At 41.8% G+C, this 108,988-nt stretch overlaps 2 protein-coding genes and 1 long non-coding RNA gene across 4 annotated transcripts; 1 reads left to right on the top strand and 2 right to left on the bottom strand.

Moving 5' to 3' along the window:
- Window positions 1-5,867: 5,867 nt before the first annotated feature.
- Window positions 5,868-64,434, bottom strand: LOC113893012. Its single transcript, XR_003511192.1, has 3 exons — window positions 64,086-64,434; window positions 57,796-57,902; window positions 5,868-6,227 (listed from the first exon to the last, which is right to left on the bottom strand). It is a non-coding gene; the product is annotated as an uncharacterized LOC113893012 (long non-coding RNA).
- Window positions 64,435-64,478: 44 nt separating this feature from the next.
- Window positions 64,479-90,795, top strand: MFSD1 (major facilitator superfamily domain containing 1). 2 transcript variants are annotated; one of them, XM_027542586.1, is made up of 16 exons: window positions 64,480-64,749; window positions 66,801-66,853; window positions 67,747-67,859; window positions 69,475-69,517; window positions 69,817-69,884; window positions 72,388-72,496; window positions 77,775-77,877; window positions 80,069-80,167; window positions 80,696-80,807; window positions 82,155-82,211; window positions 82,545-82,701; window positions 83,896-83,993; window positions 84,603-84,715; window positions 86,324-86,371; window positions 87,337-87,394; window positions 90,084-90,795. In XM_027542586.1, the coding sequence occupies exons 1-16, from the start codon at window positions 64,578-64,580 to the stop codon at window positions 90,085-90,087; spliced, it is 1,407 nt and encodes a 468-aa protein (XP_027398387.1). In that variant the 5' UTR covers window positions 64,480-64,577; the 3' UTR covers window positions 90,088-90,795. The 2 variants fall into 2 exon arrangements, with proteins under 2 accessions (XP_027398394.1, XP_027398387.1); XM_027542593.1 differs by lacking the exon at window positions 90,084-90,795 and having other exon boundaries at window positions 64,479-64,749; window positions 87,337-87,398.
- A 9,149-nt stretch (window positions 90,796-99,944) lies between these two features.
- Window positions 99,945-100,982, bottom strand: LOC113898065 (P2Y purinoceptor 3-like). Its single transcript, XM_027550868.1, is given in 3 exon segments — window positions 99,945-100,086; window positions 100,088-100,386; window positions 100,389-100,982. Coding segments are annotated over 3 exon segments (1,035 nt in total).
- Between the last annotated feature and the right edge of the window lie 8,006 nt (window positions 100,983-108,988).

Genomic DNA, 108,988 nt, shown 5'->3' with positions numbered 1-108,988 from the left:
GCATTTTGTTTTCCCATCACTCACTTAAAACAGGATGTCTGCCATTCTGAGAATGAATTAAAATTCTATTTGGTGATCTGTACACTGTGATGTGAAATAAATTATGAACTGGGACTGCTTTGATGTTCCAAGCAAAAAATATATAAAGCTTGAAATTGTAAAGTTTACATGATGCTGTATTAATTACAGAGTGAAATAAAGGATTTGGAAGTTTGTTTTTTCTTTTTTTCTGGTAGCAATACTTAGAATTTTAGGTTCTTCCAAGAAAAAATCCCCAGTAGTTGTTAATATTTGTATACCATAATTTTCCTGGAGCAAGTGACCTATGAAACTCTGTTTATGGCACTAATGTTTACCAATCAAACTTGCACAGAGTATGTTATCAGGGAAATCAACTCTGCATACCACGGAGGAAGGCCTATGCCCAGCCATGGCAGTCTAGATAACAGGACAGTGTGTTAGAAATCTCACGTTCTGCTTTTCTTTCCCTCCTTACCATTCTTTCCATGGGTTCATTACAGGGCATGAGTCTAATAAAACAAAGTGCTGATAAGTAAATCACCTGAGTAATACGTATAGGACAGTCTCCTACACCATCTGTATACATAGAGGTTGGTGTTCTTTGGAATGTGATGAAGCAGTTTGTGAATCTTTAAGGTAGGAAACCATTCAAGACAGGCTGGGTCTGTGGTGGGTTTAGAAGAGTCGGCAGGTTGGGAGAACATCAAGGGGCAGGCTGTCCAGGCAGAAGGGGAGGCCTGAGCCAGCAAACGAGGGGCAGCAGTAGGGCCACCTGGAGTAAAGTAAACAGCTGGAAGACCTGGTGGCCTGGAAATGGGATTTGTTCTTGGAGGTTCCTCAGAACTTCTGTACACCTAGGCTGAAAAAAGCATACAAGTTGGGTCATATGAATATTTGTTTTGGAAACAGATGTTTTTTGGAAATGGTTTTCATTGGTAACAGAATTATGAATAGGTTTTAGGATTAGGAGGTCCTGTTGCTGGCTAGCATGAGATTCTTATCTTTTGATTCTTACAGGACTAGCAAGTACAGTCTAGTGCACAGGGCTATGGTCTGAGAGGAGGAGGGAGGAGGTCTAGTCCCAGCTTCACCACCCAGACTGACTTCAGTCTCTTCTATGTAAAATGCCTGGTGTGGGAGGAAGGAGATGATAATCAGAGGGAACTGCCAGTTTGGAACACAGGAGGTTGTACTCTAGCTGTGCCCACTCAGTGCAGGGAGACTTGCTAATTGTCTTTTCCTGGGACTAACCTCAGTGACATCTCCCCACCTTCTACAAGAAGCTCAGTGCCCTCTTATGAGCATGCATATTTTAGGTATGAAAAAAATCCAAATGTCCCCCAAATCAATGATTTAATGGCTATTCCTATCATCTGAATTAAACAAAACAATTGAATGGAGATGACTCAGATTTGAAATGGTCAATAAGCTGATGTAGCAGTCAGGAGAGGCTAGGATTCACTGCAATAATGAATATGCTGTAATCTCAGGGCTTAAAATAGCAAAGGCTTATTTGTTGTTCCCATGTAAGTCCATTACTGGTTAGCTGGGAGCCCAGCCCATATCACTGGTTCCAGGAGTGGGCTGCCATATCTGCTTCCTCAGGTGCCGGCTCCTGGATGGGGCTGAGGGGGCAAGAGAGCAAGGACAACTGTCCTCAGGTTCTTGAAGTTCCTGCTGGAAGTGACATTCACTTCTGCTCACCTTGTATGGGCCAAAGCACATCCGATGGCTGGGCCTAACTTCTTCAGAGGGTGGGAAGGTACAATACCATTATGTTCCCCAGGAGATGGGGAGCTAGAAGTATTTGCATGCATGCTTAGTCACTTGGTCATGTCCGACTCTTTGCAACCCCATGGATTGTAGCCCTCCAGGCTCCTCTGTCCATGGAGATTCTCCAGGCAAGAATACTGGAGTGGGTGGCCATGTCCACCTCCTCAAGGGGATCTTCCCAACCCAGGGATCAAACTCAGGAATCCTGCCACTACAGGTGGATTCTTTACCATCTGAGCCACCATGGAAGCCTGAAGTATTTGGAACGGCATGAATGCCTGGCACAACAGAAGTGCCAGGCATGGCCCAGCTTTATCACAAGTCTTTTGGTAACATTATTGGTCTGCTATGCTGCCCTAACAAAGTGCCACAGGCTGGGTGGATGAAATAGCAAAACAATTTTTCTCCCACTTCTGATGGCTAGACGTCTGAGATGAAGATTTGGCAGCATTGGCTTCTTCTGATGCCTCTCTTCTTGGTTTGTGGGCGGCTGTCTTCTCCTGGTGTCCTCACATGGTCTTCCCTCTGTGCACGTCGGTGTCCTAATCTCTTCTTATAAGGACACCAGTCATATAGGACTAGGGCCCATCTCAATGACTTCACTTTACCTTGGTACCTCTATTTGGGGGAGCACAATTCACCCCTTAACAGATACATAAAAACTGGGGCCTATCTCATGCATTGCGGCTATGACAATACTAGGAGCATGCAAAACTTTTTTTATTTTTGGTTGTGCTGGGTCTTCACTGCTTTGAGCAGAGGCTACTCTCTGTTGCAGTCCAAGGGCTTCTCACTGCAGGGACTTCTCTCGTTGCAGAGCTCGGGCTCTAGAGCACATGGACTTCAGTAATTGTGGCACAGGGGCTCCGTACTTCTGGTTCTCTGGCTTTAGAGCACAGACTCAGCAGCCATGGTGCACAGGCTTAGTGTCTTTGTGGCATGTGGGATCTTCCTGGAACAGGGATCGAGCCCCTGACTCCTGCATTGGCAGGTGGATTCTTTACCACTGAGCCACCAGGGAAGCAAAACTTTTTGATACATCTTATTCCTATACTTGGTGCCGAAACCCTAATGAAATAAATTTCTGCAAACAAGTCATTACTTGCTATGACCTTTAAGACAGATGCTGTGATTAGGATTTAAAAGTTAAAAGAAATTTAAATTCAATGGCAGGCCTATAGCGAAAGCTTTCCTAATTCATCTCATATCCTATATTCTTTCTGAACTTAGACTGTACAGAGTGCAGAAGACTGATTTAATTTTTTTAAGTGTTCGATACCTTTTTCTTTTTTTAATGTACCTTTATTATTTTTTTGGACTGTGCTGGATCTTTGCTGCTGCACGTGGGTTACTCTCTAGCTGTGGTATGCAGGCTTCTTCTTGTGGTGGCTTCTCTTGTTGCAGAGCAGGGGCTCTAGGCACACAGGCTTCAGTAGTTGTGGTGCTCGGGTTTAGTTGCTTCACAGCATGTGGGATCTTCCTGGACCAGGCATTGAACCTGTGTCTTCTGCATTGGCAGGCAGATTCTTTACCACGGGAGCACCAGGGAAGTCCTGATTTAATTTTTTACTGTAATTTTCTTGTGATCTCTATATGGTAGAAAATCACAGACCAGTTAACTGTTTTTGAATATTTCCCTGCTATTAGCCATTGATCCAGGCTAGTGATTCTGAAACTTGCCCATATAGCAGAATCCCAGGAGGTCTGGGATGTACCTGAGGGTTTGCATTTCTAACAAGTCCCCAGGTGGTGCTGTTCCAGGTCCGGGGACTAGACTGCAAGGAAGGCTGGTGTAGAAATCTGCAGCTGGGATGGTAAACACCATCTTCACATGCTTCCTCATCTGGGTACCTGTATGGTTCATGCAGGTACACACGCTGGCACCTTCTAGGCACAAGTAGGCAAGCGAGTCAGAATTGTGAATCATCTGACCAGGACAAGCTCTTTTGTATTCTTAGTCTCTGTATAAACCATGTACTATTATTACTCACTCTGCACCAGGCCTGCCTCCTCTTGGCTCACTTTTCAGTCACTTTATTTTTGTTTTTTAGAACAGAGGGTTCTAGTAGAACATTCTTTGTAACAGTTATGCTAATTCCACCAGTTTTGAAAAAGAAAAAAAGACTTACCCAATCCTTTTTCCATTTCCAACCGGTGCTGTTTTCATAAACAAAATTCCCCGGGCCCAGGGTTAACTGTGACCAGTTCTGCTTTGGGGGATCATGGAACTTCCTGCTAAGACATGACACTCACTCTCTTCTTGACCTCCTTGCCCTCTGTTGGGCTGCAGACTCCGGCCCTGCCACTAGGAATGGTGATGTTTTAGTTCCCCAAGGAGTGGTGATGGCCAGGGAGGTGACAAGTGTACATGCCCAGAGCAGGTGGCTGAGGCAGGCCTGTTCTCTGCCTTCCCAATATCCGTTGTCCTTTTCTTCCTTACTAACTGGACCCCAGTATTGTTCGGGGTGGCAATGTGTCCCCTAAATACCATGGTAATGCCCTTGCAGCCAACAGTGGCTGTGTGATCCAGTACTGACCAATGACATCCAAGGAGCTTCTGTGTGGGACTTCCAGGGAATGGCTTTTTAGATGGGTCTGGCTCAGCTGGGGTGCTCTTATCCCTTTCCTTTTCCTTTTTTTCCTTCCTAGAATGCAGATGCAAGACTTGGAGTTGTAGCAGCCACTTTGCTACAAGAGCTGCACACGGAGGAAGCTGGAGCAGGAAGAAAGAAGGGACCTGCCTCTTTAATGACTTCCCTGCAGCTGCTGATCTCCAGACTTCCTCTTCTGTGAGAAAACAAACCCCTTGCTCAGCAGGGCCTCCGTCAGGTTTCTGGTTACTCAGTTACCCACAAGGGCTCTGCTTCGGGCAGTGTGGTAGCTGGGAAGGAAAAGAAGTGGTTGAAGGAGGACAGGAGTGTGCTCCCTGCTGCTGTCACAGTAATGAGAAGTGGTGACCACCATTTCCTGAGCACTAACTATAGCTCAAGCATGATGCCAAGCCCTGGACACAGATTACCATGGAGTTGAAAGGAATCCTGAGCTTTATCCAGCCTCACCCTTTCCCCTGAGGATGCCAGACTTGGAAGGAGGGTGGGGTTGGACAACTTACATGGGAGCTGGGAGCTGAGCATTCTGTATATAAAGAAAAATCATGTCTCTCACTTTCCAAATGTATCAAGACACTGTTGTGATTAATATAATAGTATAGGGACTTCCCTGGTGGTCCAGTGGTTGAGAATTTGCCTGCCAATGAGGGGACATGGGTTTGAGCCCTGGGCCAGGAAGATCCCATGTGCTGTGGAGCAACAAAGCCTGTGTGCCACAAAAACTGAAGTCTGTGTGCCCCAGAGCCCATGCTCCACAAAGAGAAGCCACAGCAATGACAGGCACCACAACGAAGAGTGGCCCCTGCTTGCTGCAACTAGAGAAAAGCCTGTGCACAGCAGCGAGGACCCAGCACAGCCAATAGATAGATAATAAGAAACAACATAGACAACAGAATAATATATATTAATATGTAAAATAATATATATTAACATGTCATATATTATCTATAACATATATAATAATATATATTGATATAATAAAAGCATTGCTAAATGCAGAGGTTGTGGCCATGATGAATTTTCTTGGGTGTGTATGTGTGTGTTTAAAGGGTTTTCATACCCCAGGGTTATGAACCCCTCCTCATGCAGACCTGCCCTGTGCCGCTCCTTCTCTGAGAAAGCCCCCTGGGAACCTCAGGGCCTTCCTTACCTTGAGTTCAGCTCTGACTCTGGGTAGCTCGTACCAGTGATCTGGTCCACTTGAGGGCAGCTGAGAATAAACCCTTCTGAATATTTGGAGGTCAGAGGTCTCATATGTCTGGAGAAGGCAATGGCACCCCACTCCAGTACTCTTGCCTGGAAAATCCCATGGACGGAGGAGCCTGGTAGGCTGCAGTCCATGCTAAGGGTCGGACATGACTGAGTGACTTCACTTTCACTTTTCACTTTCATGCACTGGAGAAGGAAATGGCAACCCACTCCAGTGTTCTTGCCTGGAGAATCCCAGGGACGGGGGAGCCTGGTGGGCTGCCATCTATGGGGTCGCACAGAGTTGGACACGACTGAAGCGACTTAGCAGCAGCAGCAGTCATATGTCTTCGCACCTCTTCCCTCATTGTCACCTTGATCTAGACTGACAGTTTATCCTGGTTTGCCTGGGATTATCCCAGTTTTGAAACTGAAAGCTCTGTCTGGAAACCTTCTCAGACCTGGGCAAATCAGTATGTTTAATCCCTTAACCTGTAACTGTCTACACTTCTTCAGGTTAAGCAGCATGTTTCCTAAAATGTTTGCAGTAGAATGAGGTGTTTACATCTCCTTGCATCCTGACTCTGCTCTCGGGCACACTCTCCAGCTTGTCAATGTTGCTTATAAAATCAGCACCTGGAACCAAAGACAACAGTCAGTGTTGAGTTTGGCGGACTTGTCTGTCAATGCCATCAGTTTGTAACCAGTTGTACCACCATTGGCTCCTAATTGCAAGTGTGATTAAGGAAAACCATAGAGTTTATGTCTCTCAAGTCCAGTTTCCCCAGTCACACCCTGGATTTGGCAGTTGGCTTTTTTGACCTAATGGAAGTTTGTTTTTTCATTTATTTAACATTTTGGCTTGGGCCCAGGCCTCATTCTTGTTCAGGTGATGTGACTTGTGAGCCTGCAGCCTGTCTTACTGGTGGTCTTAGCCCTGTATGTGCCTTCTAAACATTTGGTAAACACTTCTTCAACACTCTCATCCAGGACTCTGGACAAAACACACCATCGAGACACCCTTTTAGATGGATATGCTGTCAGTCAACAATCTGAAGTTTTCTTGTTGAGCCACCTAGGAATCCATCTCATTGTTTTTTGGCCTGTGGGGGTAATCACAGGGATTTAGAGCACAAACTCCTGAAAAATAAAGATCCGTGGGGGGATGAAGCCTTTCCCAGAAAGGATAGGGTGTCACTGGTCAACCCCATTCTAATGAGCACAGACAGTTGAAGCACTGACCCTATAATTTTGTGGGTGGTTTACTCCCCACAAATCCACAATGGTTGACTGACTCCCTTTGGCCACTCACAGGTCTCTGTGTCAACTCCTCTCAGCAACAATTATTTAGCAAACTCCTGGAGAGTTCAGATTGATTTGCTAACTATTCCAAGGTTTTATTCTGTCACATGAAGACATTGGTGCAGTAGGATACACTTTGACAGGTATCCTTTTAGAACTTGTGTTTTAACTTTTCTGTTCCTCTACCTGTTTCTGTGACCTTAATTACAACTGAGTTAAGGCCTACAGATAAATGCCCAGGTCTTAAATGTGCAGTTCCATGAGTTTTGACAAATGTATGGATCCGTACTACCAGCATCCCAATCAAGATACAGAGCTTGTCCATCACCACAGGCAGGTTCCCTCCCTCACCCTTCACACAGTCTAAGGCTCTACCACTGCAACAGATCTTAGACACCATTCTAACATAATTAGGGTAGAATAAATATCCTACAGCAAACATGATCTGAATGTCCTTCCTACATTCAACTGTCCCTACAGTTTAGAATGTCCCTCCCTCTACCGGCGGCAAGGTACCAAGTGTTTACTACATCTTGTCCCCATAATTCCCGTTGCTAAAACAAGCAGTTACATACATCATAACAGCTAAAGCCTTTATTCTGTGTTGTAACTTGTGGTATGTAACAAACACATGTGTAAAACTGAACCTAAATGGGGACAATCTGCCTGGACATGAGTGTCATTGGGTATGGAAGGACCAATGGCATGGTCACTGGCTGGCTGGATTAACCCTTGGGGCCTGCAGCCAGGAGAGGTGCACACAGGGGAGGGTGCTGGCTGGCCCCCACCACTGGTCTGCGTTGGCTGCTGTTTAAGGAGCCCCGCATTTGAAGTGCATTGCTGACTGCTGCAACCCATACACCTGCGTGTGCCTGGGAAATGTGAGTGATTGGTGGGGCCCGACTTTGCAAATAATGAAGCTTTCGTTTGTTGCCAGAGGTGAACTGGCCCATTCACCCTAAGTGGACAGAAGAAAACTTGGAAATTCTGCCTCATAAGGAGTGTTCACATTTATTATGATGGTGACCTCAGGAAAACTCTGGAATATTCTTTTTAAGTCTGATGCAAATTATGTTTTAGGAATCCTACCTCAGGTTCAGCTTTGGTGTTTTTGGCCTCCCATGGTTAAGTGCTATTCAGATCACTGGGCAGCAACAAAGAAACATTAGCAGTGATGTCAATAACAACCACCACCCTCATGACAACAGTAGCAACCGTTTACTGTTTGCTTATGTGCTGGAAGTTGTGCTGAGGAGCTTATGTAAATCATATTGATTAATTCCCATGGCTGCACCATTTATAGATGAAGTAACTGGAGTCAGACAGGTTAGGTAATTTACCTAATAGGGCTGCTGCTAAGCTGCTGCTAAGTCGCTTCAGTCGTGTCCGACTCTGTGACCCCATAGACGGCAGCCCACCAGGCTCCGCCGTCCCTGGGATTCTCCAGGCAAGAGTACTGGAGTGGGGTGCCATTTCCTTCTCCAATGCATGAAAGTGAAAAGTGACAGTGAAGTCGCTCAGTCGTGTCTGACTCTTAGCGACCCCATGGACTACAGCCTACCAGGCTCCTCCATCCATGGGATTTTCCAGGCAAGAGTACTGGAGTGAGGTGCCATTGCCTTCTCCACCTAATAGGGCTACACCATGTTAACAGCAGCATTTATACCAGTTCTACCAGCAGAGAACAGATGGCAAACTTACACTGGGCGAATGGAAGTGAGTGTAAATAAGGTGTGGACAGGCTTTAGGGAAACCATAAGGGCTCCGAACAGTGGGGCACTTGTGCCCCTAAGTCAGTAGAGAGGAGGAAGCTGGAGACAGTGAGGCTGTGTGCAGAGGGCTCTTTCAGGAGCTGTGGTCTTTGGTTGGGAGTCACTGTCAGTCACAGGGCATCCACAGATACAGGGAGAATGCGTGCCCTGACCTCACAGCACTTGCCTATCTCCACTTCCTGGGCTCTCCACTGATAAACCCAATGGAAGCAGGAGGTGGAGACCCATTGGTGTAGTCAAGTATTTATACTGAAAATTTCTTCGCTCAGTCTATGGCATGTTTTTTTCACTTCATGTATGTTGACGTTTGTTCTACATATATTTTACACTTCAGTGTAGTCAGATTTAGCTTTTCTTTCATGGTTTGTACTTTTATATCTTATTTAAGGAATTCCTGTCCTACTCCAATATCTTAAAAATAGGCTCTTACCTTCTTCCACAGATGTTAAGATGTTGTTTTCCACATCAGGTCTTTGGCATCCATAATTTTGTATGTGTGTGTGTAAAACAGTGATTTTTTTCCCTCCAAAGCAATTGACAGTTGTCCCAGCATCATTCACTGGTCTAAACTGTAATATCACCTTTGCCATGAATGGAATTTTCACGTAAGGACACGCACATGGATGTGTTCCTTGGTTGATTTGCCTACCTGGGCTTGTTATTTTATAAATACCTGGCACTCATTATGTTAGTGTCTCCAGCCTTCTTAGTAAGTCACATTATCCGGAAGTGTGAGTCCCTATCTCCTTCTCTTCCTCCTCATTCTTCAATTTTTTTAGCTGTACTATTCCTTTTGTTACTTGCTAATATTTTGAGAATGAACTTGACAAGTTCCAGGAAAAAAAAGTTGTTGAGGTTTTGTTTGAAACTGCATTGCATTTATTGACTAACTTGGAGAGAACTGACTTATTTAAAATATTGAATTTTGAGGAATTCCCTGGTGGTTCAGTGGTTGAGACTTGGTGCTTTTACTGCTGAGGGCCTGGGTTCCATCCCTGGTCAGAGAACTAAGATCCCACAAGCCATGCAGCCCAGCCAAAAAACCCCAGGAAAATGAACAAAAATATTAAGTTTTGCCATTTGTGACTGTGGTAGATGTATCTACTTGTTGTGGTGTCCTTTCTTTTTTAAAAAATATTTATTTTTAATTGGAGGATAATTGCTTTATAATATTGTGTTGGTTTCTGCCATACATCAACATGGATCAGCCATAGGTCTACATATGTCTCCTCCCTCTTGAAGCTCCCTCTCACCTCTCATCCCCTCACCCCTCTAGGTGGTCACAGAGCACTGGTGTGAGCTCCCTGAATCATGTCAGCAAATTCTGACTGGCTATCTATTTTACATATGGTAACACGTATGTCTCCACGCTACTCTCTCAATCTGTCCCACCCTCTCCTTCCCCCATTGTGTCCACAATCTGTTCCCTATGTCTGTCTCTGTCTCCACTGCTGCTCTGCTAAAATTTCATCAGTACCATCTTTCTAGATCCCATCAGTTCAGTTCAATCGCTCAGTCGTGTCTGACTCTTTGCGACCCCATGAATCACAGCACACCAGGCCTCCCTGTCCATCACCATCTCCGGAGTTCACTCAGACTCATGTCCATCGAGTCGGTGATGCCATCCAGCCATCTCATCCTCTGTCGTCCCCTTTTCCTCCTGCTCCCAATCCCTCCCAGCATCAGAGTCTTTTCCAGTGAGTCAACTCTTCACATGAGGTGGCCAAAGTACTGGAGTTTCAGCTTTAGCATCAGTCCTTCCAAAGAACACCCAGGGCTGATCTCCTTCAGAATGGACTGGTTGGATCTCCTTGCAGTCCAAGGGACTCTCAAGAGTCTTCTTCAACACCACAGTTCAAAAGCATCAGTTCTTCGGCGCTCAGCTTTATTCATAGTCCAACTCTCACATCCATACATGACCACTGGTAAAACCATAGCCTTGACTAGACGGACCTTTGTTGGCAAAGTAATGTCTTTGCTTTTGAATATGCTATCTAGGTTGGTCATAACTTTTCTTCCAAGGAGTAAGCATCTTTTAATTTTGAATTAATATATGACATTTGTTTTTCTCTTTCTGACTTACTTCACTCTGTATAATAGGCTCTAGATTCATCCATCACATTAGAACTGACTGAAATGTGTTCCTTTTATGGCTGAGTAATATTTCATTGTGTATATGTACCACAGCTTCTTTATTCATTCATCTGTCGATGGACATCCAGGTTGCTTCCATGTTCTAGCTATTGTAAATAGTGCTGCAATGAACATTGGGGGTACATGTGCCTTTTTCAGTTATGGTTTTCTTAGGGTATATGCCCAGTATTGGAATTGTTGGGTCATATGGGAGTTTTATTCTAGTTTTTTAAGGACTCTCCATACTGTTCTCCATAGTGGCTGTATCAATTTACATTCCCACCAACAGTGCAAGAGGGTTCCCTTTTCTCCACACTCTCTTCAGCATTTATTGTTTGTAGATTTTTTGATGATGGCCATGCTGGTCAGTTTGAGGTGATACCTCATTGTATTTTTATTTGCATTTCTCTAATAATTAGCAATGTTGAACATCTTTTCATGTGTTTATTAGCTATCTGTATGTCTTTTTTTGCTAGATAGACTGTAGCCCGCCAGGTTCCTCTGTCCATAGAATTCTCTAGGCAAGAACGCTGGAGTGGGTTGCCATTCTCTTCTCCAGGGGATCTTCTTGACCCAGGGATCAAACCCACATCTCCTGCATTGCAGGTAGATTCTTTACTGTCTGAGCCACCAGGTAAAATTTGGGAAAGGAATACATCAAGGCTGTGTATTGTCATCCTGGTTAATTAACTTATATCCAGAGTACATCACACAAAATGCTGGGCTGGATGAAGCACAAGCTGGAATCAAGGTTGCAGGGAGAAATATCAGTAACCTCAGATGCAGATGACACCACCCTAATGGTAGAAAGCAAAGAAAGCGAAGATGAACTAAAGAGCCTCTTGATGAAGTTGAAAGAGGAGAGTGAAAAACCTGGCTTAAAACTCAACTTAAAAAAAACTAAGATCATGGCATCTGGTCCCATCACTTCATGGCAAATAGATGGGGAAACAATGGAAACAGTGACAGACTTGGGCTGTCACTGTTCTTGGGCTCCAAAATTACTAGCCATGAAATTAAAAGATGCTTGCTCCTTGAAATAAAAGCTATGACAAACCTAGACAGTGTATTACAAAGCAGAGATATCACTCTTCTGACAACGGTCTGTCTAGTCAAAGCTGTGATTTTTACAATAGTCATGTACAGATGTGAGAGCTGGACCATAAAGAAAGCTGAGCACCAAAGAATTGATACTTTTGAACTATGGTGCTGGAGAAGATTCTTGAGAGTCCTTTGGACAGCAAGAAGATCAAACCAGTCAATAGAAAAGGAAATCAACCCTGAATATTTACTGAAAGGACTGATACTGAAGCTCCAATATTTTGGCCACCTGATGCTAGGAAAGACTGAGGGCAGGAGGAGAAGAGGGCAACAGAGGATGAGATGGTTGGATGGCATCAATGACTCAATGGACATGAGTTTGAGCAAACTCTGGGAGATAGTGAAGGACAGGGAAGCCTGGTGTGCTGCAGTCCATGGGGTTGCAAAGAGTTGTACATGACTGAGTGACTGAACAACAACATCTTCTTTGGAGAAATGTCTGTTTAGCTCTTCTGCCCACTATTTGATTGGGTTGTTTGTTTTTATGGTATTGAGCTGCAGGAGCTGCTTGTATATTTTGGAGATTAATCCTTTGTCAGTTGTTTCATTTGCTATTATTTTCTCCCATTCTAAGGGTTGTCTTTTCACCTTGTTTATGACTTCCTTTGCTGTGTAAAAGCTTTTGGGTTTAATTAGGCCCCACTTGTTTATTTTTGTTTTTATTTCTCTAAGAGGTGGATCATAGAGGATCTTGTGATTTATATCAAAGAGTGTTCTGCCTATGTTTTAAACCTCTGAGAGTTTTATAGTTTTTGGTCTTACATTTAGGCCTTTAATCTATTTTAAGTTTATGTTTGTGTATGGTGTTAGGAAGTGTTCTAATTTCATTCTTTTACACATAGCTGTTCAGTTTTCCCAACACCACTTATTGAAGAGAATGCATCTTTGCTCCACTGTATATTCTTGCCTCCTTTGTCAAAGATAAGGTGCCCATAGGTGCATGGGTTTATCTCTGGGTTTTCTATCTTGTTGCATTGATCTATATTTCTCTTTTTGTGTTGATGTCCTTTCATGTCCTTCATTATAATTTGATAATTTCCTCTGGATCATAAACTGTTTTTGTTAGAATATTTTCCTAGTTAAATACCTGGTAGTTTTGTTTTGTATTGAGATTGGAAACTTCTTTTTAAATACATTTTCATGAAATGATTCTTGTCTAAATACTTTTGATTTTTCATCTGTTGATCTTATATTTAGTAACCTGTTAAAATGTCATATTAGGTATAATACTTTAAAATAATCACTTGGATTTTCTGTGTTGTGGTAGGCAAAAGTTTAAGAAAGTCTCCAAGATCATTAGGTTTTCACCTTCTGGTATTTGCACCCCCTATAATCCCCTCCACTAAGTGTGGCAGAACCAGTGAATATGGTGGAATAGTCACTCCCTTGAACAGGTTATTTTATATGGCAAAGATGATGGGACAACATTCACTCGCATTATTTTTGTATCACAAAAGACTCAGTCTTAGCCCATGGAAAAGAAAGATTCTCCTGGTTGCTTTGAGTAAGTACGCTGTCATGGATTGGGGCATGTAGCAAGGGACTACAGGCAGCTTCTGGGAGCTGAGAGCAGCCCCCAGATGATCAAGGAAATGGAAACCTCAGTCCTACAACCACAAGGAATTTAATTCTGCCAACAACCACATGAGCATGGAAGTGGACCCTGAGCTCCAGCTGAGAATAGAAACAAGGAGCCACCTTGATTTCTACCATCTGAGATCCTGGGCAGAGAACAGAATTCTACCCAACTATAAGATGATAAATGTGTGCTGCTTGAAGCTGCTATACTTGTGGTAACTTGTTACCCTGCAACAGAAAACAAATACAAACACAAACAATATATATTATCTGCAACTAATGGCAAGCTTTTTTTCTTCCTTTCCAAACAGTATACATTGCATAGTGGTCTCTGGTCTTATCTTGAGGGCTAAGATCTTGGGTTAAATAGAAGAACTGATACTGAAAATCCTTGAATTTTTCTTAATTTTGAAGAAACCCTTCTAATGTTTCATCTTTAAGTATAATGCTTGCTGTAATTTTTTGGAGGACATCTTTTATGAGGTCTAAGCTTTCTCTTCTATTCCTACTTTGCTAAGAGTTTATTTTCTAATTATAAATGGGCTTTACAGTTATTAAATGAGTCTTCTATGTCTATGGAAATAATTATGTATTTTCCTTTTTTAACATGTTAAACTGGCTCCTACATTGATAGATTTTCTTAAGCTAAACATTGTTTCATTCTGGCAATGAATCTTAATTTTTTCCTTAAGTTTCAATAGATTGCTGGATTCAGTCTGTTAACATCTTATTTAAAGATTTTTATTATCTTCAAATATTCGGTAAAACAAATGTAATGCCATCAAGGATTGTTTTTTTTTTTTTTTAATAGACTTTTTCTTATAAAGAGCATTTTTAGGTTCATAGCAAAATTGAGCAGAAAGTATTAACAGAGTTCTCATAAACTCCCTGTCTCTCCCCACCCTCCCTCCTCATCAACATCTTCCACAGAGTGGTACATTTGTTACAATTGATGAATCTACACTGACACATCATTATCTCCAAAAGTCCATAGTTCACATTAGGTTTCACTCTTGCTGTTGTACATTCTGTGGGTTTTAACAAATGTATCGTGTTAGGCACCATTATAGTATCATGTAGAGTACTTTCACTGCTCTAAAAATCCCATGACCTAATTCATCCCTTCTACCTCCAAGCCCTGGGAACCACTCATCTTTTTACTGTCTGCATAGTTTTGCCTTTTCCAGAATGTCACACAGTTGAAATCACACAGCATGCAGCCTTTTCAAACTGGCTTTGTTCACTTAGTAATTCATATTTAAGTTTCTCCCACGTCTTTTCATGACCTGATAGCTCATTTCTTTTTAATGCTGAGTAATATTCCATTGTCTGCATTACCACAGTTCATCCATTCACCTACTGAAGAACATCTTGGTTGCTTCTAGGTTTTGATAATTATGAATAAAGCTGCTATAAACATCTGTGTGCAGGGTTTTGTGTGGACATAAGTTTTCAAGTCCTTTATGTAAATACTAAGGGCTGTGATTGCTGGATTGTAGTCTGTTTAGTTTTGTAAGAAATTTCCAAACTGTCTTCCCAAGTTACTGTACCATTTTAAAGGATCATTGCATCCTTTTAGTGGCTGAATTCTTTTTTTAAATTACTGATTCAACTCATTTTTAAAGTTTATAGATTTTTACAGGCTTCTAAAATTCATTTGATTTTTCTGTATTTTTTTAGAAAATTATCTACTGCATCTAATTATTGTCCTATTGTGCATAGCATTCTTATACAAAATTTTAAAAATTCCTATACTTATATTTAATTTCCATTTTTAGTATTATTGATCTGTGCCTTTTCTTGTTTATTATTGACCAATTTTGGAGAGTTTTATCCATTTTACAGGTCTATAAAGAGTCAGCCTTTCATTTTATTAAACCTAGTGAGTTAGATTTATTTATTTCATTCACTTTTGTTTTTACATTTATTACTTCTACTTTATTATTTTTATGACTTCTTGAACTGAATGCTTTAGATCATTAGTTAAATTTTTCTTCTTTTCTACTATATTTGATTTTTTTCTCTAAGCATTGTTGCATTCCACATATAGAATGGCATCCATTTCTAAATACTTTATAATTTTTATAATGATTTATTCTTTAACTCATGAAATAATTAGGAAATTATTTCTTATTGTCCAAATACATTGATTTATTTTTAAAATTTGTTTTTGATTGAATTTTTTCATGGTACTGAGATTCCTTTTGCTGTTGTTCAGTGGTCAATTTTTGTAATTATTCAATTTTTATAAATGTTTCAAGTGTGACAGGACAAAAATATGTTTCTAATGTTGGGTACATGGTTGGATTATCCCAAATTTTTGAACTCTTAATTCTTTTCTGGTATCCTTACAGGGAAGTCTTCCTATTCTTAAACCCAAGGACTTTTTAGGTCCTAGACTAGCTCTTGGTTTAACTATTTGGATCAGGATTCCTGTGCTCTGGAAATAATGTAAATGTGACTCCCATGCCTATGAATGGAGTAAGCCTGGGGATTTGATTTCACATGAAAGACTTACTTTTCTTTACACACAGCAGCAGGCAGATGACAAACTTTCTGGATGCCCATAGTCCTTGGGGAAACATTTGCTTTTACAGGTATAGTTTTTCTAGCCCTTTTCTCATGGAAGGATTCACAGAGAGTTACAAACCTTATGCTGCATTTATTAGAGAGTTGAGAGGTGAATCTCTCAGTGAACACTTGGTCAGATGATACAGAAGTGTCAATTACAAAGGGGAAAATATATATATATATGTGTGTGTGTATATATATATATATATATATATAAAACAGTAGGCACTTAGGTTTTCGTTGTAGTGTCTATTCTAGCACCTATTTCCAACACTACTTTTGAGCTTGATAGAAAGACTTCAATCATATACAATATTTTAAAATTATCTTTTAAAAAATTCTATTGAATTGGCTGCAGCTACTCACTGGGTTGCTCAGCTCTCTCAGCTAACTAATTCTGGTACTTGAGAAATTAGGAACTAAAAGGATTTATTTATTGTCTGTTTGTGTTGCTGTCAACAGAAACTGAGATCAGCTCTGACTAAGATTTGCTGTGTACACAGTGGTTTAAGAATTTTCCTTCTGCTTTTACACAAAATAGATCTCATAGTATGTGGGGCAGAGAGTTTCCAATTTTCTCAGCTACTCATTACCTACTGAGCTGATTATAGTATTCTTGAATCAGCATCGCTATAGACAGAAGGCCACTGAAAACTTTAGTAAACCCCAGTTTGGGGGTATAATCACTCTGAATGAAGAAACCTAAGTAACTAAAGTGGAGGAACTATGGTTGGGATGAGATAAAAGGGGTAGTAAGCAGAAAACGAGTGAGGCCGGGAAGCCAGGAGGAGCCAGGCACTCTCAAGTCGAGACTGTGATCCTTAAAGCCGGTGCTTTGGTGGAGAGGCAGCCTCAAGTGCATCAAGTGGACAACCCCTTCCAGGAACCATGAAGGATCACAGCCCTGGTCAGCAATGTCCAGGATTTCTATTCCTTTAGTTACTCTGGTACCCAAAGGACATGGCTACTAAAACATAAGTCCTGGCACTAGTCTCATCAGTTATCATAGCCTTTTAATGTATTTAATATTTGGCAGAGCTGATTCGTCCTTACAATTTCTTCCAAAGTTGCCTTTTCCATGGCACCTCTGGAGAAGTTGAGAAGAAAAACCACTTCAAATAAAGGAATTAAGCTAGACGTGAGGATGGCTTATTTCGGGGAACAGAGGGCATAGCATCCATCAACTACACAGAGAGCTTGTGAAGAATGAGCAAGATGCTGCATTTGGATGATCTTTACTTCCCAGAACATTAGTCAGAGGGAGAGTACATGAAAACAAAGAGAAATTTTCCTGGTCTGTTAGGGAACTTAAAGATTTAAGTGGCATTTGACTAGACTTCTTGGGCAGGGAAAAATCTTGAACTGTAGAAAAATTTAGAAAGCTTAGTTATCTTGACTAGCCTGCTTAACACATTTGCCTAATACTTTATTAGTATAACTGAATCCCCACAAGCTTTTGCACAGCAAAGGAAACCATAAAAAAATGAAAAGACAACCTACAGAAGAGGTTGAAAATATTTGTAAATGATATGACAGACAAAAGCTTAATCTCCAAAATATACAAACAGCTCATACAACCCAACTGAAAAACGGGCTGCTGCTGCTGCTGCTGCTGTGTCGCTTCAGTCGTGTCCGACTCTGTGCAACCCCATAGACGGCAGCCCACCAGGCTCCCCCGTCCCTGGGATTCTCCAGGCAAGAACACTGGAGAGGGTTGCCATTTCCTTCTCCATGAAAAATGGGCAGAAAACCTTAATAGACATTTCTTTAAAGAAGACATACAGATGGCCAATAGGCACATGAAAAGATGTTTAGCATCACTAATTACTAGAGAAATGCAAATCAAAACTATAATGAGTTACCATTTCACACCAGATAGAATGGCCATGATTAAAAAGTCTAAAAATAACAAATGCTGGACAGGATGTGGAGAAAAGGGAACCCTCCTACACTGTTGGTGGGAATGTAAGTTTGTGTGACCACTATGGAAAACAGTATGGAGGTTCCTCAGAAAACTAAAAATAGAAATACCATATGATCCCAAAATCCCACTACTGGGACTATACCCAGACAAAACTATAATTCAAAAAGATACACGTATTTTTTTGTTCACAGCAGCACTGTTCACAATAACCAAAACATGGGAACAACTAAATGTCCATCAACAAATGAATGGATTAAGGCGATATGGTACATATATACAATGAAATACTACTCAGCCATAAGAAAGAAGCAAGCAATGACATTTGCAGCAACATGGATGCAACTGGAGATTATTATACTGAGTGAAGTAAGTCAGAAAAAGACAAATATCATAGGATATCACTTCTATGTGGAATCTAAAATATGGCACAAATGAATTGATCTACAAAACAGAAACAGACTCACAGATACAGAGAATAGACTTACAGTGGCCAAGGAGGAGCAGGAAAGGGAGAGAGACGGATTGGTAGTTTGGGACTGGTAGATGCAAAATATTACATTTAAAATGGATAAAAAAACAAGGTTCTAATGTATAGTACTGGGAGCTATACTGAATATCCCATGACAAACCATAATGGAAAAGAATATAGGAATGTCTATATGTGTCTAACTGAGTCACTTCGCTGTACAGTAGAGATTGGCACAACATTGTAAATCAACTAAAAAAAAAAAAAAAAAAAAAAAACCCGAAAACCCAAGTCCTTTTTAGCACCAAGAATCTGTGATGATTTTCTTTCACTTTGAAGGATGGAGATACATGAATTGAAGTAATGAAAATACAATTAAATCCTAGAGGGTAAGATGAGAAATTTGCATGCTGGTTGTACCCTCTGCTGGAGGGGTGGGCAGTGAGTCCAAATCTTACATTTATACAAGATGGGACACCATTTATTCATGCGTGAAGCATTCATTGAGTGCCTTTGAGGTACCTGTGCCAGGCATTAGGAAACACCACTGTGAACAAAACAGACATAGGCTTTGCCCTTGTGGGGATCACAACTTTAATGGAGGAGGAAGATGTCATGCATGTGCCAACATAATTGCACACTGTGATAAATTATTGAGGGGAAGATACTTGGTGCTGGGAGAGGCAAATTTGTCTGGGGTAGGAAATTCACGGGGGAGTAGACTTTTAGGCTGAGATCTGAAGTAGGAGTGTGAGACAGGGCAGGAGGGAGGGGAGGGGAGAGAAGTCCTGGAAGAAGGAACAGAGCCTGTACAGAGCTCGATGTAGCAAAGTGCCCTCATGGAATGCCTCAGGAGCTTATAGAAGGCTGGTGCGCAGGAGCTGGAAGTGGAGGAAATTGGTGGAGAAATGGGCCTGAAGACCCTGTGAGGACAACATGGTCTTTGTTCTAAGACTGATATGAGGCCTGAATGTTTCAGCAGAGGCCTGATAGGATCAGAAGTGTCTGGAAAGGGTCACCCTGGCTGCCCTGCTGTGAACATACGGGAACAGGCAGAGGCAGAAGGCAGAGGCAGAACACCCTCAGTGAGGAGGGTGTTCCTGTAACCCCCACTCGTGCTGGTGCCTCCCCCCCCCCCGGTCTGTCCCCCAGGACCTCAGGTTACATGATGTTTGTAATAGTGACTTCTCTTAGCAACTTGGTGCCCTGGGCCTACAGTGGGGCTTTGGGGAGCTTCTCAGGTTTCAAAAGCACCCTAGGAAGACTAAATATTGTTGTTAGCAACCCAAGCGGCCTGAGGCCTCCTAATCAGAACCACCACATCCTGCTGTACCCGGTTGCTCTCTGGTGGCGCCCTGCTGAGTTCTCTTCAACCCCAACTCCAGTGTGCCTGAGAACCCAAGCCTACAGAACTAGAGGGGGAATGGCTTTGGGCCACAGTTTGAGCAGTCTTAATCCTTAATGAGATTCATCTCTATTTTCCTCCTTACTGACCTGCAGAATTTTGCTTACATCATTTGGGAATTAATTGTGAATTCTGAGTCAATGTCCATGTAAACTGATAGGCTGTCTTTCAAATCTTAATAGAAGTGAAGGGATTTTTCTCTGGTGGAACTTTTTCGTGGAACTATTATTTTTTGTACTGTTAATTTTTCACCACAAAAAAATAAATGGTACCAACAAAATAATATGGTATCAACCTTTTGGAAACTAAACGTAGTTTTAAGGAATCTGAATAAGATTTAGGTCTGCATGTATTGCTACATCTTGGATTCGGCAATCGAAATAGTTTATTTGGGGACACATTGTATTTAAAAAGTACTTTGTTCTTCTCTAAATAGAAGAGAGGGGTTCTTATCCTATCAAAAGAGATCAGATCTGCTCAGTTCACCATCCTGGAGCCTGTGGAAGTCTGCCAGTAACAGGACTTCTAAAGAAGTAACTGTCGGGGAGGCTGTGGTCTGGGGTCATTTTTGTCGGCTACAAGCGTGGTCTCTGCAACCGGAGGGAGCACATGGCTCTTCTTAAAATTGAAGGCATTTATGGCCCAAATGAACCTGAACTCTATTTGGGCAAGAGATCGAGGCACAAAGCACAACAGAGTGACTTCTGGTGGCAAACCAAACAGAGGAATCTGGAGCACGGTAACTTGTGGTGCCCATGGAAACAGTAGCAGGTCCTGCTAAGCACAGACTTCCTGCTAACAGACTTCACTGCACATAGAATTATATGATACTGTATCCCTCAAAGATTTAAACTAAACTGGTTCTCTTGAAAAACAAAAAATACCATATTCTGACGTGCTGGAAGGGCCAGGTGATGGAATGCAGAATTTTGAAGTGGGGGCAACACCTAGAGTCCTTCCTCCACCTGCTCCTCCTCCCTGGTGTGTCACTGGTGGGCTGCCCCGCCCTCCCCAGGTGGCCCTTTGTGGTCCCTCTGGGGTGTCCCATCTAATCATCATGGGAAAAGTCAAAGTCACTCTTGGAGAGAAAACTAGATAAAAACGTTAAGCAGCTGAAGGTGAAGACAGTGAGAGACTACCATGAATTTTTTGAAGATTTGTTAAAAGATGCTCCATCTACAAGCTGGAGATCCAGGGGAGTTAGTCATGTGGCTCCAGTCCAAGCACTTGAGAAGACGGAATGTTCCGGCTGAAGACAGGCAGAGGGAGCGAATTCTCCCTCACCCCACCCTTTGTTCTACATAGGAGTCCGATGGACTGGGTGAGGTCCACCCGCACGAGGGAGGGCTATCTGCTTGACTCAGTCTGCAGACTCGGAATGTTAATCTCATCCAGAAACACCCTCACAGACATATCCAGGAATAATGTTTAACCAAAAATCTGGGCACACCATGACCCAGTCAAGTTGACACATAAAATCAATCCATCACACTGTGATATCTTTTTAAGGCAAAAAAAAAAAAAAAAAAAGTTATAGAAAGTATAAAAGGTAAGCTTTCATCTGGGTAAAATATACACACAGGTTCATACAGATACACCCTACAGGTGGGTGACTGCACTAGCTCTTGTTAGCCGCAAGCCCGTGACACAGGGCGGGGGTGCGGGGGCTGTCATGACGTAGGAGTAAATTGTGTGTATTCACACACACATTTTTTTCTTTTTTTTGGCTGCACCATGTGGCATGCAGGATATTCCCCAACCAAGGTCCAACCCATGCCCCCTGCATTGGGAGTGTGGAGTCTTAACCACCAGACCACCAGGTAAATCCCATACACGTATTTTTAAAATACAAAATTTACGAGATGTATAGTGTCATCTTGATCAGCTATGCAGGGTGGTATAAAATGGGGTATATGTGAAAATGAATGGAAAATTTCCATGAGGATACACAGGAAGTTGTCAACCATCCTTTTTTCTTGATAACAGAAAGCTGGAGACTGGGAAGCAATGTAAAGAGATTTTACTTTTTATTTTATATACTTCTATTTTGTTTAAACATGTCAGCCCATGAACGCATTCCCTTTTAAATGACAATTTCTTTGAAATGTGTGTGTGTGTGTGTGTGTGTGTGTGTAGTTTTGCTGGTCACTAGTGCAATAGGCTCCTCTTATGTGATGGGTGGAGGCACACCTACTGACAGCTTGAACTTGGGTTACCCTGAACGGGTCAGCTTTGTGGTCAGTTTTGGGTGGACCTATTTAAACTAGAGTACTCCAAAAAAGTGCCAGGTGAAACACTTCACACCCATTAGGATGCCTACATGCTAAATCGATTCAGCTGTGTACAACTCTGTGCAACCCTTTGGACTGTAGCCCACCAGGCTCCTCTGTCCATGGGGTTCTCCAGGCACAAATACTGGAATGGGTTGTGATGCCCTCCTCCAGGGGATCTTCCCAACCCACCCATTAGGATGGCTACTATCAAAAAGATAGAAAATAGATGTTGGTGAGGATGTGGAGAAACTAGAACACTTGTTCACTGTTGGTAAGATTGTAAAATGGTGCAGCCACTGTGGAAAACAGTGTGGGGGCTCCTCAAAAAATTAAAAATAAAATTACTCTATGATCCAGCAATGCCACTTCTGAGGACATACCCAAAAGAACTGAAATCAGGGTCTTGAAGAGACATTTATACATCTGTGTTCATAGCAGCATTATTTATCATAGCTAAAAAGTGGAAGCAACCCAAGTCTCCATCAATGGATCTATTTCCAAATATAGTCACATTCTGAAATATTGGGAGTTAGACTTCAACATATGAATTTGGGGACATGATTCAACTCAAAAACACCTGCTCTGCTGCTAAATCCAACATACACTTTCCCACCCTTATTTTGCTTAATCCGTCAGCATCACTGGACAAAGATATCTACCTCCATCTACAACTCTTTTCCTATCTTGCTTCCCTGACTCCACACTCATGGTTTTTCTCCCATCTCTCTGGCTGCCTCCTTTCAATCTGTGCCATAGACTCTTCTTCCTTTGTCTTGCCTTTAAATGCTGGGGCTCCTAAGGTTTTGATTTTGTTTTCTCCTCTCTGACACATTCTTACCCATTTCCACAGCTTTCACTACCTTTCTGTGCTGATGCCATCCAAATCCCTGTTTTCAGCCCAGCTCCTCTGCAGAGCTCTAGACCCAAATACAGTGTCCATCCAAGGGACATTTATCTGTGCTGGATTTCCTACAGGTAACTTGAATTCAACAGGTTAAACCTGAACCATCATCTTCCCACCAAACCTGCTCTTTCTGTGAGCACCAGCTCAGGGAAGAGCACCTTCATTGACTCCCTTGCTCATTCTAGAAGCCTGAAGCTTCATCTTGATGTCTTCTCTGTCATCCACCGTATCTTTTTCCCTCCTACATATAAATTCCACCTCTTAAAAGGCTCAAATTCTGCTGCTTCTCTTCATCACCACTGCCACTCTTCTGGCTTGAATCACCATCTGATGTTTCTAAAATGCAAATATGACTATGCCCCCTCTCACTCCCAGCTAAAAGGTACTTCAGTGACTTCCCATTTCTCTCAGAATAAAGCCCACACTGCCTAACTTGATGCCTCTGTGATCGTACCCCTGCTTGCCACACCCTCCTTCATCTGCAGCATCTTTGTATTTTTCTAATTTTTAAAAAACTTCTACTTGGCTGAGCTGGCATGCAGGCTCTTAGTTGAGGCATGTGGGATCTAGTTCCCTGACCGGAGAATGAACCCAGGCCCACTGTATTGGAAGCATGCAGTCTTAACTGCTGGCCCACTAGGGAAGTCCCCAACTGCAGCTTCCTGTGCCCCATCATACTCTCTGTTCCAGGTTTACCCAAATACAACCCAACATCTCTCATCTATGGGCTGTTTCCCTCCTGGGAACTCTCCTTGCCCTCCTTGGCCTGGTTTTAGCTCCTAGTGATCATTCTCTGGTTGTCTGGGCCATATGTCCCTTTATGTAGCCCTGTAAGACTCTACAACTTCCAGCTCCTCCATGAGACTTCAAGTCCCTTGAAAGCAGAAATGTGTCTGTCTTGTTTACCACTGACACATAGTAGGTACTCAGCCTGCACAACCAGTATCCTTATATGGAGCATGGCTGGAACAGGGTTTCTGAGGACTTTTTTCCCACGACTTCTAAGGTAACTTCCCACGCTTTCTGCCAACACAGATTTTCCTCCACCACAAGCCACACTAGAGACCCTGTGCAGTTCATGGACAATGGCAGCTGGAACCCTGCCCTCCTAGAGCTGGCCTCACATAGGAGATTATTTGAAAAGAGCCAGAAGAGAGGACTTTTTCCCTGCACTTGAGACACGGAACCACTAGATTCATCAGCAAACATGAGCTCCCAGGTCATCCTGAAACAAAATAGAGTCTATGCAAGCTCGTGGGATGGATAAGTGGATTTAAACACACTACAAAATAGAACCCTCTGACACTCTCTCTTGTGGCAGGATACACTTAGGGCCATCAGATGCTAGGTTTTTAAATTTTTCATTCATTTAAAAATCTTCATGGAGGGACTTCTCTATGCCAGGCTCCATTTTAGACATACGGGGTTAGAACTGAGCACTCCAACACATGTACATGGAACCAGATTCCTAGAAGTGACCACCCCATGGAATTCAAGAGCCTTAAGATTATGCCTGTTCTAGTTATCTTATTTCCCAAAGTCAGGGATTTTAAACGTCAAGGGCATGCCTTTTGCTAAAAAGGAATATTTGCAAAACTTAGAGTATTGCTCCTCCAGATATTTTTCCAGGAGTAAATAAAGGCAAAGTAACTGGAATTAAAGAAACAATGACACGATACCTGGAAGTCTCAACAAGTGGAATGTGAGACCAAGAATTCTCCTTAACTGGGATATTCCTCGTAGAATGAGCAAGGGGCTGTTCTGATGTGAACTAGTATGTCTGGCATTGGACCTGCTTTATTCCTGAGGACATAAGAGTGGAGATACAGACTTCCAGAATTAGAAAACACCAAAAGAAGGGGTCTAGACTAGTGAAAGTTCTTTTAGCTACTCCTGAATGACGATTTAATCCTTGTCCCAGTGGGAAGAAATGGGGGAAATCCAGATGGGGGAAATCAATGGACATCTTAAGTCAAGGAGTGAGCAGAACAGGCAGTCAACTTGTAGTCTCCCCACTGCCCTCCTGGCAGAAAGGAAAGACTGGAGAGTTTTCAGCACCAGAGAAACTGTTATTTCTCTGCCTTAGAGTGAAAACCTTAAGGTAAACATGAGGATGCTTGTGGGAAGCCAACCAAATTTGCACTGTGTTGACTTTTGTCTTCCTTTCTTTCCGTCCTCGGTGTGAATTCTTGGGAAAGACTAGGGATTCTGCAGCCAGAGTCAGCCAAGTCCCCCCTCCCTGCGCCATGCCCTCCCTCAGTTTATGGGTTCAAGTCTCACTGCAACTTCTTCCTTTGCACCCACTGCTCAACTGTCTGAGGCCATAAGTTTCAATTTTCCTCTCTTCCCATGTTGCCTCTCCAAACAGCTAGTACTGTATTTGAAGGCAGGAGTGTCCCTTGCATATTAGAGATGCCCACTTCATATACTGTCAGAATACACAATAGGCCATTAGGCTGCTGAGTGAGTCAAAGAAGCGCTAGAGGCAACAGTGTTGGTCCTAACATTTGTTAAGTGTTTATGATGTATGAAAAATAGTGGGGTTTTCTTTCATTGTTTGCTCATTCATTCTTTCATTCATTCAAACGTGTGCTGAGTGCCTGTATGTCGGGTGACTAGTGAAGACACTCCAGGGTCTCCATATGAACCAGAGACACAGATGCGAGAGGCTCGGGGGAACAGAACCTCTGAGCAGACCCGCCCACCTGTGTGTGGCCCTGGCACCTTCCTTATTTGTTATGATGCTTTTGACTTAGAAAAAAAAGATAAAACCAAGTTCAAATGAAGTTCATTGTGTGTGTTTGTTTGCTTACCTAAGAGTTTACACTTGGCAATCCTCAAGGGAGGACTTTGGCTGAACCCAGGGAATCAGTGGGGAAAGAATCACAAAGTTTGGGACTTGTTGACCAGAAAATTCCCTGTGGTCTGACAGATCACCGTTTCCCACACAGCCCTCTTCATCAGAGAGATGACGGTCTCACTTTCAACTGGCTCTGCTGCTGCTTCTGGATTTTCCTTCCATGTGCCTAAATCAGAGGCTTCTGTATTTATTGACTGACTTTTCAGATTTCGCTATAACCTCTTGACTTGCTGCTGTGAAAGATAAGGATGTGGCACTCTTGTTCTGCCCATTCTGCCAATGGAACTGTATCGTAATTTTTTATTAAATCAATGTCAAGGGAAACACTGTGGTGATTACTGGAAATATTTTTCCCAGCTCAGGCAAACCGATAATGTTTCCTTTGTAATGCAACTTTTCTCCCTGGAGTTCAAAATTATCTTAAGATTTATAACTATTCCTAATGTTCTTTCAACTCTTTGCCAGAATTGTTAATCTCCATTTAAGTCAAATGTGTCAGGTAATCTGTTGATTTTTTTTACTGGTTTATTTATTTTGGCTGTGTGGCACGCGAGATCTTAGTTCCCTGACCAGGTATTGAATCCGTGCCCCTTGCATTGGAAGCAGGAAGTCTTAGCCACTGGACCATCAGGAAAGTCCCTTGATTTTTTTCTTTTAAAAAATATAGCCCAGCTGGAGCCTGCTGTCCTTCTGCTTTGATGTGTTATCCAACTCTCCTGGGTTGAATCCATTTCTTGAATCCTATGTCTTCTCTTTCCCTGGTTTATCCCCTCATTTTGGTGAAGTACATCCTCTAGTAGCTTCCCAGTAAGGCCTGCTTGAATTCTATAAAATTTTTGAATATTTTCCCCTGTTTTTATAGGAACTGATAACTCATTTTATTCTGTAAGTAGCATTTTTTCATTGGTGCGATTATCTTCCATTACCTCTCTGAGGATAATAAGATTTTTCTGAAAGTTTATGCTGTTCTTTGCGCTGCCTTAATTTCCTCTGAATTTCTATGTCTGATTAGGATTCCCAATAATCATTGTGTATAAGTCTTTTCTTTGAGTTCACTTACCCTAAAGAGGAACATTCTAACCTGCTGCCTCAGATGTACAAGTTGGGCCACAAGATTCACAGAGGCAGTGGAAAAAAGAGTCGCTGGTGGTTCTCCCCATTCATTCAGCATCCTGAGCTGCCCTTAATCTCCTTCTCCGATGTGTTTTCTGTTGAAGTCGATGTCTGGTGGGTGGGGTAGAGAAGTGACTAGGGGTCCCCCTGCTTTTAGTCAAGCCTCTTAACTCTCACCCCACCTCCTTAGATGTTCCTGGTGCCTCCAATCCTGTGCCTTTCAGGGGGCTGCCCTATGGGGCCAATCTGTTTGCTTTCTGCCTCCTCTCTGCAACTCATGCCTGGTCTCTAAGTCATTCCTTACTTCCTACCTGCTTTCCAGTTTCCAAAATTTTATTCACATCTTTTCAATTCTTTTTCCATTTTTCTTTTTAGCTTTGTCCTTGAAGAGTTTGTTGCCTTGAACAAAATCTTTATATTGTAATGAGGTTTTGAGATGGGATGAAGGCAAAAGAGGCTGTTTAATACACCATGTTGACTTGGATGGTTGCTTCATCTTTCAATGCGGAAAAAGTGCTTAAAATATTCTTGGAAAATCCCACCAAGTTTGAGAAAGTTGTTAAATCATCACATCTCTAGGTCCAATTCACAACCCTTATTGAGCTGTCTGCCATGTAGAAGGTGAGGAGTTCCTGCCAGTTGACTATCTGAATGAATAAATGAATCAGGTGTTCACTGGTAGTACTACTGACTCTTTCGGAAGTTAAAGGACTCTGGAAACCCAGAAGGGAGGAGAGCACAGTAGGTTCAAGTGAGTTCAGGAATACTGGTTCCACCTGGGAAGCTTCTAGCAGATCTCTGAAGATCGTTCCAGAACTAACTGAATCCTGTTCTTGGGAACTTGGTCCCAAGTTGCTTCAATGAAGCAAATGCCCACCTCCAGCCTTCTTGTTACAAGAGAAAAAGAAACCTCTGTTGTCTAAGGCACTGCAAAGCATATTCTTTTTTGCTGTTTGCAACCGAAAGCATTCCTAACAGATATGTGGGGATTGTGAGAGTCCTGAAACATGAAAGTGGAAAGGGTGTGTGGAAAGAGTTCAGCAACCATCTCCAGGGATGCGTAGCTACCAAAAGCCTCCCAGGAGGAAGGGTACTGATCAGGAGCCCTCTCAGGTGCTCCCCAGGTTCCCAGTGCTTACCTGCTCCTCCTTGCTCTTCCCCTCACCCCACCCAGCAGACCTACTCTGGTCTCCCTGGGAGGCACTGGGCTGCAGTTGTCTGGCCAGTCCTCTAGTCTCTCTCTTCTTGTTTTACGTTTCTCCACATGCTTTGTGCCCTAAGCCTAAAGCTGTTTTGGAGTCACCAATCTCAACATGACTATTCTTGGCTCTTTTCAATCATTTTCTATCAACTTTATTCTTCCACAAGGTCACTTGGTCACTGTACAAGGAAGCAGGGAAAGAAAAATCCACAGAGTAATATCAATAACCTCAGATATGCAGATGACACCACCCTTATGGCAGAAAGTGAAGAGGAACTAAAAAGCCTTTTGATGAAAGCGAAAGAGGAGAGTGAAAAAGTTGGCTTAAAGCTCAACATTCAGAAAACGAAGATCATGGCATCTGGTCCCATCACTTCATGGGAAATAGACGGGGACACAGTGGAAACAGTGTTAGACTTCATTTTTCTGGGCTCCAAAATCACTGTAGATGGTGACTGCAGCCATGAAATTAAAAGATGCTTACTCCTTGGAAGGAAAGTTATGACCAACCTAGATAGCATATTCAAAAGCAGAGACATTACTTTGCCAACAAAGGTCTGTCTAGTCAAGGCTATGGTTTTTCCAGTGGTCATGTATGGATGTGAGAGTTGGACTGTGAAGAAAGCTGAGCACCAAAGAATTGATGCTTTTGAACTGTGGTGTTGGAGAAGACTCTTGAGAATCCCTTGGACTGCAAGGAGATCCAACCAGTCCATTCTAGAGGAGATCAGCCCTGGGTGTTCTTTGGAAGGACTGATGCTGAAGCTGAAACTCCAGTACTTTGGCCACATCATGTGAAGAGTTGACTCATTGGAAAAGACTCTGATGCTGGGAGGGATTGGGGGCAGGAGGAGAAGGGGACGACAGAGGATGAGATGGCTGGATGGCATCACTGACTCGATGGACGTGAGTTTGAGTGAACTCTGGGTGATGGTGATGGACAGGGAGGCCTGGCGTGCTGCGATTCATGGGGTCGCAAAGAGTCGGACACGACTGAGCAACTGAACTGAACTGAACTGAACTGAATATCTCAAGGTAACCTCTTGCTATGTTTTTTGATAACAACCTACCCATTGTTGCATTCACCTCTCCAGCCCTACCCTCAGCAAGAGAGGCTGGAGTTACTTCCCAAACCACTGGAAGCAGATTCTGTGGGAGCCTGCAGAGATGGCAGAGATACAGGTAGTTCTGGAAAGAGGTCAGTGGCTGGAAACCCAGGGAGTTCTCCCAGAACTAAAAAGAATTAAGGGGGTCCTTTTTCCTGGAGGAAGAGGAAGTGGGTGAACTCCAGGGCCAAAGCCCTATGTCAGGGAGGCAATGAGAGAGGTGACACTTCAAAGGAATGGTACACATTCCTTTATGGTTAAATGTAGCAGAGTAATATTCCATTCCTAGAGAAAGGAATTCTACTGCAGAGATTACTACCTCTGACCTGAGATTCTGCCCTAAGTAGACACTGTATGTTATGGTGGCAGGCACCAGGTGATTCTGCAGATCCAATAGAGAGAGTTAAATGATCTTCATGAAACAAAAGGTCTCGGGGCAGAAATTAGTGATGATGTGAGGAACTAAATGATGAGCTCCTTGCTGGGGAGGAAACCAGCATTTTAAAATTCTCTCCATGTTTACAATCCTTCGGACCATATTTCTGGAGCACTTCACTGCTCTAAGTGTCTGAGAAGGACTCCTGAGGGACCAGGTACCAAGATGCAGCTGCAGATTATGGTTAGCCTTTGACAACAAGATTAGTAGCTAGAGGATCCCAAGGCAGGACAGTCAGGAAGGGGCAACCACTGGAGAGTGAGCCCCATCCCTCCCACGTGCTTAGTGAGCCCTCTCAAAAACATCTCCAGGCACTTCAAGTAAAACACTATGTGTTTATTATGTCATCAAGTGAGACTGTTGCATTCCATCTGTGTTTTTCTAAATGAATTCTAATCAGCGTCAGCAGATCACCTGACTGTCCCTACAGCAACTTCAAGGCCAACCAGTGCTCAGGAAAGTCAGGTGCTTTGCAATAATGAGTTCACAATTAGAAGTGACTTGTTTTTCAGATCAGTTTCCAATTTGATTAGTGACTTTTCTCAGTGGATTTCAGAGCTGTAAATTTTTCATCTTTTATACTTTGAAGCTAAGGCTAAGTTACTCTGTGTGTAAGCATTTGAGACTGTGCTGTTTTTCTGTTGGACTGACCCTCTGGTCATTGTAAAGTGTCCTGTTTTCTGTTGGGTGGTGCTTCCTGCCTCACAATTTGTCTGGTATTAGGACAGCTCCCCCAGCTCCGTGTGGTGAACATCTGCATGATGACTAATCCTCTCAATTTCAACCTTTCTGTGTTCCTATATTTAAAACCTGTTTTTCAAAATCCAGTATTATGGTTGTAGCTTTTTACTTGGATTAGTCAGCCTTCTTGATATAGTTTATATTATATTTATATTAGTTCTTGATATAGTTGGATTTTCAATGACTATCTTACTGTTTTCTAATTAACCCACCTGCTTTATGTTCCATTTAAAGTTTCTCCCTTCCTTCTTTTGAATGACTAAAACATTTTTTATCATTCCATTTTACCTCTTTATTGACTTGTCACAGATTTTTTTATTTAGTGTTTTTATGTCTTGAGTATTGGCTTCTCGTGGCTCAGACAGTAAAGAATCTGCCTGCAATGCAGGAGACCCAGGTTCAATCCCTGGATCGGGAAGATCCCCTGGAGAAGGGAATGGCAACCCACTCCAGTATTCTTGCCTGGGAAATCCCATGGACAGAGAAGCCTGGCGGGCTACAGTCCATGGGATCACAAAAGAGTCGGACACAGCTCAGCGACTAACACTACCACTACTACTATGACTTCAGGGCTGATCTCTAGCTACATTATAAGGCACTACCTTCCATTCCAGGTTCCAAAGGGTGAAGAGAAAAAGTAGCAAACTTTCTGAATGCTAAGAGGTGGGCAATAGGTGGTTTAAGCTTAGAAATTAATGGCTGGATGGATAAATAAAAATGGAAGGCTGAACTAGGTCATTCTTTGAAAGAATTCATGGGATACATGGTTTTACAACAGAAGACACCACATTTGCAACATAGAAAAACACCTTCAGTCAACTCTTTTATATTTATTTTCTGGTTTTGATCCAATGAAAGTGAAAGTTGCTCAGTCGTGTCCAACTCTTTGCAACCCTATGGACTACACAGTTCATGGAAATCTCCATGCCAGAATACTGGAGTGGGTAGCCGTTCCCTTCTCAAGGGGATCTTCCCAACCCAGGGATCAAACCCAAGTCTCCCACATTGCAAGCTGATTCTTTACTAGTTGAGCCACCAGAGAAGCCCAAGAATACTGGAGTGGGTAGCCTATCCCTTCTCCAGAAGATCTTTGCGATCCAGGAATCAAACCGGGGTCTCCTGCATTTCAGGATTCTTTACCAGCTAAGCTACCAGGGAACCCAATATCCAACTGCTATTGGAAATTCATACTGGATAACCCATGAGTATCTTAAATTCAGTGTATCCTCCTTCACTGCCCTGGCTCCCTTCTCTGCACGCTATCTCAGCAATAGTGCCACCTCCTACCAGGTTGCCAAGCCGAGAACCTAGGCATCCATCAGCTTCGACTTCCCCCTCTTTCTCATCTCTTTTATCAGCAACTCTGACTGCCTCTGCATCTTGAAGGCCCCTCACATCGATCACACCTCTCCACACTGTCACCGCCCCTACCCGCTCTTTTGTATCGCACACCCGCAGAACACTGCCTGATGACTCAATTTGCTACATGAATGCTCACAGAAGCAACAGTTTAGGACAACTACCACCCTTTTGCCATATCAATTAGCCTCTTTTCAGATAGTAAAGAGCCCACAAGGGGTTGAGGGGGAGGCGGAGACCTGCTAGGCAGGAAGGACTCCTAACAAAGAGCATTACAAAGGATCTAATGATTTCACTCCCAGTGAGTCCCATACTAGCCAGTAAGTGCTTCTCTTCTCAGATTAGGAAACAGAAATGCTCTCCTTGGAGGTCATAGTGACCTAAGTGAGTAAAACTCTGAAAGCCAGTTTTCAATTCCCAAGTGTACTGACTATCTGGAATTTTCAGGGGACTTGATGGATCAGAGTAATGCAAAAAAGCAAGACCTCCAGCCCCAGGGTTTTATGGCATCTATAAAACATGTTTTACAGTTTCTGCTCAATTTTATGCTGTTAAGCTAAACATTTGATATCATATGGCACTTTAAGCACATTGATTTATGGTAAGTCAGCAATTGCATCTGTAATAAAAAACCCAAAGTATGGGTTTTAAAAGTAATCTACTGTATTTATTATTGACATAAACGGTTACCTGCAGTCCATTTGAACATCATCTTAGATTTAACTCGTGTATTAAAGATATTATGTTTCCCACTCAGCAAGGTCATTGCCAAGGTGAAAACTATATATGGTTGGAAATGAAAAAGATCAAATGCGTAATGATAAATATTTTTCAAATAAATGATATATAGGATTTCATCTTTCTATATTCCTGATTAATAATCACATTCTGTTTATTTTTTACACTCACCTCTTTCCCCCAGCCCCCAAGTCCAGCAGCCACTAATCTTTTCTTCATCTCTATAGGTTTTTTATTTCAAGAATGCTGTGTAAATGAAATCAGGCAGTTTGTAAACTTTTGAGACTGACTTTTTTCCCCATTCAATATAACTCCCTTGAGGTCTGTTTAGTTTTCTGTGGGTTGTCTGGTGCTTATTTTGGCAGCATGGATACAACAAGGGTGGCATAATTCAGTTAATTTGAAAACTACTAAAATACAAACCAAAGTAAGAGTGTCTAAGTTCAAAGTAATTTCATAACAGGGAAATAATTTAGTCCATTTTAATGAAGGAAAAATGTTAATTTCTAGACAGTGTTAGAGCAAGTTTGGACAAAAATGCATTTAGTTAATTTAAGAGGTGTCTGGCAGCATATTTAAAAAACAAAACCCAAAAAAACCTGATATCCCTAAGGCTAATTTAAGAGATGTTTTAAACATCACATTGTATACCTTAAATAAATACAATTTTAATTTGTCAATCACATCAAAATTAAGCTGGGGAGAAAAATAAGGAAACTGAAGCACAAGGAGGTGAAGCTGACTTTTCCAAGGTGACAGAGAAGTCTGTGGTAGTGTTAGCTGCTCAGTCATGTCCAACTCTGCAACCCCATGGACTGTAGCCCATCAGGCTCCTCTGTCCATGGGATTCTCCAGGCAAGTATACTGGAGTAGGTAGCCATTCCCTTCTCCAGGAGATCTTTCCAACCTGGGTTTCCTTCATTGCAGGCAGATTCTTTACCATCTGAGCCACCAGGGAAACCCACGTCAGTGGTAGGATTAGGCTAGAAACAGCTTCATCTGTGAGCCAAGAAGGAGTGTCTGACAAGATCCAGCAGGCCTGGGAGTCACAGTTCTTTTAGAGGGAAAAATGAATGAGCAGCCTTTCTCCTTATCTCTGTTTCTCCTATGTCATCTTGCCCTGGTAGCTTCTTTTGTAGTTTCTTCTTTCTCAAGAGACCTGGGCTGCCATAGCTTGCTTCATCTGGAGAGGGGTTGGGGACTATACCCGGTCCCTTCTCTGGTAGGTGACTTTACCTTACACGGGACATTGCTGGTTAGACATTGGCCAGGATTACAACTGCTCAGAACTGTGTCATTAGTGCATTATTAGGCATTATTTCACTCCTTTCCAGGTTAGTTGACTGGAATTGAGAAGACCTAAAATTAGCCAGGAGCATCAATAGTAATAATCCCTTATGTATTCACAAGTCTTCCCCAGCTATTAAAGTATATTCCTCCATATAGTATCAACTGGTTATTGCTTAAAACCACTAAATTTGGGGTAGTTTCTATAACCAAAAAAAAAAGATAAAACGATTAATTTTGTCCAATAATAAAAAGACAATCCAATTAAAAATGAGCAAAGGATCTGAATAGATATTTCTCTAGAGAAGATTTACAAAGTCTAATCAGCACATGAGAAGATTTCCAATATCATCAGCCATCAGAAAACACAAAGCAAAGAAATATGACTTCACACACACCCACTAGGATGGCTATCATGAAAAAGACAAGACAATAACAAGTATTGGAAAGGATGTGGAGAATGAAATCCCTAGTGAGAACTAAAGACATACGTCCACAAGAACTTGTATAAGAATACTCATAGCAGCTTCATTCATAATCGCCAAAAAGTGGAAACAATTCCAGTGTCTATCAAGTGATGAAGAGAGAAAAAAAAAATGTGTATTCACACAATGGACTATTATTTGACATTTACAAGGAATGAAATACTGATACATGCTACAACATAGATGAAACTTGAAAACATTTTATAAGACAAAAGGAGCTAATCATAATATACCACATGTGTAATTCCTTTTAAATGAAATGTTCCAAATAGGCAAATCTACAGAGAAAAATCTTGGGACAGAGGATAAGACTGTCAGATAGCATCACTGACTCAATGAACATGAATCTCAGCAAACTCTGGGAGATAATGAAGGACAGGGAAGCCTGGCATGCAACAGTCCATGGGGTCTCAAAGAGTCGGACATGACTAAGTGACTGAACAATAACAACAGAGGCTGAAAACATATTAGTGGTTTCTGAAGGCTGGGTGGATGGGGGACTCTAAGGGGTAATGAAAAATGAAAGGTAATGGGTATAGGGTTTCCTTCTGGAGTGTGGAAATGTGCTAAAATTAGATGGTGGTGATAGTCACACAACTCTATGAATATACTGGGGTGGCCAAAATGTCTGGGCTTTTCTGAAAAGCCCTGGTGTTACAGAAAAACCTGAACTTTTTGGCCAACCCAATACTGAAATGCATGGAATTTTACTTATTAAATGGTTGAATTGATGGGATATGAGTGGTATCTCAATGAAGAAAATAAAAATGAAACCACAGACTGGGAAACATTATTTACAAAATATAATCTGATTTAAAAAGTAACAAGTCAAATACATATTACAACTAAATATTGGGAACACAAACACCTCTATTTAAAAAAATAGGACAAAGATCTGAATAGACAGTTCACCAAAGAAGATACATGAATGCTAAATAAACATAAAAAATTGTTCAATCAACATCATTAGTCATCAGGGAAATGTAAAGTGAAACTAGCCAGCGCTATTACTACATATCCATTAGAATGGCTAAAATCAAAGAGAAAAAACCTGACAGTATATAGTGTCCATGAGCATGTGGTAATACTGGATCTTTCATACATTTCTGTGGGAATGCAAAAAGGCACAGCCAGTTTGCATAGTAGTTTGGCAGTTTCTTAAAAACTTACATATATACTTACCATTCCACTGACCAAGCCTACACATAGGTATTCACTCAAGAGAAATAAACAATTTATGTTTTTACGAAGACTTATGCATGATTGTCCTTAGCAATTTTATTCATAATAGCTCAAACTGGAAGGAACTCAAGGTTTCATCAATAAGCGACTACACAGACAAACCATTCTAAATCCCCTCAATGCAAGAAAAGAACTAACTACCAGAGCATACAATATGGATGCAGTGCAGATGGTTTGTTACGTAAAAGAAGAGAGACCACAATGACTATATATTCTCTGATTCCACTTATATCCCAGGGATTGAACCCGGGTCTCCTGCCTTGCAGGCAGATGCTTTAACCTCTGAGCCACCAGGGAAGCCCATATAAAAATCTAGAGAAGGCAAACTGTAATGGAGGGAATCAGATCAGGGGATGTCTGGGGATAAGTGTAGAGGAAAGGATTAACTGTAATGGACCAAGAAGGAATTTTTGGGGGTGATGTCTATTTTATGTTGTGATTTGGGCAGTGGTTACATAATAATATACATTTCTCATGAATTACTGACTTGTACAATGACAAAGTACACATTTTACTGAATGTAAATCATACCTCTATAAAGGTTGACTACATTTTTTAGACAAAAATCAAAGAAACATGTGGTTTATGGAAGTAGGGAATTACTACAGGCTGAAATGTTTGTTTTCCCCCTCAAACTCAAGGTTAAAACCCAATCCCCAATGTGATTATTAGAAGGTAGAGCCTTTGGGAGGTGGAATTAGTGCCCTTAGAAGCCAGTGAGCTCCTTCATCCCTTCTGCCACATATGATGCAGGAAAAAATAAACAAACCAGAAAGCAGGCTCTCACCAGATACAACTCCAGCTGGCACCCAGATACTGGAATGGTCAGCCTCCAGAACTGTGAGATATACATTTCTGTAATTTTTAAGCTACTCAGGCTATGGCGCTCTGTTTTAGCAGTCTGAATGGACTAAAACAGGAATAACAAGGGATTATTGTTGATAACAAACTGAAATCCACCACATGAGTCAGTCCTTATGTGAGGCATGTACAGATAGAAGTTAGGGTTCTTAATTCCTAGAACAGGGATCGAGCCACTCTACCATGTGTTCAGTTCTTTTTAGTTTGTATAATATCGCCTGATATGAATCCAAAGCACTGTGAAAATGAGAGAAACATGAAGGAGTTTTAAAACCAAATATGTTGACCTTATGACACGATTCCTGGATGGTGCCCTCCGAGGAGGGGCATGTTCCAGGATTAGAGTGAATGTAGACATTCTAGGAATCAGTGAACTAAAATGGACTGGAATGGGTGAATTTAACTCAGATGACCATTATATCTATTACTGTGGGCAGGAATCCCTCAGAAGAAATGGAGTAGCCATCATGGTCAACAAGAGTCTGAAATGCAGTACTTGGATGCAATCTCAAAAACGACAGAATGATCTCTGTTCATTTCCAAGGCAAACCATTCAATATCACAGTAATCCAAGTCTATGCCCCAACCAGTAACGCTGAAGAAGCTGAAGTTGAACGGTCCTATGAAGACCTACAAGACCTTTTAGAACTAATGTCCTTTTCATTATAGGGGACTGGAATGCAAAAGGAGGAAGTCAAGAAACACCTCGAGTAACAGGCAAATTTGGCCTTGGAATACGGAATGAAGCAGGGCAAAGACTAATAGAGTTTTGCCAAGAGAATGCACTGGTCACAGCAAACACCCTCCTCCAACAACACAAGAGAAGACTCTATACATGGACATCACCAGATGGTCAACACCGAAATCAGATTGATTATATTCTTTGCAGCCAAAGATGGAGAAGCTCTATACAGTCAACAAAAACAAAAGCAGGAGCTGACTGTGGCTCAGATCATGAACTCCTTATTACCAAATTCAGACTTAAATTGAAGAAAGTAGGGAAAACCACTAGACTATTCAGGTATGACCTAAATCAAATCCCTTATGATTATACAGTGGAAGTGAGAAATAGATTTAAGGGCCTCGATCTGATAGATAGAGTGCCTGATGAACTATGGACTGAGGTTCGTGACATTGTACAGGAGACAGGGATCAAGACCATCCCCATGGAAAAGAAATGCAAAAAAGCAAAATGGCTGTCTGGGGAGGCCTTACAAATAGCTGTGAAAAGAAGAGAACGAAAAGTAAAGGAGAAAAGGAAAGATATGAGCATCTGAATGCAGAGTTCCAAAGAATAGCAAGAAGAGATAAGAAAGCCTTCCTCAGCGATCAATACAAAGAAATAGAGGAAAACAACAGAATGGGAAAGACTAGAGATCTCTTCAAGAATATTAGAGATACCAAGGGAACATTTCATGCAAAGATGGGTTCGATAAAGGACAGAAATGGTATGGACCTAACAGAAGCAGAAGATATTAAGAAGAGGTGGCAAGAATACAAAGAACTGTACAAAAAAAATCTTCAAGACCCAGATAATCATGATGGTGTGATCACTCATCTAGAGCCAGACATCCTGGAAGGTGAAGTCAAGTGGGCCTTAGAAAGCATCACTACGAACAAAGCTAGTGGAGGTGATGGAATTCCAGTTGAGCTATTTCAAATCCAGATAGATGATGTTATGAAAGTGCTGCACTCAATATGCCAGCAAATTTGGAAAACTCAGCAGTGGCCACAGGACTGGAAAAGGTCAGTTTTCATTCCAATACCAAAGAAAGGCAATGCCAAAGAATGCTCAAACTACCACACAATTGCACTCATCTCACATGCTAGTAAAGTAATGCTCAAAATTCTCCAAGCCAGGCTTCAGCAATACGTGAACTGTGAACTTCCTGATGTTCAAGCTGGTTTTAGAAAAGGCAGAGGAACCAGAGATCAAATTGCCAACATCCACTGGATCATGGAAAAAGCAAGAGAGTATCAGAAAAACATCTATTTCTGTTTTATTGACTATGCCAAAGCCTTTGACTGTGTTGATCACAATAAACTGTGGAAAATTCTGAAAGAGATGGGAATACCAGACCACTTGACCTGTCTTGAGAAAAAAAAAAAAAAGAGAGAGAAATGTGTATGCAGGTCAGGAAGCAACAGTTAGAACTGGACATGGAACAACAGACTGGTTCCAAATAGGAAAAGGAGTATGTCAAGGCTGTACATTATCACCCTGGTTATTTAACTTATATGCAGAGTACATCATGAGAAACACTGGACTGGAAGAAACACAAGCTGGAATGAAGATTGCCGGGAGAAATATCAATAACCTCAGATATGCAGATGACACCACCCTTATGGCAGAAAGTGAAGAGGAACTAAAAAGCCTCTTGATGAAGGTGAAAGTGGAGAGTGAAAAAGTTGGCTTAAAGCTCAACATTCAGAAAACGAAGATCATGGCATCTGGTCCCATCACTTCATGGGAAATAGATGCGGAAACAGTGGAAACAGTGTCAGACTTCATTTTTTTGGGCTCCAAAAATCACTACAGATGGTGACTGCAGCCATGAAATTAAAAGATGCTTACTCCTTGGAAGGAAAGTTATGACCAACCTAGATAGCATATTCAAAAGCAGAGATGTTACTTTGCCAACAAAGGTCCGTCTAGTCAAGGCTATGGTTTTTCCTATGGTCATGTATGGATGTGAGAGTTGGACTGTGAAGAAGGCTGAGCACTGAAGAATTGATGCTTTTGAACTGTGGTGTTGGAGAAGACTCTTGAGAGTCCCTTGGACTGCAAGGAGATCCAACCAGTCCATTCTGAAGGAGATCAGCCCTAGGATTTCTTTGGAGGGAATGTTGCTGAAGCTGAAACTCCAGTACTTTGGCCACCTCATGCAAAGAGTTGACTCATTGGAAAAGACTCTGATGCTGGGAGGGATTGAGGGCAGGAGGAGAAGGGGATGACAGAGGATGAGATGTCTGGATGGCATCACTGACTCAATGGACGTGAGTCTGAGTGAACTCCGGGAGTTGGTGATGGACCAGGAGGCCTGGCGTGCTGTGATTCATGGAGTCGCAAAGAGTCGGACAGGACTGAGTGACTGAACTGAAGTGAACCCTGAGGCAGGGATCTTGGGGGTGGAGAAAAGTATTAACATGAGGGTCTGAGACTGCTATCCTGGAGCCCTTGGCTGGCATCTGGGAACTTGGATTTGGAGAAGGATCCTAAAACCCTTATGAGAATGCCTCACTGTGCCTAAACTGTGCAAATAATGTGGGTTGTGCTTTCCTTCTGGAATTAGGCCACAGGCCAGGGAGAGGGTATCTCTGTGACCACCTCTCAGGAAAGACACTGGTGAGACTTTGCTGGTGGTTCAGAGGCTAAAACTGAGCTCCCAATGTAGGGAGCCCAGGTTTGATCCCTGGCTAAGGAACTAGATCCCACATGCCACAACTAAGAGTTAGAATGCCACAATGAAGATCAAAGATCCTGTGTGCTGCAACTAAGACCCAGTGCAGCCAAAAAAAAAAAAAAAAAAAGACAGAGACAGAGACACTGGGCACTGAGTTTCTCAAGAGCTCCCCTGGCAGATGGCATTTCTCACATGCTTTAACAACTTGTTGCTGGGGGAAGGAACAACATCCCGTTTGACTCACTGGGAAAGAATTCTTAGGAGCATGTTCCTGGTCCTCTGGACTTCATCCTACATGCCTCTTCCCTTTGCTGAGTTGGCTCTGTGTCCTCTAGCTATAATCAGTCATGACCACAAGTACAACTATATGCTGAGTTTTATGAATCCTTCTACAGAATCATTGAACCTGGGGGTGATCCTGGAGGCCTTAACACAAGAGGTGATCCCAGGAGACACAAAGAAGGGCAGAGATGATGGCCTTAAAGGCATATACTGTCAAATAAGTTACCTAAGTGCACAAATGGGGCAAAATTCTTCTGGGGAACTTGGAACAAGTGTAGAACAAGCACGTATGTGGCAAGGGGGATGTGATATTTATCCACCAACTCCTGAGTTGGTATTAATTGTCTGGAACTTCCAGCCTACCCTGTGTATGGGCCCAGTGGGCACTGGTGGGTGGGGGGAGGCCACAGCCAGCCCTGAAGGCAAGAGCTGCATCTGGAAGCTGGGCTTGCACGTGCAGAAATGCTATGTGCCTGCAGAGGATAAGGTGGGCTGCTTCCGCCACAGCCCCTGAAAGGCATTAAATGAAACATGAAGTAGGGCTATTGCCCCGTCTTTCCCAAGCTGCTCATCGCCTTCTCCAGGAACACAAGGAGGGTGGATTACTTGTGCCTTATTCCCACCAGAGGGAATTCCCACGAGGGCTTCCCACGAGAGGCCGCCCCAGGGCACCATGGGCACAGGGAGAGGTTGTCTTATCTATTGAAGACAGAGATGTGGTCCTTCTTCTTCCCTCTCTGCCCTCAAGTCCTAGGCATAGGAAGCCCTGCTTTGGTTTACTATTTTGTGTTTCACCTCTTTACTCAGTCTGATGAACAGGTCAGCAAGAGGCCTTCCCACCCACAGAAGGGGCAGTTCCTCCATCAGGCTGCACACTGATGGGTTCTCTCTCTGTCTGGGTATTGTGTGCATCCACTGGGGCTGATCCGCCCTGCTTGCTCTTGGTGGAGTTCCCACACTCCCCAGAGCGCTCTGGCTTACTTAACAGTTTTCTCATTCTGTCTTTTTCTACTTAGATGGCTAGAAGTTCATCATCCATAACATGGGGATATTAAGAGTACCTACCTCAGAGAGTTGCTGTGAGTATTATGTCAGATATCACAAGTAAAGTGCTTCAAACAGTGCCTGGTACACAGGAAACACACAATTGAGTTAACTATTATTAATTATAACCAGGGGCTTGCAGGTGGTAAAGAACCCGCCTGCTAATGCAGGAAACCTAAGAGATACTGGTTCGATCCTTGGGTCAGGAAGATCCTCTGGAGGAGGGCAAGGCAACCTACTCTGGTATTCTTGCCTGGTGAATCCCACAGACAGAGGAGCCTGGTGGGCTCTAATCCAGAGAGTTGCAAACAGTCAGAAACGACTGAAGCGACTGAGCACACACATCTATAACTAATCGGCAGATGTGTATTTCTTGGAAGAAATAGAATGCCCAGATTGCTTCAACCTGCTGATTGCAATGCATCAGCACACTAGAATGATGATGGATTCTTCAGCAACGCTCAGCCAATTTTCAATTTCAGCTTTCGCAAAACTGTCAGAAGTTTTAGGTAAAACACTATTCCTCTCAAACAGCAGTGAGTGATTTACATGTTCAGCTCCTAAAATCAAGGTTGCTAGGCAAACTGAGTGAAATTCCTGCTCAAGGAATGGAAGGTAATAAAGTGGGAACTCTCCTAAGTTCACTGTCACCCTCTACTATCCACACACTTTAATCTTTTCTAAAAAAAAAAAAAAAAAAAGCCCAATATTTACAGAACTGATTTGAAAACTCTTTCCATAACCATCTGTGGGAAGAACAGAGAGGCCACGGCCAGAAAAGTTACAATGCTTAAATGAGAAACACACAGAAGCCACAGGGCCTCACGAGCAGAATGAGACAGACAGCCCCATGGTCGCACGTGATGAACAGCAAATGCTTAGCAAGCACAGTGGAAGGAAGAGGACGATCTGAGAACTCCCTCATGAAGACTGCACTTCTGGTGACCTTGGAAAAAGAGTCTAAGCAAGAACCCCAGATGGCCTGGCAACTGGAACAAAGACTCAAACAGGATGAAGCCAGCAGGTCACAACGGGTGGCAGGACTTGCCCTGTGTGGAGGGAGAGATTCAGAATGGAGGCGACCTCTCAGCCACACCTGGCTAAGGTCTGTCATCCTGCGGGATCTAACTATGGATGTCAGAACTCAGTGTGCATCATCTGTTGTCAGTTTTATTAACCGTGATTATGTTCACTGAATACTGAGCTTATACCAGAATGAGGAGTTGGGCTAAACCAACGAGGGTTTGTGGTCTTTAAGACTCTCAGAACCTTTTGTGAGGTATCCTAATTTGTGTATGCTACCATTTTTCTGCTGGGACTCTCCTGATAAAATATCTTTAAAAATAACAAGTTCATTTAATTAATTTTGATAACAAATATGCCTGATTGATGATGATGAACACAGCTCTAATCTCTAAAGTTAACTTTTTCTTTCTCTTGGATTTGAAAATGACCTGGTTTTCTGAAGTAAACAATGATGAATATTAAAGAAGAATGATAATGAATATTAAAGAGCAACAATAATTAATATTAAAATGCCACAGGCTAGATAAGATTTTTCTTTCCCTTTAATGCAAAAAGTAACCAGTTCAAGGATCCTCCAGTTCTTAAGATCAATCTTCAGTTCAGTCAGTTCAGTTCACTCAGTCATGTCCAACTCTTTTCAACCCCATGGACTGTAGCACACCAGGTTTCCCTGTCCATCACCAACTCCTGAAGTCTGTTCAAACTCATCTATCGAGTTGGTAATGCCATCCAACCATCTTATCCTCTGTTGTCCCCTTCTCCTCCCACTTTCAATCTTTCCCAGCATCAGGGTCTTTTCCAATGAGTCAGTTCTTCACATCAGGTGGCCAAAGTACTAGAGCTTCAGCATCAGCATCAGTCCTTCCAATGAATATTCAGGACTGATTTCCTTTATGATTGACTGGTTGGGTCTCCTTGCAGTCCAAGGGACTCTCAAGAGTCTTCTCTAACACCACAGTTCAAAAGCATCAATTCTTCAGTGCTCAACTTTCTTTATGGTCCAACTCTCACAACCATACATGACTACTGGAAAAACCATAGCTTTGACTAGATAGACTTTTGTTGGCAAAGTAATGTCTCTGCTTCTTAATATGCTGTCTAGGTTAGTCATAGCTTTTCTCTCAAGGAGAAACTGTCTTTTATTTTCATGGCTGCAGTTACCGTCTGCAGTGATTTTGGAGCCCAAGAAAATAGTCTGTCACTGTTTCCATTGTTTCCCCATCTGCTTGCCATGAAATGATGAGACCAGATGCCATGATCTTAGTTTTTTGAATGTTGAGTTTTAAGCCAGCTTTTTTGCTCTCCTCTTTCACCTTCATCAAGTGGCTCTTTAGGTCCTCTTCGCTTTCTGCCATAAAAGTCATGTCATCTGTGTATCTGAGGTTATTCATACTTCCCCTGGCAATCTTGATTCCAGCTTGTGCTTCATCCAGTCTGGCATTTTGCATGATGTACTCTGCATAGAAGTTAAATAAGCAGGGTGACAATATTCTGCCTTGACATATTTCTTTTCTAAATTGGAACCAGTCTGTTGTTCCATGTTCAATTCTAACTGGTGATTTTTGACCTGCATACAGGTTTCTCAGGAGGCAGGTAAGGTGGTCTGGTATTCCCATCTCTTGAAGAATTTCCACAGTTTGTTGTGATCCACATAGTCAAAGGCTTTAGCATAATCAATGAAGCAGAAGTAGATGCTTTTCTGGAATTCTCTTGCTTTTTCTATGATCCAATGGATGCTGGCAATTTGATCTCTGGTTCCTCTGCCTTTTCTAAATACAGCTTGAACATCTGGAAGTTCTCGGTTCACAAACTGTTGAAGCCTAGGTTGGAGAATTTTGAGCATTACTTTGCTAGCGTGTGATATGAGTGCAACTGTGTGGCAGTTTGAAGATTCTTTGGCATTGCCTTTGAGATTGGAATGAAAACTGATCTTGCCAATTAAAAAATGCATAAATGCTTTAGGAATTAATTTAAAGATGGATTTTATGAAGGTAGTGTTAGGAGAGAGACTGCAAGAGTTAAGAGGTTTTCATTTCATGTTTGGAGACTGTCCATTGCTCTGGGCTGGAGAGGGGTCTGTAGAAGTGCAGGTAAACACCCTCCTTCTAGTTCCCTCACAGGACATTTCAGCAAGGACAAAAATGCCAAACTGTTAATGTTTACATACACCAAAGAGCCACACGATCAAGGTTTAGTTCTCATTGCTCATTAATTTTGTCCTTACTTTGGCTGATTTTAGGTATCAGCTCACATCTATCACACAGTTTAAATCAGAACATGCTGATTTTAGCCCTTCAAAAAGTTCCCTCCCATTAAGCATATTAATCTTAGGCTTTTCAAAAATAACTTGTTCCTTGGAAAGTCTTGCATTGTTTATCTAATGAACACATGGAGTGGATTTTTAAAGAGAGCTATTGTCCTATTCCTTAAAGTAGTACAAGGGTGACATCCACTGGCCAAATAGCTTTACTGACAAGTGACAAAAAAAGAGAACATGCCAAAACAGATGCTCTACATAGTTGAATGTTGTTCAGTTGCTAAGTCATGTCGACTCTTTTGTGACTGTAGCCCACCAGTCTCCTCTGTACTTGGGATTTTCCAGGCAAGAATACTGGAGTGGGTTGCCATTTCCTTCTCCAGAAGATCTTCCCTACCCAGGGATTGAACCGGCGTCTCCTGCATTGGCAGGCAGTTTCTTTACTACTGAGCCACATAGGTGAATACATCTATCCAAAAGCAAATATATTCAAATTAAAAAAATTATATCTACTATTGTATATACTTCTTAACATTATTTTTACAAATCTATGCTGCATATGCCAACTCACACTGGCAAAAATTCAAAACCTTGACAATGTACTCTCTTGGTCAGGCTGTGGGAAAAAAAGGTATTTTCTCTTTTTTTGGTTCTTTTTTTTTTTTTTACTTTACAATATTGTATGGGTTTTGCCATACATTGACATGAATTAGCCATGGGTGTACATGTGTTCCCCATCCTGAACCCCCCTTCCCCCTTCCTCCCCGTACCATCCCTCTGGGTCATCCCAGTGCACCAGCCCCGAGCATCCTGGATCATGCATCAAACCTGGACTGGCAATTTGTTTCACATATGATACAATACATGTTTCAATGCCATTCTCCCAAATCATCCCACCCTTGCCCTCTCCCACAGAGTCCAAAAGACTGTTCTATACATCTGTGTCTTTTTTGCTGTCTCGCATACAGGGTTATTGTTACCATCTTTCTAAATTCCATATATATGCGTTAGTATACTGTATTGGTGTTTTTCTTTCTGGCATACTTCACTCTGTATAATAGGCTCCAGTTTCATCCACCTCATTAGAACTGATTCAAATGTATTCTTTTTAATGGCTAAGTAATACTCCATTGTGTATATGTACCACAGCTTTCTTAGCCACTCGTCTGCTGATGGACATCTAGGTTTCTTCCATGTCATGGCTATTACAACAGTGCTTCAATGAACACTGGGGTACATGTGTCTCTTTCAATTCTGGTTTCCTCAGTGTGTATGCCCAGAAGTGGGATTGCTGGGTCTATGGCAATTTTATTTCCAGTTTTTTAAGGAATCTCCACACTGTTCTCCATAGTAGCTGTACTAGTTTGCATTCCCACCAACAGTGCAAGAGGGTTCCCTTTTCTCCACACCCTCTCCAGCATTTATTGCTTGTAGACTTTTGGATAGCAGCCATTCTGACTGGAGTGAAATGATACCTCATTGTGGTTTTGATTTGCATTTCTCTGATAATGAGTGATTTGAGCATCTTTTCATGTGTTTGTTAATCATCTGTATGTCTGGAGAAATTTCTGTTTAGTTCTTTGGCCCATTTTTTGATAGGGTCGTTTATTTTTCTGGAATTGACCTGCAGGAGTTGCTTATATATTTTTGAGATTAATTCTTTGTCAGCTTATAGTTTCCTTTGTTGTGCAAAAGCTTTTAAGTTTAATTGGGTTCCATTTGTTTATTTTTGCTTTTATTTCCAGTATTCCGAGAGGTGGGTCATAGAGGATCCCGCTGTGATGTATGTCAGAGAGTGTTTTGCCTATTTTCTCCTCTAGGAGTTTTATAGTTTCTGGTCTTAAGTTTAGATCTTTAATCCATTTTGAGTTTATTTTTGTGCATGGTGTTAGAAAGTGTTCTAGTTTCATTCTTTTACAAGTGGTTGACCAGTTTCCCCAGCACCACTTGTTAAAGAGATGTCTTTTCTCCATTGTATATTCTTGCCTCCTTTGTCAAAGATAAGGTGTCCATAGGTGCGTGGATTTATCTCTGGGCTTTCTATTTTGTTCCATTGATCTATATTTCTGTCTTTGTGCCAGTACCATACTGTCTTGATGACGGTGGCTTTGTAGTAGAGCCTGAAGTCAGGCAGGTTGATTCCTCTAGTTCCATTCTTCTTTCTCAAGATTGCTTAGGCTATTCGAGGTTTTTTGTATTTCCATACAAATTGTGAAATTATTTGTTCTAGCTCTGTGAAAAATACCGTTGGTAGCTTGATAGGGATTGCATTGAATCTATAGATTGCTTTGGGTAGTATACTCATTTTCACTATATTGATTCTTCTGACCCATGAACACGGTATATTTCTCCATCTATTAGTATCCTCTTTGATTTCTTTCACCAGTGTTTTATACTTTTCTATATAGGTCTTTAGTTTCTTTAGGTAGATATATTCCTAAGTATTTTATTCTTTTAATTGCAATGGTGAATGGAATTGTTTCCTTAATTTCTCTTTCCATTTTCTCATTATTAGTGTATAGGAATGCAAGGGATTTCTGTGTGTTGATTTTATATCCTGCAACTTTACTATATTCATTGATTAGTTCTAGTAATTTTCTGGTGGAGTCTTTAGGGTTTTCTATGTAGAGGATCATGTCATCTGCAAACAGTGAGAGTTTTATTTCTTCTTTTCCAATTTGGATTCCTTTTATTTCTTTTTCTGCTCTGACTGCTGTGGCCAAAACTTCCAAAACTATGTTAAATAGTAGTGGTGAGAGTGGGCACCCTTGTCTTGTTCCTGACTTTAGGGGAAATGCTTTCAATTTTTCACCATTGGGATAATGTTTGCTGTGGGTTTGTCATATATAGCTTTTATTATGTTGAGGTATGTTCCTTCTATTCCTGCTTTCTGGAGGGTTTTTATCATCTGCATCTTCTCTGCATCTATTGAGATAATCATATGGTTTTTATTTTTCAATTTGTTATGTGGTGTATTACATTGATTGATTTGCAGATATTGAAGAATCCTTGCATCCCTGGGAGAAAGCCCACTTAGTCATGGTGTATGATCTTTTTAATGTGTTGTTGGATTCTGATTGCTAGAATTTTGTTAAGGATTTTTGCATCTATGTTCATCAGTGATATTGGCCTGTAGTTTTCTTTTTTTGTGGCATCTTTGTCAGGTTTTGGTATTAGGGTGATGGTGGCCTCATAGAATGACTTTGGAAATTTACCTTCCTCTGCAATTTTCTGGAATTTGAGTAGGACAGATGTTAGCTCTTCTCTAAATTTTTGGTAGAATTCAGCTGTGAAGCCGTCTGGACCTGGGCTTTTGTTTGCTGGAAGATTTCTGATTACAGTTTCAATTTCCATGCTTGTGATGGGTCTGTTAAGATTTTCTGTTTCTTCCTGGTTTCATTTTGGAAAGTTGTACTTTTCTAAGAATTTGTCCATTTCTTCCAAGTTGTCCATTCTATTGGCATATAGTTGCTGATAGTAGTCTCTTATGATCCTTTGTATTTCTGTGTTGTCTGTTGTGATCTCTCCATTTTTATTTATAATTTTATTGATTTGATTTCTCTCCCTTTGTTTTTTGATGAGTCTGGCTAATGGTTTGTCAATTTTATTTATCCTCTCAAAGAACCAGCTTTTGGCTTTGTTGATTTTTGGCTATGGTCTCTTTTTCTTCTTTTGCATTTTTTCTGCCCTAATTTTTAAGATTTCTTTCCTTCTACTAACTCTGATGCTGCTGCTGCTGCTAAGTCGCTTCAGTCGTGTCCGACTATGTGTGACCCCATAGACGGCAGCCCACCAGGCTCCCCCGTCCCTGAGATTCTCCAGGCAAGAACACTGGAGTGGGTTGCCATTTCCTTCTCCAATGCATGAAAGTGAAAAGTGAAAGTGAGGGTTCTTTATTTCTTCCTTTTCTAGTTGCTTTAGGTGTAGAGTTAGGTTATTTATTTGACTTTTTTCTTGTTTCTTGAGGTATGCCTGTACTGCTATGAACCTTCCCATTAGCACTGCTTTTACAGTGTCCCATAGGTTTTGGGTTAGAAAACGAAGATCATGGCATCTGGTCCCACCACTTCATGGGAAATAGATGGGGAAACAGTGGAAACACTGTCAGACTTTATTTTTGGGGGCTCCAAAATCACTACAGATGATGACTGCAGCCATGAAATTAAAAGATGCTTACTCCTTGGAAGGAAAGTTATGACCAACCTAGATAGCATATTCAAAAGCAGAGACATTACTTTGCCAACAAATGTTCATCTAGTCAAGGCTATGGTTTTTCCTGTGGTCATGTATGGATGTGAGAGTTGGACTGTGAAGAAGGCTGAGCGCCAAAGAATTGATGCTTTTGAACTGTGGTGTTGGAGAAGACTCTTGAGAATCCCTTGGACTGCAAGGAGATCCAACCAGTCCATTCTGAAGGAGATCAGCCCTGGGATTTCTTTGGAAGGAATGATGCTAAAGCGGAAACTCCAGTACTTTGGCCACCTCATGCAAAGAGTTGATTCATTGGAAAAGACCCTGATGCTGGGAGGGATTAGGGGCAGGAGGAGAAGGGGATGACAGAGGATGAGATGGCTGGATGGCATTACTGACTCGATGGACGTAGTCTGAGTGAACTCCGGGAGTTGGTGATGGACAGGGAGGCCTGGCGTGCTGCGATTCATGGGGTCGCAAAGAGTTGGACATGACTGAGCGACTGATCTGATCTGATCTGATCTGATAGGTTTTGGGTTGTGTTAATTTCATTTTCCTTCATTTCTACGCATATTTTCATTTCTTTTTTTATTTCTTCTGTGATTTGTTGGTTATTCAGCAGCATGTTGTTCAGCCTCCATATGTTGGAATTTTTAATAGTTTTTCTCCTGTAATTGAGATCTAATCTTACTGCATTGTGGTCAGAAAAGATGCTTGGAATGATTTCAATTTTTTTGAATTTACCAAGGCTAGATTTATGGCCCAGGATGTGATCTATCCTGGAGAAGGTTCCGTGTGGGTCTTGAGAAAAAGGTGAAATTCATTGTTTTGGGGTGAAATGTCCTATAGATGTCTATTAGGTCTAACTCTTCTATTGTATCATTTAAAGTTTGTGTTTCCTTGTTAATTTTCTGTTTAGTTGATCTATCCATAGGTGTGAGTGGGGTATTAAAGGCTCCCACTATTATTGTGTTATTGTTAATTTCCCCTTTCATACTTGTTAGCATTTGTCTTACATATTGTGGTGCTCCTATGTTGGGTGCACATACATTTATAATTATTGTATCTTCTTGGATTGATCCTTTGATCATTATATAGTGTCCGTCTTTGTCTCTTTTCACAGCCTTTGTTTTAAAGTCTATTTTATCTGATATGAGTATTGCTACTCCTGCTTTCTTTTGGTCTCTATTTGCATGGAATATCTTTTTCCAGCCCTTCACTTTCAGTCTGTATGTGTCTCTTGTTTCGAGGTGGGTCTCTTGTAGACAACATATATAGGGGTCTTGTTTTTGTGTCCAGCTAGTCTTTGTCTTTTGGTTGGGGCATTCAACCCATTTACATTTAAGGTAATTATTGATAAGTATGATCCCATTGCCATTTACTGCCAGAGTCCAGCTCTGGCAGCCAGGGAATCAGCCTGAAGGGGTGAGTGGTGTCGGCAGACGATGATGTAGCCTCTGACTCATAGTACGGAACTACACGTTTATTTCAAGCTTATATACTTTGACAAAAACATTAGGTCAGAGGTTTGACATTTTCAGTTTCCCCCACCCAGATTTATTGTCTCCAGAAATCATTGTTGCCCTACAAACAGAGTTCCTGTTTCAGCGATTCTCTCAGAATTGTCTTTACTATCTATTATCTACTTTCTCTTATGTGTCCTATACTTGTGATTACATTGTAACTCATGCCACATTCCTCAGTTTATTTCTTATCTTTCTGAATCTTGTTTTCCCCTAGCATCTTAAGATCACTATCTCCTAAAAAGGCTTCTATTCTTAATTATTCCTAAACCCCAAACTCAGCAAACTTCCTTTGCCATAAATATTTCCCTCACAAACAGGTCTCAGAAAACAATCCTTCCCATGGCCTCAAGCTGCAGCCTACATGCTCATCCTGGGACATTTTTTGTAAAGATCCAGAATAAATGTCAATGGTTACTTTATAGATTATTTTCTGGGCACAACTGCAGAAGGCTTTGCGCTTTCTCATGCTTCTCTCAAGCACCTTAACATTCTTTCCACCCAACTCAACCGAAGAAAGGAAAGAACAAGTCAGAATTACAAGGCCTAACTCTTTCATCCTGGGGCCATGCCTGCGAGATGAGAAGGAGTTGGGGCCGTGCCTCCATTTTGTCAGTAATGCCTAACATGGCTCCCGACAATTTACTTTACTGTTTGGGGTTTGAGTTTATACACCCTTTCTGTGTTTCCTATCTAGAGAAGATCCTTTAGCATTTGTTGGAGAGCTGGTTTGGTGGTGCTGAATTCTCTCAGCTTTTGCTTGTCTGTAAATCTTTTGATTTCTGCTTCATATTTGAATGAGATCCTTGCTGGGTACAGTAATCTGGGCTGTAGGTTATTTTCTTTCATCACTTTAAGTATGTCCTGCCATTCCTTCCTGACCTGAAGAGTTTCTATTGAAAGATCAGCTGTTATCCTTATGGGAATCCCCTTGTGTGTTATTTGTTGTTTTTCCCTTGCTGCTTTTAATATTTGTTCTTTGTGTTTGATCCTTGTTAATTTGATTAATATGTGTCTTGGGGTGTTTCACCTTGGGTTTAACCTGTTTTGGACTCTCTGGGTTTCTTGGACTTGGGTGATTATTTCCTTCCCCATTTTAGGGAAGTTTTCAACTATTAACTCCTCAAGTATTTTCTCATGGTCTTTCTTTTTGTCTTCTTCTTCTGGGACTCCTATGATTCGAATATTGAGGCATTTAACATTGTCCCAGAGGTCTCTGAGATTGTCCTCATTTCTTTTAATTCGTTTTTCTTTTTTCCTCTCTGTTTCATTTATTTCTACTATTCTATCTTCTACCTCACTTATCCTATCTTCTGCCTCCATTATTCTATTGTTGATTCCCTCCAGAGTGTTTTTGATCTCATTTATTGCATTATTCACTATATATTGACTCTTTTTTATTTCTTCTAGGTCCTTGTTAAACCTTTCTTGCATCTTCTCGATCCTTGTCTCCAGGCTATTTATCTGTAACTCCATTTTGTTTTCAAGATTTTGGATCATTTTCACTATCATTATTCGGAATTCTTTATCAGGTAGATTCCCTATCTCTTCCTCTTTTGTTTGGTTTGGTGAGCATTTATCCTGTTCCTTTACCTGCTGGGTATTTCTCTGCCTTTTCATCTTGTTTACCTTGCTGTGTTTGGGGTGGCCTTTCTGTATTCTGGTAGTTTGTGGAGTTCTCTTTATTGTGGAGGTTCCTCGTTGTGGGTGGGGTTGGACAGGTGGCTTGTCAAGGTTTCCTGGTTAGGGAAGCTTGTGTTGGTATTCTTGTGGGTGGAGCTGGTTTCTTCTCTCTGGAGTGCAATGAAGTGTCCAGTAATGAGTTATGAGATGTTAATGGGTTTGGAGTGACTTTGGGCAGCCTGTATATTGAAGCTCAGGGCTATGTTCCTATGTTGCTGGAGAATCTGCATGGTATGTCTTGCTCTGGAACTTGTTGGTCCTTGGGCGGTGCTTGGTTTCACTGTAGGTATGGAGGCGTTTGATGAGCTCCTGCCAATTAATGTTCCCTGGAATCAGGAATTTTCTGGTGTTCTCAGGATTTGGACTTAAGCCTCCTGCCTCTGGTTTTCAGTCTTATTCTTAAACAGTAGCCTCAAGACTTCTCCATCTGTCACTGCCAAGGAGGTTCCCTCTGTTTTAGCTTCTTCTGTTTGCTGGTCTCTTCTGTGTCTAATTTCCACCCTGACAGAAGGGGGCGGTGGTGGACACCTTTTTAGGCTCACTTGTTCAGAAGTGCTGTGGGGAGGGAGGAACACTGCAAAGAAGTAACACTGGCCTGTGCGCACAGTGTCTCGTCCACACTGGGTTTGTCCCTGTTCACGGTGCGTGTGCTTTCCCTGTCTACACTGCTTAGGCTCTAGGTTGTTCTGCTGGGAACTGTCTGAGGCCGGCCCTGGGTTGCATGCACTTCCCAGGTCTAAGCTGCTCAGGTTCAGGTACTCGGGTACTCCACAAAGGCACAGACTCAATTGGGCCTGCGTTTTGTGCCCTTCCCAGGTCCATGCTGCTCAGGTGACCAGGTGTTTGGTGAGTGCGGTCGCTGCAACTTATCGCCTCCCCCATCCCTGCCGCTCGGTTTTCTGGGTGTACAACTGGCGCACCTTCTCAGGCGGATGTCGACTGTCCAGAATCCCAAGAAGTCTTGGTTAGCAATGAAGCCTGTTTGCAGTTTGGTAGATGATGCCTCTCTGGGGCCGCGAGGGGGATGGGCTGGTCTGCAGCCGGCTAGCTCTGCTCAGTCCTTTGTTCTGTGAGCGGGCCTGGTGGTGTCTTAGGTTAGGGCTTTTTGGGGGTAGCTATCCCACATTCTGGTTTGCTTTCTTAAGTTAGTTCCCTCAGATTGCCCTCGGGGCATTCAGGCTCGGTCCTTACTCTAAGCAATGCAGCCCGTGCCTCCCTGCCCAGCCCCCGCTTGCTAGTGGCGGATGCGGGTGTCTGCACTTGGGCATATAATCTGTGGGGTTTAATTATTTATTTTTCCTCCCAGTTATGTTGCCCTCTGAGGTTCCAAGGCTCACCACAGACTAGCTGGTGAGAGTGTTTCCTGGTGTTTGGAAACTTCTTTCCTTTTTAAGACTCCATTCCAAGGATGGATCTCCGTCCCTACCTCTTTTGTCTCTCTTTTTATCTTTTATATTTTTTCCTACCTTCTTTCAAAGACAATGGGCTGCTTTTCTGGGTGCCTGATGTCCTCTGCCAGCATTCAGAAGTTGTCTTGTGGAATTTACTCAGCTTTCAAATGTTCTTTTGATGACTTTGTGGGGGAGAAAGTGGTCTCCCCATTCTACTCCTCTGCCATCTTAGGACTGCCTCTCGAAAACAGGTATTTTCACGACACAAAATGTTACAAACCCTTTAAAGGGAAATTGGGCAACATCCAACAGAACCATGTATGCATTTATCTGTTGACCCAGCAATCCCACTTTAGACTGAGACACCTCTGACAATATAAAATACATATGCATGAAGTTATTTATTGTGACATGATTTATAATTGCAAAATATTGAATATTTAATAAATGCCCCAATATAGGAGAGTGGCTGAATAAATGATGGTGCATACATATAACACAGCGCTATGCAGGTAAGAGAAAGAAAAGAAAGATTAAGATCTATATGAACTGATATGGAGAGTTTTTCAGGATAGATTATTAGGCAGAGAGAAACCACTCAATGACTGACATAGATAACAATACTGTTGTTTTTTTAACCTAAGCCAGGAGATAATTAAAAATTTTATTGTACTATAAATGTATGGTGAATCAGGCATGGTAGAGATGGATGAGAAAGGCATTTCAAGTCAGATATGATACCTGTGATACTTGTCTTTGTCTTTCATGGGCCAGCTACCAGATATATACACTGAAACAATCTATCAGGGGCAGTCATTTCTACAGATAGATACAGATGTACATATATCTATATGTATAGGTAGAGATATATACACACATATATATATAGGTAGATAGCTATCTGAAACAGATAATTAAAATATGTGGGTTTACATGTATGAATTGAATCATACATTGACTCTGCACTATTTACAGACAAATCATGCTTGAACAGATGACAATAGGTGAACCAGAATCTAGTAAGATTGTTTAATTCAAGATTTTACACTGATCTGTTTAACATGGGTGTGTGCCGACTTAAATTTCAAGATTAGAGTAGGGAAGATTAACTGCTTCCCAGGTTGTAAAATCTGCCATTGCTTCTGTAGAGGTATGCTCATATTTCTCTTTCTATCATTGTTCTTCCAGCAAGCTGGTTACTGAAATTTAATCTAATCTAATCTAATCTAATCTAATTTAATTTTGTCTCATCCTTTTCTCTTTCCTCATCTCACTTTGAATTTCAGAGGCAGTTTTATTGTATGGTTTTGCAATAGTACTCATTTTATAGTATTCTATTTCTTTCTTCTATTAAAATTGTAGTTTTCTTAACATTTTTCCTTAAAAAAAGAAAAACACCAACCAACCATGGTACTGCAGGAACTGGGAGCTGGAGTGCCTGGGCACTCACAGGAAACTCTGGATGGAGCACAGAAGGACTGGAGGGGGAAACCCTTTCCATCTGAGATGTCTCTCCTTTGCCATCTACTGACAAAACTTAACTGGGGCCACTTGGCAAAGGAAGCATATTTAAATTATCACAGAAGAGGGAGAAAGGATGAGCTAGAGGTCAGACAGTAAATCTGTAACGGGCATAAGGAGTGTCCACACACATGTCCTATGGCTGTTCCTCTATCAGCTTAATTCTTTCTTAATATATTTGCTCATCCTTTGTCTTTCTCTTTCTCAACATGTAATTCATAAGTATGTGAACATATTTCATTGTTCATATTCATATATACACACACATATGTGTGTGTGTGTGTATATATATATATATATATATATATATAAAACCAAGAGAGGGAGAGTTCCTTTGTATTTTTTCAATTAGAAGATGTAATATTACTTATTCTTTCATCCGTTATTAAGGAGGAAAAATACAATGATTTTTGCAATTAGACAATAACACAGACTTCCACAACTATAGTAGACAAACAGGCAGATAAATATATAGACATATGGATGAATGAATATAGACACATAAAGAGAAAAACAGAAATAAGTTGAAAGAAGAATTCATACACAGATAACATGTAGTAAGAGAGAGATGTGTGTGCTTAGTCACTCAGTTGTGTCCAACTCTTTGCAACCTTTTGAACTATAGTCCACCAGGTTACTCTGTCCATGGGATTTTCAGGCAAGAATACTGGAATGGGTTGTCATTTCCTTCTCCATGGAATCTTCCCAACCCAGGGATTGAATCTGCATCTCCTGTGTCTCCTGCATTGTAGGCAGATTCTAACTTTATTAAAAATTGAAGTCTGAAGGGCATAAATTTAACCATTGGTATTAGAAATTTGGGGCAACTGTGGATGGCATCTCATAAGGCATTGTACATATCTTTGTTACCCATAAGCCAGCCTTTTCTCTTCTTCATCCTGACAAATTCACCAGTTTAGTATCTTTGGGGCAGGTCCCATCTCTTCAATTGGTTTTCAAAACAGATAGTAATGTGTCAGTCTGGGGGTCTGTGTATGAATGGAAACACATATATTTACTCTTACACTTTACACTCAAGTACTTAGAGCTCTAACAGTCATGCTGGGATCAGAGGCTCTGAGCTCTAAGGTGTAAGAACTTCCCCCTTCCCATTTTTCACTCTTCCCACTGGGGAACCTTGTGTGCTCCTGTACTGGCGCACTCAGATTTACTTTCTAAAGCAGCTTTTTCAAGGGGCTGGTTTTGGTGTTGTCTTATTTGTTTGTTTTTATCTTTTCCTCCTCATTTCTAAGGTCTGTATTACGTATCTTTTTAGTTTTTTTTGGTCATATTGCCTCATATATTTTTTATACTTTCATCGAATTTTACATTAAAACAAATTTAAAAAAAATTTTTAGGCTGTGCCACAAGGCATGTGGGATCTTGATTTCCCAATGAAGGATTGAACCTGTGCCCCCTGCAGTGGAAGCTCAGAGTTTTAACCACTGGACCATCAGGGAAGTCCCAATTTTTGCATTTTTAATGAATTTTTTCATTCAGTGGAATAGTCATATATAGAAATAATGTAATATATTTTACAATCCCTTTCAGACCTGGGTTCAATCCCTGGGTTGGGAAGATCTCCTGGAGAAGGAAATGGCAACCTACTCCAGTATTCTTGCCTGGAAAATCCCATGGACGGAGGAGCCTGGTGGGCTACAGTCCATGGGGTCACAAAGAGTCAAACACGACTGAGCGACCTCACTTTCACTTTTGTTCCTTCTTTTAGCCATAGGTTTGAAGTAAGTTATATAGTACATTACTGTTTAATCTTTGTTCACTCACTAATTTGTATTGCAACAAACTGCTCCTTCAAGACTCAAGTTTGCCATAAACAAATGAGGAAAACAATAAAATTATTCCATTGGAAGTGTGTAAAATAGATCTAAATAGTTCTTGTGTATTTTGCTATACAATTAAAAGCATTATTTATTGAGCATGCAAACATTTGTTCAGACCTTTAAAAAAAAGTTTGGCTGCAGAGGGTCTGACCCATAAAGACTGCTCTTTGGCTTTAATTATTTTAGATTCAAGGCTTTGTTCCCAAAAGACATTAAGACTAGTATTTTTTGTTCATATTTTTTTTCCGTATGAGGACACGGACATGCTTAAAAATTCCACTGTTACTTCGATATCCCAATAAAGTATGCAAGTCACAAATATGATTTTTACTGATGGAAAGTTCAGCTCAGTCGCTCAGTCGTATCCGACTCTGCAACCCCATGAACCGCAGCAAGCCAGGCCTCCCTGTCCATCACCAACTCCCAGAGTTTACCCAAACCCATGTCCATCAAGTCGGTGATGCCATCCAACCATCTCATCCTCTGTCATCCCTTCTCCTCCCGCCCTCAATCTTTCCCACCATCAGGATCTTTTCAAATGAGTCAGCTCTTCGAATCAGGTGGCCAAAGTATTGCAGTTTCAGCTTCAGCATCAGTCCTTCCAATGAACACCCAAGACTGATTTCCTTTAGGATGGACTGGTTGGATCTCCTTGCAGTCCAAGGGACTCTCAAGAGTCTTCTCCAACACCACAGTTCAAAAGCACCAATTCTTCGGTGTTCAGCTTTCTTTATAGTCCAACTCTCACATCCATATATGACTACTGGAAAAACCATAGCCTTGACTAGACGGACCTTTGTTGACAAAGTAATGTCTCTGCTTTTTAATACGCTGTCTAGGTTGGTCACAACTTTCCTTCCAAGGAGTAAGCGTCTTTTAATTAACTGATGGGAAAATTATGTTGCTAAAATCCAAAATAAGCCTAAATCATTTAGGCTTATGATTATAGTCATATAGTATGACTATAGTCACATGGTATCTTTCCTTATTGCAAAAGCACTTGTGTTTCAAGAGACTTTTAAAATTATGCTTTATGAGGACATCATTTCAAGCTTATGTCATGCTATTTTTCCTTTTAAATGAGTGGATTTTATATTTTGGGCAGAGGAAGTAGATATTCAGAGCGGACTTCCTTGCAAATATATTGCTGAGAGAAATGTTAACAAATGAACAGGAACATTACCTGAGTCCCAGAGCTGAGAGGTGAAAAGCTTGGTCCACACCAGTGACAGTCAAAGGCAAGGTACCAGGCAAAATGTGTGAAAGACATAGATTCTCAGGTCATGGTTGCTAATGCCAAAAGAAAAGTTAAAGGAAAAGAAAGTATTTAAAGAATGATTAGTAGGTGAACTAGCCAAGGCTACCCAGACCTTCTAGTGGATGCCTTTTCATGATCTGGGCCATGAGCTTTGTCAATTAAATACCAAAATGTAAGGGCAATCTTATCTTATAAGTATATCTTATACTACACTACTTCCCAGGAGGTGCAGGTTCCATCCTTTGTTCAGGAAGATCCCCTGGAGTAGGAATAGCAACCCACTCCAGTATTCTTGCCTGGGGAATCCCATGGACAGAGGAGTCTGGCGGGCTACAGTCCATGGGGCTGCAAATAGTTGGACACAACTGAGCACGCGCACACACACACACACACACACACACACACACACATACTACTAAAACACATATTTTTTTCTTTTAAAATTGGTACCTCATTCAAGAATCTACAGAATTTTCATTCTGATTATATAAACTTGACCAGAGACTATAAAATATCCATTATGAGTTGATAAATGGAAAAGTCAGACTTAAACTCTAGCTCCAGGATTTAAATCAATTTAAAAATTATTTTTGCCAGACATCTAACACTTTCATTCACACACGTTCAATTTTGAATCTCTAAGTCTTTGCATATGATGTTGCTTCTGCCTGAAAAACCTTCACTCTCCTCCTCCTCAACCTTCTCCATTCTTTGAGATCAAGTTCACTTATCACTCCTCCTGGACTCCCAAGTAGAACCTCACACTCCTCTCTCTTGTCCCACGTTAGAAGCTCACCCTGCTAGTGAAGAGGTGGGGCTGGGGCAGATCCTGGCAGGAAGACACTGAAGAGGACCAAGTGGTTTCCAGCTGGGCTTCTGAGTAGGAGGGAGACAGTGAAAAGTTCTGACTCACACAGCCCTCAGGATGAGTGGTAGGAAGTAAAAGTAGGTGAAGGCTGAATCTAGAGCTTTGATTTTTGAGAGAACCCTACCCTCTTCTCTGCCTACAGGGCTAACTTTGCTCCAGAGGCTGCAGCCATCTCCACACCAATGAAACCAGCTGGTCAACCCAATGGCCTTTGATCCCAGCCAGATGATAAAATCTACACCTATATCCTCATTCCTATTTTTCTATCACTTGGTAATTGTAAGTGATTTGCTTGACTTATAAGAGGTCAAGGAAGATAGAATGAGCATGTTTATTGTGTGGGCAGGAATGGGTTTTTCCAAGTCCATATACTTTTCTTGTTACACCTTGAGCTGGAGCAACTCTCCTTGAGTTTAATGACGTCGTCCCTCCACTTTAGTGTTTTTTCAAGCTGGGTCCTGTACAAGGTGTTTTAAATACCAGAACGCACAAGGCACTCAGGGCAGGTCAATGTCTGGTAGACATCATTTTAGACTTCCATGAAAGTAAGACTAGTTCACAGAATTCCCATATATCCTATACCCAGACCCCCTAAATGTTAATGTTTTTAACATTTTATTTATTTTCCTCCCTCTGCATGCATACATACATACATACATACACATGTGTAAGCATGCACACATACACATTTTTTGAAAGTACTTGAAAGTAAGTTGCAGGTTAAGTTGGTACTAAATATTTCAGTGTGTTTTCTAAAATGATGTATTTTCTCTCTCATAACCACAGTGTGATAGATGGTCAAAATAAAGCAAGTGACACTGACTGGGTATAAATTATCTAATCATAGGCCTTATGTGGATTTTGTCAACTGACCTGATAATGCTCCTTACAACTGAAGAAATTCTGGATCACACGTAGTCAGTGATCATGTCCCTTTAGTCTGCTTTAATCAGGAACAGATCCTTAGTCTCTCATGACATTGACATTTTGAAGGTGTACTGGGTAGTTATTTTGTAAAATGTCTCTTGATTTGGGTTTGTCTGGCGTTTCCTCATGATTAGATCTGGGCATGAGCTTTGGTAGGGCTACTACAGGGCTATGTCCATTTCAGTGCATAATATCAGCAGGCACATGATGTCAGTTTATCTCAGTACTGGTAATATTAACTTTATCACTTGGTTAAGGTGGTGTGCACCTACCTACCTACCCACCCACACAGCTTTCCCTTACAAAGAGTACATAACAACTCCAGTTTTGTTGTTTTTAGTTCACATATTGGATGGTTGTCTCATTATCTTTTGACAGACCAAAGCCCAAAATGAACCAAAAAGATCATTCTGACTTGCTGTGTGGTCAACATATCATAGAAATCAAAGAGTGGAAGTAGGAAGCCCAGTTAAGGCTGTCGAAATCTTGTGTGAGAAGCAAATCCTCAGAGTCACGAAAAAAAATTTTTTTTTTACACTAAAAAAGTGTATGAAAAAATACACCATAAACATAGTCAAAGGAAATTATCTCACAAACAGCCAGTTTCATCAGTGACAGAAAGTAAAGGACTCATCTGAAAATATAAAAAAGCATATGAAGAGAATTCCTAGAATATGTGACTATTAATCATATAAAGAGGTTGAACCTGCAACTTGAACAGAAATGCAATTTGAGACAACACTATGAGAACTGTTTTTCACTTATTAGATTTGCAAACACCAAAATTCTGATCACAAGGTTGATTAGGGATAGTGCTGGTGGAGTATAAACTGGTATGACTTTAATCAGAACAATCTGACACTATGTAGCAGAAGAACTAAAGAGCCTCTTGATGAAAGTGAAAGAGGAGAGTTAAAAGTTGGCTTAAAGCTCAACATTCAGAAAACTAAGATCATGGCATCCAGTCCCATCACTTCATGGCAAATAGAAGGGCAAACAGTGGCTGACTATTTTGGGGGGCTCCGAAATCACTGCAGATGGTGACTGTAGCCATGAAATTAAAGGACGCTTACTCCTTGGAAGGGAAGTTATGACCAACCTAGACAGTATATTAAAAAGCAGAGAGATTACTTTGTCAACAAAGGTCTGTCTAGTCAAGGCTATGGTTTTTCCAGTAGTCATGTATGGATGTGAGAGTTGGACTATAAAGAAAGCTGAGCGCCAAAGAATTGATGCTTTTGAACTGTGGTGTTGGAGAAGACTCTTGAGAGTCCCTTGGACTGCAAGGAGATCCAACCAGTCCATCCTAAAGATCAGTCCTGGGTGTTCATTGGAAGGACTGATGTTGAAGCTGAAACTCCAATACTTTGGCTACCTGATGTGAAGAGCTGACTCATCTGAAAAGACCCTGATGCTGGGAAAGATTGAGGGCAGGAGGAGAAGGGGACGACAGAGGATAAGATGGTTGGATGGCATCACTGACTCAATGGACATGAGTTTGGGTGAACTCCAGGAGTTGGTGATGGACAGGGTGTCCTGGTGTGCTGCGGTTCATGGGGTTGCAAAGAGTTGGACATGACTGAGCAACTGAGCTAAACTGAGCAGTATTTTAAAAGTATACCCCTTTGTCCCAGCAATCTACTTTCAAGAATTTATCCTACAGGTAAATGTGAAATGAACATTGTTTAGGCAATTCACAGCAGGACTGTGTACAGAAGTTTGGAAACAACTTAAGTGTCCATCAATAGAGGACTTGCTAAGTATAACATATTTATAGGACAGAATCCTTTGCATCTGTTACACAAAATGAAGCCATTCTCTTTGTTATATTGTTCTGTTGAAAGAAAAAAAAAACTGTGGGATATCTCTGGAAAGATACAAAGGAATCTAGAAAAGGTGATTGCTTCCCAGAAGAACTGGGGAGAGGGAGGCAGAAAAGTCTTGCCTTGAGCTCAATTCTCTTCGGTACTGTTTGAATGTCATACTAGGTATGTTTCTCATGAAAAAATGAGCAAAATTTAAAAAAGAATTTAAACATCTGTTGCAGTACACCATTTCAAGCATCAGTCTTTTAAGAACAGTAGTGGTGGAGCTCATGCATGGATTCAGGATATGTTTTGGAGGGAAGCTGACAACTCCAAAGGTGGGGAGTAGATATTGGCACTGAAGTAAGTAAGCCGTTAGGATGAATGTTAGGCTCGTGGCTGGCAACATGTGGAGAGATGTGCCATTTACTTTGCTGGGGGAGCAGCTAGGGAGGAACAGGTAGAATGTGTGAGAGAACTCAAGGATTCTGCTTTGGACATGTAAGATTTGAAATGCCTACTAGTTATCCATGCAGAGATGTTATATAGGCAGTTGAAATAGGAGTCATTGTTTAAGAAAGGAGTCTGGAATAGAGATTATTTAGAATGCATCAGCGTATAAATCAGCACCAATAGAAATATGTAAGCCACACACATAATTTAAAGTTTTCTAGCTGTCAGATTAAAAAGTCAAAGCAGGTGAAATTAACTTTAACATTCTACTTAACCCAATATACATAAATATTATTAATTCAAAATGTAATCAGTATAAAAATTAATGAGATTTTCTTTTTGGTTGCATCTTGAGGCTTGTGGGATCTTAGTTCCCCAACCAGGGATCGAACCTGTGTTCCCTGCAGTGGAAGTGTGGAGTCCTAACCACTGGACCGCCAGGGAATTCCCAGAGAGATAGATTTTTTTTTCATACTGTTTTGAAATCTGGTATTTTATACTTATCAGTTCAGTTCAGTCGCTCAGTCATGTCCAACTCTTTGCGACCCTATGAATTACAGGATGCCAGGCCTCCCTGTCCATCACCAACTCCCGGAGTTCACTCAAACTCATGTCCATCGAGTTGGTGATTATAGCACATCTCAAATAGGACTAGCCACATTTCAAGTATCAACTTGTCACATGTGGTGATGACTACCAATTGGACAGTACAGAACAGTGCTGATATTTAAAGCTATGGAACTGCAGGAGTGGAGGAGAGTCCAGGACTGGATTCGGGAGCACTTGATCAGGTAGAAGAGGAGGAGCTGACAAATGAGATAGCAAATGAGAGCCCACTAAACCAGCAGGAAAACAAGGCAAGAGTATGTCAAAGGAGCCATGAAGAAGGGGCTGTCAACCGCATCAACTGATGTTGAGAAGTGGAGTTAAGACAGGGAGAGAAGTGACCACTGAGATTGGGAAGATGGCATTGTTAATAATCTTGGCAAGACAGCTTTATTAGACTGGGGGCTCCGCCTTCGGAGCTGGAGAATGGGAGGTGCAAGGTGGAGTCGTCTTGTGCAGACATCTCAAAGGCAACATGTTCCAAACTGATCTCTCTTCTCTGGCATCCTCCCCCACTCCCCTCTCCCTGTATTCTGATCTCTCTACTGGGGAGCCCACGCTAGAAACCTGGGAGAGGTTCTCAAGTCCAGCCTTTCTCTCAGACCTTATAAGCTATTATTCACAAAGTCATCCATTTCACCTGTGAAACACTTCGTCTGTTTCCCTTGTCTGCAGACAAGTTGCTTCAGTCCTGTCTGACGCTTTTCGACTCTATGATGGACTGCAGCCCACCTGCCGCCTCTATCCATGGAATTCTCCAGGCAAGAATACTTAATGGAGTGGTTTGCCATTCACTCCTCCAGGGTATCTTCACAACCCAGGGATCGATTTCACGTCTCTGCAGTCTCCTGCATTGGCAGGCAGGTGCTTTACCACTAGCGCCACCTGGGAAGCCCATTTTCCTTGCTCCATCCTTATTTCCCCAGGATAGGCCCTCATCACCTCTAATCTTCCTAATATTTAGTAATCCTCATTGTTATTCAACCTCTAGCTTTGTCACCCTCAAGAGTTCTGTCATGAAGCTTGGCACCACCACAGGTCTGGCGTCCTTGCTGCTCTGCTAGAAATTTCTACCTTGCATGGCTCCTCATGAAACAAGCTTTGTTGTTCCTACTCTGGAGTTCCCTCTCTCATTCCCAGATCAACTCACTCACTCACTCACTCACTCACACACTCAGTTGTTCCATGCTTGCATCTTTATTATCCGTAACGCTCCCCTCACCTCTATAACCCACCCCTTCATAAAGAACCAAGACTGACTCATTGTTATTAACTCTAGTTTAGGTATGAACTTTAAGGATCTTTAGTACTCCTCACCCCCTCCGCCGTCACTTCCCCCTACAGTTGGTTAAACGGTACACTTACTCTCCGTTTCCCAAACGCCTTGCCCTGACTTTCCGCTAGAATTCAGTGCTCATTTCAGCCGCAGTTCTCACTACACTCATTCATTCACCATACTGTTCTCTAAGGTATCAGTTTCTGTCGCTCTCTGCAACTAAACTGTGAACTCTTTGAGGTCCGAGAGCTTGTCACATTCCACTTAGTTTTCCCAGTACCTGAAACGTAACTTGACTCATCATAAGGTGCTCAATCAAGGTGTGTTATTAAGAGCAGCCAAAGAAGCTGCGGAGAGTAATGCCGAGAGGAGCGCTGCGCGCGTTCTCGCCTCCTTCGCGCAGGTGGGATCGCGCAGGAGGAGCCTGGCGTCGGGCCGGAGGGGAGGCCAGCACTTTCTCCGGAGGAGCGGCGTGGAGTCGGCAGTGGGAGCAAGGCAGGAAACGAGAGAACAGCGCGGTCTGCGGAGGAAGGGTAGAGGACCCCCAACTATAAAGTTGCGAGTGAAGAACTCACGCTGCTATTACCCTCCAAGCCCCTCCGGCCCGGCCTACCGAGTGACCACGCCCACTCACGTGAGCGTAGCCCTGCGTGATCTGCTGCGGCGTCACGTGAGCGGCCGCGGTCACGTGGGCACAGTTTGCTCTGGGCTCCCGCAGCGGCTTCCTCCTGGAGTTGCACTCGCTGTCATCTCTCGGTCTCCCGCGGGCTCGATGGAGGACGAGGAGGAGGAAGCGAGGGCGCTGCTGCCAGGCGGCTCGGACGAGGCGGGCAGAGAAACCCGGGCTCCCCCCGCTGCCTCCGGGGCGCTGCAGGCCCTCTGCGACCCCAGTCACCTAGCGCACCGGCTTGTGGTTCTATTGCTGATGTGCTTCCTTGGCTTCGGTGAGCCGGCCGGCCTGGTGGGGTGGGAGTGGTAATTAAGGAATTCCAGAGTCTCGGAGTTGCGTTGAACTCCTAGGTCCTCCCGCCCTTTTTTCCCTCCCTTCGCGACCCCACTGTTGCTGGCTATTCAGTGTCCCGAAGGTGGGGGGTCAGGGGACTGAGCTGAGCAACCTTTGTCCCACTCATTTGCTCTCGAAAGAAGTTCCAAAAGCTAGCAATTTGCCTTCTGGGACTATAGATATGAGAGAATCCCTAGATGTCAAGGTTCCTCTCATGACACTTTGTTTAGAGGGAATGCAGAAAGATGTAATCCCCTCCCCCAAAGAAGCCTCCAAAAATACTTTAAAGTATTTAAAGAATACTTTAAATTTTTTGATTGAAAAATTCGTTGGCAGTCGTTTGTTTCTCTTCCTCTTTGGTAAAAGGTATGAGTGTGTCTTGTTGATTGCGTCAGTGGGTAGATGTATTCTCGTCCTCTCTAGTACCCTCCGCTCTGCTAATGTGAAGCAGTCATACTGGACTGGACTTGTGCTGTTTGGTTTCAGTTACGAAATTTGGTGACTGTGAAAGCAGTTTCTGGAGATAATTTTTAAAATATCTGCTTATTATGTCCCAGCAACTAATTTTTCCAGTAACATTCTATGTCAGTATCAGCTTGGTGTGAAAGTAATAATGTATTTTTCGTGGACTCGCTGGATTTGGTGTAATCAACAGGTTTATGGTGGATACCTTTATGCTACTGCTGGAATAAATAAGAAGGCATGGAGGCTGCTTTGGGCTTTAAGTTTCTTTGTACCTCTTTCTGTTCCCTCTCTTCTCACTTTGTGGAAAGATGGTGCCCATTCATTAACTTTGAAGCCTGACATTGATATTCCTTTGATATGATATGATTCCTTTGACATTGATATGCCATTAAAACAGGATTCATGAAGTTCTGAGTTTAGGAACAAAAAATCAAGAACAACACAAGACACTTAAAATTGCCCCTACTTTAACAATGTATATTTAGTGATTTTTATGTTTACCTTCAGTGGGTTTCAGAAGCCAGAGGCATAACTTTTCTAATGACAGTTTTATTTCTTTTGAACTGGTGGTTTCTCATGTATACTTCTAGACAGAGTTAGTGGAGAAACAGAGGCAACATTATCTTGTGGCCTATCAAAACTCTTGTTGATTTTATTACTATAAAAAGTCCGACCTCTCTCCACTTCTTTCTTTCTGACCCTCCAGAAGATGTTACTATGTTTTAATCTAACCTTTTAGAACTCTATTTTATTCTTCTTCATTCCTGGCTGTGTATTTGCTGAGTTATTTGATCTTGGATACTGTTTGTGGAATTAGAATTCTTATTTTGAAAACAGATCTAGTCAGAGTAGTTAAACTCCATTCCTGTGTGCTCAAGTGGTGGCTTTAGGTAACATTACTAGGAAACTGCTGAGGATGTTTTTGACGTGTGTGTGTGTGTGTGTGTGTGTGTGTGTGTGTGTGTGTGTTGGTAGCTTTAAGGAAAATATAGCTGTTTCATGAAGATGCTAATAAAACAATAGACATAGGAAACAGGATGAAAGTAAGGTGGAAAACGGCTTCCCTGGTGGCTCATCTGGTAAAGAATCTGCCTGCAATGTGGGAGACCTGGGTTTGATCCCTGGGTTGGAAAGATCCCCTGTAGAAGGGAATGGCAACCCACTCCAGCGTTCTGGCCTGGAGAACTCCCTGGACTGTGTAGTCCATGGGGTGGCAGAGAGTCAGACACAGCTGAGTGACTTTCACTTTCAAGGTGGAAAAACAGTTGTTGATTAACTTCTTAATCCAGGTTCCCAGTATTTGCTGTGTATGCAGGCTGATAATTTGTAAATAACTTGGTATGTTTTCTCTGGGTTATTTGGCTGCAACTGAGTATTATTGGACAAGGAAGCAGTCCAAAAAAGTTTCCTAGTATACTTTAATTTCCTAGTATAAACATTTAAAATCACCATTGGAGTAGTAATTGCAACTTGAAACTTTTATATGGAAAGTATTACTAAAAAGAAATTTGCTTTTCCCTTTTCTAGGCAGCTACTTTTGCTATGATAATCCTGCTGCCCTTCAGATTCAAGTTAAACGGGTAAGTTGACTTTTCACCTTTGTTTCTTTTGTTGTCTCTCTGGAGCAGATACACTGCTGAAGCATCAGCTCTCAGATTGCATGGTCTGAAACATTGTCTAATGAATCCATTTGAACATCTGTTGTCACCAAATCTGTGTAGGCAAGGAGTATTCTTGACTTGGAATGAGTGGCCACAGAGAATTCATTTATGGCACTTATGACTTTATATTGTTTCATACCTTAGATAAATAACTACTATTTCTACAGTGCAGCCCAAAAAGTATTGCAAATTTTTGTTGGCATTTCTCTCTCCCACTGTGTAATCATCAGAATGACAGATGATTTGGTAGGAGAGCATTTTGCTTTCTTAAATATGTTATTGTTATTTCATTTTTAAAATGTGGATACTGATTCCAGAGGATTGTCCGTGTCGGTATTTTTGATATTTAAAGTTTCCTATGTATTTAGATTTTTTTTTTCCTTTGTAAGTTTTTTTTTTTTTATTTGATTCATTAGATAGGGAGAAATACACAGATTGGCCATTTACATTCTAGAGTGAATGAGAAAGACCAAGAATTAGTGAGGTGGGGGGAAAGGATATGCTAAAGACTGTCCTTTTTCATGTGAGTGAAGCCCCACAGCAGGTAGTACACAGGGAATAGAAATGTAGAAGATACAGGCGGATGTAGGCAGAGGTGATCCCCATAGGGCAAGAGCTGAGGGACGCTGAGCCCCACGGACTGCAGATGCAAGAAGTTCCCAGGTGGGGCCGTTTTTCTGGAGGTAGAGGCCAAAACTGTTAGTAACAGTAAATGATTAAGAAATGCCTCCACTACCAGAAAGAATGATTTGATTGTTAGTTGCTACACTTAACTGCTTTGAAAAAAATTGTTCTGTTTTCTTTCCATATAGGATATGCAGGTGAATACCACGAAATTCATGCTGCTGTATGCCTGGTATTCTTGGCCCAATGTAGTTTTGTGTTTCTTTGGTGGCTTTTTGATAGACCGAGTGTTTGGAATACGGTAAGCTTGGGAAAAATCTCACTTGTGGGTAAATATGATTATTAAGAAAACACAAAACTAGATTAAGTATTTCTAGGAAGAATTTATAGGAAGAACTGAATAAACTTGTGTATTGAGTGTGTTAATGTGCATTTGTTTGTGTGTGTGTGTAATTTTGGTTTTTGAAACTTGGTTGGTATTTCAGTTAAATGCTGCTCATGGCATATGGTAACTCAGTTATCTAAAGGTCAGTTATGCCCTCACTTGGAATCAGCAAGCCAGGTTCTGATTTCTGTTGCTGCCACTTGCTCAGCTTCTTAGTTCTTCTGAGCTGTTCCTAGATTCCTGAGCCTCAGTTTCCTCATTGGTAAAACATGGATAGTATTTCCTGCCTTGCAAGGTGGTTATAAGGATTGAGGGAGATGGGTGCACAGTATTTGGCAGGTATTTACTGTTTACCTCTCCCAGCCCCAGTGAGCTTTTCTCTTCTGCCTTTCTTTAGGCATTAAACTTTTTGTGACCACTCCAGTTAGATGCTGAGGAAGGCATCACATTATTAGCTTTGTCAGTTTTCATTCTGATGATTGTGTGCTGTTTGTGGAGACATTAGGAGGGATGTAGTCTGGAATATTTTCAGAAGGCAGAGGGCAAAATGACGATAGGCTTTCCAGCCATGTGTGGTGAAAAAGAAGAAACTATATGTGTTTAAGCTTGGGGACTAACTTTTAAACACTTTGATGAGTGTATAAAGGAGGACTTTAATTTGCTTCATCTAAAGGGGTAGAGTTTGCTTGAACTTGAAGGAAACAGATGCCATTTATGAGTGATGAAGATTTTGCTTGATCAGGATAACAGGAGAGGCCATGAGTTGTTTTGGGAAAACTTTCAGTAGACTGTGGTATTACCATTTCACAAGGATTTTTGGAGGGACTTGGGTTTCAGAAAGATGGTTTACTCATATAATCTTTAATGACTCTCCTAATACTGGTATTTTATTACTCTGGGGAAACATTAATGAGCTATTCAGAGTATGGAATGTTAGAGTAAGCAGATTGATATCATTTCTCATGGTCCCTGTTTTTCCTTTTAAAAATAGCTATTAGTTATACAGAATTAACGGAGAAGGCAATGGCAACCCACTCCAGTACTCTTGCCTGGAAAATCCCATGGATGACGGAGCCTGGTGGGCTGCTGTCTATCGGGTCGCACAGAGTAGGACACGACTGAAGTGACTTAGCAGCAGCAGCAGCATACAGAATTAAAACCACTTAAAAATTGTTTAATATAGAATTCCTTGGAATCAACCCTAAACTCAAGAAAAAATTTGTGAAGAATGTCCATTTTTAAATGGGAACCCTGGGAACTTCTTGAAGATTATTTAACAAGTTTTGTTTAAGAGATGATAATGGCTTAAACAAACATGCCCTTACCAAAGCCTCTGGAATCCCTTTGGGATTAGAGACCTCTATGGATTAGCATTCAGTCTCGGAAAGCTGCTGATTTCAGAGGCCAGCCATAACTTCATTTTTCTTCCTTTGGAGGGAATGCAGAGGAGTCCCAAGAAATCCAAAGTGAATTATTCCTGAAGGATTTGGTGATAAACTCTTAATTCCCTCTCTCTCTCTCTTTCTGACAGATGGGGCACCATCATTTTTAGTTGCTTTGTTTGCATTGGGCAGGTAAGACAAATGGTTCACTGATTACTGTGAACACTGTCTGTTGAATTCTTGTCTGCTTCCACCAGCGTGGATGTGTTTGGTGAAAGCCTAACTTAAGCAGAGTTCACAAATGCCCATGTGACATAATGCACAGTCCATTTTAAGCCTTGAGACAGATGAACATTGGTACTTAAATTTCACAGATTTACTAAGAAGAAATACTAAAATCATTGTAGAAGTTGTGTTTCATCTTATGTTACTTATTTTGGATTCCTTGAATTTTCTTTTTCATTGATCCTACATTATATTCCATGTTACAGGTTGTTTTTGCCCTGGGTGGAATATTTAATGCTTTTTGGCTGATGGAATTGGGAAGGTTTGTGTTTGGGTAAGTTATGCATAATTTCATTTGTCTTAACAAATTACTGTTTTGGGGGCTTCCCAGGTGGCTCAGTGGTAAAGAATCCGCCTGCAGTATAGGAGAATTGTAGGAGATATGAGTTTGGTCCCTGGGTGGAGATGATCGTCTGGAGGTAGAAATGGCAACCAACTCCAGTATTCTTGCCTGGAAAATTGCATGGGCAGAGGAGCCTAGTGGGCTATAGTCCATGGAGCAAAGCATTGGACACGACTGAGCGCCTGAACACATGCACACATTACTGTTCATTTATCAATTTATTAAAGATTTGCCAAAATATATTATTGTATATTCTGGAGAATTACTTCAAATCCTTGATATCTACCTCTCTTTCTCTCTTTCTCTCTCTCTCTCTCTATATGTGTGTGTGTGTGTGCGCGCGTATATATACACACAGAGACACACACAACTGCTCAATTGTTGTCTTAATTTCCTTTACAGTAAGCAACAATTTTGAGTGGTAATAGTTAATTCTGTATAGGGTTTGAATATTAAATAGTTTTCCAGAGATGATGTTTTTCTTAGGTGTTTTGCTTTTCTGTTGTATTGAAGACTGTGATTTAAACCTCATGTAGAGAAGTATGCTATGCTATGCTATGCTAAGTCACTTCAGTCGTGTCCGACTCTGTGTGACCCCATAGACGGCAGCCACCGGGCTCCCCCGTCCCTGGGATTCTCCAGGCAAGAACACTGGAGTGGGTTGGCATTTCCTTCTCCAATGCATGAAAGTGAAAAGTGAAAGCGAAGTTGCTCAGTCGTGTCCGACTCTTAGTGACCCCATGGACTGCAGCCTACCAGGCTCCTCCATCCATGGGATTTTCCAGGCAAGAGTACTGGAGTGGGGTGCCATTGCCTTCTCCGGTAGAGAAGTGTAGAACGTCAATTTCTAGCTTGGTGATTAATGGACATTTTGCTGTTTCTTAGTGGGTAATGTGTAGGTCCTTTTGAATCATGTTGAAAAGGCTTTAATGAGCAGATTACTAAAAGACCAATAGCTCTCAGTGAATTTCAGTGTCTGTTCTGTAAGCTCATTCTCAATTCAGCCTTGGGCTTCCTGCCTGGAGGGATGCAGACAACCTAACTTACGCTTTTTACAGGTACCAGGGACACGTAGCCATAGGTGACACATCCCCAAAAGTGCTCTAAGTGAGGAAGAAGGGAAAAATGGTTTATTAAAATGTGAAAGGGACTCAGAGATAGATGTGTGATCAGAAATGGCCATCCATATAGGATTTGGATTCATAGAAGAGGAGAAATATTTTTAGATGAGGACAGTGGTGAGGAGGACTCAGTGTTTGGATGCAGAGAAGAGGAATCTCTTACCTGAAGGTCAATATTTAGAACCTGCAGAAGGAAAATTAAAATCTGGAAAGTAGAAGAATGTCAAATATGGAAGATACTGCCTAAAAAGTGTGAATCTATGTGTTTTCACAAAGTATGGACCACTCTTCCCAGATGAACATTTTATACAGTGAAGATGATGATGTGGTAGCTCAAACTCCTTTTATTGCCAGGCAGGGTTGTCATTGCAGTGTATTAAATTACCTGTACTTAAACGCAGGTTTGTGTGCCAGGTGCACAGTGAGGTTCAGTGAAATGTAGGAGTTTAGAGCAGAGAAGGGTATGTTGCAGGGCTATGCAAGGAGACGAGGTGGCTCATGCCCTAAAAAGCTTCATGCTCCTGGAAGGGTTTAGGCAAAGCATTTTAAAAGATAGACGAAGCGGGGATGTCTCAGGGTACCTGATCAGCTCGTGTACAATTCTGTTATTGGCTGATGATGGGTGGTTATGATGGGAGGCAGTAGGGTGATGTCACAGGGGTTAACTCTATCAGTCCTTAGGCTCCCGGAGGCCTGGGCTGTGTGCTCATGGTCATCAAGTAGTTCTTTTGGTGGGGGCAGTTTTCACATCTGCAGCACAACTCAGGAAATTCATACCAAATACTATTATCTGTGTCCTTCAGAGAGGAGCTGCAGCAGAGCATACGGGCAAAGGCCTGTCGCAGGAAGGCCCCACAGATCCTGCTGGGTTACAAAAGAACCCTTACATCTTGGACTTTGTGCGTCAGGAATTTGGACTGGGTACAGTGTGAACAGTGTGTCTGTGCCCCTGACATCTGGAGCCTGGACTGGGGTGACTTGAGGACTGGCACTGCTGACCAGAGCACCTACGTTTAGCCTCTCTGTGGCTTGGCTTTCTCATACTGCGGTGGACTCAGGGTCGTTGGCCTTTGTACACAGTGGCTCAGGGTTCTAAGTGTCAACGTTTGAGTGAAAAGGCAGATACCCCCTTTTATATCCCAGCCCCACTTCCACCGCCTTCTCCTCGTTGAAGCAATCACAAGTCCATCTAGATTCAGAGGAGGAGTGTAGACACTACCTCTTGACGGGATGAGTGTCAAAATTTTACACCTGCTGCATTGCTAACTGTGGTATTTCTTTTAAAAGCTGTGACTTTTCTTTCCTTGTTTTAGGATTGGTGGGGAGTCCTTAGCAGTTGCCCAGAATACATACGCTGTGAGCTGGTTTAAAGGCAAAGAATTAAACTTGGTGTTTGGACTCCAGCTTAGCATGGCAAGAATTGTAAGTATGACAGATAACAAAGCCAAATAGGAAGCAAACGATTGACTCTTGTAACCATGTCTTAAAGATTACAGGATGAAATATATTTCTGTATAAGTTGTGTTGATTTTTTATATATTTTTCTAGACCGTAATGTACCATTTACCTTTAGTGAAGGCATTTCTAATCTTATTTCACCTAAGAGGAAGCAGTTTCAAATGCTAATTGAGCATTCCTTAGTTCAGAGATTCTGAGCATTGGGACAGACGGATTGCAGAGGTTTTATTCTCTAACTTCTTTACCCATTTTCGGCATTACTGCAGTGAACGTCTTTATGTATGGTCATCCAGGCTCTGCTTGCACATTTCTAGTGATAAGAAGCTCTCACTCATCTACTACAGTTAACTTTTTGTTTTTTAAACAAATTCTCAAAGTCGTGTCACTATATAAAAAGCATCCAAATACATTATTTTTATTATTATTTGTTTACTTGGCTGCCCTGGGTCTTAGTTGTGGCATATGGGTTCTTTACTTGCAGCACATGGGATCTTAGTTCCCCAGCCAGGGATCGAACCTGGGTCCCCTGCATTGGGAGCATGGAGTCTTAGCCACTGGACTACCAAGGAAGTTCCAACTATGATTAACTTAGTAAAGCCCAGTCTCCTATAGAGATGAGATCTGCCTGCACAAGTAGCTTTTACTGGTTGTTGGATTTTTGCCTTCCAGCGAGTATTTATTTTCTCTGTCAGGCACTAGCATTTTGCTTACGAAGACGGATCTGAAGGTCTTGGTCAGACATATTCATTTGCTGTGCTTGTCTAAACCATGTGGCCTGGGTTTCAGTTCCCTGACTGTGATGCTCCCGCCTCTCTGGACTTCACTATTGGTGCTCATGTTCCTTCCAGTATTTGGAACCTGGAAATGATCACGGTGTCTCATATTAGGTTGTCTGGTAGAGGGTACCCAGGGGAGCGACATTCAGTTCAGTTCAGTCACTCAGTCGTGTCCGACTCTTTGTGACCCCATGAATCGCAGCACGCCAGGCCTCCCTGTCCATCACCAACTCCTGAAGTTCACCCAAACTCATGTCCATCAAGTCGGTGATGCCATCCAGCCATCTCATCCTCTGTTGTCCCCTTCTCCTGTCCCCAATCCCTCCCAGCATCAGGGTCTTTTCCAATGAGTCAACTCTTCGCATGAGGTGGCCAAAGTACTGGAGTTTCAGTGTTAGCATCATTCCTTCCAAAGAACACCCAGGACCGATCTCGTTTAGAATGGACTGGCTGGATCTCCTTGCAGTCCAAGGGACTCTCAAGAGTCTTCTCCAACACCACAGTTCAAAAGCATCAATTCTTCGGCGCTCAGCTTTCTTCACAGTCCAACTCTCACATCCATACATGACCACAGGAAAAACCATAGCCTTGACTAGACGGACCTTTGTTGGCAAAGTAATGTCTCTGCTTTTCAATCTAGGTTGGTCATAACTTTCCTCCCAAGGAGTAAGTGTCTTTTAATTTCATGGCTGCAGTCACCATCTGCAGTGATTTTGGAGCCCCAAAAAATAAAGTCTGACACTGTTTCCACTGTTTCCCCTTCTATTTCCCATGAAATGATGGGACCTGCCATGATCTTCGTTTTCTGAATGTTGAGCTTTAAGCCAGCTTTTTCCCTCTCCTCTTTCACTTTCATCAAGAGGCTCTTTACTTCTTCACTTTCTGCCATAAGGGTGGTGTCATCTGCATATCTGAGGTTATTGATATTTCTCCCGGCAATCTTCATTCCAGCTTGTGCTTCTTCCAGTCCAGCGTTTCTCATGATGTACTCTGCATATAAGTTAAATAAGCAGGGTGACGATATACAGCCTTGACGTACTCCTTTTCCTATTTGGAACCAGTCTGTTGTCCCATGTCTGGTTCTAACTGTTGCTTCCTGACCTGCATATAGGTTTCTCAAGAGGCAAATCAGGTGGTCTGGTATTCCCATCTCTTTCAGAATTTTCCACAGTTTATTGTGATCCACACAGTCAGAGGCTTTGGCAAGTTGTTATAAACTCAACCTGAAAGGTGCTTTGGCCATCCCAAACCCTGTTCAGTTTTTTTTTCTCATAAACTCCTACGAATAGAGGTTTTTAAAAAGATTCTTGCCATTAAAAGTCAAGATTTTAAAGACTGTAAATGGCATGAAAATCCTTGGAACATAGTCTTAGGGAAGTAATCCAGTACAAAAAAATGCAGTACAAATGAAATATTTTTAATGTAATGCTTCATCTTATGAGATATATTACACTTATGTGTGTTGTATATATATAAAACATGTCTAATTTTTGTACACGTAGGCTTTTTCTAGTTTTCCAATATTATAAATAGAGCTGTTGTGCAGCAACATTCCAAAACTTGTCTATATCTCTGATTGTTTCCTGAGGCTAGATTGCGCAGAATGGAATTATTACTGAGTCAGAGGGTTTGTTTGGGTTTCTTAGGACTGTTGAGACATATTTCTGCCTTATCTTTTCAGAGATGTTTCTATCTCTGTCTTTGCGATATGAGAGGATCCTTCTTACTGTAGCTTTGATACTGCAGGCTATTATTTTTAAAAAGTCATTTTGTCAATTGGATAGGAAACACCCAAGTATTATTTTAATTTTTTTACCTTTGATAACTAGTGTGGTTTTCCACGTTTTCTAAATTTTATCCACAGGGACATTCTGGGTGCTTCATAATGTATCTTGGGCAAATCAAGACATGTCTGTAGCAGTTGGTGGATCTCATCATCCAGTAACTCCTAAAAGAAGGAAATAGGAGCAGTTGAGCAAGACTCATTCTCATTGATGCACTGTGATTACTAGTGATCTTCGGGTTCTTTCCTTTGTGGCCACAAACTAGTTAATAATCCATTCACCTTCATCCTGAGGAGCCCTAAGTTTCTCAAAAGGTGTCTCAGGCTTCTGTGATGCAGGGCTTATCAGATGGTAAGGGACCTGAGCTGGACGTGGAGTGAAGCAGAGCTCAGGCAGCCACCTCTGCAATAGCGAGGGTGGCTCGATTCTGGTCTGGATGGTGGATTTAGGGTCCTTGTGAGACTTGTGAGACCAGAGGAGTCCATCACAGAGGTGCTGGGATAGATGGAAGTTCAGTCTTTTTTTGTGTCTCTCATGTCCCTGCACTTACTCAGAAGAATTGTGGCAGTTCTGGCTTTACCTTGTCATGATTTTTTTGTTGGCTGAGTTGAGAGTTTGTCTGATTTTAAACACTTAGGCTATTACCATTACCCTTCAGTCAGTGGACTTCTCAGTTCTATTATTTTTCATGCCTTACCTGGGGGTTGGAAGTCCAGCAGCCTTTGGTTCTTCTTTGTTACTTTTAAAATGTCCTTATTTTGAGAAATATTTATTAAGTACTTGCTAAGCCAGATCACGTTAGGCATTTTAGATTTAAAGGGTTATTAAGACAATATGTCTTTAAGAGGCTTGTATTTTTGATGATATTGAGGAAAGTTTCCGGTAGGTCTTCATTTATACCTTCATGTTCATCTGAGTAGTGCCACTGGCTACCGTTTTGTGAGAAATAGCCATTTGTGCGATTTGCTGCGAGAATCTGGTTGAGGACCCATTCGTTTCTCAGTCTCCAGTGTCTGACCTTAGCAGTAGTGTTTAGGACACTTCCTTGATTTCTTCTCTTGGCTTCAAGGACCCCACAGTCTCATCATTTTCTTCTTGCTCCTGTACCTCTTTTTGCTGCGTCCATCTCAGTCTTCTCAACCTGTAATGTGGGCTGGGTCATCGGACACCTTCTCATTTCTTTTGACACTTAACTTCCTTGGTAATTGTATCTGGTTTTGAAGTTTTAAATAGCATATCTTTGCTCCTGAAGTTGTATTGTCCAGGCCTATCCTTTGAATTCCATCCCTTATGTGTAGCTTTCCTGCTGACATTTCCATGTGGATGTCTCGTAGGCGTATCAGACTCAACACAGCCAAAGCCCAGTTCTTGCCATTCCACCTACCATCACCCAAACCAGCTCATGCTAAAGGTTTCTCATTTTCATTTATGAACAGCTTTTATCTTCCAGTTTCTCAGGCAAAAACTTTGATGTCACTGTGAACCACTCCTTACCACTCGCTCAACTCTCTACCTATTTTCCAGCAGCAAATCCTGTCAGCTTTACCATCAGAATGTACCTGTAATCTGATCGCTTCTCATTGTGTCCTCTGCCAGTCTCCCCAGTCCGAGACCGTCATCCCTCTTCTTCATTATGGCAGCCTCCCCCAGCCAATGTCCTGGCTTCTGTGTCATCCTCATTTGTAGGGTGTTTTGAGTATAGCAGCCAGAGTGAGTGTTAAAATGTAAGGAATTGTACCAGTTCTCTACTTAGAATCCCAGTGGCTTCCCATCTCACTCAGTAAAAGCCAGAAGTTCTTTTATTACCAGTAGCCTGCCTTGCCCCCAGTTCCTCCCTGAGGACCTCATCTCTTCTGTGTCTCCTTCGCAGACACTGCTCTAGACTTTTGGGGCCAGGTCACTGGCTGTTCTTCGGTCTGGAGTGCTGTGCTTTTCCCCTGGGCAGTCTCACAGCTTCCTTCAAGTTCTTAATCCACAGTCACATCTCAGCAAGGTGTCCACTCCTTTCTATTCTCCTTCCATCCTTTATTTTTTGCTTATTTTTTAAAGGAAACATGTATTGCTATTTGATATGGGCTTCGCAGGTAGCTCAGTGGTAAAGAATCAGTCTGCAGTGCAAGAGACTTGTAGGAGACTCGAGTTCAATCCTTGGGTTGGGAAAATCCCCTGGAAAAAGAAATGGCAACCCACTCCAGTAACCTTGCCTGGGAAATCCCATGGACAGAGGAGCCTGGCAGGCTATAGTCCATGGGGCCACAGAGAGTCAGACACGACTGAGCACGCCATGCCAAGGACAATCAGAGGATGGATTTTTTCCCCAGATGTCACTATCAGGAAAAGCTGTGCTTTTTCTGAGCCAAAGTTTATTATTGTCTTGGGTACCCTGTAAATTTGGTAACTTGTGTTTTATTTTTGTTTGGGCTACTAGGAAGTTTTAGATGTACTGTGCTGTTTTGAATACTAGCATTTTCTATAAGTTGCCATTTTTGTGTAGTAATCTTAGCTGTGGCTTTATCTTAGGTTGTTATTTTTCCTTGTAGTGTTTTTTTTTTTTTTTTTTATAATTATCTGTTTTTTAATGATCCCTATTATACCTATTTCTCTAAGCTACTCACATCTTTTTTTTTTTTCAAGCAGGACAGATACAAATGAAAATTATGATTTTTTTTCTTTCTCTTCCAGGGAAGCACAGTAAACATGAACCTCATGGGATGGCTATATTCTAAGGTTGAAGCTTCATTGGGTTCTGCTGGTCACACAACCCTTGGGGTCACACTTATGATCGGTTAGTGAATCCTGAAGTCCCACGTTTTGCCTCTTTTGAAAGCTTGTTACACAAAGGGGTGTGACAGAGAGGGGAACCCGGCTTAGACCACGTGCTTATGGTTGTGCCTGCACGATTCACTAGTTCTTGGACCTGATTAGACACAGTGAACATAGTAACGTCATTCATCCCATTTGTGTTTTTATTTCCACTTTCTTAAAATGAGGATCTTGTCCCGTGTGTGCTGTTGTGATGAGCAAATGAGAGTATATGTGAGAACTTGGAAAGCAGTCAGGGAGTTTATACCTCCCTGTAAGGTGTTCGTTAATAGTCTGTAGCAAAAGGGAGAATTGTTGCCTTTGATCAAATTCAGTTTGCTTATGGAACTTACATTTTGTAGATGTCAGAGGTGATAGGATGTGATTAGAAACCTACCAGGTTGGGAGCCCAGAGTCTGGATTCTGGTCCTGACTCATCTTTGACAAGGAAGTTAACCTCCATGTCTTAGTTTTCTGTAGAAGTGTGGCTGTTTGCCTAAGCCATATAGATCACTTCTGGCACCAGGGTCTGTTGGCTAAGGCTGGGTTGTGCTGGTTGCCAGCTGGGTCAGTGAGAAGCGGATGAGGCTTCAGAGAACTCACCAGCTGTGTCTCTCTGTGTGGTAAATTTGTCTAACTGAGCCCCATGGGGTATGGAGAACTGCTTGCAGAGCCCTAGGGAGACTTGCGGGTGGTGAGCTGCAGGCTCTGTACCATCTTTTATTCCTTATAATTCCTTGGTACAGGATGGTAAAGGGAGGACTGTTCTGTGCTTAGTTGCTCAGTCATGTCTGACTCTTTGCAACCCCATGGACTGTAGCCCCCGCCAGGCTCCTCTGTCCATGGAGATTCTCCAGGCAAGAATGCTGGAATGGGTTGCTATATCCTCCTCCAGGGCATCTTCCTGACCCAGGGATCAAACCCAGGTCTCCCTCATTGCAGGCAGATCTTTACGATCTGAGCCACCAGGGAAGCCCAAGAATACTGGAGTGGTTAGCCTGTCCCTTCTCCAGGAGATCTTCCCAACCCAGGAATTGAACTGGGGGGTAGTGAGAGGTAATGCTAGACTGGCAGCTTGTTTCTAGAGACCCCTCCTCCCTTCCCCTCCCTCTCAAATCCTTTGCCTCTCAAATGCTTTTTCTTACTCAAAAATGCTCTTCAGTACTCTTTCTAGTTCCCTCCATGATGAAGAATTTGATAATACATTTTAAAGAATTTTAGAGCCAGGAAGGATCTGTGCCATCAAGTCAAAGCTTCTTATTTTACAGATGGGAAAATTGAAGCTCAGAGAGGTTAAATTCCTTGCTCAAGATCAGTCAGCTTGTTAGTGCCAGAAGCAGAACTCAGGTCTCCTGACTCTGCAGTCTTTCATATGTCATATTGCATCAGCCAATTAAAGATTCATTAGCTTTACTAAACTTCTGTTTATTAAAATCTTGAGAAGCATAAACTTTCTTCACTCTCTATCCTGGTTCACTTTAATGATATGAGTCAGCATTGGTGACTAATGCTGATTGCACGGAGGAGAGAGTGGGCTGTGCTGTGGGAGGACTGGTGCCCTTGGGGGCGCCACGAGGTGGGGGCAGGGGCTAGACTTGGGAAGGGGTCAGAAGAAACATGAACTGGTGCCCTTGGGGCCACCATGGGGTGGGAGTTAGACTTGGGAAGGGGTTAGAACTAACTTGAGCTGGTTGGTACCCTTGGGGTCGCCACGGGGCGGGAGCAGGGGTTAGACTCGGGAAGGGGTCAGAAGAACATGAGCCGATCATAGGATCAGACTTTGCTTTTGCAATTCTATCCTCTTCCCCTGCCCCAGTATCCATCAATAATGGGTGCTTAGACTGAATTAAGAAATTCGGACTAATTTGCTAGCTGGTCATCAGCTTTCTTTAATCTGTATTCTGATTATAAGACTAGACTAGTTTGTTCTAGCCTTTCTAATCTCCAACCTTCTCCTGGGAAATAATTAATGTATAGTAATAGCAACTGTTACGTGTTGAGTGGTTCCCATATGCATTTACTTTCCTTCTGTCCTGATTTAGTAATTGTAGTTTTTTCGTATATGCCTCCAGATGCCATCCCTTTCCGTGGCTAAGTTTTCTGCTGTTAATATAATGTGCTGCCTTTTAGGAACCTTCAGTCTGGTTCTGTAAAAAATCTCTCTCTTTTTATAGGGGGTATAACATGCATTCTTTCACTTGTCTGTGCCTTGGCCCTTGCTTACTTGGATCAGAGAGCGGAACGAATCCTTCATAAAGAACAAGGGAAAACAGGTTAGTCTGAATGCAAGAAAACTTAGGCTTTTGGGAATTATGGCCTTTTTGAGATAATTTACAGTGAGGTAAGTTCTTAATAGTAATGTTGTAAACCCAGCGAAGCTTATTAATACATGCTTATTAAATCTTTTTCTTCCACTTAAATTTTAAAAAAAATTTTATATTGATGTATATTCAGTTTAAATCTTTTATTTCCAAATCTATTTCCACTTGTCTAAAGTTTTGGATATGTTTTTTTCCCCTGTAAGTGATTTTGGCAGAATTTACCTTCTTGATTGTACTTTGTATATTTTCAAAGTGATAAGTGTTCCTGGAGGAGAGGAAGAAGGTAGATACTAATCTTAGATTTTATATTTTTCTATTGTCTTTTAAAATTATCCCCAAAGCTGTGTTCTAGTAATTTACTGAGAAAAGTTTTTTTTTTTTTTAACTGAACTGCAAAAGTTAATCAGGTGATAAAAGAAAAAGAATCTTGACTTAGAAATGCAGAATTGCACTGACAGCATCTTTCTTGTCTCCTCTCAGGAGAAGTGATAAAGTTAACTGACGTGAAGGACTTCTCCTTACCCCTGTGGCTTATATTTATCATCTGTGTCTGCTATTATGTCGCCATCTTCCCTTTCATTGGACTTGGAAAGTAAGTAATTTCTAGCCTTCCATTTTTGTTCGCTAAATTATGAGAATTTAATCATATAAGTGTAAATTTTTAAGCTGTAAATTTTTGTTAGTATGTTGTTAGTATGTTCATAGAAATTGTTTTACATCCTGGGATACAACTGTTTTTCTTAGCTTGAGGTTTGTTTGCTCAGTCACTCAGTTGTGTCCGACTCTTTTGCGACTCTGTGGACTGTAGTCCGCCAAGCTCCTCTGTCCGTGGGATTCTCTAGGCAAGAATACTATAGTGGGTTGCCATGCCCTCCTCCAGGGGATCATCCTGATCTAGGGATAAAATCCACTTCTCTTGCATCTCCTGCATTGACAGGCAGATTCTTTACTACTGAGCCACCCAGGAAGCCGTAGCTTAAGGCTTAGTATTGGTTTAATTCTTGTACCAGGTTTTTGAGGAAATACCTAAGTACAGTTTTTGATTCGTGATACTGATTTATTTTAATGCTTGATTTTGGATTTGTATTCTTTGTTTCCTCTTTATTCTTTTGCTAGGAAGTCTCTTACTGAGAATGGAGATGGTGCATTAGCTCATAGTGACGAGGCACATCTGCATTTGTTAGACTGCAGTTCTACCAGACTCCAATTCAGGGTTTAAGTCAAATTCTTTGCTTTATCTCCTACCTCCTCTATGTTTTTGTAGGCACCTACTTAAACAGAGTGGGCTACTCTTGTGCCTCAGTTGGTAAAGGATGTGCCTGCAATGCAGGAGACCTGGGTTCTATCCCTGGGTTGGGAAGATCCCCTGGAGAAGGGAAAGGCTACCCACTCCAGTATTCTGGCCTGGAGAATTCCATGGACTGTATGTATAGTCCATGGGGTTGCAGAGAGTCAGACACGACTGAGCAATTTTCCCTGTCACTTAAACAGAGCAGTGTGTGAGTGTGTGTTTGTGGAGAAACGTCTTTGTAATCATAATCCTTAAATTCAGTCTTTCATTTTACAGTTTGAGAAAGGAACCTTATACATTATTATTATATAGCAAAGGATGCATCCAGTATTATTTTTAAGAAAAAGAAGCCATCTTGGTTTCATATAGTAATATATTTGGGTTTCTGAAAATTTGTGTGTATTATTTTCTGTATATGTAAAAGAGGAAAAATTAGGCATCAGTGTATTTTATTTAGTTGGTCAAGTACTTACATAAATACTAAAGCTTTAGCCCGTTGCTCAAAGATGAATATCAAATAAGATGGGAAAACAGTTCAGAAAGAAGGGGAAGTTGACTATTTTATTCAGTATTATTTTGCTTTTATTTTTACAAAAACAGAATAATTCTCTCTAAAGGGTTTATTTTTTTCCCCCCTCTCTATTTTAGAGTTTTCTTTACAGAGAAATTTGGATTTTCCTCCCAGGCAGCCAGTGCTATTAACAGGTATTCCATTAATTCTGTGAATGCTTACTGTGTGCTTAGTGTGGGTCTTTAGTTATAATCCCGTGTTAGAGCCAGAAAAGATTTATGTGAGCTAACGTCTATAGTGTGAAACCAAGTCTGTCTTGGGTCTTGATCCTGAAAATGGCCATCTTTACATTCATGGAAAACCAGCGAAGTCTTGGATCACTTTTATATCTTTATATTTCTATTTACTGATGACCATTTTAGAAGAATGTTAAATGAGCTAGGAATTTTAGAATTAAGGACTTTTGGATTTTTTTTTTTTTTTGCTGTGATATCTTTTATTAAGTATCTTTTGTATTTTCTGGGCAGTGTCGTATATGTAATATCAGCTCCCATGTCCCCAATATTTGGGCTTCTGGTGGATAAAACAGGAAAGAACATCATCTGGGTTTTGTGTGCAGTGGTGACCACACTTGCTTCCCACATCATGCTGGCCTTCACACTGTGGAACCCCTGGATTGCAATGGTAATGTGGCTGCTGACACCGCGGGGCTCGGGGAGGACTGTACAGCACGTAGCAGAAGCCCTGCTCGGTCTCTGATCGCAGTGCTCGTGATAGTGGGGCAGACAGACTTGATGTCCGTTTCCACAGGATAACTATTTTTAAAGTATATAAATAATAGTCATCAATACATAAAGTCTTTTTGATTTCATTTGGCTGTATAGTACTCTCAATGCTAATGGAGAATTTGAAATAAAACAGTCGTATAAAAGCCAAAATGCCTATTAGTTCCATTTACTTTTCATTAAGAAAAGTCATTCCATCATTTAGCCCCAGCATCTATGATTTTACATTTTTTGGTCTCTGACTCTAAGTAGGTCAAAGAGTAATGATGAATTCATCAAGTTTTTGTTATTCATCAAAAATGTCATTTTTTAAGGCCACAGGCTGAAGTGCTATATTTCTTAACTGTTAATAAAAGAATATTGTGAATATATCTATTTGTGCCCTTGGTGAGAAGTCTGTGGGATGGATTCCTAGAAGTAGAAATGCTAGAGCAGAGGTTTTGCACGCTGAACATCTTGGTGGATGCTGTGAAGCCTCTGCTGTAATAACTTTCTACCCATTTAGGACTTTACCAATAATATATGAATGTGTTTGTTTTTTTTATTAATAGTGTCCTCGCTATGTTGGACACTGGCATTGTTTTAATTGTTGCCAATTTGATAGAGATAAATGATGAGTGATCTTATTTTAACTTAAATCATAAAGTCTCTTCTTTAATTGGAGAAAAAGTTAGCAGTAGGTGCTGTTTAATGAGCAGTGATTGTTACTGGTTCTATGCTTGGCTCTCTAGATGGGTGGTGATGACCCAGAGGTAAGATAATAGACTACTGGCATAATGTTACCATGATTGCTTAATTTGTAATTCCTAATGAATACTGGAAAATTAGCTTTCCTGAGACATTGGTAATGACTTTTTGCAAATTAGCTTTATTTTCTTACTTGGTGTATTTTGTCACTGGAGGAATACTGTTAGAGAGGGGCCAGGACCTTTCTGTATTGAATGTGAATTTTTAGCCTAATTATTTTGTAACGCAATTTGTGTGGATATGCATGTGTCAGTTATTATGTCACTGTTGCTAATCTGCATCAAAGGAAAATCACCTTTTGGTAAATATAAGCGTTTTTTACTCTTTTCTGTGTTGCTCTCTGTAGTGTCTCCTGGGACTCTCCTACTCATTACTTGCCTGTGCCTTGTGGCCAATGGTGGCGTTTGTAGTTCCTGAACATCAACTGGGAACTGCATATGGCTTGTAAGTGTTTGCACATGGATCATATAATGTCTCTCCCTGCTGTGTCAATTTAATTATCTTATAAAAATCCAGACCTCTTGAATCTAGTCATCTTCAGGCTTTTGGGACAGCTCTGAACCTCGAAATAAGCAGAAAAGTCCGTTAATCTATTTGTGTTATTATTGTGGCAAAAAAATGCACCAAGCCCCTAATAGGAGAACTAGCGATAAGCCACCCCGTAAAAGGGCATTGCTTGCTGACCATCCTGCTGCCTGTTTATCTGTAGACTTCTCAGTGAGACACTGCGTCCCTGTCCTCTCTGGTGGAAAAGGCCAAAGCGGGGAACCACATCTATGGTTGGCATTCGCTTAGCCCTTTGTCTCCTTCAGCAGGAAGGTGTCATGTTCATCCTGCCCTTGCTGAGGCAGATTCCCTTACCTGTGAGCCTAAAGTTAAGTAGTGGAAACAGTCATGGAAAAAAAAAAAATCTAATCAGATCATTCTTGGTTAAAACATCTCTTAGCATTAATAATATGTGGTTTATAGATACAATTATTTATAGTGACTTGCTTTTTGTGTATGATGACTTTAGAATTGATATATATATTTTTTTGATTTCTTAAATTGTAGCATGCAGTCCATTCAGAATCTTGGGTTGGCGGTCATTTCCATCATTGCTGGAATGATCCTGGATACTCGGGGATACTTGTTTTTAGAAGTTTTCTTCATTGCCTGTGTTTCCTGTAAGTGCGCCACCTGGCAACATTTAGTTTCTTCTAATATGTGACAGAATGTCCTTGTTTATTGGAGAAGGAGATGGAAGCCTGCTCCAGTATTCTTGCCTGGAGAATCCCATGGACAGAAGAACCTGAAGGGGTCCTGGCAGGCTACCGTCCATGCAGTTGCAGAATCAGACATGACTGAAGTGACTTAGCATGCGCACGTTGTCATTTATACTTGAAGGTTTTTGTTACTGTTCTTTTCCCCGCTTTTAAAAACCAAATCCCTAAAGTGTTGCACTCAGATTTGCCTAATTCTTAGCCTATGCATCTGTTTCCCAGCTAGTGATTTTTTTTTTTCTTTTGGTAGTACTATTTTTTTGATCTCTCAGTTTTTAAAATTATTTTTAATTGGAGATAATTGTTTTACAGTGTTTTGTTGGTTTCTGCCGTATAGCTGTGTGAAGCAACCATAAGTATACATATGTCCCCTCCCTCTTGAACCTCCTTCCCCCAAAACCCACAGAGCACGAGGCTGAGCTCCCTGTGTTACACAGCAGCTTCCTCCTCCAGCTAGTGACTTTTCAGTTCTGTGAAGAGTCATCGGCACTTTTCAGGAGATTCCTATCCATAAAGGTAGCAGTGGAGTCTACTTTCTGTTCTGTTCTAAATATTTGTTCTTTTTACTGGTAAACGTTATGTTATACAGTGCAAAGAAGAATGTAGTACAGATACATGTTACAGCGTGAATGAACATTAAAAACATTCTCAGTGAAAAAAGTTACACAGAAAAAGTCACCCAGATTCCATACTCATCTTGTCTGTTTCATAAAGACTTAATTTTTTTTTTTAAACAAAACACTTTCCCCTTTAGAGTAGATCCATTTGAAGGGTCCTGAGTATGTCCCTAGTGTGAAGATGTGGACATTAGTGTGGCTTAGGGCTGAACACTCATGATTTATTCATTAGTCTGTTTTGAATTGTTTTTATTGTTAGTCCTGTTATTTAATTTTACCAATAAATCATTTATTTAATGATTCATTGGTTAAAAATAGGAAGCATTAGGAAACTGCTGAAACTGCAAACATAAATCAGTATTTTTCCACTGATGTGTTCACCTTACACATAAATTGTGTTCATCTGAAGAAAATGTCACATAACATACCAAGATGTCTTTTATCCTTCAGTAAGTTGTATTTAAAATGGTATACTCCAGTGGTAATTTTATCTGACTTCATTTACAGGAATAAAGACTATGGTGTGGTATTTGCAGATGATTGCTATGACTAGCCTGAATGCATTTTATTATCTCAAAATTAGCAGAAATTAGCACATCACATTTTAAAAAATATATAATTTCTTCTTAAATAGTGGGCTGTATATGAATTAATAGACTTCCCTGGTCTGGTGGCTTGGATGGTAAAGAATCCACCCATCTTCCAGATCCCTGGGTCAGGAAGGTCTCATGGAGAAGGAAATGGCAACCCAGTCCAGCATTCTTGCCTGGGAAATGCCATGGACAGATGAGCCAGGCGGGCTACATACAATCCATGGGGTTGCAGTTATGATTACATAGGAACCATTGGGGAAAAGCACAGGTATTTAAGGATCCTATGTTTTTTTCACTTCCAGTGTCCCTTTTATCTGTCGTCCTACTCTACATGGTGAATCATGCCCAAGGTAAGAGAAATTGAGGTATTTTTAAAATTAATTTATTTTTTAATTGAAGGCTAATTGCTTTATAGAATTTTATTATTTTCAGCCAAATATCGACCACAGTGGACAATTGTTTGGGGCCCTTGGATTGTCTCCATGCCCCTGTAGAGGCCAGTGCTTTAGTTCATGTAATAACATTCTGTTTATAGTGTTGAAACACATTTTCCTTCATAGCATATAATTATGTGTTCTGGACCCTCACATTTATTTATTAAAATTGTTGTTCTGTTCTTGCTGGTCAGTTCAGTTTAAGTTTTGTGTTAGATGTTATTTTTTTATTATCATAAAGAAGTATAACTTTTTAAAAAAGTAACCTGAAGTCCTTCCTATATACTTAAAGTATAATTGTGATGACTGTTGTAGCCTGTGTCTTATATTTTTAAAAAATGAAAAGTGAACATATTTTTGGCTGAAGTTTGCATTTTAAGGTTGAAAGTGTTTGGTAACAGAATGAGAAATTACAGGTTTTTTTCATTTGCTTATATTTGTTTTTGTATTTTTTGTCCTTAATAAAATTTTTATATTACCTTTATTAATTTGTCTAAACTGGCTTACCCACTAAGGGTTGTCATGTATTTAGAAAGATGACTATATATGATGTTTAAATAATTTTAGGTCATTTCTTTTAATGTCTCTTAATTTTCACTACTTATTAATAGTACAGTGTCCCCAAACCTTGAGCAATACATAAGTCCAAATTTCTTAAAAAATGCTAACATTAAGGAGTGATTATTTGTATCATATAAGGATTCTTAAAAAACACTTTTTCCCTCTTGGGACGTTTTCAGGAGATAAACTATTTTTCACCTTCTGCAGCTTTTTTTGTTACTTTAAGATGTATGTGTGCATGTGCAAATTGGCATGTGCGTGTTTGAATTTTACTTCTGATAGTTAACATTGAAAAAATTCCACACTTGTATGTATTTTAGGTGGGAACCTAAATTATTCTGCCAAAAAAAGGGAAGAAATGAAACTTTCTCATGAAGAGTAAGTATTGAAAGAGAAAAGTCTTTATTTTTAAAATCTTGACGCATTAGCAGTTTATTTCAAGATTGGGTTTAGACTTTTAAGAAATTAGTCTCTTGAGTTTTGAGAGCTAACAGTTACCTTTGGGACTACTGTAACATAATTCTTGTTTGTATTAGAAAATTTTTAAAGGGTGGATATCAAAGATTAAAATAAAATGAAGGGAATAAAAAGCAAATTGGGCTTTAACTTTCCTTCTGAGAGAAGAGAGAGAGGCCTGCAGTATTTATAATTTATTGGAGGAAAGGGCTTTGTCCTCACTTCCTGTGCTAGGCTTACCCTTTCATTCTTTCTCGTATTTTCTTTTTCTTAACTAATTATTGTTGTTCAGTTGCTCAGTTGTGTCTGACTTTTTGTGATGGTTGAAATAATCTTTTACTATCTAGTTGAGATCAGATCAGATCAGTCGCTCAGTCGTGTCCAACTCTTTGTGACCCCATGAATCGCAGCACGCCAGTCCTCCCTGTCCATCACCAACTCCCGGAGTTCACTGAGACTCATGTCCATCGAGTCGGTGATGCCATCCAGCCATCTCGTCCTCTGTCGTCCCCTTCTCCTCCTGCCCCCAAATCCCTCCCAGCATCAGAGGCTTTTCCAATGAGTCAACTCTTCGCATGAGGTGGCCAAAGTACTGGATAAGATAAGATAGTTGATATTAACTAGTTAGGATCATCTTTTATTTCCTCCTGGTACTAACATGCTATTCTGTATTCTCTTACTTGGAACAGATTAAAGTATATAGTGTGGAATTGAAGTTAAATCAGTTTTTTCCATGAGTGTATGCTGAACCATAGTAGTGACTATTTTTTTTTTTGAACTTTTTATTTTACACTGGGATACAACCAATTAACAATGTTGTGATAGTTTCCGGTCAACAGTGAAGGGACCCAGCCATAAATATACAAGCATCCGTTCTCTTTTAACCGTCCTCTCATCCAGGCTGCCACATAACACTGAGCAGTTTGATGTGCTATACAGTAGTTCCTTGGTGGTTATGCATCTTAAACACAGCCATGTGTACCTGTCCATCCCAAACTCCCTAACTGTCCCTACCCGGCCCAGCAGCCATGTTTGTTTTCTAAGTCTGTGAGTTTATCTGTGTCCTGTAAGTTTATTTGCATAATTTCTTTTTAGATTCCACATATAAGGGATGTCATGCAGTGCTTCTCTTTCTCTGTCTGACCTACTTCACTCAGCATGACACACTCTAGTTCCATCCTTGTTGCTGCAAATGGCATTATTTCATTCCTTTTAATGACTGAGTAATATTCCATTGTATATATGACCACATCTGCTTTATCCATTCCTCTGTCAGTGGACATTTAGGTTGTTTCCATGTCTTGGCTATTGGAAACAATGCTGCAGTGATCACTGGGGTGCATGTATCCTTTTGGATCATGTTTTTCTCTGGATATATGCCCAGGAGTGGGATTGCAGGGTCATATGGTAGCTCTGTTTTTAGTTTTTTTAGAAGTGTCTCCATATTGATCTTCATAGTGGCTATACCAATTTACATTCCCACCAATAGTATAGGAGGGTTTCTCTCTACACCCTCCCCAGTATTTATTTATTGTTTGTGGATTTTTTGATGATAGCCATTCTGGTGGGTGTGAGGTGATGTCTCATTGTAGTTTTGATTTGCATTTCTCTCATAATTATTGATATTGATAATTATTGATGTTGAATATCTTTTCATGTACCTAATGGCCATCTGTATGTCTTCTTTGGAGAAATGTCTATTTAGGTCTTCTGCCCATTTTTTGATTGGGTTGTTTATTTTGATGCTGTTAAGCATCATAAGCTGTTTGCAAATTTTGGAGACTAATCCCTTATGAGTCACATCATTTGCAAATACTTTCTCCTGATGATTCTTTTTCTTGTTATTTCTAGTTTTTTAGATATTGAATTTTTTATGATTTAAAAAATTTATTTGTAAATATATACCGTGTAAGTTTTATGAATTTTGAGTAGGCTGAAATAGGATAGAACAAGGCTGTGTTTTCTGGAGATTGATTCTTGCTTGTCTCAAATTCCTTTTTTTTCTGGCCACACCTTGAGGCTTGTGGGATCTTGGTTCCCCAACCAGGGATTGAACCTAGGGCCTCAACAGTGAAAGTGTGGAGTCCTCCCAGTGGACTGCCAGGGAACTCCCTCAAATTCCCTTTTAACATAATAATTCTACTTCTATAAATAGTTGTTGTTTTTAAAATCATGTTTTAGAAGGATTTTTAAAGTCAGAGATACTCAACATTGTCATATGTTAAGTGAACAAAAGGTAAAAATGCAAATATATCCTAATTTTATTCAAGAAAAAGTATGCAAGCATATGTATTTCTTAAATCCATTACTTGTATATAATGGAAAAAAGGCTGAAAGAAAAATCCCCAAATATTACCAATTCCATTTGAATGGTAGAGTTAGAAGAGTTTATTTTTTTTCTTGGCTTTTCTATTCTTTCTGAATTTTCTACATTGATCCTGTGTTACTTTTATGGTCAAAAGGAGTGAAAAGATTATCCAGCAAAATGTGTAACTTAATACTTGACACTGCATGTTTTTTATAGTGGTTATGGTTTTCATTTTGTAATGATGGGGTTTTGTGGGTTTTTTCCCTTCCCTTTTTTGATAATGTATTATATTGTGTTTTACAGATGAGAAGTTTAAATGACTGTGTCATGAGATTGGGCTGCACACATCACTGGTTTGAAAACCTCCATTTTTTTAAAAAAAATTTAGAGTTTAGTCATTAGGAAAAATAATAGTTTGGAGAGATTTTATATTTATATTTTGAATATACCTATTGTAAAGCATAACTGTGAGGACTGTGTCTTCTGTATTGCTGAAAAATTCTGCTTTGGAATAGGCTTATCAGTGGTGACGTTTGCAAAATTGCACCTGGTACATGCAGGTGATTTTGAGTAAGGACAGTAAATAATGGAAATCTTTGGATATTGTATTGACATAATTTTCACAAAATCTATTTAAGGATTTGGCCTTTTTTTTTTTTGATCTTAAAGCAAAAAAAAAAGCTTTTGAAGTGATAGAAAGGATGTTTTATATAGAATAAATAATGGCATTTTAATAGGCATTCCCTTTTGTAATAGGGGATATTTGAAACATACTTTAATGAAGTCTCATTTCCACATATAGCAGATTGTTTTCTCTCTTTAGTTATGAGAGCTTGCTGACCCTTTTGAGCTTCTGTATTTATCTGTTACTGAGAACCCTAATCCCTTAGGGACATGATTTTGTGGTACAAACTTTTTGTATGATTTTTCCTATAGTCCAGTTAATTACTAAAAGTTATGTAACTATAAATTATGATAATTGTATATCTACACAGATAAATAAAAGCGCTGCAAAAGAAATACTTGATGTCTTTAACTTTTGACTTAAAAAACATTAAAACACTGATTTTAACTCTTTATTTATGGGGAAAATTATTTATATAAAAAGGAAATCTAAGTTGGAATACAGAAAATTTGCCTAGTTACCGTCATTGAAAGATTATGGGAGTAGTTTTTCCTCCAGAGTAGGACCTTAAGTAACATTTATGTCTTTTGCATTAAATAAAATATGGATATGAAATTTTTCTGACAAACTGAAACACTCTTTAGCTTACCTGGTGGTCAAATAGTTAAGAATCTGCCTGCAGTGCAGGAGACAGGTTCAATCCCTGGGTCAGGAAGAATCCCTGGAGAAGGAAATGGCAATCTACTCCAGTATTCTTACCTGGACAGTTCCATGGACAGAGGAGCCTGGTGGGCTACACAGTCCATAGGAATTACAAGGAGTCAGACACAACTGAGTGATTAACACTGGTCTTGTCATATTATATATTAAAGTCAAGGAATTTTTGTGTATTGCATTCTCTGGACATGCAGATATTTTAGACAACATTTAACATATTTAGCTGATTATATTGTTGGATGTACATGGCATAACATCGTAAGTTTAAAATTCCTAGAACAGCTTGAAAGTGTATTATGTAGGGTAGGTTTATTCAGTACATCCATTTTTCTGGTTTACTGTATCATTACTCAGTTGTTATTTCTTTAAGCTTTGACTGCCATATGACCGTTCTAGTCCATGGCTTCTGAAAGTTGGCCTTATCAGTTGGGAAAAGCTGCACTGGGGCTCAAGTTTCTGTTGTAAATTCTGTGAAACCAGGTTGTAGAGAATCTTGGATTAAAATAGTCTTAAGAAAAGGGAGCAGCATGGACGGAGCCCCTGAGAAGGGATGGAACATGACCAATTAAAAAAACGTAAGCTGCTCGCTGCAGCTGAGGCACAGAGGAAGTGTAAGGGGCTGCCGGACCACACACGCCCTGCACAGCAGCAGACTTGCCTTCTTTGTAGAGTCTGGTTCAGTTTCCCAAGGAAACTCCGATTATTTCCAGGTTCTATGTCTTACCATGTTCAGGCAGTTTTTAACCATTCAAAGCAGACCCTATCTGCTCTGAGTAAATATTAATAAATATTTAAATAGTAAATAATCAGGACAAAAGGAGAATTCCTCTCCCCCTTCCGCACCCCAGTAGAGCCCAGACTTTGTAGGGTACAGTGGACAGGAGTTGAGAGAGAGAAGTGGGAGGAGGGTGAGAGAGGAGAAAAGATATGCAAGGTACCAGTTCAAGGTTGTTGAACTGGCAGCAACAGAGCTGGGAGAGCAGGGATGAGGGAATCAGCTGCAAGGGGAATTGGCTGCAAGGGGAGCAGGGCTTATGTGAGTGGCAGGAAGCCTGGCCTGAGATGTGGAGGTGTGGGGAGGTGCGCCTGGACACGGGCCGTCTCCAAGTTCAGAGTCATTGCTCAGGGGCTGGAGTGAGAGTGTCAGAGAAGTAAGTGTCCTCTTTGGGTTCTGATGGGGTTGTGGAGGTGCAGTCCAGGCTTGGGGGAGAGGAGAGGCAAGGAATGGGCCATATTTAATGGAGATTTAAAAATATTTCCCATGACTTTTATTTTCTATGAATTTTAATGGATTACATGAATTTAATGGTTCTGTGAATTTTAATGGATGCAGATTTGTGTTTGGCTACCACAATTAGAATACAGAACAAACAGTTCTTTAATGAACATTTCAAAGGAAAAATGTAACATTTTAAGATAACATACGTGTGTTCTCTTCACTTAAGAGTTATTTTAGAAAGTTTTGGGTTATTTTCCAGCACTTGGATTTTTTTTTAAATGTCTTTTTAGTCTGATGACTATAAAGTTTTTATAAACATGTAACTTAAATTAATATGCTGTATCCTGTAGACTGTAGTATTTCACCTCTTAACGTCTCTGAAATTGGAATGTGTCTTTGACAGCATCTTATGATTCAAAGAAATAAAGTGGTGAGGAAAACCCAAGCGTAATACTGTAACAATAGATGATACTTCATGATATGCACAGACTTCTGTATCATCATTCATTTCTGGGAGCACTGACCCTAAGGCTCTTTACTAGAGGTGGTGATTCAGAAATGTGGAAATTGTGGACCATCTTCCACACATTGATGAGTGAGAGAAACAGACAAAAGATCAGTGATTCTGAGATAGTGATACGGTGCAAAGAGCACTGTCATAGAGCAATGACTAATGCTCTAGAATACTTCTGAGATTCCCAGAGGAAGATGGTCTTTGAGCTGCATGACAAAGGATGAATAAAATGACTTACCTAAGGAGTGGAGGAGCGAGGTATGAATGAGGAGGACAAGAGTTTCTAGAGATAATCTTGGAACCTGCTGATTGATGAAGATGGAGTGAAGGAGGCAAATGTAGAGTTCAGGTTGGAAGCTTTTTTTTTTTTAATGTGGACCACTTTTAAAGTCTTTATTGAATTTGTTACAACATTGCATCTGTTTTATGTATTTTGGCTTTTTGGCCCAAAGACATGTGAGATCTTACCTCCCCAAGCAGGGATTGAATTCATACCCCCTGCATTGGAAGGTGAAGTCCCAACCACTGAATCACCAGTGAAATCCCAGGTTGGAAGCTTTGATAGGAGACAAGATTGATGAAGGACTGTTGTTGTATGTTCAGCATTTTGATCTTAAGCCTGAAGGCAGATGGGCGCTTTTGGAAGATACATATATTGGGAATTAAGATTTACATCTTACAAAGATGACTGTAGAAGCAGAAGGAAGGGAATGAATTAGAGCTTGCGGGGAACAAATCTGGGGTCAGAGAATGATAAATCGATTGGAGCATCACGAGAAGTGATGGAATTTGAACCAAAGCAGTGGTGGAGCAGATGAAAAGGAGAAAACACGGTCCTGTGATGCTAGGGAGGCCGATCTGACCATGTGATCATGACAGTTTGAAGTGTGGGAAGAGGCTGGAGTTAAGCACAACCCCTAGATCTCTGGCTTGGATGGATGGTGCCATTGAGCTGAAAGCAGGTTTGGGAGGAAAACGATTTCAGTTTTGACTTTATGGAACTTGCCATGCCCGAGGAACTGTTGTATGGACAAGAGCATGGGTTTGGAATGCAAGAGGCTTTCCCTGGAGAGGGGTTTGCGGGTCATCATTGGGGCCCTCAGGGAGTCGGTGAGGTTGTCCAGGAGGAGAGTGGGGTAGAATAGAAGAGTGCAGGGGCGGGACCCTGGGGCCACCCACCCACACTTACAGGGTGGAAGCAGGAGAGGGGGCAGTGTGTGCAATCAGTTTAATGAGGAAGTGGGTGGCAGTGACAAATGCCATGGAAGCCCAAGCAGGATAGGGCATGACCATTTGGTTTGTAACTGGAAACCATTGGTGTGTTGTAAAGAGCAGTTAGAATGCAGTGGGATGGTGAGATGGGCAGTAGCCAACTTGCGATGATTTGGCACTATGAATTCAAGGTGGAAATTGCAATAAAAAGCATAGCCTACTCTTGCAAGAAACTAGGCTATAAAAGGAGAGACCATAAGGAGTGTTCAGCGACTGTGTCTTTGATTGTTGGGTTAATGCTTTCTAAAGGTCTCATGGCTAATGTGTTTTTCTACCTGTGGAGTGGAACTTTCTCAGACTCAACGATTCTTTAATTTGCTTGAAGTGGCACTTTTTGCTTTTTGTTCATGATTTAACACTATAAAAATGCCCAGCTAGAGCTTGCTGCAGGAATATGAGTTCCATCTTATCATGGAATTCTTGAGGCCATTACTTTTGACGTTGTTCGGTACATTAACAAACAAACAAACAGAAAACATTAACAAAACAAAAAGTTGAGAAGTTGAAATATTAAGGAGATTGAGCTTGTTTACAAAAAAGTAAAAGACAATGAGAATACGCAACTTTATAAGCTTAGGTTATGCTTAATTGTAAACAACTTGATGAAAAATCTCCCTTCTTTATTGTCCTTGAAATACAGGCTAAAAAGTGAGAATGCTTGCAGGTATAGTGTGTCCTGGAATTGCTTTGAATTGCAGTTGGTGAGTGTGAGAACAAATAAATCCCAAACGATTTGTGATTTAGTTTTATAGGCACACACTCATAAACTGGATTCAGGCAGTAATTCTGGAAAGCATACACAGGAGAATTATTTGCTGTATGTTCATTTACTCCACACAGATTTAGCGAGTACCCATATGTTGAAATCTCTGCTGGATCCGGCAGGATAGGAAATAAGGGGACTTAAATAATGCTGCTCATACTTGGTGAAAGGGAGATGTGGACAAGGGGTCAGAGAAGAGAGAAAGCCTTCTTTTTTTTAATATTGATTTTTATTATTTATTTATTTGACTGCACCAGGTCTTAGGTGCAGCATGTGGATCTAGTTCCCTAACCAGGGATCAGACCAGGGCCCCCTGCCTTGGGAGTGTAGAGTCTTAGCCACTGGACCACCAGGGAAGTCCCGAGAAAGGGCCTTTTGATGTGTGATCAGGGGAGGCTTCTTGGAAGAGGTGGCATTTGAACTGTATGCTGAGAGACCACTGTTCATTCTCTTTGGCATGTCTATTTCATGTGATACCCTTGACTACTCTCTTTCTTGAAACTGCCTTGGTTTGGTTTTCCCACACTATTATCAGCACCATCTACTGCCTCTGTGTTCCCTGTCAACCCTTTTTATGGTTCCTGTATCTCCTAGGTCCTTTGTTCTTTCTCTTCCCTTCTTCCTCAGAGATATAATTGCTATCTGCAGCTTGGAAGAGTTGCCTGAATAGATAACTCTAAACCCAGAGCTTGAGCCTAAACTTTCTCTGACCCTCCATCCTACATTTCCAACTTGAGGCCTCACTGGCGGCTCACATTTCAGTCGTCTGAACTCTCCCTCACGATGCACAGCCTGTGCCTTCCCTCCTTTACTTCCTCCCTTTTGCTTTCCTACTGAGCGACTATTGAGTGTCCCTGTGTGCTTGGTGCTAGTTGATCATTCTTTTGATTCCTCAGGCTTGGAGTCTCAGAGTCTGTTTTTTTCTGTCCCCCTTACCAGCTATGTCTCAATAATTTATTTCACTCTTTTTCATTCTTTCCAGTGTGTTTTGAAATCTTTCTGGTTCTACTAAAAGATTTTAGTTCTTCATGCCCTTTATCTGTATCTTGGATCACTGCAGTGGCCTCATAAATGGTGATCACCTTCCTCTACCTCCTCTTCATCATCAGCATCACCATTGCTTACTGAGCATCCATTATGTTTGGAATGTTGCTCAGTTCAGTTCAGTTGCTCAGTCGTGTCTGACTCTTTGCAACCCTATGGACTGCAGTACACCAGGCTTCCCTGTCCATCACCAACTCCCAGGGCTTGCTCAAACTCATGTCTATTGAGTCAGTGATGCCATCGAACCAGCTCATCCTCTGTCATTCCCCTCTCCTCCTAGGAATGTTGCTAGGGTACCATGGTCTATACGTTGAAAAATGGAGTAGAAGGAGAGACAAAACAGACCTGAATGATAAAGAAGTCCATCACCAACTCCAAGGCGATAGGCCCAGAGGCTGAGTCAGCAGTGCAGTGAGATCAGAGGAAGTGGACCCCAAGATCTGGGGAGATGAGTATCTAGGCATGTGGAGAAGGTTTGGGGCAGGGTGTTGAGTGGTGGATGGTGGCCCTCTGGTGAACATGTGAGAGGTGGACACCCATATGATGTGGTATAAGACCTGTGAGTTGAAAAGTTCATCTAGGCCTGGACTGTGATGGATCTAGTAGACCAGGATGAGCTATTTGGTCTTTATCCTATAGAAGCAAGTTTGTAGGGAGGGAATGGACAGAAATAGGGAGAGTGTGATCTATGAAAAGTGTTAAGAATTACCTGGAGATGGTGTGTAGGCTGACTTTGAAGCCAGTTAGGAGATATCACAGAAGTCTTCTGTAACATTTTGTTTCTTATCTCTAAACACAAGACTGCCAGATTAAGTTTCTCAGTCGAAGTTTTGATCCTGTGACCCTCCTGCTCAGATGTTCCTTGAGAAGCAGTTCTTTTTCTGGCTTTGGGGTAGCCTTTGTAATCACACTTCAGCCCTTCCAGCATTGTCTCTGCCTCCTACCCTTCAGTAACCAACCATTGGCCCCCACACAAATTTTCCATTCTCTCCAATGCTTGAGAAATTCTAACTGCAGTTTCACCCAGCTTTCAGCATACACGTGACACCTTTCATGACCCCCGAAGCCCCTGCCCCCTGACAAAGCTTCCCTCATACTTACACTGTGTTGTTTGCTTTAAATTAATCACCAACTGACATTACTTTTTTCTGTAGCTGCTGAAGTTGTTAATTAGTGCTCATATTGTTTGTCTGGGTTTGTTTTTCCAACAGTCTGTAACCTCCTCAAGAGCTGGCACCGTGCTTGCCCCTTGTAGGTGGCTACAGCCATTACATTTGCATCCAGTACTGTCCCAGTGCTGGTATTTCAAACATGATGATATTTGCTGACCTTCAGTTTTGTTTTAACCTGTCCAAGCAGCCAGGCAGATTACACAGATGCTCAGAGCCCAGGGTGATAACACATTTGAGGACCCAAGCTTTCACCAGGGTGGTGGCATTGAATGGGGAGATTGAGAAAGAACTTTCGTTCGTTTTAGTCTCCTCGTTCCCTGGTGTTGATGGGTGTTTGCTAACCAAAGGGGAGTCAGGAATATCCCCTTGACTTTTGTTGAGCAGTGGGTTCCCAGCTCCCCTTTGAATGGAGCCCTTTCTCTAAAGGGGAATAGTCTATTTCGATTCTTATATCTTGAGATAACTACCCTTGAAAACTAGGATATGATGACAACTAGGTGAAACTTTCTTGATCCCAGTGATAGAGAAGTAAGTTAAAAGTGGATGCTTATTCTTTGCTATTAGATAGGTCAAAAGATTCTGCAGAAGCAAAATTAGCATTATATGGATCAGAGAAATAATTGTAAGCACATAAGTTAGCAAGGACTTAACACTGGAAAAGTTTGGCCAGGGGTATAAAGCACTTGGACTTCCCTAGTGGCTCAGATGGTAAAGAATCTGCAATGCAGGAGACCCGGGTTTGATCCTTGGATTGGGAACATCCTCTGGAGAAGGGAATGGCTACTCCAGTATTCTTGCCTTGAGAATTTCATGGACAAAGGAGCCTGGCTAGCTACAATCCGTGGAGTTGCAAAGAGTCCGACACGATTGAGTGACTAACACTTATTTACAAACTATTTGCTTTTTAGATAAAAGTGATGCATCCTGAAAATTCTAGATTAGTTTTCTTTCCATTTCCAGGGTTGGCAGGTTGGTGGGCATTAGAAATAATGTCTAAGTGGGATGTAGGATGGCTTTAAGCGTTTACTGGGGAGCCAACTCTCTAGGAATGTTAAACCTTGCTCATTTGTAAGAGGTAATAGTCGGGACTGTAGGTCAGCTGAGTGTTTCCTTTGTGTTTGTGAGAAGAAAGGGACAAAAAGTAATAATATAAGCAAGACAACTGAGAGAATATTCAAAAGAGCAAACAGTTTTAAGCTCTCTCAGCTACTATAGAAGCCCTTATTTATATAGAAACAGCTGACCTGCTAATTAGAAAACATCCTTGCCTATTCATTAAACTAATTATCTGAAGGAATTCTGCTAGGCAACACTTAGTCTAGTTCTAATTATTGTGTGCCCTTGAAAGCAATAAATGGCACTTTTAGAATAAAATTTTTTAATTTAGACATGTATGTGGTTTACTCAGACGTTCCCTGTAAATAGAGTCGGGGTAGTAATGAGGGGTTACACTTTAGCTTTTATGAAAAAGGCTTATCACTTCTTCATAGAGACATTATAATGAATTATTAAATCATGCATGTTTAGACCTGAGAGCTCCTTGGAGATCATTATTATTTAAATATAAGAGGTTTTTGTTTTTTTTTAAAAAGATCTTTTCTGTTTTTGTGTTACTTTTTTTTTTTTTTTAAGAAGATGAGCATCATCTTGTGATTTAAGACAGTGGTAGAATTTTCTGTCATAAACTGAGACATTATGTTCACATGTGGATAAGGTGGATCATCATTTCTGCAGCCACTTTACCTTGCAGAGCCTTTTCTGACCTTAATCAGAACGCTGGTTAAGAAGCATAGTAAAAGAGCACATCCTGTGTACCGGGGGTCCCCCACCTCTAGAATCTAATGCCTGATGATCTGAGGTAGAGCCGATGTTATAGAAATAAAGTGCACAATAAATGCACATGAATCACCGTGAAACCATCCCTTCCTACCCCTGCTCCATGGAAAAACTGACTTCCATGAAACCAGTCTCTGATGCCAAAAAGGTTGGGGACCGCTACAGTTGTCTTCAGGTTACAGCAGTTATGTAAACAGGTGAGCTGGTACTGTCAACGAAAACTCAGCCAGCTCTTGATGAGTATTGGGATTGGGCCATCTGCTTCAATCTTAGGGCTGTGTTCCTCAGAGCCAGTGCCTGGGTTCAAAGCTCCCGTCCAGCACTATGATTTGGGCGTTCTCCAGCTGGGTGACCTTGGATAAGCTACTTTAAGCTCTGTGTTTCAGTTTCCTGATCTGTCAGAGGGGCTAACAATAGCTCCTGCCTCCAGGGACTGTTGGGAGGATTAAATGAGTTATTTCTTATAAAGTGCTCTTACATATTAAGGGCTCCATCTATCCAGCCAGCTGCCCACTTCTTCATTCAGCCCCTATTGTACTCCACTGTGTGCTGGGCCCTGCTGTGGAGGCTGCTGTTAGGGGACAGCACTCAGATGAGGTCCCTGTCCTATTGGAGCCTCCATTCTAGGGGGAAGAGACCATGAATAAGTAAACGAACAAGTCCAGGTCCTAATAAGTGTTACAATAATGACAACAAATCGGGAAATATAATAGAGATTGATTTCGGGGGAGAGAGGTTAACATTGGCTAGGGTGGCAGGAGTGACCAGAAGGTGTCGTGTGAGCTGAAATCTGAATGATGAAAGATAAATGTCAGCTTCATTAAGAACGTTTTCCTTTGTGTTGGTAGCTCTTTCCATATTCTTATTTTAAAATCACTTAGCATCAAAATTAAAATCCTTTTAGGACACCACTAGGAGCCCTAGTGGGGGTCTCTCTCCCACTAGCTCGTGACTCTGTTCAGACAAGTCATTGTCAGCATCTTGGAGCTTTCCCCCTGAACTTCATCTTGGCAGGACCCAGACCTGCCCACCCCTAGGTGGGCAAGAGACAGCCCAGAGTCTCTGTCCCTTGGCTCCAGCTGGGTGCTCACCCACCTTGTTGTGCCCCAGTTCCTGGAAGAGCCTGACTCTGTTCCCACCTGACAGAAAGTAGAGGACTGGGTTGAGGCAGCTGCTCAGGCTCACCAGAGGCCTCCATACCTTGTAGGCCAGGCTGACCACTGTCAGGAGCTGGCAGTTGCCTGAGGACAGGAAGCGGAGTGTGAAGTAGAGGGAGCGCGAGATGTGGAAGGGCACGAAGCAGAGGGCGAAGAGGCCACACACCAGCAAAATGGTCCGGATGGACTTGGCCCGGGTTGCACCACCCACCCTCGTGAGGGTCTCCACTGGTGTGGCCAGGCTCCTGACCATCAGTGAGTAGCACACCAAGATAACCAAGGAGGGCAGGACAAAGCTGGACAACATCAGGACCATGCTGTAGACGAAAAACTTGTCAAAGTGATCCGCACTGGTCGTGTCGTAGCAGATCATCTGGCCGTCGATGTCGTCTGTGTGAGAGAAGATCAGAGTGGGCAGCAGCTGGATGACCACCAGAGCCCACGTGGCGGTGGCGCCCAGCAGGGCATGCCGGCGGGTCCGGTAGGGCAGGGAGCGCAGTGGGTGGCACACGCCCAGGAAGCGGTGCACGGAGATGCAGGTCAGCAGCAGGACGCTGCTGTAGAGGTTGGCGTAGAACAGGAAGCGCACCAGCTTGCAGAGCAGCTCCCCGAAGGGCCAGGTGTCCTCCAGGGAGTAGGTGACGATGAGGAAGGGCAGTGTCGATATATATAGCAGATCTGCCACCATCAGGTTCGCCAGGTAGATGGTGGCACAGCTCCAGCGCTTGGTTTGGCGCCAGGAGAGCCACAGGACGGCGCCATTCAGGGGCAGCCCCAGCACAAAGATGATGCTGTAGGTCAGGGAGAGGTAGACTTGCTTGTAGTGCTCCGAGAGATGGCAGGATCTTCCTTCCTCTGAGATATTGGTGTCCAGCTTCTCCATCTCCCCAGGGGAGCACAGCTCTTCCTGCTTCTCCTTCCCCTCGGAAGAAATGGAGTGGCTAGCAGAGCATCACAGCCTCAGCTGAGTGTTAGTTTCTGCCTTGACTTGGCATTAACTCCTAAAGTCTGGTCAGAGTCCTTGTTTGAGAGAGACCAGTGCTAGTAAAAAAAAAAAAGCTTACACCAAGGGCAAAGCAGATTTTAAAGGAGGGCTTTTCAACTTACCAGGTCCACAGGGCCTCCCTTACCCTGACTTGTGTGCTCTTGGGTCCAGGCTGGGTTGATAGGAAGCTCGGATACACATGTGGCAGGAAAAGGTGCTGCTGTCATTTAAGCAGGGCATACCACCTCCAGCGCTGTGACTTGTTCTTTGGCTAGACTACTTTGCATAGAGTTAGGAAACCTCCAAAAGGACCTCTTCCAGCCGAAGATGATGGTGCATCCGTAGAGGGCAGTATTTCCTGCAACCTGGCCCTAACCCCACCCACATGCCTTGGTGGGAGTGGAAAGTGATCCTTGGGGGTTAGGGAGGATTAGGGAAAGCATGGGTTTTGCCTACAGGCTCTGTGAGAGGATTTTGATTTGTATCTCTTTCAAGATTTATTAACTGCGTATTTGAATCCCGAGGCTGATTTGCTTGTTAAACACCCCAGCATCCCGGACATCCAAGAAAACACATCTGAGCTGTAAAGCCAGGTGCAGCTTCTTTCTTACCCTCATCCCTGCTGACAAAGCAGATCCAACAGGCAGAGCCACAGAGCTGAGGCAGCTGTGTGTGGAGCCCGATGCATTGGGAAATCAGCCAGCACAAGACCTACAGGGGTGCCTGAGATGAAGCCTGAACTTTCCAAGAAGTTGATTTCTAGGGGTTCATCTTCAGAAAGACAAGTTAATACAGGGAAAGAGGGAAAAGCATACATTGGGTACTTTGGGGGTAAACTGTAACATATAGGTCTTTACTCACAGCAGAAGGAACGGGGACCTCGTGCATTCTATCGGTCAACAAGCACTTATGGAGCATCTGTTGGTCAGGCACTATGGAGAAAAGATGGGTACAGCACTTGCTCTCCAGGCTCTCATAATCTGGTGGGGAAGACCAGCAGATACAGCTGATTGCATTGCATTGTGGGAAATGGTCACCGAGCGCTGCAAAAACCAGCAGGGTGCTGAGGGAGTCGAGTGAAGACTTGGGTTGGGTGCCACGGGAGCTGCTTGGGAGAACCGAGAGGAGCTTGCTGGGAAAGAAGGGTGAAGGGCATTTGAGGGATGGGGTTGGAGGCATAGCACATGCACGGAGACAGAGCTGAAGAGTCCTGGCATGGCGGGATGACCTGTGTGGGGGCGGAACTCCAAGGATGCGTTAAGAAGGGTGGATGTGCTTAAGCAGGACAGTGGCGGGTAAGGCAGTGTGGGAGGAAGGCCCGGCAGCAGCCCAGAAGCGAGCCTGGAGCAGTCAGACTGTAAGGGGGCCCAGGCAGTGCCTGCAGGTGAGAGATGCTCGGGACCCCAGCGAGACCATGTGGGTTGATGAGGAGAGAGGACCTGACCCAGAGGCACTGCTGAGGCAGGCACAATGGGACCCATTGGACATGGGGTGTGAGCCAGAGGAGGAGTTGAGAGTATACCTGAGGCTGGAGTTGCGGGGGTGGGGGAGGCCAGTGCCTGAGCTGAAGCCTGAAGCTTGAAGGCTGGGACCGATGTTCTGAGGCAAGGGGCTTGTTGACTGACTTTAACATGATGTTCTGAGGCAAGGGGCTTGTTGACTGACTTTAACATCCGCCTGACTGGAGGAGCAAAGCTTTTTGGCTGGGTGAGTATTCATAGAAAGAATGATATTTTCATTCATTTTGTCCTCTATCATCTTCCACATGGAGGGCTGGCCAATGCTTAGTTACTTTCAGCAAAGCTGCCTTCCCAGCGCGGTGTGGGCTCTCAGGGGGATGCTGAGGAGTGGCACCGGCCTGGTTCAGTGCTGGCTCGGGCCTGCCGGTTCACACTGTGATTTCGTTTAGTCTTCTGAGCAACCTTGCGGATGAAGCACTAGCTCTATTTTACTGTGAGGAAGCCTGGAGTCAGAGGAGACACCCCTGCAGGGCTGGCTAGGCCCTCCAGTGTGGAGGGCTTGCTCCTGAGGCGGGCTGTGGGCTTCTGCCCCCTCACGACTGTGGTAAGAAGCCCTCCAATCCCAGCTCGGCAGGGACTGTGAGTACAGTGTGAAGGAGCAAGTCATCTTCTCTCTCTGAGCCATGGTCTTCACAGCTGTAACTTGGTGAGGTTGCTGGGAGAATCAGCTGGAAGAAAGGCACACAGTGTGTCATAAGGGGGTGACCCAACAGGTTCTGGTTCTGTTCCCACCGTTCCTTTTCCTCCTCCTAGAGACTACGTTGCTCTGACTAAGCTCTTTGGCTTATGTGGGAGGGTGAGCGGGTGAGTCTGGCATTACCACTTCATAACAGACAAGGTCACTTTTCTTTCTGGCTATGACCTTCTGCTGTGGTCTGAAATGTGTCACCTACAAATTCATATGTGTGTGCTCAGTCGCTTCAGTCTTTTTGACTCTTTGTGTCCCTGTGTCCCACCAGGCTTCTCTGTCCATGAGGATTCTCCAGGCAGGAATACTGGAGTGGGTTGCCACGTCCTCCTCCAGGGGATCTTCCCAACCCAGGGATTGAACCCATGTCTCTATGTCTACCTGCATTGGCAGGTGGGGTCTTTACCACCAGCACCACCTGGGAAGCCCTTACTGGAGGGACAGCTGTTTAAGTGAGAGGTTGACCATCCTTAGTCAAGGCATCTGGTAAGAGAACTACACAATGTTTGGACCAGTGCATCATGTAGGCTGCTATCATGGAGAAAGGAAGGAGCAAAATGCAGACTATAATGGGTTAATTCACTCGCCAAAATCTGGGATGATGTTGAGCACCTCCTTCTTGAAGCCGCTTTTCTAGCCTCTGCAATCCCCTGACTTTTCTCCTGTCTCTCTAGAACTAGCTTCCTCCATTCATTGGGAAGCAGCATTGAAGGGCTATGCAGCTGTTCATAGCAAAAGTGGAAAGACCTAGAATTGAAGAGAAACAGGCTGGGGTTTTATGGAAGAGAATTTGGGGGACAGTTTTCATGATGAATGAAATTCTCAGGAGAAGAGACACCCTCACTTCTAAAAAGTGAGTGTGTCATGCGTTTTCTCCTCTTTGTCGCCATTTCTTCAAGACCTTTCAAAAAGACTGATATGATTAGGGTTGGAATTTGTTTCACTGTTGGACTCAGTGGGGATAAGGGCCTTGAGGAAATAATGAAGTGATCATCCTGAATGGGTTAGATGGGTCCCAGGTCTTCAGCCCAGAGTTCTTCCCATTGTGAGTCTCCAAGAGCCTGGTCCTGTTTCTGGCTCCCTGCTAAACAGGAGCCTTGGGTAATCATCCATGGAGCAATGACCTCTGAGTACCATGATGGATATATTTCCATGGGAATCAGTCAGTCCAGTTGCTCAGTCTTGTCCAACTCTTTGTGACCCCATGGACTGCAGCATGCCAGGCTTCCCTGTCCATCACTAACTCCCGGAGCTTGCTCAAACTTACGTCCGTCAAGTCTGTGATGCCATCCAACCATCTCATCCTCTGTTGTCCCCTTCTCCTCCTGCCTTCAATCTTTCCCAGCATCAGGGTCTTTTCCAATGAGTTAGTTCTTTGCATCAGGTGGCCAAAGTATTGGAGTTTCAGCTTCAGCATCAGTCCTTTCAATGAATATTCAGGACTGATTTCCTTTAGGATTGACTGGTTGGATCTCCTTGTAGTCCAAGGGACTCTCAAGAGTCTTCTCCAACACCACAGTTCAAAAGCATCAATTCTTTGGCGCTCAACTTTCTTTATAGTCAAACTCTCACATCCATACATGCCTACTGGAAAAACCATAACTTTGGCTAGATGGACCTTTGTTGGCAAAGTAATGTCTCTGCTTTTTAATATGCTGTCTATGTTGATCATAGCTTTTCTTCCAAGGAGCAAGTGTCTTTTATTTTCATGGCTGCAGTCACCATCTTCAGTGATTTTGGAGCTAAAATAATAAAATCTGTCATTGTTCCCATTGTTTCCCCATCTATTTTCCATAAAGTGATATTCCAATCCCAAAGAAAGGCAATGCCAAAGAATGCTCAAACTACTGCACAATTGCACTCATCTCACACGCTAGTAAAGTAATGCTCAAAATTCCAAGCCAGGCTTCAGCAATATGTGAACCATGAACTTCCAGATGTTCATTCTGGTTTTAGAAAAGGCAGAGGAACCAGAGATCAAATTGCCAACATCCGCTGGATCATGGAAAAAGCAAGAGAGTTCCAGAAATACATCTATTTTTGCGTTATTGACTATTGCAAAGCCTTTGACTATGTGGATCACAATAAACTGTGGAAAATTGTGAAAGAGATGGGAATACCAGACCATCTGACCTGCCTCTTGAGAAACCTGTATGCAGGTCAGGAAGCAACAGTTAGAACTGGACATGGAACAACAGACTGGTTCCAAATAGGAAAAGGAGTATGTCAAGGCTGTATATTGTTAGCCTGCTTATGCAGAGTACATCATGAGAAACACTGGACTGGAAGAAGCACAAACTGGAATCAAGATTGCCGGGGAAAATATCAGTATGCAGATGACACCACCGTTATGGCAGAAAGTGAAGAGGAACTAAAAAGCTTCTTGATGAAAGTGAAAGAGGAGAGTGAAAAAGTTGGCTTAAAGCTCAGCATTCAGAAAACGAAGATCATGGCATCTGGGGAAACAGTGGAAACAGTGTCAGACTTTTTTTGGGGGGGAGGCTCCAAAATCACTACAGATGGTGATTGCAGCCATGAAATTAAAAGATGCTTACTCCTTGGGAGGAAAGTTATGAGCAACCTAGATAGTGTATTGAAAAGCAGAGACATTACTTTGCCAATAAAGGTCCGTCTAGTCAAGGCTGTGGTTTTTCCAGTGGTCATGTATGGATGTGAGAGTTGGACTGTGAAGAAAGCTGAGCACTGAAGAATTGATGCTTTTGAACTGTGGTGTTGGAGAAGACTCTTTTTTTTTTTTAAATATAAATTTATTTATTTTAATTAGAAAGGTGGTAACGATGACCCTGTATGCAAGACAGCAAAAGAGAAGACTCTTGAGAGTCCCTTGGACTGCAAGGAGATCCAACCAGTCCATTCTGAAGGAGATCAGTCCTGGGTGTTCTTTGGAAGGACTGATGCTAAAGCTGAAACTGCAGTACTTTGGCCACCTCATGCAAAGAAGTGACTCATTGAAAAAGACTCTGATGCTGGGAGGGATTGAGGGCAGGAGGAGAAGGGGACGACAGAGGATGAGATGGCTGGATGGCATCACCGACTCAATGGACATGAGTTTGGGTGAACTCTGGGAGTTGGTGATGGACAGGGAGGCCTGGCGTGCTGCAATTCATGGGGTCGCAAAGACTTGGACGCGACTGAGCGACTGAACTGAACTGATGGGACCAGGTGCCATGATCTTAGTTTTCTGAATGCTGAATTTTAAGCCAACTTTTTCATTCTCCTCTTTCACTTTCATCAAGAGGCTCTTTAGTTCTTCTTCTTCCATGGGAATAGGGAAGTCTTTAACATTTTCATGGTTGAAATAGTTACCACTACCCAGAGAAATGACTCAGCCCAGATAAAGAAAGGGCTCTTCTTTCTCCTTTAACAAGTATCTATAAGATACGTACTTCAAGAGTTCAGAAAAGGGAAAAGTTATGAATAAATTTGAATAACAATGAAGTATTACTGCTTTCAGTTCTGGAGGAATGGTTGTTGAAGTGGGAAAATAAAATCTCCCTTAAAAAAATTTTTGGGCCAAAGAAGTGGACATTTCTTTTTTCCATTTTTGAATGCCACTCTTGTATTCTACATGTGTTTAATCTATACATTGATTTTAATATTTTACCTCTATCTAGAGACCTTTCTTAGAGAAGTGGAGCTACTTAACAGAGTCTTATAAGTGCTTTCAGACAGTAAATTTGTTTTTACAAGTTACTCTGAAAAACTGTTGATAAATAGATGCATTTCTTTAGGATTTTTATTTTTAATACAATTTTAAAAGGTTACACTCCATTAAGAGTTCCACATACTGGCTGTGTTCCCCGTGTTGTAGAGTAGATCCCTGAGCTTGTCTTACACCCCGTAGTTTCTCCCTCCCGCTCTCCACCCCTATGATGCCCCCTCCCACAATGGTGTGCAAAATAGTATGGCCGTTTCTCAAAAAGCTGCTGTGGGGAACTTCCCTGGTGGCCCAGTGGTTAAGACTCTGTGCTTCCACTGAAGGGGGCGGTGGTTTGATCCACTGTTGGGGAACTAAGATGCCACATGCTGCATGGTGCAACCAAATAAAAGCTAATGTAGTGTATGCACTACTTAATTTATAAAGATTTCTTAATTTATAAAGATGAATTAGAAATTTATTTTTCATATTCACAACATAATTTGTCTTTCAATAAGTTTTCAAAATGGGGCCCCAAGGTACATTTAATTAGATGGTGGATTACAGGAGTTAGTAGTTTGAATTACTTTTCCTGTGTTTCAAATCCACTAGATAGTTTGGTGTTATTTGGCCAATGAACCACTAGGTGGCGATGAAGACTGACAGACAGTTTATAATTTTTTCCCTCCAAATGAAAGCAGGTATTGGGATTGGTTTTAGGTCCAGGCCTAGTAGTTGTGCATGGATATAATTCATTGAGGACATACAGAAAATCCCACCTGCTAAACCACCTCCTACTGGTCTTTTATCTAAAGTTACTATGTTAGGTTTCCACAATAAAATGGTGTGTTGCAATCAGCTGAAAGCAGCCTTGCTGAGATTGAGTTATAAAAAGATCTTGTGAGATAGGCATGGCCGGAATTAATTCCCCCATTTTCAGTTTGGTTCAGTTCAGTCACTCAGTCATGTCCGACTCTTTGCAACCCCATGGACTGCAACACACCAGGCTTCCCTGTTCATCACCAACTCCCGGAGCTTGCTTAAACTCATGTCCATCAAGTTGGTGATGCCATCCAACCATCTCATCCTCTGTTGTCCCCTTCTCCTCCTGTCTTCAGTCTTTCCCAGCATTAGGGTCTTTTCCAGTGAGTCAGTTCTTCACCATCTGCAGTGATTTTGGAGCCCAAAAAAATAAAGTCTGTCACTGTTTCCATTGTTTCCCTATCTATTTGCCATGAAGTGATAAGACCGAATGCCATGATCTTAGTTTTTTGAATGTTGAGTTTTCACCATTTTACAGCTGAGCAAACTGAGGTGCAGTGGAAGTCCTATCTCTGATGTTTTGGGGAAAGCCTGGGCTTCCTTTTCAAAGCAGAGATAGCAAATTCCCAGGTTTCCAGAGGGTTTCTTTCTTTTTTTTTTAAAGCTACCTTCCCCCATCTCACCCACCTAATCACATAATAAAGAAAGAAGGGAAATAGAAAAGCAGGTCATTCCTGAAGTCACTAGAAGTAGTGCCTTTTATAGGTGACAGAGTATAAGTGTTACTCACTCAGTCATGTCTGACTCTGTGCGACCCCATGGACTGTAGCCCACCAGGCTCCTCTGTCCGTGGAATTCTCCAGGCAAGAATACTGGAATGGGTTGCCATTTCCTTCTCTAGGGGATCTTTCTGACCCAGAGATTGAACCCAGGTCTCCTGCATTGCAGAACCCTAGCTCAAAAAACATGATCTGGAGATAATGGTAAAGAGAGAGAGGACAGATCTGAGTTTTAAAAAACTTTCAAGAGACTTCCCTAGTAGTCCAGTGGTTAAGACTTCACCTTTCAATTCAGGGGGTGCAGGTTCCATCCCTGGTCAGGGAGTTATGATACTACATGCCTCATGGCCAAAAAATCAAAACATTAAACGGAAATAATATTGTGACAAATTCAATAAAGACTTTAAAAATGGTCATCAAAAAAGAAAAAAATCTTGAAGAAAACCTCAAGTATGAGACCTAGATAGCAACCCAGTTTTAAACTATACCTTGAGTCT

The sequence above is a fragment of the Bos indicus x Bos taurus genome, chromosome 1, assembly GCF_003369695.1.
Source record: "Bos indicus x Bos taurus breed Angus x Brahman F1 hybrid chromosome 1, Bos_hybrid_MaternalHap_v2.0, whole genome shotgun sequence".
In the NCBI taxonomy this organism is placed as follows: Eukaryota; Metazoa; Chordata; class Mammalia; order Artiodactyla; family Bovidae; genus Bos; species Bos indicus x Bos taurus.
The sequence above is the reverse complement of the archived record's forward strand: the minus strand, read 5'-3'. Positions and strand labels throughout refer to the sequence as shown.

Excerpts from the sequence above, each read along its gene's own strand:
- MFSD1 (XM_027542586.1), top strand. The coding sequence starts at position 64,578 with ATGGAGGACGAGGAGGAGGAAGCGAGGGCGCTGCTGCCAGGCGGCTCG. Across the intron at positions 66,854-67,746 it reads TTCAGATTCAAGTTAAACGG|GATATGCAGGTGAATACCAC; the intron begins GTAAGTTGACTT and ends CTTTCCATATAG. Across the intron at positions 69,518-69,816 it reads GCTTTGTTTGCATTGGGCAG|GTTGTTTTTGCCCTGGGTGG; the intron begins GTAAGACAAATG and ends TCCATGTTACAG.